Source organism: Haemorhous mexicanus, chromosome 1, assembly GCF_027477595.1.
Source record: "Haemorhous mexicanus isolate bHaeMex1 chromosome 1, bHaeMex1.pri, whole genome shotgun sequence".
In the NCBI taxonomy this organism is placed as follows: Eukaryota; Metazoa; Chordata; class Aves; order Passeriformes; family Fringillidae; genus Haemorhous; species Haemorhous mexicanus.
In genome coordinates, this window is record NC_082341.1 from 78,376,393 (window position 1) to 78,520,571 (window position 144,179).

The window sequence follows — 144,179 nt, forward strand, 5'->3', positions numbered from 1 at the left end:
GAGTCACCCTGTAGAGCTAGATCCCAGGTATCTCTCCTCCCACGCACGGATTGCCTGATATTAAATGGAGCAGAGTGAGCCCTCAGCTCCTCTCCTCCTGCCTTGAGGCTGCAAGAAACTCTATATCTTAATTCAGAAGAATGGGGTAGAGGATAGGAGTCATCATGTGCTGCTTTTCTTTTCCTATGTCTTTCTGTATGGTGTAGATGTAATCCTGAACTTAACCCTGACCAGCAGCCTATGGCCAGAGTGAGGGGCCCCAGCTGTATGAAGTCAAGCCTGCAGGAAGAATGTGCCACTCTGTGTCACAATGGTGGTTGGAGTTTAACTCAAATGACAGAGATGGAGAGGCAGCAAGAAGAGCAAAAAGAGTATGTTCAAGCAGGTTTAAACCTTTTTCCAGGCTGAGCATTTTGTTGCCAGAGTTAACTCCAACTCTCAAGTGACATCCTTGACTGACAGATGCAGAAAGAAATTCACAGACCTGAACTTGAAGGTCATGGAAAAATCCTCCAAAATTTATGTCAAAGCTGACCAAGTAGTTTCAGTTGAAATGATGAATATAAAATACTTTTTTATTTTACTTTTTCTAATTCTGACATATTTTGTGATGTAGCATGCACTATAAAACAGGCTAAATTAAAGCTGCAAAACATTTTCCAGTTTCTTACGGGTGAATGTTAGTAATAGTGTATGTGAAATATATCAGGATAACATACCACAAGGAAAGGGCTGAACCAGGAGCTTTCACAAGGTAAATGCAACAACTAAACCAGGAGGAGAAATAGAGTAAGTATTTTCAGGTTTGAATTTGTACCTCCAAATGAAACCAAGTTTTGATACACTATATGAATGAATCAGCATCATGCTATTGCATATTAAGTCCTTGTAGATTTAGATTGATCTCCTATGCTTTCATCACAATGGATGGACTACTTATATATTATATAAGCCGGAGAGAATGCCTCCACAGAATGCTTGTTTAGGTACATTGAGAAGAAAACTCAAGTACATTTTTTTATAGATATTAAGTTTCTCATCCATCATAAATTTTTCTACATCTGAAATTATAGATTAATTATCTTTCTCTAGTGAAACAAATATTTAAATAACCCGTGCAACATGGCTCATTCAAACTTCACAGTTTCTTCTCTGAGGCAATGTTTTTTACATTTCTCTTTCTCCAGGAATCTTAGGCTATACACATTTACACTGTAACAAACCTTTTTTTGTTTTTTCCAGCTCCTTCTCATTTGTTTATACCCTCCAGTAAATACATTTTTCATGTGAAGGTTTTTGTGTGTAGTCTGCAATGACAGATTTTTACTATAGGAGTGCCTGACTAACCTGGATGTAGCACATAGCTTGGATAGCAGTGAAAGCTGTGCATTCCACCACAGTGAAGATTCCTCAAAAGAGTAGATGCTAGATGCATTTTGTCTCTGAAGCTCCCAAACTATGTGCACGTATGATTTAAATGTACCTATATGCAAAAGAATTCTTACTTCTGACCATTAGAACTGTATTTTGGGGTCAAATTCTTATTTGTAATCAAATTTCCTACTAAGTTGGCAATGGCCACATGAGACTTCAGATTCTAAATGGCAGCCCATACCTATACTCAAGCAGATTTCTTCTGTGAAGAGGAAATCTAGTAACACCACTAGACAGTGGTATAAATAAACAGCAAACTCCTATAGAAGATAATGGCAAGATAATGGCTCTGAATTTCCTTTCTAAAGAAATTCATCTTCCTACTGAATCCTTATAAACTCAAGGGAAAATCAATATTCAAATGATGAAAAAAAGATGTGTACACCCTTCTGTTTTAGCTGTTTGGAACTGTCACTACTGTACTTAAAACTCTGTAAAGCCTGTGACTGGTATTTTTCTTCTGTGGGCAATCTGTGTGCAAATTACTAACAAACATATAAATTACTGCCTAGCTGTTTTATAAAATAGTAACTGATTCCACCTCTGAGAATTCACATTAACAGCTGGGAATTTGGAGAGGAATCAAATACAGAGAGATTTTTTCAAGTGCCTCAGAAAGGAGTGACATTGACAGAATCCTGTTTGCACTAGTATTCCTATCACCTGCAAGAATAATCTATCCTTGTATTACATATTGCCTTATTAAAAAAAAAGTTATTATCAGTTTGACATATGGTTAACAGAAATATTTGCAATATTAATGCAAACCTAATTTGAATAACCAAATTCTGTACAATTTCAGTGAGAATTGCTTATTTATACTGGAGAATATGATTCCTCAACTTTTCATGCCTCTTATGCCTTAGCATTTTTCTTTGTGAAAATAACAAATTAATAGAACAAGAGAAGTTAAACAAGAATGGCAGTCTGAGAATGAGGTCAGAGTCTATTTCACTGCGTTGCTCTGATATGTAACCAATGTTAATATAGATTTCTGTCTTATATACATAGTTTTCCCATGAAACTGTCCAGCTTGCTTTTTTTTTATTTTTTGTCAGTATAAAGCTTTCTAAATCTGCATTCAGATACTAAAAATAAATCAAAATCCACATACAAAACAAAACAAAACAAAACAAAACAAAACAAAACACCACAATAACAATAACAATAACAATAACAGAAAAAAGGAGGTTGAATTCCCATAATCATTGAATTCTGAAGTCTCCCTGATGTTTTATTTATGTCTTTATTTTGGATGCAGAGAAAGTTTTGGAATTTTACAATTAAATGTCTTCTGTTTAGACTCATGAGTGTTGGGAAGACATTTCTTCAATCTTCAAAACCCAATTAATGTTTTAATAACTAGATGTTTTTTCAACAAAAAGAGACCAATGAACATAAAACCTGCATTTTTATGTGTTTGAAAAATTTATTGAACAGTAAATAAGTAATCATAATAGTGAGGGATAGAGAAGTTCAGTCTGCTGGACACATTTTTTCAAGATTTGGAAAAGAGTTTGCCACAAAAGATAAAAATTCTGCCTCTACGACGCTTCCAGGGAGCAGGACAATGAATCACAAACTTTACTCCTCTTTTTAAGATGAGATGTGTAAATATTGCTTATATTCATAACAAGATGGAACCTTTTCTGAGACTCACCCTGCTCACTCACTTGGCTTTTCAAATTATATCTCATGAAGTTTTTCTCTAAACAGCTAATGGTTTTTGGCTTTTATTTTAGCCATATTTTATTTCCACTGAAAACTTTGTCAGAGGTGTTCACTTTCATGTACTTCTGACAGAGATATCTTGATCTCTGAGAAAAGTAAAGTTTCACTTTTGTGTCACCAGGAACTTGGAGACATTGTAAAAAGTGAGTTTAGTGCTTTTAATGATTAATACACTGGAAGTCAGAAAACATTAAAAACCCATAAAATAAAGAGAAGGTCCTTAGTTTATAAGGTTCTGCCTTAAAGAGTTTGAAGGAAAAACTAGAAAGATATACCAAAGAAATAAAGTGTTGTACACCTTTTGCAGTCACAAATTGGAGGCTGAGTTTGCAGACTAAACACCAAATTCTTGCTTCTGAATCAATCCTTTAGTCCAGAAAGCAGAACAGTGGAAAGCAAAAAGACATAATTCATGGACGCTGAGACTAAACAAATATCCGCTATATTTTGATTACCTGTAAGAGACAATTTCTGATTACTAGAAACATGTTGTGCTGTTTCAGGTTTTGTAGTTCAACAACTGAATAGAGCAGTGCTTTAAAATAAGGGAAGCTTGAGGCATTACAAAGGTAATTCCTTAAAAAAACCCACAATTTTAAAATGAAGTACCTGAGCTCTCTTCCAATCTTCTTTTTCTTCTGACTTTAAAAATGAAGTCATTTAATTTTTAAAGGCTTGGTTTTTGTGTAAACACAACACAACACAAACATTTTTTTCAGTAAAAAAAATACATAAATTACATTCATTTTGCAACACAAACATTCAATAAATGAGCTAGAAAGATCCTTGTTTACTTCTGTTATCTCCCATATTTAGAAGAAATATTTCTGTGTGTTTGTATCAAAAGACCTTTCACTGAAGCCAGTCAACAAGCCATTTTTATTCTTTTCCACCTTCATAGTTTAAAGGCCCATAGTAATAAATGAAAACACATAAAGGCATTTCTTAGAAAAAAAAAAAAAAACCTGAGGCAGCAAACAAAAGTAAAATACCAAATAAGATATACCTGAAAAGGTTTAATGAAAAATATGCCTGGAAGATAACTTTATTTACCAACTTTTTATTTACCAAACTTCTTTCTTGACATGCATGATAAGCATGCAGAACTCAAACCATTTTTTATGATGCATTAGATTTGTTTAAAAGTCTACATTATAAATCAGAATTCAAATAAGTTTTTAATTGTAGGCAACAAATCCCAGGTGTATGATGGTAATCTACAAATTTTTAATACAAAAAAAAAACTATGCCTTAAATACTTTTCTTATACAGTCAAATAAAGCAAGTCTTAAGGTAACTTTAGTAATAAATGAGGCTTGAAATATTACCTGCTACACCTATTTCATTCAGCTAATGATGAACATCAGTAGGAATATTTTTATAAACAGACACTGGGGCTTTTTTGACATCTTGTTAACTCAAGGTGCTGGCATGCTGCATAAAATACATACATTTCAACCATCTAAAGTCATATTTGCTCAAATTTCTCTCAAAAAATCCCTTTTCTTTCCAACACATCTACAGAGGAATCAGAAGTGCCTCCTTGTGGGGAGCAGGGCATGGGGACAGGTGATGGAGCCTCTGTCCTGAGGGCTTCCCAGCAGAGCCAGGCAATATCCTGCCTATGGTGCCTACCTGGACTTGGATGACAGCCCCAAGATAGCTGCAATAGATATGAACTTGAAATTTAGGATGAAGACTTCTTGTGAACTGTAAGGAGAAATAAAGTTTTAGAAAATCAATATTCTTTGGAAGAAAGCTCTCCCTCTCAGCCTAATTCTAATATAGACACAGAAGAAGAAAGTATTTATTAACTTGTTACCTTTTTATCCTCCTACTGAAAATCAAATTGTAAAGTGGCAAATACACATGCATCTTTTCAGAGCATATGAAAAATATTTAGAACAAGAGGTTTAAATATATCTTAACTAGAAAACTTCCAAAGATACCTAAAACTTTAGGGTAGCTGTAGCCCTAGATGGGCACATAGGATCCTGATTCCCAACATTAGAATCTAGTCTAAAATATGCATTAATACTTTTTGTAAAGTATCTGCTTCCTGATTCATTAGAACAAAACAGGTTTACATCAGCTCTAGATCTTATTCTTTATAATTCCATGTGACATATTTTCTGAACTAAAATGGACTCTGAGGAGGTGGCTTCTGCGATTGCTACGAAGTAAATTGACTCTGAGAGCCTTTAGCTGCTGGCTAGTTGCTTTAATCTGGAAATCAATCTTAGTTAATGAAGAATGTTAATGAAAAAAATCCCAAAGAGCTCTGTTCTCTCCTGTCAGGTCTATGAACTCTCCATCTGACTCAGTCTGAGCTATTGAAAGAGTTTAGTTCCCTACCTGAAGTGTGAGCTTCATGTAAGGAGAGACAATCAATTACTTCACATGCAGAGTCCAGAAACCTTCATCACTTTAGCTGGAATTCCTGTCTAACCAGAAGCAGGTATAAAAAGTTAACTAATTGATAGAACCCTGTTATTCAGGTTCAGAAGAGAATTGACCTTTATTCCAACAAGAACACAAATAATCTCTGTTTACGCACAGTGAAGCGTTGCATCGTTCTGTTCAGATTTTGGGCAACAAAATAGGCTATTGAACAATGGATCAGAGAATCTTCATGAAGACTAGAGGATTTTTAGGTGTGTAGGAAATAACAAAAAAATACAAAAGTCATAAAGAAAAGTCATTAGTAGATCTAAGACCCTTATAGAGGCATAAAATTTCATCGTGAGGAGAAAATATCACTGTTTGTCTCATAAGGTATATAAAAACTTAGAGAGACTAAATTGAATTGAACACAAAGATGGAGCAATGCCATAATAGAGAGTTGTTGCAGACTACAGGGTTGCAGTTTGAAACTGAGAAAGAAAATTCAGTGCAAGACAATTTTGCTGAATAAAACAAACAAAAATTATTTTTATGGCCATAATTCTTTTCTAGAATACTTTATTTAACCTGGATGTGTGTAGGAAGAGCTCATTTTTATAATCACTTTTTGATGTCATCCATTTGGAATCCTTCCAACTCGGTCATTTTGTTTGGTATAGCCTGCCTTAACCAGTTATGTCTCAAACAAAATCACTAGCCTGAGTTCGCAAGGCAGCAAAAGTGATGCTTTAAAAGCTCATTTGCTTTCTATATTTCCAAGTGTGGTATACTGAAAATGCAATTTATAGTTCTATTTTAAGGATAAGCAAAGGTTCATATATGCTGTTGTCCCTTCTGAAGATGCAGCTTCAGACACAAGTAACATCTCTAATAGACTTAATCATCTTCCCTGACGTAAAAGAAAACTTCAAGGCTTAATATTAACTAAAAGTTACTGAGAAGGTTTACCCTATAAAATTTATCACAGGGTAAAGGAAAAATATAAAGGGAGGTCAATAAAAAGGAAAGCTTTTTTACAGTTTTCAAGTTCTAATGCTTAAATTACCATCTCTTCAAAACATTTAAAACAATTGGTTGTTCTTTGCCACGGTATCAGGGCAAAGGATAAGTAGCAGATAACTCTGAAGCCTACAGCTCTAGGCCAATATCATCAATACTGTAAAAGAGTAATTCCAAGTAATAGAGACATTAGGTGAGTTTCTTCACAGGACAAAATTACCAGGAGAAGCTCCAAAGCTCTGAGATTACACTGCACTGGTCTCCGGCTTTGACATGGGAACACAGTTCAAGAAAGCAAAGAAACAAAAATCTCTCAGATGAGGAATTTATTTTAAAATTTTTAAACGTAAATTCCAGGTTGTTAATCAGAATAGTATTTCACAGGTAAATACAGGAAGCTCCATGCATGGTATGTGTGAGGCTGAAGATCCAAAGCCTACTTTTTCTACTACAGAGGAGTGTGGGCTGTCCACAGCACAACACAGGGTAGTCAGATGTGGGAAGGTGAATACAGAGTTTTTATACTGATTCCATCTCAGGCATTGGAAAAATGCCTTGCAGTCTTAGACTCACAGCCATTTAACCATATTTCAAAGTACCTCTTCAGCACACATGTGCATAAACTGTATTGCCACAGAACAAGGATTAATCTCCATATAGTGGTGGAACACAACTGCTAAGAGCAACGAAGATTAACATTTTGAAGTTATTAAAAATCAACATTTTTTTTGTTGTCATTTTGTATTGTTTGGGCTCTTCCTGATCAAATTTGACCAGTTATTTTGCTTTGTTAGTCATAATATATTATACATAATATTATATTAACTATAATATTATGAGATTATATTATGAGATTATATAGATTTCCCCTTTTTTCCCTTTGTCTTTTAGACCCAAAGAGTAATCAAACTTCAGCAAAAACTCCCCCAGCTTTTGTAAAATCATATACCAACAGAGTATTTGGTATTGGAAAACCCTTAAGATGTCTTTTTGAGTTGAAGGATGTTTAAGAAACAGACGAAATATTTCTTACTATGAAGTTAAAATTTAAATTTAAAAAAAAATTTGTTTTCCGTATACACACACACACAGAAACATACTCAGATACAGATGGTCCCCACTACTGCAGACTGCTGGAAAAGAAAGAGGTCACATGTTTGAATACACACACTTATTCAGTGTATTTATCTTCTCGTACAGCAAGGTCAGTAAACACAAAATCAAAGTGGAGCTACTAATGGCCATTATTACTTTAGTTCAGCTATCACTATACTTGACATTCAGTAACAAAATTCATTCAGGAAGTTGTATAAATGTTTTCAGCTTTAATTACTTCAAGCTGCCAAAGCATAAATTCTAAATATATTTACTTGAATCTTTACTACATCTTAGAAAAATCTTCAAGTTTTATAAAAAAAATTATGTTTCTCAGACCTTATTTATTTATAAAATTAATTAATCTGGGAAATATATGTTACTTCTGTTACAAATCAATATTTTTTCCACTTTATAGGTAATGTATAAAATACCATGAAGTAATTTTATAGTAAAATAAATTTTACTCTGCCAACAAGAACAAATTCTACCTGCAATTTGATACATGAATGAATATAGTATACTTGAAATCAAGACCAGATTTTGATTTAGCCACATATATTGAAGCTTAATATCCTGTTAAAATTATATTAATCTGTGGTTACTTCAAGGTCTCTAAACAAAACGAGCTCATAGGTAAAGCTGTCAAACCCCAACACCACCAAAAAAAAAATCAAGAGTTTTTTTTACTCTTAAAAGAGAGCAGCTAGCTCACCTGTTACTCAGAAAGTCTGAGAACCTCACTCTAATCTCTGAAATGAGCAGAACTGAAAAAAAAAAAAACTGAAATGAACTCTGATATTACCAGATACCTTTGTTAGTGTTTGCTTGCCAGATATAATTTGTAATGATGAAAGTGCTCTTGTAAGTGCTTGAAAAAATTAAATCTAAATCATCTCTTTTAAATCTACGTGTATCATCACTTCCCCATGTCCAATAAAGACGTCATAAATTTTCCCATGGGAAAAAAAAAATTAAATGTGGAAAGAAATGTTACTGAGTTTCTGACAAAAGCAAATGTCTTTGCCTTTAGCTCAGCTGTTGTCACTGTCTGTTTGAGCTGTATGATTTCCTCAGGTTTAATCCATCTGGAAGCATTGATATACATATATGTGGTATGAAGTCATTGACATTTATACTGAGATCTATTCTATTTGCTGCCTTCATTTACAATTATAATTAATTCTTCCTTAACTGGCACCTAAACTTTATATCTTGAGGAATCTTCAAAGGCAAATGCCTTCTCACTCCAGATTTAGAAGTGAGTTCTCCTTCTCAGTTTCTTTGCTTTGATGAGATGATACTTTACACAGATCTCAGCACAAAAACAGGGTTAGCAAAAGCAATTACTAATACCTCTTCACCAAAAAAAAAACCAAAACAAAAAAACCCCACAACCCTGTATTCTTATATTCATGTAGTTTTTTTCTTTCTGTCTGCAGTCATGTACAAAGAACACATTCACATTGATCTGAGGACTCAAAGAAAGAAGAGCAGTCTTTAATACTTGAGATCACTGGCCCATTACCTGGAAAACATATGCTTTGTTTGAACAGTCCTATGACTAACCAAAACCTTTCATTTCCATGAAAAAGAATTTTTTTTTTTTTTTTACATAATATAACATACTTTTATGCAACCATTTGCCCAATTCTTGTCTTCACAATTTTCTCAAAACCTTAGTAGCTTTTCTCAAAAGCTGAGGAGACTGATAGATTCAGTAAACACTAAAGTAATTAGCACAAAATACATGTCTGGTTAGTTGCTTTAAACTTACCTGTGTCTAGTCCTTTTACAGAGTTATGGTCAAAGAGTTCGATGATCAGGTCAACATCACTATGTCACTAGCTTAATTCCTACAAAATTGTTTAAGATAAACACATATAAGTCCTTGAAATATGAGCAGAAATCTGTGCTTTCTCCCTTGAGATAATAAAGTCAAATGTTTCGGAAGAATATGGATAAGACAGTAAGCTCCTTCAGACTTTTTTTCAATAACTTCTCTGAGTCACAGGACCTTCTCTGACCTATTTGTTTCTGCTTATCCTCATCACATAGCTGACATATTGATGTGTTAACACCTGTCTTCAGGCTGTATTATCCGGTGTTTGGATTTCAAAAGAGAATATACTCAGATTTTTTCTGTGCTATTCTTAAAACAGAAATGTGTTCTTCTCAACACTTTGAATGGGAGATTTTGCTATATAAGTTTTGTGAATGACTTAACTTGCATTCCATATCCTGTGGCACGTGAACTTACCATGTAACATGGATCATACAGCAGATTTGAGCAGACAGGATGCAAAAATCATAAACAAAGAGGAGATTGCTTCACATTTCTGAAGGTTGCCAGGTGAATTCGGATGTGGGTTACTACAGGTCTTGTTGCTATATTCACTTTCTTCCTTGATTTTTCCTGGATTTTAATATGCACTTTCCATCTCTTACTTATCATTTTTATTTAAGTAAATTTCATTTATCTTTTAGACACATTTATTCTTTATCCTGTGGTAACTGGAAGTGTTAACAAATAGACAGATCCTTCAATCTTGATTTCAGTACTGTTATCTTTCTGTGTGCATTAAGCCACAGCTGGATTTTGCAGTGCCAGCAAAACCAGGGATTCTCTGTTACTTAGCTGCAATTCATGCTTGAAATGCTGGACTACCAGACATCATCTCCTCTCTTTTGATAAATGCCATAGGAAGACTTTCTAAATCCTTGTTTTCCTCCTAGAATTCCTTTTGCTGCCTTACTCTCTGCCCTGCTCACCTAACTGCCTTGGGCAGCACATGTTCATAGGACTAGGGTGTGGACTTGTGGGCAGTGTTCACAGGGACCACATCAGGTTTCAAGAGTACCCTGCTTTTTTCTCAGCCTGCTGCTTCTCACAATGAGTAATCCTGACCCCTATTTGGCTGTGTTTGAAATCACACTGGATAAACCTCTTTAGATTTTTTTCTTTCTATATTTTTTCTCTACACATAAGCTGACAGCTAAAAAGACCCATTTGTAGGTATAATCCTAGCAGAAACTCCCTTTTATTATTCCTTTCAGCTACACTCAAGCATATAATAATTCCTCCTCTATAAAGTACCTGTACATGCTTTGGTCCGGTATTCACCCATTACTAATAGCTGTACAATCTTATTTTGTTTATGACAGAATATGGTCTTGGTTTTTATGCTTCTGTATTATGCAAATAAATACATGTAATCTCTCTACCTTGTAGACTGAATACAAATTATTTCCCTGTCCTTGAATTCAATAAATGTTTTAAAGAGCTTTTACGAAGACATATCGTATAGATATTCATAGCAAAGGAAAAAACATTTAAAATCTAATATCTTAATAATGTAGACATATGTCCTTTTTCTTACTTATATCTCTTGTCTCAAAGTTGCTTATTTCAAATGTCTGAGGGAATAGACTATCTGAGCTTGGAAGGAATGAAGCTATTTCTTCCTCTGTGTTTTATTTATAAACATACTTTCTTTTCTCTTGTCTACTTCTTTATAAGCAGCATTGTGGCTTCACTAGAAATACTCAAATGAATCAAGAGCACGAGAACATTTGCATTTTTAATTGCACATTTTCCTGCACAGTAATTCAGATAATAAAGCCTCCTCCTAGGAGAATCACTGCAACTGGACTAGCTGCTTAATTCTTAATGACCATTTTTAAATTAAGCATGAAGCATCCAAAATTAAAGTAACCTCCAAACCAGTTAAACTATGTCTTTGCCTCATTCCAATAAAGGTGCTGGGAAGTTGAGACTAATGGTCATACCCTTCATTCTGATTGTTCTTCAAGAGCCCACTGCAGCCTCGGTGCTCCATCCCCCTTATCGTTCTCCCTGGTGTTAACACTGATTTATACCTAAATCATTGCCACTGACAATTCATCCAGATAATTTCAATTTGCTGCTAATCAAATAACCATTAGTGTGAAGTGACATGCACTTTCATGATGGATGCAGTGATTTAAACGTGGGAAGCAGGGAACAGGGAGAACATAAATACCCATAAGTATTGGCTCATGCTGCTTCAAGGTCGCTTACAAGTGGACAGATTCAGTGATTGGGTGATGGTAACAAAGAGCAGAAAATTAGGCAAAATAATACACATAGTGGGGTTTAGAGAGTATTGTGACCCTTTTCCTGTAGTCCTGCCAGGAAGCAACAAGGGCAGGTTGCCCTGTAGAAGGCAAGTCAAGAGTTGAGCATCACAAGGCAGGTGCAGGCAGCAGTCTCCCTGAAGTGGAGCCAGGCAAACAAGCCAATAAGCCAGGGTCCAGATCAGGCCCAGTGATCCAGGGACGAGGATCAGCCAAAAGTCCAGCAAACACCCATCAAGTCCATAGCCAGGAGAAAGGCCCAAGGTCAAACCAGAAAGCCAAGTCATCCAGCTGGGATGAAGGCTGGGACAAGGGCGGAACGTGATGGGGCACAGATGGAACATCATTGTGTCCACAGACTAGCTCAGATGGGGATCAAGTACAGGACCCTCTGATCTTGGTCACTGCCCCAAGCAAAGGTGGAGGGAGCTGCTGCTAAGGCTTCTTCTGACTGCTCCTTCAAAAGAGCCCTTTTCAGTGAGACGGCCTCCAAAAATCAGCCAAACTCCTACACGGGAGAAGGGGACCATACTCTCAAATACACTTCAAAAATCACAGAACTGAATGAAGTATAGTATCATAGAGCAAGAATACTCATTTCCATATTTCTTTTCAGGTTTTGTAGGGAGCAGGATTGTTAATTAAAATATGAAGGCCAAACAAGCTTTTCTAAAAGTGGAACTTTGCTGTAGTAAAGTTGATAAGTTTTGTGCACTGCACTGCACTCCATGCAAATACAAGGTGCAACAGATGAGCATCTGCATATTTGCCTGTTTTGAATAAGGCAGCAGCATTTGTCTGTTGCTGTAAAACTGTTAGATTTAAATTTGTGTAAAACAAAATAAACAGCAAAAATACATCAATAAGCATTCCTCTCCATATAAACTAAGACTGGGCAGTTATTTATAATATCTCCAAAATATTTAATCTCAATATTTTAAGAAATGTCTGTATTTGAGGAAATAACAAAACTCATACTGAATATATTTTAAAAATGAAAAGTTAAACTCTTTTAAACCAGGTGCTTTAGTACGAGTGTTGTACAAAGAAGTACTGGAATAGCTCAAAGCAAGATCTGCTCCAAAGATATCCACAAAGTTATTTCGAATTTCAGTAGTAACCTTGTTTTCTATATAAAGCAAAGCCTTGTTGCAAATGTTGAAGGTGTGACCACAATGGACATTTGTGCGTACAGAGAAAACATGTTTTTGTGGAAGAAAACACTTGAAGTTACATCTCAACATTCAACACAAAGAAACCCACAATCCTACTACGTTTTACCTGGAATGAAAGCCATGTCAGAGATATACTGAAGTACTGTTTTTTAATTCTCCTGGGCAGTGAACTCTTCACAAAATATAGAGACTAAAACTACATGACGTTTCTTGTCTAATTCCCAGACTATTAATGTTTAAATGTGCAGATGAGTTGAATTCCATCTTTCACTAGATTTTAGGCAACAGCAAAGTTTAGATTTAATCAGTTTAGATTTATCAGCATGTTGTGGAAATTGAAAAAAAAATTGTCTTGATTTAGACACCTTTTATTCAGTAACTACATATTTAAAGTGATTTGTCCTTCCAAACATGGTGTTGTAAATTCTTTTTTCATTTTTTCGCGCATTATTGGGAAGAAAAAAATCTGTAGCAGAGAAGGAATGATAACAGTAACTTCTTCTGACCTTGCAGAAGATTCATAAGAGGGATTACTTATGAAATTGTAAAGCTTCAACAGCATTATTTTTGGGTGACACTGTAAACCATCTGTGTTTTTTGCAATTGTTCAATACAAAAGAGGGGAAAACATATCTCAACTAGGAGTGGCAATCAATTAAATGAAACCAAAACCAACCCCAGAACAATGCAGGATTTCCTGCTTTCCCATTGCAGCACATTGAAGTTTTATTGTTTTAGAAGAAAGTGGATACTTCTTTTTATAGCAATATTCTATTATGTGTCTTGGAGTTATGTTCATTTACATCACAATCTTTTTTTTTTTTTTTAATCTAAAACTCCTTCACTGAGAGCTCAAACCTTCTGAAAGTTCTTTATTCTGCCATATCTCAGTCCTGCTTTAGTAGCAGTGCTCAACCATTTTTGGCAGATATCCTGCAGAATTTTTATTAAGCCCATCTGTTCATATCTCCCCCTTTAGGAGAAGTCTGTATTTTAATAAAGTCATTGTTGGGATGAAGATAAACCAAAACTGAATGAAATAAAGTCATTTTTAAAATACATACTATTTTTTCCCTCATGATACTGAATTTTTCTGTTAACAATTATGAAGAATAAATATTTTAAAACCAACATGAGCTACATACAAATTATATATATATATATATATATATATATATATATATATATATATATAAGTATATAAGGTAGTTTTCTTCAGCAACAGGGTCGATAGAGAAGTATATTATAGGATTTGGGGTTTTGTTTGTTTCTGTTGTTGGCTTTTGGTTTTGTTTATTTGGTTTTTGCTTTGTTTTTTTTTGCGTTTTTTGTTAACTTCTAATATATTTCATGTAGTCTTGCAAATAATAAAGTTGGAAATACAGTCACCAAAATGAAGTAATATTACTCAACTAAGAATCACACATAATCCATAAATACAGCTGGAAATTTCTGACTTAAAATCAGGTAAATGAGAAAATGTTCCCTCTGTTACTGTTCATAAAAGTGTTGTGGCCGTAAGGCCAAACTTTGCTTTCTTATTCAGCACATTCAAGTTCACAAGCAAACAAACTACCATGGATTCTACACAAGTAAGTTGCAGCAAGGATTAGAAGGATTTTAATGATTCAAGCTATGCGCCTCATCTCTATTTTATGCACCAGCAATGACTCAATTCTGGAAAATAATGTGCATACTTACTCTTATTAATATATATAAAGTTCACAGTAGGATTAAATTATTCATTAAAGTTCTAAATTTGTACGGTCAGCTAAATCCTAGTAACCAAAAAAATCATAGAATTCAAAATATCTAATGAAAGGAGCATAAAGTGCAAATATCAAACACAGAAAGGTACTCAAAAAAAATAACAAAAGGATCAACCCATGAACAGCAAGCAGCATAAGGATAATTTTAGAAATGCAGCGTTTTTTGCCAAACTGTAAAAATGAATGTCAAGATAATTTGTCCTAAAAATGTCAAAACCCTGGATGTATAGTGCCCCCTCTCAGAAAATTGAAAGACAGAAACCTTCCAGAGTCTTCACTTGAGAAACCTGGGGAATAATGTGAAGCAGGTGCTCTTGAGCAAACATTAAAGCCTGATGCTAAGAAATTAGGAGGAGCCAGTGTTAATATGAAAATATTATCAACAAATACAGAGATTGTTTAAGTACAATCTTGTCAGCAAGAGCAAAAGCACAAAAATATAATATGTAAATCTGCACATTTAAGAAGTGGGTTTGGATATAAAATTTACTTTTTAACTGATGTTTTTGACAGCATGTGATGTCACTTTTTGTGTAGTACTGTGACAAATGCCACTGGTGAGTGGATCACGGTTTAACAAAATAAAGACAGTTTGTGAGATGATCAAAATTACCAAGAACATTTGAAGAAAAGTCATTTGTGAAGCCAGAAATATGACAAGTTATTGGCTGGTACAAGCAGAATTTCTCTGCAGTCTTCTGTCCCTTGAACAAATATGCAATAGCAATAAAAAAGGGGATGGAGAGAAGCTGTTGTCAGAACCACACAGGAAATATGAGGTTTGTCAACACAGTCCCAAAGCAAGACTCAAAGCAGCAGGCTGCTCTGAGGAGTGTCCCAAAAACTGAAATGGTCCTGCTATCCCAGAGAGGAAATAATTATCTACATGTCTGAGAGAAAGAAATATATTCAAGAAATCCCTTTGATGAAATCTAAAATTGTGAAAAACCAAAAATGTGAATGAGCAGTGTAAGACATGCAAGAATAAATATATAAATGCTTACAATTTCGGACTGCTGTAATGCCTGCTTTGGGCAAGGTGTCCATGTGCTTCAGTTTCCAGATGTGTTTTGCACTCTGCTCAAATAAATAGATGATTTGTTTATAAAAAGAGTGTAAATAATAGCACTAGTAGTATTTACCATTACAATCCATGACAGCTGGAAAGAAAGACTTTCTTTCCAGTGAAAATAAGAATTAGAATGTTACCTACCCTTAGGAACAATTTCTGATTTATCACTTTATGAGATTTAAACCTCTTCAATTTCTAATACTGAAATTTTTGATTTAAACTTCAGAAGGCAAAACAGACTTTTCTGCCTTGCTATCCTTCCTTAAGCTGGTGTTTACAGAAATGCTAGAGGCAAACATCTTCTTGGTATTCTTAGGTTTTAAAGTGGGCTGCAGCTCCAAGCAAATGCTGCGTGTGATCCACTTTCTGCTGAGATCAGTCCCCAGTCTGAAGTTTACTAACCGCATTGATAATTAAACATTAGCATTTCCATCACGGGCCATGAAATCAATTGATTTGTTATCTCTGCAGGTCTATCTGATAGTGAAACTAAGCCCCTTTTAAGTGTTTGAGTGATGTCAGCGTGGGATTAGTTAAACAGCAAGCAGATGCTGCAAAGGCGTGCCCAGAGAGACAGGAGCAGCAGCAGCGAGTTCATCTCCAGGCAGGAGCACACTTACTGGGGCTCTGGAGGAGTCAAGGTCAGGACAAAAAGAGAGAAATCCATGCAATAAGAGATTACTTCCCGGGGCTATTCCTTTCTTTGCAGATTGCAAAAATTCTTTATAGGTGTAGCTCTGGGGATTTATATACAGAAGACTTTTCATTTTCTTTCTCTTTTATTTTTGCTTCTGCCAGAGCTCCACATTGAAATGAAAAACTTTAGCAGTGCAGAATGGATTAATACAGGATTACAAGAAGAAGATTATATTTCTGGGTCCTCTCATCTCTTTTTTATAATGTATATACCAATATTACATTTCACATATTCAAAATGACTCCTTTATGCAGAGCCATATGTTAAAATAGCTGTCAAAAAAAAGCAATTTTTTAAAAGTAGCTGAGATTTGTGAAGAATTCTAAGAAGATTTACCTATCCTACAAAGAATGTTAACAGGGCTATTCATTAAAACTCTCGAATAATTTAGGATTTAAACGTGTCCTTACATCGTGCACACTTTCTATTTGGCTTTTGGATCCAGTATTACCTGACATAATATTTCTTTCTTTTCTTTCTTCAAATACTTCATGCCCTCTGACATTTTTGTGTAATAGAAATCCCAGCACAAAATATCACAGTCTCCCTGCTCCTTTTATCCTAAGAACATTATTTCTCTAAGCTTTTCCAGTCACAAACATTTGGTAATCTGAAAGGTCTGATTTTACTCCTACTGAGATTCATTGAAAAACTTCAAATAACAGTCAAACAAGCTTTCCAGCTTTTTGGAAAGCCTTTAATCCAGAATATTTTTAAAAGGAAAAACTCCTGTGTTCTTGAAAAAAGTAAAATAAAAGTAACTTTCATAGAGTTGAGACTCACAAAAATGGTTAAAAATGGTGAAATAATTCTTCTGCTTTTGCATGTTTTAATTCACTTAAACATAACAAACTGTGAATTCTGTTTTTTACCTAAGACATACATTAAGCCTCACAACATAAATGGCTATTGTTACAGTCTGGTTGGATTAGTTTCTCTCTGCAAAGAACTGTACTGAGACACTTGTCCTTACTCCCCTGTGCTCTACTCCCTTGTGCTACCAGTCTGAACACTGGTATCCAACAGTTATTCTTTCCTCTTTTTATCTTCTTATCTTGCCTGATGAATTGCTAAATTTAAAAATCAAACATACTGCTTTTTGCTTGATCCTCCAGAGAGAGTTAAATCTAAGAACTCAAAAGGAGTGATAAATATCAAATTCAATTAGAAGATTTTTTAGCATAAAATAATCTTTCTACTTCTCTAAGTACAAGCAACAGAAATGTGGTAAACCCTAGGTTAGACCTAATTTCTCTTTCTCACTTCTGGGCAGAAGAGCTATTAATGTAGATATTTTCTGTGGTAACATAATCAGTAATTTTTCGTGGTATCATAGGATCATAAAATGTTTTTTGTTGGATGGGACCTAAAAGATCCCCTATTTTGAGAGCCTGTGACATGATCAGGGACACCTTCTACTACACCAGGTTTCTCAGAGCCCCATCTGACCTGGCCTCGAACACTTCCAGAAATGGGGCATCCACAACTTCTCTGGGCCATCCGTTCCTGTGTCTCACCACCCTTCGAGCAAGGAATTTCTTCCTAATATCTAACCTAAACCTATAATTGTTCAGTCTAAACCCATCCCCCTTTGTCCTGTCACTATATGCTCTTGTAAAAAGTCTTTCTCTGTCTTTTTTGTAGGCTCTCTTCAGTACTGGAAGGCCACAATTAGGTCACCCCAAAGCCTTCTCTTCTTTTTAAAGGAAAGAGTGAATGAGCAGTCACAGAAATAAAGGTTTTATGGAAAGTTCCTGACATTCATTTTGATAATCCATACCATGAAAGAGATGTGCAAAACTGAAGGTCAGCAGTGAAAAAAATATAGAGAAATACATTCACTCATGTAACTACTGCATGCCATACATCTCTGCATCATGCAAGTATTGGGATAAAAATTGTTTCTTTTTGTGTTAGAGAAATTTAGGGAGAACACAAAAATACCCCCTATTTTTTCTTTCTCTGAAATCAGCTGTTGAAAATTTCCTTCTGGCTCTTACCACTATTCTGCCAGTTTTCACTCTGACCTTCTCAAACCTGAGCCCATCAGTCAGGGATCCTGCCAAAGATGCTGAGTGAGAGAGGACGAGTTCTCTTCATACACAAACTGCTCCATGCCCAAAACTAGAGAAAAAAAATTCTTCAATGACTCCCCAACATTAGAGAGTAATATTAGGGATTATGAGAACCCTTGCACATGCTGTACATAACCTATGTTCCTCTAACTCCAGTTTGTTGCACCACTGCAGAACAGGAGAAGAGGAGCTGTCACTCATCCATCTCACCTTTCCAGAAATCAAAAATAAATGTAGCATATATAAGCAAGGCCATTTAGGCTGCACTCATTTTTCTGAAATGAAAATTATTTTAAAAGCCTTTACCAGGAATAATATGAAAACAGTATCTAAACAAACAAGCGGCATTAGGTAGTCAATAATTCAATTAATCAGCCTCTGTAAAGTCAAATATACCAATAATTTATGCACCTACTGAAATGTGCAAGATCAGCATAGGAGTGATATGAGTCATATAGAAAATTTTGAACCCTATTCTGGGGTCGGCTGTCTGTCTCTGCTCCCAGACACGCTTAGGATGGTTCTTGCACGCTGGGCTTCAAAGGATGAGACTGGACGCTAGGTTTTTTCGGTCTTCAGTTTGTTTATTATCTCTTATCTAAAAAGTCCTTTCTCTGCCCGAAGGATCTGACCAGCACGGCAGCCAAAGGCACTCTGCCCACCCCTAAGGCGGCCGCATCTTTTATAACAAAAACTACGTATATCATATTTACATTTTTGTCCTCAATACTTATCATCTTTGTCACTAACTACACCCTCATCCCAGACCAATCTACAAGTGCTAACACCACCCCAGAAGATGGAAGACAGGAAGAAGAAGGAAAAGCCTGGTGGCACACCCTTATTCCTCCATCTTGTCTCTACCACCCCCCTGTACTGAAACTCTAAAATTTGTGATTCACCCTATAATAATATCTTCCCTTCACTATTTACACCTGAGTGGTTCTCGCATGTTCTATTTCCTCATACATCGGTGGCACATCTCTAGATGGATTAAAATCAAGCCACTAAGTGCTTTTGGCAACTCCCGAGCCCCCCAAGGGTTCTCTCGGTAGCTCTGGACATCAGGAGTGATGTGCTGAGCTCCCACACCCTATCTGTTACATTTTACATTAAGTCCTGGCACTTTGTACCCCATTAAGTATAAATAGTGTCATATACAAGAGTCCCAGGCACGATTCAAAATGTAAGACAGCAGAGCCTGCATGCAGATATCTCAATTAATTCCCAGATCCTCCTCTTTTCCACTAGCAAGAAAGTTGCTTCTCTGTTGCTGTGTCCTTAAGTGGTTAAATGATTAGTTGTTTATTTATTTTCACTGACCTAAACAATTCATTAAAAAGGTGTATATCTGCTTCCCCTGGGATCTCAAATCTAGGCAGTTGACTGGAAGAGTGTTGAATTTTTCTTATTGGATTAACTCCTTCTATCAGCAGACTTACATTTCTTTTTAATATTTTTTGATGTTTCTAAGCAGATAGAACCCATCTTTTATAACTGGCATGAGCATAAGCCTTTACTGACTTCCCTGTCACCTCTGCTTGCACAGAGATTAGACCTGTGCTTGCTTTATTTCAGGCTCTGCAAATTCAAGCAGAAGCAGATGCTTCATTTCACCTATCTAATCTTGGCTCACAATTTTCTCCTCACAAAACATTCTCTTGGGATAGAGAATGTTTCACTTCAGAAACTTGGGATACTTCTGTCTATCCAAAATTTTTGCAGTTAATAAAAAACAGTGTGTGGATTGAAAAATACTTACATACAATGAAGTTTCTGCAGAGCTCATTTTAGTGTGGGTTATTCTAACTGGATAGACAGAAAAAGCCTCATGAGTAATAGATGAGAGGAAAGAGACTGTTGGGGTTTGAAGTTAAAATTTCCAGTTCTTACACCAAAATTGCTGAACAAACTTGACCTGTGGCTCAAACACATAAGGAGCATAAAAGTTTGGGGTTTAGCTGTAGCAGTTCTATTTGTCCTGCAAATATCAGGCTGGGAAATAGGTCAAATCATTTTACTCTGCTCTCTTTCACTACTGTTCCTCAGTTCTGAGGTAAGGGAAATTCTTCAAGGAATAAGAGCAATCCTATCTTTTACATTTTAACCCATGATATCCAGGCAGAGATTTAATAATGGATAACACTATCTGGTCATGTTAATGATGGCAGCTCAGTCTGCTAGGCACTAAACTAAAAGCAACAACTAATTTAAAAGACACTGCATAGAGGAACTTAACATTTGCACTAAAAATTGTATCTCTTATGTTAGATTAAAAAAAACCCCAACAACCCAATAAAATAAATTAAAACCATATTGGTAAAAATATACATTGTATTTATGATGACATCAGAAAGAATTGTATGTGAATCATACTTAATTCACCTCAGCCTATTGCATGGTCCACACCTGGATATTTAAACCAGGGAAATAGAAAGGCTTATCTCCTTTTACTAAAATTCTGACCGAAGACTTCTAGACAGGTATTTCAGGCTTTAGAAACAAAAAGAAAACAAACAAACAAACAAAAAAAGAACAACCAAACAAACCAAAACCCCCCACCAAAAACCCAAACCAAACAAACAAAAAATCTGCCTGCCTCCAAAGAGTTGAGAAATTTTACTGCCTCAACAGCATTCTGCTTCAGGGAGGACTGGACACAATAAACCAAACATATAGCTTATTGCATTTATTTTGAGGGTAGTGATCAGTCCCATTCCTTGTCCTCTATTTATTGTCATTGTATGGCATTAGAAATGTATGTTCTTGGGCAAGAATAAGACTGCAGTTTGTCCAATATACTTAAAATATAGTCCAGATAGTGTATTTTTCATTAAAAGTTATTTTAGGCATTATTACTCTGAAAATGTACTTTTCATATGCTAGGGTCAGTCCATCATACATATACAATATTTTACTCCACATGTACTGAAACCAATGGGACCAGTAATAAACCAGAAACTGAGTAAGGCTGGCCTAATTTGGACCTTATACAATCATACTAAATATTTGTTTTGCTGAAAACAGGAAGGCAACAGACTCTGCATTCAATTTGGTCAGCCCTAAAACAGTGTAGTCTACCTGGATTCTTCTAGACTGTATACATTTTCTTTCCTTTTTCCAGTGTCTTCTCACTCCATTTTCATTCCTTTCTTCTGCTTATGAATGGTTTAAAGACAGCACTGTAATTAAAACCACATTTTAAAAACTTGACTATGCTTAAGATTTCAAAATATCTTTCTTTCATCCCATAAGGATAATTTTACCTTCCATCTCCCCCAGAAACTTCAGGTTTATTTTTCTTTATTTTTTAGTGTTTTCCTCTTCTAGTAATAACTTTTCCACATTCTCATTTCCCCCCCTCACAATATATCCTCAAATTATACAGACACTGATCCTTTCCCTACTTTTTCCTATGCTAACAAAACATGTCACCGCAACTGCGGTGTACATAGTCCTTGCAAAATAATTATCATTCCCAGAGGAATTTGTGAATCCCAACAGACAAAATTGAGTATTGCATCAGTCATGATAAGAAAAAAGATTTACCAAGACTGGTCTAAAAAAAAGGGGCATTATTTGTGCCCTGCATCTGAAGAACTGAAACCAGAATCAAAAAGTGTATGCAGAAAAAGGAAAGAGTTTTGTATGGTAAATTTAACCGTTTCAGATCAAGATAATTATGTTGTAGTTTTACTGATTTCACTGATGGATTTCAGTGAAATCAGTAAAACTACACTGTAAAACTACACAAAAGATGTCACTGATGGATTTCAGTGAAATCTTTTCAGGTAATCTGCTCACAGTATTTTCAAAAAGAACACATAATCCTGCGGCTCAGCTGGTTTCACTTCTCTGTGGGAACTAGATGCTTATCTGCTCGAGCAGCCATGACTGTGATACCTCATTATTATCATACCTCATTTAATATTGGCTAGGTCAGTGGTTTTGTTCAGTGATTCGGGGGAGTAGTCAGCTTGTCATGGAACTACTGATTTCTCTTAAAACTCACCACTGCTCGAGAGTTTGCCTCTGCTTTTTGTAAATATGAGAAAGACTTTCATGTTCACAGTTATGCACAGAGGATCAAGATTCATTCTTTCAGCTGTTGCTCTAAGCAGTACATAGAAATTTATAAGATCACATGATGGAATATTCCCATGTTTTCACTCTACTTAGAAGCTCAATCCTTCCAAGAGAAGTGTGGACTTCCTAAGGTTGCCAAACAAACAGTTAGAAATCCCTCTAATCTTCAGTAACATGTTACAAAAGACTTGTACTATGATCCTTGCTTGAACAAGAGTTCCTCCCAGCACATCACAGTCTTTTATCTGCCTATGTTTCATGGCAGACTTTGGAAAATTGCACAGAATGTCTGATACATATACTGAAGCCCTTATTAAGGTATAGGTTCAGAGCATAGCCATGCAAAAGAAATTAAGATATTTCCAACTTATTGCTATTTTTCTAGGTCCTATGGCAGTGGAGCTATGCAGGTCTAAAAGCTGGTTAGGAACTTGTGGTGCCAGAGAAAGTTCTAGGGGCTCCTCTAGCACATTCCATACTCTTCAGGTTGATGCTATGCTCTTCAGCTAACTATTCTGCTGAAACCCCACATTCTTGCTCAAACAAATTCCAGTAATCCAAAAGAAGGGTTTTATTTTGTCTTCATGTCTATGGTGTCTGGCTGGGAATCAAAGTACAATTAGCTCTATTATTCATTCACAATAGCAGTTATTAGATCTTTCATGCTGCTGAAGTACTTTAAAAGCAAGTTTAGGAGGGAATAGTGATATAAAACATAATTCAATATTCTCCATTTCTCGTGGAGATTTTCCCAAAACACTCACAAGGATTTTGGATTTTTTTAATGATGTGTCCTGCTCAACAGAGGAGTAAGCTAATGCATATTTCCTAAAGATGACTTCTTGTTTCTCTTCTCTCATTATAGTGATACAGATAACTGGACAAGTGGAAAGGACACAATTCCAACCAACATATATTTTTTTGTCTCTGGTTTTGGATATTGCTGTTTTACCCAGAGAGCTTTTTATGTATTGGAATTTAGACCTAGCATCAAAAATTGAATGGATATATAAGTCCTCAGGATGAACAATTTCATGCTTATTTTCCAAGATTTTCATATGCTCTACTCTGGGTGAAAAAATAGCTTGAGGAAAATATTCTTCTGTGATTTAGGTTGATTTATTTCTCTATCCAATTCAAATAGTGGAAGCATCTTGAAGGTTCCCATAAGAAAGGACAATGAAAATGAACTTTCTGAAATCATCTTTTCATTGCCATATAGATGCAAAACCATCTGTGAAAATTCAGTGTACTAACTTATTAATGTAATGTGTTGGTTTAAGAAAATACAAACCAACTATTTATTAAATTCAACAGAATTACTTGTTATAAAGAACAAGATTAATCACATCAACAATCTTAGTATGATAGGTTAATATTTTTTCCTCATTTAGTCTCTGACAACTCAGGACCCCATCTTGACACCTTTCTTGACCCTGCAATGTACCTGTGTTTTAAAAATGGCTAGTAGATGGGAAAGGGAAATTGGGAAAGCAGAGGCATAAGTGACCTCTGCACTGCAGACAAATTATATGCCCTAAGGTGTGATTGTCCATGGCACAAGTTCTAGCTTAGAGTGAATAGAAATAAAAAAAAAAGAAAAATCTTGCAAAGTTTCCTTCTCTCATTCAAAACTATTGTATAAGATAAAAAACCCCAAACCTCTGACGCTCTGAGCACATATTCACTGTTTCAATATTGTCAATGATGCAGTTTTGATTTGGACTGTAGAAAAGATCCAGTCTCTCAATAGGATGCTGAGACACAATTGTTCCTCATTTCACTAGAAACATCTCTTTTCATTTCTATCCACACTAAGCCGGACCACCTGCTGTGGAACATGACTTACTGTGAATGGAAAACAACTTCTTTTGTAGACCTCTGGTTTGCTTTATGTATTGGTGTAAATAGTGATGGAGCTATTTTCTTCATGTGTGTTCCCTGCCACTTCATGAAATATGTCCCATGACATCAAAAGTGATGAAGTAAGTGTTCCCTCATGTGCAAGTGTTAGGACTCTTCTGGCATGCAAAGGGAGCAGGTTGAAGGAAGAAAGAAAACTGAAGTCTTCTTCCTTCCTGTTTTTTTTTTTGTGTGTTACATTGGCATTTATAGGCATGCTTCAGCTCAGAGATTTACAGTTAAAATTCATTTATTTGCATCCTAAAGACAGAATTCCTATCCAAAGTACCATAGTTTTTATCTAACATTCTTCTTGACCGAACCCAAATATTACCTCTGGCAATTCTGACTCCAAGTCTCAGTTCTTTTTGTGTTGGCTCTGGTGACATCAGAAATTCAAGGAAAGGATAGAAACAAGATGAAACCACATATAACTCTAAATTACAAGGTAACTCAACAGCGAAATTGACAGAATCTTTAGAGCAACCTTGTCTACTAAAGAAAAAGGAAATTTCTGAAACTAGGCAGCCTTAGACACAGGTGGTCTAAAATCACCTCCTCTGAAACTTATAAAAGTTAGCACTTAATAGTTTTTTCAGGTTACACTACAGTCTGCATAAAAGAAAACAGAAACCAACTGAACTTTTTGGATTCCTGCAAGTCTCCTGTAGGACAGCACAGCTAGATAGCAAAAGAATTCAAAATATTAGCCCAAATTTAAATTACTGACAGAATCAGAAAATCTTGGGTTAGGTAATGTTGGAAGGGACTCTTGGAAGTTATCTAGTCCAACCTTCCTGCTCAAGCCATCTACCTTGCAGCACATCATATCACAGCACTCAGGGTTATGTATGTCCAGACTGCTTTTGAATATCTCTGAACTAGACTCCGCAACCTCTGGGGAGGTTGTTCCAGTGTTCTGTCACCCTCTCATTAAACAGGTTCTTCCTTAATTCAGGTAGAACTCCCTGTTCACCAGCTTCTGCCCATTGCCACTCGTCTTATTGCCTAGCAGCACTGAGAGAATTCCATCATCTTGACATCTGCCTTTTCAGTACTCACATGCATTGATAAGATCCCCTCTCAATCTTCTCCAGGCTATACAATCCGGCTCCCACATCTTTTCCTCATAAGAGAGGGGCTCTAGTCCTTTAATTATCTTTGTAGACCTCTGCTGGACTTGTTCCAGGAGCTCCATGTCTCTCTTGCACTGAGGAGACCAGAACTGGAGACAGCACCCCAGACATAGCCTCACCCAAACTGAGAAAAAGTGTAGGATCACCTCCCTCAATCAGCTGGGAATGCTGTTCCAAATGCACCCCAGGATACCCCTTGACCTTCTTGGCCACCAGGACACGTTGCTGGTTCATGGAAAACTTTTTTGTCCACCAGGGCTCCCAGGGCTCCCAGCAGTTTTGCACAGAACTGCTTTCCAGCAGGTCAGCCCCTAGCCTGTCCAGGTCCACAGGGTTATTCTTCCTGAGGGGCAGGAGGCTGGGTTTGCCCTCTTTGAATTTCAGAATGTTCTTCTCTGCCCACCTCTCCACCCTGTCAGGGTCCTTCTGAAGGGCTGCACAGCCCTCTGGGGTATTGGCCACTCCTCCCAGCTTTGTGCCTCCAGTGAACTTGCTGAGCAGGCTGATGTCACTTCATCCAAGTCATTGGTGAAGAAGATAAACAATGTTGGACCCAGTATTGACCCTTGGGGGACACCACTAGTGACAGGTCTCCAACCAGACTCCATGGCACTGATCACAACTCTCTGAGGCATGACCATTCTGACAATTCTCAATCACTGTCCAATTCGCTCTCCAATTATCCAGCCCACACTTCCTGAATTTACATATGAGGATATTGTGAAAGATCTGAAGTTGAGGTAGACAACATCCACTGCTCTCCCCTCATCTATCCAGCTAGCTGTCCCATCATAGGAGGCAATAAGATTGGCTTAGCATGATTTCATTTTGAGGCCTAATGTTGACTACTCCTGATGATATTGTCTTCCATGCACTTCAAGATGACCTCTAGGATTAGCTGCTACATCACTATTCCCAGGATTTAGAAGAGGTTGAAAGGCTGATAGTTCCCCAAGTCCTCATTCTTGCCTTTTTTGTACATTGGGGTGACATTTCCTCTCTTTTAGTCCTCAGGCACCTCTCCTCATCACCATGACCTTGTAAAGATGATTGAGAGTGACCAAGTGACCAATGTTATCCACACTACTGGGTACAGCCCTTATCATTGTGAGGAGCAATTAATATAAATTGGTATAAACATTCCTGACAGAATACTGTGTGAAAATATGAAATGTATTTATTGAATTAAGAGAGTAATAGAGAAGTGTAGCCTGAACTATGTCTTTCTCAGTGCAAGCAAATCTTCAACACATCAGACCAAAGCACAGTTTCCATCACTCTCTAGTGGCACAACCTTTTGACAGTCCTAATTTTAGACACACAGGCTGCCACAACCATAAAAGAGTAGAACTATGCAAAATTCACTTATTCTAAATATGCTTTTCTAAATGTTCTGAATTGTATATTTTTTATTTTCTGAGTTTCAGAATGAATATCCAAGTTTGAATCAGGAGAGTACCCTATTTTAAAAAAAGAAATATATAAATACAATTTTAAAATAAAATTTCCATTTGGAATTAGTTTTTCTATCTAATATTTAGATATTTAGACCCAAATATTTAGGAAAATATGGTTCTTTTCAATGAATTGCAAGGAACATACACACTCTGCAAAACACAATTAAAGTAATGTTATTGTACACTCTGGTATAAACTCAGGTTAGCCTCAGCACAAGGCTGTTTTCTGTGCTTAGGAATTTGAAGATGATTAAGTATCTCAGATACCTCTTGGGCACATTATTATTCTGAAGTGTAATTTATCTTCCATTCTGTGGCACCCCACATTTCCTTCCCCAAAGACTGTTCTAATGTTCACTGCTCCATTTCCCTACATCCATGCGTCTAAAAGTAAGTGGTAAGGAAAGTCATCATCAACACAGATTTTTCTTTCTTATATCTGAGATATATTCTGGATAGATTGTATAAATCCAGGATGCACAGAAGAAAAATATACTCACTTTTGAAATACTGGAAAAATCTGGCTCTTTAATGTTCTGACAGGGTAATTCAAGACAGAGAGTGCTGGCCAAAAATGTTCCAATTCAAAGGTTCTACTGGTAAAGATAAGTGAGCCAGCAAAACCAAAACCCAGGAGGTGACCAGGTATATCAAGAAGTACTTGCTTTATTTATTTAGAAGTCTTTATATTTAAATCAGTGAACTATCATGAACTTTTGAATGAATACCTTTTATTAGTTTGCTAAATTCAGTAACCACTCTTTGTTACTTAGTTGTTTTGACCTGAAATGACATGAGAAAATGTCTGGTAATTTTTCAGTGGTACTTAATGACTCCATATTAAGGGATTTTTAATAGACCGGGGAAAAGTAGAAGTTAATATTTCTACAAACATCTACTAAGTGAATAACACCTACTAAGTTCTCGTAAAAATAATAAATTAGATAGCAGTTTCATTTTTTTTAAACATAGGATTACTTATTGAGTCAGGTGCCAGAATGTATAATTTTTTTTTTTTTTAAATAGAAAAAACACAATGTTATAACTTCTCCATAGCTAATGTAGTGTACTTAATGCCTAACTTCAATGACTCCTTGGACACAGCCTTTCCTGTTCAATCAGTTCTTTTTGTTTATCATGTAGGACTCTCAAAGACACGGTAGCCTATCATTGCACAGTATGTCAATCCTTCACTGCACACTTGTGCACAAGTGGATGTTGACAGACTGATATGATATGAACTGCATGCTACATCAAAATACAAGATCAAGTTCTGATGAATGAATCAGTGCAGAGCTGGTACTTTGACCCCAGTGAGGGTTCTCTTCAGGCAGCAATTTCACATGAAGACTGAGCTGATGAATCTTGCTTGAATTTAAATCCAGAGCTCACAGACTTAGATCGTTCCATTTTCTAGCAGGCCCTTCAATGAAATAACTAAGTAAAAGCTATGACTGTTGGTCATAGAAAGAAGGAGAAATTTGTTTGATCTCAACCTGTAGCTCCATCCTTCTTTCTTTCAAATGAAATAGATATTAGCAACAAACCATCTCGACACCACACTCTAAAGCATCTAACTTGCAGAACAGAACATTTGCACTGAAAACTATTATGCTGTAGTAGAACATATCCACACAACATTTTATTTTCTGGGAAATAACCTAAGAATCCACTTTGTACCAATTTTTGAGTTAGAATGTAATGCTAGGGTTATTCAGTCAACAGATTAAGGATGAAAGATATAGACTAAAAGTAGAGTCGACATTCAAACAGCAGCAACTGAAGAGAATTGAAGTATAATGCTGATTTTTTTCATCAGAATTTGTGGTCCACTGCACTCAGCTGCTGACAAAGATGGAACAAGTATTAAAATTCATGTATACAAACATTCAGAGTAAACATGGCTCTTCATGCACATGGAAGTCACCTGATATACTTAGTGTGTGCAGGAGCAGAGTCTTAATCACTTAAACATTGAGACATAAACTAAATTTGCAACTTGATAATTTACAGATTTAGCTTGTTTTTTTGGCAGGCAGGCAAAGATGGTTTCTGTCAGTTCACAGAGATGTCAGCAGTATTGATTTTGGCAGAGGTTACAAAGTAGATTATACAAATATTTTATTGCCTATTGTCCAGTAAAAAATCATGGAATAAAATTTGAGTACGCAGCTTGCTTACAAATATAATAATTATTTTTTTACATAGTTACCTTGTGTGACAAAACTTTCAATACAATTCAGATAATGTTGGTATAGTAAACCATGATCAAATAAAATAGAGATCTAAGTAAATCTTCAGTCTATATAGCAGTCGGTGTGTTTGGCTAGATGACAGAGATGGTAGGAGGATATAACTTTATTAGTAAATTATTATACATTAGTATATACGGTCTGCACACACAAAACCATTAATAGTTCAATACATAATAAAGTTTTTTTTTGTTGTGATGCAATTTTTGAGGCACAAAATAGCTCATTTGAAATTACCCAGTATATACTATTATAAACAAAAGGTAGCAATAAAAGCTATGCAAACCTGCATGATTTATATAAAAATTCTAAGGTGAAATTTTTTTCTTTTATATTTGATTTAAAGTAGGTAAGACATGAGCTGTTTAAGCTTATGAATTTACTAAATCACATCATACAGTTCCTTTGGAAATTTTCCTCTTATTTAGGAAATGTTTATGGTAAGGATTAGTTTCACAATGTAGACAAATTACCTGGTGTCCCTTAGATAACAAGATTAAGATCAAATCTCCTTTTCTAGTAACAATATATTGATTTTAACTACTGAAGAGCAAAAGAAAAAGCTTTCCACCAACTCACATTCTACTGATAACAGAAGACTATGTGAAGAGCATGTGAAACAGTGCAATGAGAAAACTCACTTGAAGCTGCAAATCTACCAGAGATAAAATTTCTAGCTAAATGACAGGCAGCATTTAGTTCTCAAAAAAGTGCTAGTTGTTATGCAAGATAACTAAGACACTGCAAAAAGCAAATTTTTATGATTTGTTTTTTTTTTTTATTTTGGTTTTTTTTTTGAAGATGGAGATATTTCCATAGAGACACTATTGATGTGATTCTGCACCACAAGTACCAAGGAAGGTAAAGTCCTTAACCTACCAGGAAGTTAATACAAAATCCATTGATTCAAATTACCAAGTAGGAGAAAAAGGCTGCCTTATTTTTCTTCCCAGTAGAAAAATCCTTTCTATATAGCCCCCAGTGAAAGACAGAATGCAGAGAGTGGGTGTATTAGTTACACATCATAAGGACAGATTTGATGCTGTACCTACTGGCACAATGATAAAGCCACAGCTGTTACAACTTATTCAAAAATCAATTCCTTGTTACAGGCTTTTTACAAGTCTCCTAGAAGTGTCTTGAAGAGATTCGCTAATCTCACTGCAGGTGTAAAAAGTACTGGAAACTATTCACGTAGTCTAGAAATGATAACCAATAAATCACTTATTACAGTAGCAATAATATCCTTTACTCTACTGAGATATAATAGTTGCACTTATTAATAAGATAGAGGAACCATAATCCCTACAAACAGGAAAAAAGTTTATGGTATTCATTTTTAACAGATTTGTAAATTTTAACAAAATCAGCTCTTATTTTAAAGCCTATTGAGAAACTCAAAGAAGGAATATGTCAGGTGTTACAAAATAAAAAGGAGGAAGGAATATGTCAGGTTTTCAAAATTTAAAAAAAGCTTATAGGAATATGTAGATTATTTTGGGAAACTCTTAGGTTTGACATATTTGTGTCTTAAGAGAGAACTTCAGCAATGATAAGGTGATAAGAAAGACCTAACTGATAAGCCAATGCCAAGTTAAAATCGTAGAATTAGAAGTGGAAATTTAAATCCTGCACCTTTTCCTGTTTTGCATAGTTACACAACTGTTTTTCTACTTCCTAGGAATTCCAATATTTAGACATATTTAGAAAATATGTGGTTGGGTGGCCTCTTCTCTTTGTTTTTTCTTCCCCTCCCCTCGTTCTTTTTAATAGAATAATAAAATCATAGAACAGTTTGGGCTGAAAGGGACATTTAAAAGTCATCTAGTCCAACTTGCCTGCAGTCAACAGGGACATCTTCAACTTTATGGGCTTGCTCAGAGTCCCATCCAACTGGACCTTGAATGTGTCCAGGAACAGGGCATCTCTGGGCCACCTGTTACCATTTTTCATAACCCTCATTGCAAAAAAATGCGCTCATATTTAATCAGCTCAAGTACATCTACTCTCCTTCAGTTGGAAACCATTACCCCTTTTCCTGGGTAGAGGAATACTGGGGCACTGGTAATTAGAAAGAAGACTGGAAGTAAATCAAACATCATAAAACTATAAATATATTGACTTGAAGTGATTAGTGTAAGCTGCAGAAGCTATTACTTGAAAACCTCACAAAAGAGATCAATGGAGAACCAAAGTTGCAGCTGAAGACTATGCTGCAACTCCACCTGCTTCTCAGGTAGAGCTTTGGGAATGCACCGTGGGAGAGATACCAAATACAGTCTGAATGCCAAATAAATTTAAAATAAACCACTGCTGTGTGGGGTTGCAGGTGGGGGCAGGCGAAGAATTTGAAAGAATGCTATAATTTCAAAGCTGAACAGCAGAAGAAAAATCCCTTGAAAAAGAATGTGGCAATTGAAAAAGAAACATTAAGAAAAAGGATAAACCTTCTGTTATTATGAGCATAACAGTAATAAATTTCAGTCAGCAAATTAACTCTACCTCCAGATGAAAACAATGATGAGGCCAAAGGGAAACAGCTCAAACAGCTGTTTGCCAACACATTGAGTTTGGCATTGTAAAACAACCTCTTTCAAAGATATCTGTTAAAGAAATGAAACCATTCATTAAAGTCATAATAGGAATGCAAATCAAGATCATTTGTAACTGGGATAGAGCTGCATGAAAGAATGAACTGTTTAGAAAGGATGGAATTAAAATTAAAAGTGGTGGTTTAGTACTGTGTACTCACCAAAATGACTGATTAAATAAAGATAATATTCCCCATACATTTTAAAAAGCCCACACTTTTTTGGGGAAGACTTCTCAGGTATATTCTAATACTTCTCCTGCATCAGGCCTGGAAAACATTTAATTTGGTTTTGTACGTTTATGTGAGATGTATAAAGTAGTGTTATTTTTGTGCTTCCCACTGATTTCTTAGCATTTCCCTTCCAAACTGTATCAATTCACAATGGTATTTCTCAGGCATGCTTTGATATAAATAAATATTAAATTCCTAAGTAAATTCACCTGTGCTGCCCTGGTAAACCCTCAAGATGCTGTGAAGAGAAATACTCACCTTCTGCTTGAGAAATCTCAAGATAATTCATTTTGTTTCAAATTGGCACCAAAGAAATAAAAACCTAAGGAACTGGGTTTATGAGTATGGCAGACAGAAAAATTAGGAGGATGATAAATAAAGTCAATAGAAGAACAGAAATATTTGAATGTGGAGGTAGAGGTACTGAATTTAAATAGAAATATAGTATCTGGAGTCTTCATAAAGAAAAGTGAGAATTGAAAGGAGGATAATCTGCTTGGATAAGTAAACAGAAAAGCCAGAACTTTAAAAATGAAAACATTGATAAAGGATCAATGAGTTACACAAATCAAAGTCAGGAATACAAATATCCATGAGCTCATTGGAACTTCAGTTTTGTAAGGAATTTAAAATATAAAGTTAGTTATCCAGAGGTAGGGTAATGGAAGTGACTGCATTAGTTGTAGAAGCAAGATTTCTTTGTAAAAACTGAAGGGAATTAAAATCCATAAACCAGGATATTTATAGATTTCTGGTATCGAATATTCAATTAATAATTCATAAAGAGGTTGTAGCCAGAGACTAACAAATAGAAAGCCTACTACTCTTCTTATTGTCAGAAGTATGTATGGGGTCAAAAAAGGAAAGAAAAATGCCTCAACTACTGCAATCCTCCTTGACTACTGTTCAGAAACAACTCAGAAAGGAAATTACAAAGAAAAGGTAATTGTATATGGAGGAAAGTGAACTAAAATCAACATTTTTTTCAAATGTACCTTTGTTGTTTTATCACTCTTGTCAGACAATTAAAATTTATCCATGCTATTTTATTTAAATTTAAGCACAATCTTTGATGGAAATGCCTCATGGGAAATTATTTTATAGAACTGACTTAGAGCAAGAAATTTTACACAAACAGAAAAATTACAGCAGGAAAAACCTCCAAACCCACCAAAAAAAAAAAAAAAAAACACCAAGAGAAAAAAAGGCTTACGTTGAAAGATAGGTTATTGCACGAGAGATGCCAAAGATATTCTTTAATAACAGACCTTGATACTGATCCCATTTATTATTTTCTCTGGTGACAGGAATATGAGGAATTCTAGCAAGTTTCAGAGGCAGTTTCTGAAGCAGTATCACTACTGAAGGCTGCATTACAGTCCTTCAGGAGTAATTAGATTTCTCTGCAGATAAAACTGAACAAACATACAAACAAAAAAAAAAAAACAACCAAACTCACACACAAAAAATCCCAAGCCTCCAACAGAAAATTTCATGCACTTGGAATGCATGTCCTAAGATGAGAAAGGCAGTATTGCTTGATTCTACTGTTGCAGGTGATCATCATGACTTGACTGAAAGATACCCAAATTAATTTCTAACATGCAAGAACTGAGAGGCATTCAGCAATGGGGAACTAGGTGTACTTATCTACAAAGCACTGGAAAAGCCTCCTGGATAATCCTTTACAGACATCTGATAGATATTTAAAAATACAAGGTTTATTTAAAGTAGGTTGGTGTGGAGAAGAGCTTCTGGGATTATTCCAGTAAAAACATGCTGTTAAAACAGTCTCATTTTTCATGTTAGGAATACAAAAGCTGTAATAACAGACTGTTACTGGCCAGGATATGAGATCCATTTATGTTACTTAGGAGGACTAAGCTTTTTTTGTATTCAGTAAGACCCAGCTTCCCCTGCTCACTGTAGTTGTAATTATCCTGTTCAAAGAGTTGCACTGAGAATTTCTTGGGTGGTAATGTAACCTACCATGGTTAGTGTGGTTAGATGGGGTATTAATAGTTTTACAACCATCAGAGGTTAATCATTTTGAGATTGGATTTTACAATTTCATGACCAGTAAAGAAGAGTAAAAGGAGAATATGAGATGAAGTAAGAAATCTTCCAGCATGAAATTTTAAGAAAATGAATCATTGGTATATTTAAGATGGCAGTGCATTGTGGGTTTGTGTCTAGTAGGCTTTAAGCCTCTATGGTTCCCAAGTAATACTGAGAAGTTCTTGACATGACAGACAAACTTGTAGAAAACAAGAAACTGTGCAGATACAAAAGCTGGGAAAGATTGCAAGCCCTTACCTTCCCTTTCAGATCAGCAGCAGCATTGCAGTGCAAAGTGCCCTTGTATGTGATTGTCCAGTTCACATGAGAGCTGACACACCTGAATGGTTCTTAGTGTGGATGGAGCAGTCTGCGTCTGCACATGGCTGCTGAAGTGCACATGGAAAAGAAAAATGTCTCAGTAGCCCTAAAGATGGATGCATGCTTGGAAGACATGGGAGAAATTTCAAATCCTATATCAATACAATAGTATCAGTCATTTAATACAAGGCAGAAAATCCATATCAAACTCAGGATAGTGATTGATTCTTTCCAAAAAGATTATTTGCAGTTAAAAAAGCAGAATCTCTATTTACCAATACCTTCAGTATTTCCTCTCGTGCATTCTCTTCTATCATTTATTTAATATAAACTTACATATATAATACAATTCATAACAGTATCAGGGAAAAAAACATACTGAATTCTTCATTTACTGTCATTACATGGCTCAGAATCTGTTTCACATTAACACAATACTTACTGTTCATGCCATAATTTAAGGGTGACTTTTCATGGTTTTTCTAGAAATTCAGGCTTTGAAGTCATGAGGCAATGATCATAAAATACAAGGATGACAGATAAAACCTCCTTAACTTTTAATGGTGAACCTAAACATCTACAAGGTATTATTTGTGCTGGTTGCTCATCTGATCTTGAACAGTAAAGGCATACAAAATATAACAACCTGGTCTATATAACAACCTGGTCTGTACAACATGAAAAAAAAGTAGCTAAATTTGAAACCCTATTCAGTTAATCCTTAATGTAGTTCTAAACTGACACAATAGTTCTAGTTGAAAAAAATAAAGTTTAAAACTATTTGTACTAATCACCTTAAAAATAAAAATTAAACACAACAGAGTCAACCCTAATTCTGGCCCACATGTTTGACTACAGTCTCCACTGAATGGCAATGAAAGCAATGGTTTTTATATCAAAAAAGTGAAACACACCCTAAAATTTCAAAAATGCACAGACTACAGGATACATACAGATCATGTGTTCAAAGGTCAAATTTTAAGTCTCAAATGACAGAAACTTACAGGTTTCTCCATAGTTACATATGACCTATAGGCCCATCAGTGGCTGAATGTACACTGAACCTCCAATTTCACCAGCATTTTAGGAGGCATTTTTACAAAGGATTCAGAGACAAATTTTTATGGAAGAGAATAGTTCCATTTCTCTTAGTCTTCAATTTTACACTTAGCAAAAGCAGAAGGTACAAAGTCTCAAAATAATTTTAATGGTGTAATTATTTTAAAATATTTAGTTCATCAAGACATCTTCTGCTGCTCTAAAAAACTGTAGCAGTGAATTTCCTAATGCCAAAGTGTTTTGTCAGTGAGTAGTTTAGATAGTTTTGCACCATCTCTGCACTTTTTACTCTAGCTATAAAAAACCCCTGAACATTGAATGTCTCCAAAAATAAGATATTGATACTGCTAACATAACAGCAGAATATAAGCTCTGAGGTATGTTTGTATGAAAAAGGTTAATGCCTATTGGTATCACACAATCACAAAATTTGTGAGGGTGGAAGGGAACTCTTGAGGTCACCTGGTGCAACCCCTTGTGTTCAAGAGGGGACAGCTAGACCTGCCTGACCAGGATCATATCCAGGTGGATATTCAATGCCTCTAGGGAGAGAGACCCCACTATCTCTCTGGGCAACCTGTGCAGTGCTCGCTGGCCATCAGTATGAAAGTGTTTCCTGATGCTCAGAGGAAACCTCCAGTGTTTCAGTTTGTGCCTACTTCCTCTGGTCCTGCCACTGGCCACCTCAGGAAAGAGCCCTGCTCAGTCTTCTCTGTGACCTCCCTTCAAGTGTTTGTGTACATTAATGAGATCTCCCTGAGCCTTCTCTTCTCCAGGCTGTACAGTCCCAGCTCTGAGTCTTTACTCATGGGAGAGATACTGCAGTTCTTTAATAATTTTGCTGCCTTTTGCTGGACTTTCTCCAGTAAGCCCATGCTCTTCCTGTTCTGAAAAGCCTGGAACTGGACACAGCCTTCCAGATGTGGTCTTTCCAGTGCTGCGTAGAAGGGAAGAATCTCCTGCCTCAGCCTGCTGGCAATACTTTGTCTAATGTGCTGTGCAGGGTATCATTGATCCTTTGTGGCAATGGCATATTACCAGCTCATGTTCATCTTGGGTGATTACCAGGACCCCCAGGTCTTTCTCTCTGACAAGATACTTTACAGATGGGCTGTCCTCAATATCTACTGATGTGCAGGGTTGTTCTTCCCCCAAGCTGAACTTCATGTGGTTCCTTCCACCCAATTTCTCCAGTTTGTCCAGGTCTGCCTGGATACGATCACAACCTACAACCTGTCAGCCACTCCTCCCAGTTTCGTGTCATCTACAACTGGCAGAGGATACACTCTGCACCATCATCCAGATCAGTAACAAAGACATTGAGCAGGACTGGACACAGCCTTGACTTCTGGACTCCTTCTGGCCTGTCCTTCCTAAAGGTCCTGTATCCCTGCATTCAACACTCCAGTCATGGGGCTCATCCCACCACATCACCATGATCCCATCAAGACTGTTGCCTTGCTGCTGGTGTTACCAGGATTCCTTGAGTGTGGACCATGTTTGTTACTGTCAGGCATTGAACACAGTCTACTGGATAAGGTGTTCACTTGAGGGAAAAAATAAAAGCCAGGTAAATTGAAAAAAAAAAAACCAAAAACACAGCAAAACCTATTACTGCATCTCATGACTGTTTCTTTCAGAGAGGATAGCTACAAGTAGCATCCCAAAGTGGGAAAACTTGCACCATTATGAAGAAAATCTGAGCACATTAATTTTTCCTTCTCAAAGCAGAGGCTTTGTACGAAATCACTGTCTATAAAACAGCCAGCATTTAGCAAATGGCTATCATGAAACTTTAAAATCATCTTCATTGTGATATTAAACTCTGAATGCATATGTGTGTCACAAACCCATAATTTCACTTTACAGTAACTCAGAGTTCAGTTCAGCCTCTTCTTACACCTACTAATAGTTTATGATTTATGCTTTTTTGGTCTACTCCTTTACATCATAATCAAAGATGATAAAATGATTGTAATAAACATTTGCAGATGTTTCTCTGTCTAGAAATGATTCTTTTTGAACAGATTTTTATAACATCTCTCTTCCTTTTGCAAGCATTTAGAAATCAGAGGTGGGTCAAAATCCGATTTTCATTTTTATCCTTTGGGAACTTTATAGAATATTAAATCTCTAATTTCCATGTGAGTCAAAACTGAGAAACAAAAGAAAGCTCAGAAGGAGACTGTAGCCTCTTATTTTCCCTTTCCTTTCCCTTCCCTGCAATTTTTTTGATTAACAACTTAATTCAGACTATGAAAAAAGAGAAAATACCATGGTTAATGCTTGTCAACAAAAGGACTGAATTTTGTGTAAATCACTAGTGTATTACATCATTCTACATGAGAGAATGTGATGTCAATAAATATCAAGCAGACTTCATGGTGTAAACTGACGGTGTAAGATTTACTTTTCTAATTGCCATTAAAAATAACCACAATGAAGTTTCACAAGACATCTTTATTTGAAACCAGTAATGTCTGTGTTCCAGCTAATCTATCCCAAGTAATTTAAAAGTCATTGTGACTGGAATCAGATTGCAAGCCTATCTGGTTTTTTTTGGATTTTTTTTCCTTTTCTGATTATGATATTGAATATACAAGCACTAGTATTTGAGAAGTTTATTGAGAGGTCCTTTGTGGAAAAATAACTGGGGTAAAAAGAGAGTTGTACAACAATTATAGTTGCTACTCCCTAGATGGAACATGAGCAACATATCTGACCTCCCCCACACAATACAATCTAAGGACAACTAAAGAGAGGGTAGAAGGGAGTGGAAACACCATGTCCAGACTCTGTTGAAACCCTTGCAGAGGAGCGAACTCAGTGGTACCTTTCAGCTGATAAGCTGTATAGCAGCTAAAAACCAAGGGAGATAAAAGGAAATGTCCTGCTGCTGAATCAGAACCGTGGTGAAATCATTATCCTTGGAGTGACTCATGTGCCCATCCCAGGGTTATCTCAGATACCATTCTGAGGTACCCATCCCCAAGGTACAGCCATCCCTCACTGAGTAAGATGTACAACTAAAGTAACTGAAGCTCCCCCTAAACACAAACAAAGAGTATAAAAGTAAGTTAAGAATGGGCTGAACCTGTCTTTTTCCCCATGGGAACAACAACTGTACTATTTCTGTGCTGAATGATTATCTTGTGCTAGCTTTTCTTAAGGATTAGGTCTTGTTGTTACTTCACTTTTAATATGTTTTTGCAGTCAGGTATAATCATCAGCATTCTTTGAACCTTAACCTGTCACAATTTTATTAATTGTGTTTTTCTGTAAACTGTTAATGTCAGTCCTTCAAGAATGCTGGCTGTCTCTGGCAGTGGGTAAAGGTGTGGAGACCCAGTAGGGGGTCTCTCTGTTTGGAGTGTGACCCTGAAGAAGTAGCTGGAGCTGCCCTCCAATCCAGTGAACTGCTCAGTGAAGGCTCCCTGTAACAGGGCATTGACAGACTGGAAGGGCAGAAGGGTCTCAGATTTCCTGGGGCTCTGACAGACTAATCAAAAAGGAAGGGTTTAAGTAAATCTCCCATTTTCACATGATACTATTAAAAAAACCCACCAAAAGTTAATGTTTGTGTTTTACTCCTCAACTTCTGTAGAACCCTGGCTATTTGCTTTGGTGCTCGTTGGTTTATTAGATACTTCTAAGCTTATAAGGATTTATTAATCCATTATAATTCTTTCACTGAGCATCATTTTTCACATCTTTTGTGCCAATAGCTCAAAATCAAAAGAAACTATACAACTCTGTGATTTAATTGCTTACCAATATAATCTAAGGACTTTTACAAGTGTTTAGTTTTTGCTTATTTTGAATAACAAGGTTATAGTTAGGTATTAGTTCCTGAGAACCCATGAAGTCATCTTTTATTTTTGTCAGGAAATGAAAAACTCCCACCCAAATTTTCTACACCTTAATTATGTGTTTAATATCTTTCAGGATTTGATGCTTCTTTTTCTTTTCTTCCCAAGAAATTCCTTTATTTATTTTCACCTCTACTGTATTAGTGTTTTAAGAGTCACACTTTTAATTTGCCATACAAGTAAGTAGAAAAAATTTTTCTTAAATTAAACTTGTGTTGAAGCAGTAAAAGAGCAATATATGCCTTGCTAAAGCTCGCTGTTTATCTTTGTGAAAGTGGATAAAAAATTAACTTTGTGCTTCCTTACATACAGCTGCTGTTAGGGCCATCTTTCATTAGGCAATAGCACTGAATACTGGAATCTATCCCCTCACACTGAATTTCTGTACACATGCAAATAAAAATGCTCTCCTCCACAAGGTCATATTCTCTATATAATTGCAGAGGCCAGCCTTTCATAGCAATATATAATAGGGAGGTGCTGTCTCAAATATTATCATTTGATGGTTCAGTGCAGCACTTTCATAACACACATCTTAATGCAGCATGTAAAAGTGTAACAGACCATTACTGCATTCAGACATATCTCCAGATCAGTGATCAGCTAGAACCTTAAAGGGAAAGAGAGGCTGTTCAAATAGCCAAACCTATTTGTCTCTCTGCAGCTACAAAAATATTAGTAAGCCTTCAACATACAGTTTCTCCGTTCTTTCCTTTCAGAAAAGAATTGTCATCTGGAAAAAGCAAATGAATAAACATTTTTCCAATACTCATTTTTACCCTGTCAGATATGACAGCAGGAGAGGATTTTGAGGCGTTGAATTTTTGTTTATTTGTTTGTTCATTTGTTTGGTTTAAATTAAAGTGCATGCATCTACGCTCTTTACAAAGATTTGTGCATCTCCAGATTTCCTTCACCTCATCAAATGGGAGTGTGAATGGTTATCAGGAAGTTGCTTTTAAATAACTTTTGTGAGACAGCATTTTTTTTTTTTTAATCAGGGAGCTTATGCATAAAGATACCTGCAAGATAAAGATTTTTTATGAGGACAGTGGACTTGCATAATGTTGATAATCAAATCTAGTCACGCTTTTTTCTCAGTTCACAAATCACAGTGATGGAAAATAAGATCAAATGTATAAATGAAAATAATAATGAGGAGCAAAACAATATATGAATAATTCATAGTCTAAATATAACACAAAACCAAAGGGAAAGAAAACTTGGAGGAATGGCCAATACCCCAGAGGGCTGTGCAGCCTTTCAGAAGGACCTCCACAGGCTGGAGAGATGAGCAGAGAAGAACGCTTTGAAATTTATCAAAAGCAAGTGCAGGATTCTGCCCCTGGGGAATAACAACTCCATTCACCAGGACAGGCTGAGGGTTGGAAAGCAGCTCTGCAGGGAGGGACCTGGGGGTCCTTGAGGACAACAAGATGTCCATGAGCCAGCAGTGTGTTCTTGTCTCCAAAAAGGCCAGTGGTATCCTAGGATGCATCAGGAATAATAATATTGCCAGCAGGTCAAGGGAAGTGATCCTGCCCCTTTAATGTGCCCTGGTGAGGCACATCTGGAGTGCTGTGTCCAGTTCTGGGCTCCTCAGTACAAGAAAGACATGGAGAACTCATGCCATGCAAAAATGAGCCTTTTCAGTTTTGAGAAGAGATGACTGAGAGAAGGTCTTATCCGTGTAAATTAGTGTCTGAAAGGAGGCTGTCAAGAAGATGGAGCCAGATTCTTCTCAGTGATGCTGAGCAATGGGAAGGAAACAGGCAGAAACAGGCATGGGAACTTCCACCTATGAGGAAGAACTTCTTTACTGTGCAGCTGTCTGTGCCCAGAGAGGTTGTGGAGAATCCCCCACCAGAGGTATTCAAGAACACTCTGGACTCAGTTCTGTTCAATGTGCTCTAGAATGGTCCCACTTGGCCAGAGAGGCTGGACCAGATGACCCACTGTGATCCCTTACAACTTTACCCATTCCATGTGAAATTAAGTTATTTTCTACCAGTTCTTTTAAGCTGGTAGGAAATTAGAATTCTCATGCTGGAGGATACACTTCAAAAATCTTAAAAGCATAATATGTCAGCATATCATTATATAGGCATTATGTAGCTTTTAAATAATAAATAAAAAATAAACATATAACATCACTCATAAAATTAAAATATTCATTTGAAATATTTCTGGGCTTTTGGTAGTAAGCAGGAAAACCTGAAAAAATTATAGAAAAATAGAATTAAGGTTTGAAAGGGATCTTAAAGACCATCTTGTCCCCTCTAACTGTGACATATCCTAAGGCATTCAGGTGACACAATCGGATTCTTACTAAATGTGAAAAGGTTGTGGAAAGAAAGAAGGCAAAAGGTAGGAAAGGATAGAATAGAGACCAACAAAATTAATTCTAAAATTGGTCACTTCATCATTCAAAGTCCTTAGTCTTCAATGTTGTCTATGAATATGACTTACATTAATTTAAATAATGCATATATTTAAGGAAAAATCATAGGGGGAAAAATGGTTCAAATTATTTTTTCTTTTAAATAAGAAAAACCAATACAGCAAGGAAAAAATGGTTTTGGCAAGACAAAAATGGTTTCACATGAGGGAAGTTGTAAGAAAACTGCACAGACTGTAGAAAAAAAAAAAGTAATTCAAGACATGTAACTACTTAGTTATGTGTGCAGTTTCCTAGATGTGATTTCCACAGTATGCAGTAACACAACTCTTTGAGTTCTTTTAAATCCTGTTAGGACTACTGGGCCTACCACAACTCTCTGTAAACGAAACTATACTCTAAACCTCTTTGGAATTATTTGCAACTATTCACTTGAGCCAGAGCATGCTACAGTGAAAACTAGCTGTAGTTAGTATCATTCATTTGAAAAGCACCAGAAGTTGACACTCTATAATATATTGGTAGGAAATGAAATACACAGAATGTGTAGCTGTAGGAACACTCATGCCATGCATAATGTTTCAGTAAGCACAACACAAACTAAAAGATAAAGAAGTGGAGAATTCTGTATTCTGCATCTCCCTGGTCTGAATGATCAACTGCAAGCTCAAGCAGATAATCTCTGAGAGCATTTGACAGCCTCTATAAAATAGCTAGATAACTAATTCAGTAAAATTTTTTAATTATTTTGTCAACTTGAAGTCACTCAATATATCTAATAGTCATTGAATTACCTTCTGGGATAGTCAGAAGATCTTCCAGATTTTCAATAATGTCAGTGAAGACACAGGAGATGTTTTTAGCAGTGGTATAGTGTCTTTGCAAATTTGAAAGAGAGACAACTGCTGGAGTTTTATACTGGGATTGGTCAATTTCTGATTATTTCAAAATATCCCCTAGTTACTATCTAAAAATGTATGAAGTGAAGGCTATTTGCTCAGAGAAGATTTTAGGCTTTTAGGTTTTACATTCCCTCTGAAATAAGGCATCAAGAATTACATACACAGAAACTAAGCAATCACCTCAGGGGCCTGAGGTCTAATCTTCCTTCCACTATTTTGTTCCACCTTTCCTTTCCCCCTTCTTCATTTGCAGGGAAGCTCTTAATGGATATGGGATAGGGTACAAAACTCATCTCACAACAAAAAAACCATCTATTTTACAATTGTTGTTATCTATACACCTTGAAAAAATATTGGAAAGAATGTAAAGAAAGTTACAACAGGTATCAAATTCATTTGAATACACACATATTTAAAAGTCAGGAAGATTTGGCAGAGATATCTGCAAGACTGGAGTGCTCTCTTAAGCACTTCCAACTATATACCTATCAAAGTGGTTCTGGTACCTCAACACATAAGAAACATTTTTTATTCTGTTTCAAATATGTTTTTTCTAATCAGGTTTTTAAACTGCATACGTCACTCAAAAAATCACCCACTGAGACACTCCTGAAGGTGATGTGAGGAAAAAGTGTGTATTAAAGTGAAAATCTCAAGAGAAAACTGCATTGAATCTTCTAGAATCAAATGTTACTTGAAATATTCAATTTTTTTAAATTATAATGAATTATCAGGAACTGCAATGACTGGTATATTTGCAATCATCTTCCTCTGAATGCAAACTATATTGTGAAAACTATAGGGAGTTTTTAGGGGTTAATCTAATTTCTGCCAACTGTATATTTTTCTCTTGTTTTCCCCTCAAATTTAGGATAAAAGCCCTCAGTAGCCTAGTATTAACCAATATTTCTTCCCTCTAACAATTTCAACATTAGGTGAAAATTATTTCATTATCAGAAAGGAGACCAGATATTTGGTGAAATTTCTCCAATTCCTTCTATACCATCATGAATATATAGTACCAAAATATATAATGAATATATACAATAAATATATATCAGTAGTTAAAATTTGTCATGTTTTATATGTACATCAGCTAAAGTCAGATCATCATTCTAATTTCACTGAGCTGAGTATCCACTACAGTCAACAATAAGTCACCCTCTTACTCATTTTTGTATTGCACAGCAGAACACAGATTAAATCCAGTGCTAACATAAATTCAGACTGGTGGAGTCTACATAGTCCAGTGAACTGGGAAAACACTACCTCTGATTCCTATGGCAATGCAGCTCCATTGGCATGGTATCAGTCCTAGACTAGTTATACCTTCCACTCCCAGTTAATCAAATAAGGCCCAGCATAATGGAGATTGGAACTTCAAATTACAAACACAGTTCATGCCAAGAGTTCAGAGGCTGGGTCCATTGCATGGTATGATAAAGTGAAGATATGCTTCATTATAGGAATACAAACCTGCAGTGATACAAGATTGAGGAAAAAGCTGTTCCAAAAATGATATATTTAGGCTATAAACTATATAGGAAGAATACCTTTCACAACCCCATTAAAGACTTGTGTGAAAGAAAAGTAGTTCTTTATTAAAATCTTTATAATCATAAATCTTTTCCTTACAAACTGAATGAAATGTAGTAAAACATTTTCTAATCCTTTAACTTAAAAACATTAGGACTATGGAAAAAACATGTAAAATCAAAAATTATTTGCAGGTTTTACTAATTTTTACTGGTTGGTCTCTATTCAACTCTTAGAAGCAACTATTTTCTTTTTTCATTGAAATAACTCTCTTCACTAAGAGATTTCAATAGAAAATAACATTGTTAAAACTGTTTTGTTTTTAGCTTGCTCCCTTTAATTAAACTGCACATTCCAGAAGAAAATGCAGCTACTTTCTGAATATTAATTATATTTCCCCTAAAGTCTCCTAGGTCATTAAAATATGATTAGCTAAAGGCTTTTCCTAGGTGGAATGAATAATAAACTTCAAATATACAGATCCATTTCAAGTCTACAATGATTATCTTGTTGGGATTCAGTTAATGAGAAAAATCCATCTCTGTTGGTTCAGTGACACGGATGAATATTTCAATTCCCAAAGATGCACAGCATGACTAACATAAATCACAACACCTGGAGTATCAAGTTAGCTGCTTTACACTGTAGGGTCTGCAAACTACTAAGAAGGAGACAAGTATTCCTGCTGAGTGTAGTACCTAAAGTCTCCCTTAATTATTTTTATCAGATTACTGTAAATCAGCCCTTTGCTGAGGCTTATTAAAAAATGAATCCTGTTTCCAGAATAAACTTGTTTTACCAACTTGTAGTAAATGGGTACATGAAAGCTTCTGCATTTTTTTTTTTCATTTCATCTTAGATGTAAGCAGGAATCAGATAAATCTGTCCAGGAAGTGTGATATGTGACATTTAATCACTTCTTTCGTATTTCCAAATGCTCCTTCTGGGGGTTAGCCATAGTTGCAATTAGAAAGAAATGTTGCAATCATCTTTATCAATCTGTATGAGGTTTGAAAGGACATATTTACATAGTTATATTCAATTAAGACCATCAGGAAATGGGGGAATATTATATTACCCACTATGCAGGGAAACCTTCTGTCCAGGACCAGTCTGAAACTGTCTCACCATCATGAAAATTCGACCACAGCAACACTTGTAACAAGCTGCATTAGGTGGTGACCCCTGGGAAAATCTAGAGCAAGGAAGATTAAAGCTCAGGGATGCAGTATCCAATTAAGGTAAGTTTAAACAAATTGAGGGTAGACAGGGCTGTGGGTCCTGAAGGAATGCACCCCCTAGTGCTGAGAGTTCGCTGATGTCGCCGTGAGGCCACTCACAGATGTGTTGTAAATGTTATGACAGCTGGGGGAAATAGCCAGGGACAGGGAGAAAACAAATGTCACAGCCATCAGCAGGAATGTTAAAAAAAATAAATAAATCCAGGAATCACTGGCCGGAAGGCCTCTCCTCCATCCCTGTATAGGTGGTGGAGTAAGCAACATGTGTGGAAATGGAATAGCTTTCAGTACTAAATACAGGAGAATGGATTTACAAAGGGAAAATCATGCTTAATCATCTGATAATCTTCTTTGATGACAGAATTGGACCAGTGGAATAAAGGAGAGAAGTCGATATCATTTATCCTGATTTTAGCAAAACTTTCAGTAAAATCTCCCATAACATCCTCACACACAATGGGATTAAGTTCATACCAGATAAATGGACAGCAAGGAGGAAGGGATGACAGCTCTCTAAACTTCTGGGCTCAAAGGATTTTGTCAAATGGTGTATGATTTGTCCGGAAGCCAGTCCCTAGTGGTGCCGCTAGGCATTGATATGGCATCTACTACTGTCTAACCTCTTCATTATGACCCCAATGATTGGCTAGAAGGCACCCCCAGCAAGTTTGATGATGATAAAAAAAACCAGAAAGAATAGCATTGGGCGGGTGTGCTGCCATTTGGAAGAACCTCAACAGGTTGGAGAAGTGGGCTGACTGGAACCTCACATGGTTAACAAAGAGATGTGCAAAGTCCTGGTGACAGAATAGCCAGCACCTGGAGACAAATAACTCCACAAAACACTTCAGAGTGGGGCTGACTGGTTGGAAAGGATTGTTTTAGCTAAATAAAATGGGAAGAGAACTTGCTGAAACTTTATATGAAGTTCAGAGTTATATACTAATGCAGTACAGAATCTGGAGAATATGAAAGCTAAAACTTAAGGCATCATGGGTTCCTCTGCACAAAAGGTTTGTAGTACAGTTACTGGTGTAAGCACAGTAAATGACCGACCCAAATGATTAGGAAACTCATGTTTTTTTCATGTGACCAAAGATTGAGAGTGCTGGGACTCTTCAGCCTGAAGGAGCAAAGTATCAAGGGAATCTGATCAATGTGTTTAAGTATCTGATGAAAGGAATAAAGATGGCAGAGTCAGACTCCTCTCAGTGATGCCTAGGAGAACACCAGTGTGTAATCAACATTATTCAAATTCTAAACCCTAAAGCCACAGCACTTTACTAGCTACTCTGAAAAAAAAAAATGAACTCTGTCGCACTGAAAACAGCGCAGTGAACAAGCAGTAATGGGTACAAAATGAAATACACAAAATTCCACTTAACTGTCGGAAAAAAAAATCAACTAATTTTTTTTAACTCTGAAGTGGTCAAACACAAGACGGAAGATACGCAGTCTTTTTTTTTTTTTTTTTTCTCTTAAGAAAAAGAAAAAGTCTAACAAGAAAAAGTCTCAAGTAATTGCAAAAACTAGGTGACCTCTAGATGTTCCTTCAAATTTCAATGACTGCTTGATGTAATTCTTTTAATCACTTCATAAACATGGAAACAACTTTCTCACTGCAAAACTGTCAAATGATTAGTTATTCCCCCACCCTTGCAAAAAAAACTGTCATGATTCTGACACAATGTTTGTTTTATTTAATAAATAGGGTATTACAATGGCTACATAATTTGATTATATATTTTAAAGAAATTCTATTATGACCCTCTTCTGCAGAAAACTTTAGACAATAATTCAATTAGACTTTACAAAGCCCAACATTTTTCATGGTTGCAGATAACAGATATAAAGTATATAAAGTAGACATTACCAAAGTAAATAGCAATTAATCTTACATTTCTGCCATAATTATTTTGAATAGCTACTGAGGTAGGTAAAGATCAGACCTATCTGATAATCATTATATTGCTCTAGGTTAAGTCCCTCCATTGAGCAAGTGCACACACACCACAGGCAATGTTATTTAAGTTTCAGGTAATTATAGCCTGAAACAGTCTGAGAAACAGCAACTACATACAGGTAATTAAATCTTCAACAGAGTACCATTACAACTGTAGGTGATTAGTGAAGGTACCCTGGGCGTCAGAAAGCAGAAAGAAAAGAGTCAGATCAACAGATAGGCAGATGCAGACATAAAACACACTGATGTATTTATGTATAGAATAAATACATATATTGTCCATCTCCTCAGATTGAAACACGAGGAATGAGAATCCATCAATATACAAAATAACTCTCAGAACTGGTAGTTGGAATTTATGAAAGTCAGCTGCTTTTTACCTCCTTTTTGTACTTTCTTATACCTTTTAATGATTCTATTAAAGGTGTAAGAAAGTATTTAATCATTCTTTTAACAGCAAAGAGCATCTAATTTTATCTACTCATAAAACTTACTTGTTTCAATGCTAAAAAGAAGGACTGAAATAGTAAAGAAAAAATAGAATTCTGATATCCTTATTGTGCATAGAAGGGCTGATAGTTGTTTAGGGTTTTTTTTATTGTAATAATAAATGAGGAAGTTAGAAGAAAACAGTATTTGGCCAGAATCATGTAAGAAACATAGGGAAATAACTACACACTGATACATTATGATGCCTATCAGAAAATAGAGCAACAAAATACTACAAAATATTGAAAAAATGTATGTTTTTCAGAACTGCAAATTAAAGACTTGCTTTTCTTCACTGTAAACAGTAATTATGGGCCAGACTCTAAAACTGTTTTCTCTATTACTGGTTATGCAGAGTAACATTTTATTTTAAAAGCTTTCTCATTGACATAAGTAGCTTTGTTATATTAAAAAGGTGTCACCAAACTGAGAATGTTAATTAGTAGTCAAGACTATTTGATCCTTTTCGAAAGATACTCAATGTCCTATTTTTATCTTACTGTGAAAATATCTACTCAAAAACCTATGACCCTTAGCAATATGGCACACCTCTCTGTAGCTTGCACAACACATAAAATGTGCCACAGTGCTTTTTTATTGATAAAATGTGATACTTTCAAGCTCTGTTCATATCCTAGTTTTATCTTTCTTAGTAGCTGTCTGAAATACCAAGTATGGAAAAGATGTATAATTACAATTCAGTCTGACATCACAGCAACACAAAAACAATTAACAAGGTAATTTTGGTAGCTGAGGTCTGCAGGGTTTGTGTGCATGTTGCCCAACACCATTCAAGTCCTGGTTGACACTAAAAGGAATCATCTGTGCTGGCTTCTCTTCCTGGAAAAGACAGTAATTTTACTTGTCTTCCATTGTACAATAAAATTCGATCCAAATTCTATGAAAGTTTTTGTAGAATCAGAAAGCAAATGGCAGATTCCTTGCTTTTAATAATGAATGTTCTGGTCTAAAATCCTGACATAGGACATTGTGTGTCAAATCAAGGGATGGCAGGATACAGAACTGATAGGATGTAACCTTGTGCTTAGCAAAGCTGATGTACTTGCCACTGATTTCTCTGGGGGTCAGGATGTCATTCTCAGACAGGGAACAGTGGAATGAAATGGCACGGTAATTTAGACAGACTGCTAGAGGAGTGGTAAATGAAGAGTAGGAAAAGAGTAGTCAGGATTAACAAAGATATCTAAATTACAAGCATTAATGGCTAACTGGAACAAATGTGAAAAGAAAGGCATCTAATGCTTATGATGTTAGATATGTAATTAAAGGTCTATCTTCAAATGCTTAAGAGAGCGGGAGGAAGCAAATAAAGATCAATTACCAGTGTTGAAGCATAACACTCAACTTCAGTTTCTTTTCTGTAAATGTTGTTGTTCAGTTTAGGCAATTTAAGCAAGAATGAGAAAAATGCTATCTTCATCTTACTGACAATTTCATAAACCAGATTTCTTCAAAGAAGTGCCTCAAACTAACAGAAAACTAACAGTGTCCATGGGAACTGCAGCTGGACAATAGTCCATGAAAAATGTATATGTGTGTGTTTATCAAACATGTACAAACCCATGTGTTATGTAAATAACCTATTGTTTAAACACCTACAAAATATACATTAAAAGGAGATATAAATAAAACCTTCTAGAAATCTACTGAAAGAAACACAAGACTGTTGGACACTATGCTGCTTAACAAGGAAGGGTTCTTGCAATAAAAATAAGAGTAAGGCAATTAGTCATCTGATCTCCTCAAATGAAAATTAGTGAAATCTGTGTAAAGAAAAACACATTTGAGTGATTATACAGGTAACACCCACCCTCCCAAAAAACCCAAAACAATGACAGTGCTTACAGATTATTGAAAAGAATATAAATTTTTATACTTATTACCAAAGAAATATTACGATTTTTTACTTGTTGCTAAAGAAGTAACAAAACTGAAAAGGATTAGATACCTACTAGAAACTGATAACACCAGTGTTGTTCACAGCTGACAAACATAAAATCTGACTGCCAGTGCACGTGGAAGTGTGGAGTATGACTTTCTGAGAGACTGCTAAAATGCCTTCCTAAATAATCTTTACAAGTCTGCACAGTGTGATCTCCTCAGTTTACAGTCTCTGTTGCATACTAACTTTCTGTTACTGTTTCCTATATGTGTTTCTATCTACTTCAACCTTGTTTCTTATGAAAATAGATGTTAAAAAAAAATATTTCTTTCTAACATCTAATCTAAGCAGAACTGTAATTTTTTCAGCTTGTTCACATGGTAACAAATCCAACTACCCATGAGCCAGTTGGAAGCCAACAATACCGGAACCAGGGTTTTCCCACAGCTGGCCATTTAGAAGATAGTAAAATCAAATCTTTAAAAGCAAGGAGTCAGTTACAGTCTGCCTCCCTCAGCCTTATTACCTGGACTGAAAGGAAACTGGGGAGCTAGAAATCCTTGTGTTGTGGATGCCTAAATGAAGGGAAGCTGAAGGGACAGGGGTTGCTTCCCAAATCCTCCAAACTAAGTAATTGTTAGTTGCAAAATTCTTTGTCAGTTAATGAAATAAACTTGCCAGCAAATGTTAAATTGCTTAAGATTAAAGTCATCAACAAGGCTGTCATTGCTTGTACATAACACACAGTCTGATAGGAACAAAAATTTTGCCTGCTTCAGAGAGCAGCTGTATGTCTTCCTTGTTTACAACTCTACTGCAGCATGCCAGATTAATCCAAACTTCCATTTCTGTATCTCTAATTTTGCAAGAAAACTCCTGGGTAGACAGGTATTTATGTGCCTGATTTGCAGACTCCTGTAACACACATATAAGCCCTTCTGCTGACAGCAGTATCAGCAAGATTTATGTAGGTAGCTACCATACAGATTTAGGAGTCTGCCTGCACACATTGCACAGTATAGTCAATGCCAGGCATATATTTAGACAACATATTGGTCATAAAGATAAGTGGGAAAAAGTATATTTTCAGAAAGTTTGATCCTGAATGTCAATCTTTAAAGTGGCAATATCATGGACTATTAACGCAGCTACAGAATTCTCATTATTATAAAAAAAACACATCTCCATGAATACTATTATTATTATTATTATTATTATTAAACATTCATACAGCCTATTAACTTTGCATGATCTTTGAATGAGACTGTAGAAGGACAAAGACCTTTACTGAAATGTTTTAAAATTCAAATAAGGCAAAGATGAATAAGAATATGCATAGACCAGGGGAAAAAAATAAAAATGAAAAAGAAGGAAAAAAAGAAAGGGATTTAGTAAAGAAGATTAACATGAACTGTGAATATTTTAGGGACAAAACCTGGTAATATATTTCATTGCACGGAGTGACTTACAGTAAGACAGGAGATATGGCACAGGAGGAGAAAATCATGACTGTAACTAAGCAGAAAATAATGGATTGGTGACAAAAAAAGACTTTTAGAAAGTGTTTCAGAAGGGAGTAGCAAAAATACTGAAAGATATACTCTGAAGACACAAATCAACCAGAACAACCAAAAAATCGATCAACAGCCTTAAAAGTTTACCCCAAAAAATCAAAAGCTATTAGAGTACTGAGAATTTCCAATGCTCCTTCAACTGCTACAAGAACCTGTAGTAGGAAGGCTGATTATTTTTCCCCCATAGATATTATCCTAAATTTATTATTCCCAAAAGGAGGAAATTGCACCATGTATATCATGTGATATTTCAGAGACACTTCCTTCATTAAGAAAACACCTTCACATACAGTCCTGGTACCTCTTAAACTGCTTTTTACTGACTCCATTTTCACTGGAAATGTCATTCTGTGCTTCCCCCAGCCATCCAAATTGAGCAAGATGTTTGGGAAAAAAAAAAAAAAAAGAAGGACTCCTAAAAACTTTACCTGGACTGTACAGAACTTGTGTCAAGAAAAGTTGAAGTAAAAATGAGAGAAGCCATCCAGTACAATCACATAATGGAGACATTCTGAGCAAGAATGCTTGTTGTGCTACCTTAATTCTTCAGAAGAATATAGAAGACAATAGATTTACTTCTCTAGCCTGCTGCAATGGGGCAAATTACTCAAAAATCATATATCACAAAATGATAAAGGGTGTCAGGATTTGAGTGACCATTTATTGGAGAAAGCAAAGGCCTTAGAAATTCTTTGATTTTGGCTAATGCAAATTTTTGCTGCTCTGTCTGGTTTACCATGGTACACGATTAAAAACTAACTACAAAGGTTGTCCACAATGAGAATGTGCCTTAGTAGAGAAGACATTGGAATAGTCGTGGAGGAGCAGAGATGGCACACATGCACACAAGTTCAGGTTTGTTGCAATGAACCACATTTCTACTAAAGACGGGACGTAGCTGAATGACTCTCAGGTTAGCACCAGTATTTTTTGAAGCAGTCAGAAAATTTTGAAATATACTCTTTTCAATGTAATAGATATTTCCCCTACCACCAAAAAAGAATGTAGAAAACAGTTTTAGAATAACCACTGAAAAGCCTTTTTGTGAGTTTTTTAAAGCCACGTCCAGTGCTTAGCAGAGCTGTTACTAATAGAAATATCACAGTGGTTTAAGATTTTCTAAAATTTTCTTAAGGTGCAGCACAATTTCAAATATCCTCTAGAACTCAGCACATTTCTTAAACCTCACCAGAGCATGTGCTCGCTTCCATTTTCCACTGTCCCTCACCTGTGTTTTTTGCTTCAGCCTGCTCCCACCCAGCAATCCTTTTCATTTGAAGGATAAATGTTATGTCTTGTACCAGATACCATCAGATGGAGATGCTGAATGAAGAGCTTAATTTAAACAAATTCAGGGGATTTTGAGGATTCCAGTGAACTTGCTGACTAACCCTGTGATTGATAAGCCCTTCTGAAGTGTGAACAGCTAAGGACAAACCCACTGCCCTGTGCAGCATGTTCAGTTGAGGTGTCCAGCTGGAATCATATAGTTGTGTAAAGAGAAATTCCCCCAGTATATCAGTCTGGTCTCAGACACCTCAATTTCTAGACCTGACATTTCCTACATACTGTCAGGGAGGGTCCACTCCCACAGTAGTGCTTTCATGGGCACAGAGGGCTGAGAAGACTGAAAAAGAGCAGAGTGTTATGGGCCTCATGTGCTAAAATACCATTCTGAATCCCACTCTGAACACTAGTTATAGGGGAAAAAGAGAAAGGCTGCTACAAGGACCACATCCAATACACTAATCAAGAAAGTATAAAAGCAATACATGTGTGCTTCTTTCTGGTACGTGGCAAAGTACTTGATGAAAGTTGATTCCTTTTCTGTCAGAATGGAAGACTTATAGTTGGTGGTTTATGGTATCAGAAAAAGATTCTCCTTTCAAAAGATGGGCTATATTTTCAACAGAGATAATAAATATTTTTGGTAGTAATGGACCTTGATTTTTTCTGGTTTCCCAAAATACATAATTCCCCAAATTTGGATCTCAAGTAAATAGCCTGTTTATGTAGCCTCTTCAGTGTTCTATATTCACAAAAGCTCATACATACTGTTATGCACCAAACTGAAAACTTCTAAAATTTGCTTTTAAAACATTCTACTTGCCATTGACTTTGCATAGAGTCCACATGTGATGTTCAAACACCAGAAACCAGTTATTTCTACAAGGATTTCTCTGATTATGGCCTTTTCCTCACTCCCACTACAGGCAGAAACTGTCATACAAGGCCTTCTGAAACATAATTTCCATTTCACCAGACTGAGCATGAAGAGGCTAATAAATCTGGTCATGGAACAACTGCACAAGCATCTAATTGTCCTGCAGAATACTACAGAATTAGGATAACATTCTTTAGTCATCATCTTCACTACTTTTGAGGGAGTGGCTTACCTAATATATTCTAAGATATGCCTATTACATCTTGACACGTAGCAAAATTGTTGTGTGAAATGAAAATAATTAATATAGAAAGAATTTATTTCCAGCTAAACAAGATGAAAATTACTGAAAAGCAGCTGGATTTTTCTCTTACCTAGAACCCAAAAATCACAGTTCATTTGTTCTTCCCTGAATATATATTTATTAGTGTCACGTGTAGGTGGACTATTATGCCAAGAACTCTATACAATAACTTCTTAAAAGTGAATATGCTTCCAGGATATTTTTAGCATATTACATACCCTTAATTTCACTGAAGAAATTTTATACAGGTAGTCTAGAACTCTGAGCTGCTAAAATACAAAACTAATAGGGTAGTGGGCTGTAGTAGAATATTATTTAGGATTTCCAGCAAACAGTTTAGACAGTCCATTTATTCACTTAGTTACATTAAAAGGTATAAAAATATTTTTGTAAGGAAAGTTTTAAATTTTTTAATAAGTTCTTTTTAATTTTAAAAATTTAAAAATGGCAGATATGAATAAAACAGAGAGAAATTTTATTAGCAGATAATGGACAACCCCCATGGTCCAGAATAGTCTAGGCAGGTAACACAAAGTTCAGTCTTATTAATGACAGGAATTATAGATCCTAACACCAACAAGGACTTTGAGTTTTTCCTGACTGACCTTCTGTAAAGAAGAATCTAATCCCCAAATTTCTGCATTTACTGTCTAATGTCCATCTGCTACTTCCCCAAGACCATTCAAAAAAAGTGAATTTTTTTTATATGCCTCTAAGTTTTCTTTTTGTTAAGATGATATGATTTGCTCATAGGACAAATCATGTGATATTCATTCAAGGCTCTAAATTAAGCCTTTCAGTTATATAACCTTCATAACATTTCATTTGGAAAAGTGAATAAATAAAACAATCTTTTCCATTGTAAGTTGTGATGAATTACCAGCAAGTCAATAATCTATATCAGTCATTAGCATAAGAATCTCTTAGTTGGTGAATTTACTTAGAAGTATGTATAATGTATAAATAAGTTATATTTTATACCTCCCTGGTGGATCCTTCTCAGAACACATATTCCATAGTACTTAACTGTGCTGCCTGCTATAAAATATGTGTGCCTTGCTGTTCCTGATAGATGTATCTTAAACCCCCTGGACATGGAGAGAAAAAGCTATTTCTTACATCCAATGATACCCTGTGACTCTTTCAGGCTTTCTACAGTCCACAGGATTTTAACATATTTCCCCATGCCTTGCCAAGCTCCACAAAGCCCTGAGCTGTCATCAGCAGCTGATGGACCACATTCCTGCTGCCCCTGTACCTTGAACCTCCATCTGGTTCATATGGCAGAAGCCGTGGTGGGCACCTGGAGCTCATGGGTAGTTCCTTTTAGCAGCACCTACAGAAATTCAGCACGTCTTTCTATGGGCAATACCTTGCTTTTAAACAAATACTTAAATCATCAACTTAAAAATAACTAATATAAAATGTAACAAGCATTTTTCTAAGAAATCCACATCAAATAAAAGATATAAATGTGCCTAAAGGATACAAGTGAAGGAATGAAAGCAGAACTATACCTAAAATATTAACTGCTGAGTTACCTCAAAACAACCTTCCTCTTTGTCATTCCGCTATCTTGCTGCGTTCCCTGTTTCTCCTCCTTTCTTCTGAAAATGTAATAAACTGTTCCAAGCTTTGTATCAGCTATAGCTTCTACAAAGCCTGTCAGAAAGCTCAGCTGTAGGATAAAAAAAGCATCTCCTGGAGCACCATCATTAGAGGACACCTCCAGTAACACTGGTGTCCTTCGATTGTCTCATGGTGAAGAATGTTAGTTCCTGTGGTAAATATTCCCTTCAAGATTATTTTGAGACCATCCTTGTAGGCTTCATCTTTCATCTGCAGTTCCTTTTCAGCCTCATGCTTATTCAAGGAGGGTTCAGCCAATCCCTCAGTTAAACAAAGACTGCTTCCTATCCTTAGGAAAGAGTCTTGAGGGCTGAAGTAGAAGAAACTTTCGCCACGCTTTCCCTCAGCTTCAAGAGGCCTGAAGGAGAGTATGCTGAGGAGTGAAGAGGCCTGTTCTTGAAAATCAGGCAAGGAAAAGAAAGCTAAGCTGGGGGGATCAATGAGCAAGCCTAAAGCATAACTGATTTGCATGTCATGTAATATTTGAGAGGCATTTTGTTTAGAAGGAGGGTACACAAGTTCTGAGTTTACAGTAATATATGGTTCTAAAATACAAGAATATCTGGAATAATTGTAAAAGCAATGCTTTTTAATAGCTTACAGTGCTGCAACAAAAAGGCTAAAAACAATGCAAGATGCTAGAATAAGAAAATTCTGCCTTTAAGAATTGCTTGTCAAGCAAGCGTTCTAGTTCTAGGCCATATATTGCTGTTCCATAGGGTAGTGAATGGGAGGGAGGTGATAATAGTCTTTTTGGTGTTACCAAACAGCATCCAGGCCTACTGTTCATCATTCTGTGGCACCCCCGACCCCACATTCACAAATAGCTGTGAGGGTGGGCAGGAGTCTGGGAGGGAGCACTGCTGGGACAAGTGACTGGACTGACTGCAGAGACCTGCACCACACCATGTATCATCATGTCCAACAATAACTGTGAGGGAGTTATTCCAAAGGAGCAACTGCTCAGAGCACAGCTGGGCATCCTTCTGCTGGTGATGAGGGATGGCATTAGCATAACTTGGAGCTTGATTTGGGGTTTTCTTCCACCTTTTTTATTTTTTTTCTTTTCTCTACACCTTCTCTGCCTTCTTCACTCATTAAACTCCAGTGACTCACAAGATTTTCTTGATGATCTTCAAATTCTCTCCCTTTCATTGTGGTGGGGTGGCTACCGGTGCTTAATTGCTGCCTCAGGTCAAACCACCACACCAGCAAAGCTCTGAAGTTGACTAGAATGGCTGGCATGGTGTATAAAATTAAGTGAGAAAATAGAACTCTGAAGCACATCTAGCAAGAGAAATGATAGAAGGCAGAGGGAGAGAGCAGGAGGGCAGGGGAGAAGTTGTGTGAAGCATGTCTAAAGGGATGAGAAGCAGGGCAATGGATAGTGCAGAATAACAAGAACAGGGGTTGGCAGTGAGACACAACAAAATCAGAACCAGGTGAGATCAATGCACCTACTCAGCTTAAACGCAGCCTTACCCCCCATCAAGGCTTCAAAAACCTTGAACAGTGAGTGCCAGTTATTACAGGAGAGAAAAAACAACAAGCTGACTTAGCAGCTGCTTCTCTGAAGAAAAGACAGGAAAATATTATTGGTCTAGTTTTATATTAAGAATTATGTACTGTGCTTACTTACCATTTCTGAGCTTTTTTATTTCCATTTTATAAAAATGTGCTTGTTAGCAATTTTATTTACTTTTCATAGCTGCATAATACCCTTCACTGCATAAAGCATTTTTGACTGCAAATTGCATCCTTTATCAATCTTTGTATCAAAAACTATGCAGGACTCAAACACCTAAATGAAATAATTCTTTATAGTTCTTTAAAAATGAACAGAACATACTACAGTAATTACTATTTTTTTTTTTTTTTCTGTTTGTGACTGATCTCTGACCTCTTTCTTTTTGGTGTACCATGAAAGTGACCTTTATAGTAAAGTTACCATTCTAGTATCAACTTCACCCTTCCTTGTCAATATGCCAAGTTGCAAGAGCTAATCAACTTAATGCATTTCACATCATGGCTTTTTACAACAATGGCATGTCCATACAAAGAAACTGTATTTTTTTTATACAATGATAAAATTAAGAAATCACTTAGCACAGTAAAAGATTCGCTGCCATTCTTAGTTTAAAAAAGAAAAAAAAAAACAGTAAAGCAGCAAAAATTGGAAAACCTTATGAAAAAACTTCAGAAAATTTACTCCTAGGATTGTTGCAAGACACCTAGACTCAAAATGTTTGATATGGGAACGTTCAAGAATCTCGTTAAAAGGGTCTATTTATGTGGATGACTATAGGTCATGCTATCTGAAATGACCAAAAGGCACACCAAAAAGGCAGAAAAGTATTCAAGTCTGATCCAAATGTGAGTGGCACCTTAATATAGAAGACCAAGTAGCATTTTTTGCCAGGATGAAAAGACATCACTCAGAATTAAATAACATCTTTAGGAAGTAACAAGGATTTTTTAACTGAGCTCCTCAAAAAGACAAAGCTCTATGTATGTTATTTGACCACCAAGTCATTCAGTTCAAGATTTGTTCAGAATTTAGGCAAAAAAATTGGCAAAATTACAGAAAGCCATGCCTCTTTATTTGCTGTAATGGTCTAGTGCCCAAGAAGATTGCTTGTTTTGTTTATTTCAGTCCTGGAATCTGTAATGTAGTTATGTAAAAAGAAAAAAAAAAAAATTTGGGGGTCTTCTAGAAAAGCAAAGCTCTTCTAGAAGACCCACACCTGCCAAGACCATATGACTGCTAGAAGAAAGATCCTGTTTAGAATGCTGAGTATAATTCTGTCACACATGTTAATCTTTCTCAAATTTATATTGACATAAATGAATTAAAGAAACTTGGCTTGATTAACCATACCTAAGGCTAAGATGGAGTGGAAGCATTCCCTGCAAATAAATCAGGATGCAAATACTGGGGAGAAAGAGATAATTCAGCTAAACAAAGAGGCTGGCAGAAGAACAAGGGCCGAATAAATCAAGCTGGTGACTAGAAGAAAGCTCCCAATCATTTATGGCGTGAGGGTCTGAAACAGCTTCTCAAGAGGCACGATGGAAGACAAGCCAGCCAGTGCTGACAAGCTTGGTCATTTATTGAATCACAGTATATGAGCCCTATGCAATGTGTCTGTGCACTTCACAGGACAGGTCCATCCTGCTCCCCGCTCATACAGGTAGGATTAAATCTTTGTCTGAGAATGTCCAGGTTTTCTCTTTTCTGGTGTACTGATTTTGGCTGAGAGAGAAGTAATTTTCTTTATAGCACTTGCTATTGTGCTACTCTTTGGACTTTTTTTGATAACACAGAGACGTTTTAGCCTTTGCTGAGCAGTATTTACACAGTGCCAAGGTCTTTTCTGCTTCAGATACTCTGCCAGTGAGCACACTGGAGTGAGGAGAAAGAAATGAGGACAGAGCACAGCCAGGACAGCTGACTCCAACTGACCAAAGTGGGAGGCTCCCTACATATGGCATCATGCTCAGCACACGAAGCTGGAGGAGGGAAGAAGGGTGGGATGGATGTCTGGAGTAAGGGCAGCCGTTTTCCCAAGTCATTGTCATACATGGTGGATCACTGCTTGCCTGGAGGTGGCAAAACTCCTGCTTGCTCTTGGGAAGTAGCAGATGAATTCCTTATTTTGCTCTTCCTGCAAACACATCTTATCTTTCTTTTTTTTTTTTTTTTTTCTTTTTCCCTCTATATAAGGATGTTTATCAACCCACTCAACTCCTCCAATTCTTTCCCCCATTCTACTGGTCAGGGAAAGAAAAGTGGCTAGGTAGTGCTTAGTTGCTTGCAGGAGTTAACTCAGAGCCTCTGCTCACTGGCTGAGACTTTGTTATGTATTCCCAAATACTGTACTGTAAGGCTGGTTTGGAAAGGAAAGGATACAAAACCAAAAATTAAATACAACAATTAAGCAGCTAAGCATGCCTTCTGCAAACCAATCAACAATGCTTTAGTGTGCACTACCATTATGATAAAAATGTTGAGATTTAATATTACAAAAACTTCTCACTGGCCTGCCACTTCACAGCTTCTCATTCTACTCAATCAAAACTCTTATATTTACTGTGTAGAATGATGCCCCAAGCTACTTTCATCATCAAGGAAGCTGCCAAAAACCATAGGGAATCCAGAAACAGACCCTCATTTTTTAAGAGAAACCTCCAAAGAGACTAAATAAACTTAATAAGTAGATGCACCCACCATCTCCTCATATAGAAATCTTGGCAGGGAAAATGCCCAGAAAAGGCCAAGGTGTTCTTTCCTATTGTAGCTATTTTAGTTGTGTGGACTTATAATTTGTCATTATTTACAGAGTAAAGGCCATACCCCATTGCATCATGCAAAAACCATGTGGACATTCTCCTTCCAGCCTGCAGAACTTGCTCTAGCTGGCCTATCACATGTAGACTACTTAATAAGATAGAACTGGTTTTAGCTCATAATAACAAAAAGAAAAGGGAAGCAAAGTTTTTCATTGATATTACAAACCTTGTACAGAAAGCAATAGCCTAAGCTACCTATTTCCAGTGTTTTAGTCTGTACTACTTCTGAGCACAACTTGAAAAATGGCTCTGTTTATTTTATCTTATCACATTAGCCTGGTATTACTTTTTGCTCATAACCATTCAGACATGTTTGGCATTTAACATATGCTATTTTGGAAAAGATTCTAATCTGTTAAATAAGTTTTAGGCTTATCTGAAAAGGCATTTTTCTTGCATACGGCTATCTGCAGATAGTGTGATGGAAGATTAAAATAAAGTCAGTATCTCTCCCTTCCCTACAAGCAGCTCCCCCTCTACTAATCTTGGTTGTTACAAGCCAAGGATGTCAGAGACCTGGCATACAGGTTTTTAGACCAAATTGACAAATTTCTTTTAGTGCTTTTTGGTAATTATATTTTAAATTTATGTGAGAGTACTGATATATGAGCAACTGAACTGTAAATTGCAGTTCCAACAGGATTTTTTTTTTAGAAGAGGAAAGCTCTTCCTTTGAAGGGGAAAGGAAAAAAGAAGTGAAAGAAAAAAGCCTGGGGATATTGTGACCATCTTCAGCAGCAGGCAGTCCCAATACTTTTAGCAATTAAGCTTGTCAGAATTCCTTCTCACAAACTCCTGCTGCTCTAGCAACAGCAAGTGCCAGCAGGCAGCTGTGTTCCCAGAGACTGCGAACATAAACCCAGCAGAAGACAACTCCGTAGTTCCTTGTGGAAGATGAAGAAAGCCAGACAGATGAACTCCCTAATAAACTTCTGTGAATTAAGAGCTGCAGGGAGTTTAGGCTTTTATGCTTTTATTTGCATAATGACCAGCATAAGTTCTCATGTCACAAAAGGAAATGGACTTTCCTGCCTGAGGCCACCACACTACATCAATCACTGCATCACTTAAGCAGCACAGCCTGATAAAATCATCAGGCCTTTATAAAACAGATGCCTTGTAAGGAGTGTGGGAGAATTCAGCATTTGGAACAGGAGGACTCTCTAAGCAAGATATTATCTAAGGTGTGAATCAAAGTAGTGAGGTTCTTTAGTAATTAGATATCAAAACCAGTAAAAGTCTACCTGATCTCTATTTATCCAGAAACATATTTACCTCTCCCAAAGCACAACCAGCTTAAGAGAAACATTTCCAACTAAACTGAGAACATGGGCACAGAAATGGTTTTCACCAGCATATTAGAATCATAGAATGATTTGGGCTGGAGAGGACCTTAAGGGCCATCTAATTCCAACCCCCTGCCAGGGCCAGGGACTACTTTTAGGTTACTCAGGGTTCCATCCAACCTAGTCTTGAACTCTTCCAGGGAAGACCTGTCCACCATTTCCCTGAGCAACCTGTTCAAGTGCCTCTCCACCCTCGCTGCAAAGATTTTCCTGATATCAAATATATCTATATATCTATAACCTACTCTCAGTTTAAAGCTTTTCCATCTTGTCCTATCACCACATGTCCTCATAAAAAGTCCATCTTCAGCTTTCTTGCAGGCCCCTTTAGGTATGGGAAAGCTGCTGTAAAGTTTCCCCAGAGCCTTCTCTTCTCCAGGCTGAACAATCCCAGCTCTCAGCCTGTTTTCATAGGAGAAGTGCTCCAGCCCTCTGATCATATTAATGACCCTTCTCTGGACTCAGTCCAACAGTTTCATGTCCTTCCTGTGCTGGGGGCTCCAGACATGGGCACAATACTCCAGGCAGGATCTCACTAGAGCAGAGGAACAGAATCATCTAATTTGGTCATACTTCTCTTGATGCAGCTCAGGATAAGATTGTCCTTCTAGGTTGGAAAGTATTAACCTAGAAAGAAAACTGCTTCCAAAAAACTGACAGCAGCCATACTTTGGATTTTTTAGGTTTTGGTTTGTTTGATTGGTTTGTGGTTGTTTTTTCTTTTTTAAAAATTTGAATTGTGATTCTTTGTGTTCACCAAGAAGACAGAATACACCTATGTATTTCAGTCCTATATGTACAAGCACTAAGATACAGCCTAATTATTCTTATTCCCAATTCAAAATTCAGTGCTTCATTTGCTGCAAAGGATGAAGCAAGATCTGTGCATGGACCTCAGCCGATGAAAAATGAGTCTTCTCACATACTTATTTTTGCAGAATTAAGCCTTCAGGGTCCTGATATACTTCATTCCTATTCTTTAAATATAGTGAAATTTGTTTTCTGATTTTTACTTTACAATCAGTCATATATCATGGCAAATTCACTGCTTCAGTATAGTCCATTCTCAACACAGCTCTATAGTCAAGTATAATACACTACTCAGATTACAATTTTTAATGCTGATACCAGTGGCATTCATTACTTCATGGTAATGATAAGATGAATCACCTGTTTCCAAAGGATGGTGGAAAACAAGAAGATAGTATAGTAAATACATGACACTATCTGGGCACAGGGTGAAAAATGTATCTGATGTATTCAAAAGGAAAATTACTTTCAAATACTAATTTACAGATTTTAAAAAACCTACCATTACATTCATGAATTGTTTTAGGTGGCTTTTTGGGTTACTGTTAATAAAGTAATTTTCTGGGAAAATATGATGATTCAGTTCGATCTGGAAACATGGGGAGAAGCATTACTGAAAGAATACATTGCAGGAACACTCTGCCAAAATGATAAGTTAAGTTGCATTCAAGGCTTATTGTTCTTTTAATAATAAAAGCCTATCCATAAGTCATCCTAAGGCAGGAATGTAGCTGCTTTAATTTGCTGTACCAATGCCTAGTATAAGTGAACAAAACCTGACTGTCATTTTCTCCTCCCAAGGTATCTAACTTCTCCTAAACAGGCAGGACGCATAGAAGAGAAAAAAAATTCCCCACTACTGAAAGCATTACATGTTCTGAGAAAGTATCCCTTTCGGGGATAGGAGGAGTTTCTGGCCAGAGGAGCTTCCCCTTGGTATTTCACCTTCAGTGGGTGATGAAACTGCCAACCAGACCTTAGGAGCTGCCACAGAGCCTTCAGGCCCATTCTGAGAGGTAGAGAAAAGAGGACAAAAACAAGACTGAAGGCCTACTAGGTCCAGGCTCACAGGATGAAGCTGTCACCAAAATTTCAGAGTTTCAGAAAAGATAACAGAATGCCTGGATTTTGATCTGAGTCTAAAGTGCATTACAACTATGAACTGTAAATGAGAGATAAGAGGTAAACTCAGACAGCTTTGCACTTATCTTCATTTTTCCCCCAAAAGGGTCCATGTTACTATAATTTGCAATTTAGGGTGGTGACCAAACTAAAGTTCTGAATTCTTCTTGTTGAGACAACAGTCATAACACATAAGCTTGTCATGTTCCAGATGTCTGACGGTAGACAGGGGAAAAAAGCCTGAGGTTGTCTTTATGCTCTGTGTATACCAGTACCAGAGGGGATTTTCCTCCCTTAACCCTCCATTGCTCTGGCTCCTTTAATTCTTTTTTCTGTAATTAGAATTTGACAGATAGAATTAAAGAGATGCAGTACAGTCGATTCTCAAAACAAACATCATGGCTACCTGTCCTGTAATCATCATCCTTCTTCATGCTACACTGTCCTGCATAACATCTGATAAATATATAAGTTTAATCTGTGTCAGTTTAAGTATAAACTGAACATATTACTTAACTGTGTGACTGAAATAATATTATTATTTTTTTCTCTCAGAGGGGTGAAGGATGCATTGCTTTCTTTTAAATTTTTTATTTTAAATCAAGTGATATGGCTCAGTTAGCCTTTGGTGCATGGGGGTGTAAATCACTCTCTCTGCCATTGAGATCAACTGTTCTAAGCTTCCTATTTTCATCAAGAAGTCACAGAAAATTTTGTTTTATTTCTCATGAATCATGTTAGCAAAAGCCAGTGAGTAGCTATCTTAAACATCCTTGAGGTGGAGGGGATGAACAGTCCTTGAGGACATGGAGTGTACTCCAGGTGTGGAGCGTACAGATGTGTAGGAGCATAAACATGGGAGGTAACAATGAAACGCAGCACTCCAAGGGGTTTTTCAGACAGTCCTGAGGGGGTAAAGGCAGTGGCCAAACAAAACCACTCACTTACCTGTAATAAGAGTAGGCATTCTTTTAAGGATAGGAAAAGAGGTTGCAGTCCCTTCAAGATGGTGGGCTCATAGCCAAGTCTGCTCACTGTTCAATCAGCAAACACAAATCAGAAATTCTGTATTATCAGAACAGCCAAGTATTTAAAATGTATAAGTCTTGGCAAAACACCCTGTGCTCAAGCTGAAATAAAATGAATGTTTGTTCTTCTGGAAACTGCAGTTAATTAACCAGAGAACCATTCCACCTCGCTTCCACTATTCATGGCACTTACACAGAAGATCAGTCTATAGAAACTAAATCTCAGCTAAAGTGGATTTAAGCTTACAAAGTATTTTTCTTAATGTTCAAGCATAAGTCCTATGCCTCTCCTTTGATTTCAGCATGGATTTTGTTGGATGCTACAAAATTTTGTCTGATGCCACAGTTTTGGATGCACATCTCCCAGAAGTCAGCAAGGAAGAACATTATTTTCTGTTTATAAGGCAGAAGCAATTTCCTGAATGAGGGGGAAGTTGAGAGTGGCGGGGGGTGGGGGGAGGGGGAGTTACTTGAAAGGAGCCTGAAAATCAAATGGCGAGTAAGTGTGTTAGTTCTTGAGACAAAAATAACTATCATTGAAGTTCATGCCTAAGTGAAGTTTCTAAACATCAGAAAGGATAATAATATATGCTGTAGAAACCCTATGATCAGAGTTTTCAGGTACAACAGATTTGCCCACTAGGAAGCATCCATCAAAGAAACTTTAATGATCTAAATGTCACTGTATAGCAAAGAAACTCCAGGAATGTTTTTTTATTATGCCTGGAACAGCAACACTTACACCTGCAATATTTAGAAAAGAATATGAACAAAGAGAAAGCAGCCATGCTCTGTTACAAAATCAAGTATTATTCTTATTCACTCAACAGGATTCTTTTTACTGTTTCAGGTGGGATTTGGCTTTTTGCCTTTCTTTCTTTTTTTTTTTTTTTTTTTTTTTTTGCAAGAACACGTACTTGTTGCTGTCAAAAAATGAATGTGCTGAATGTTTTTCATCTTTGCAAGGAACTCTAAGTGAGGCATGTCGCTGTGCACTAACAATGCATAGTTCAGGTAACATGATTTTACCTTATTTTAGGCCCTAACACCTATTGATAGGAATGGAGATATCAAGTCAATTATTCAACACTGAATTAATTTTGGAAGTAGTAGAAGTATGCACAATATAACAAAGTTAGGTATTATTATCAATAAAGGCCATTTCTTTTATATTGTTGAGATCAACCAGATCATTGCCTCATTGTCCCTTAAGTGATGTCTAGGTTTTGCCAAATGAGGAATTGGAAGGGTCAAATGAGTCCCTCCTAACTCATGTGCTTAAAAATTCAAATTACTTCATTCACTTTATAAGCAGGTATTTGTATGGACAAAAAATGAAAAGTCTCTTCATCTTGTAAAATACTATAATTTGCAGAAATTTAGATACAATAGATGAATATCCAACATTTTCCCCTGTGTTCTGCAATAATTTGCTGAAGCTTGAAGAAACCATGAATTAGAGTCCAAAGCCAACCATCAAAAGAACAATAAAGAAACTGAAGAGTTAAGTGGCAAATCCATTAAAAAATTTCCTCTTTTTCTTTAATTAACATGAAGTAGAGACAAAATCCCCCCTGAGTTTTCTTAAATTTTATATGAAATTAATATAATTTTCTTTATTTAAATATTCTTTAAATTTAGTAGAAAAACATAGATTTTATCACCCTGCTATAAAAATAATTAAAAGTCCTAAATCTGAAATACAAGTTTTGAGCAAGTATTCTTTGCAGCTCTTTAGAACAAGTCTTGTGATTGACAAAATTCAAAGATAAAAATGATGCCATCAAGGTTGCTTTAAATATTTTATTTTTACTGGTCAAGAATACTTTTAATCAAAACTAAAAAAAAAGGGGAAAAATTATCACTATTTTAAAGGAATATAATAGTAATTTGTCTTGATGATTACAATTCTGTTATCCTTCAAGGCAAATTACAATCAAGAGCCTAAATTCAGAAAGCATACCAAATCCTTAATAGAACTACAATAGAGGTAGTGAAGAAATAAGATGATAACGTTTTGTGTTTCACTAAACATACCAAGTTTACTAAGTTTAAATTTTCACACACCATTTAAATCATGAAAGTATTATGAAAGATGGAATACCTTCATATTATTTCATCTTATGCCCAAATGCTAGATTATTTCAGTAAATTCCTCTGCCATCTGTAACCCACACTGAAATTTTTCAACAGACAAGTGAAACTGTATTATCTAAGATAAACCTACATTAAGATTACTAATGCTCTGCAGGTGGTTGGGTTCCTTGGGGTAGTGAGACAGCTTATCTGAGAAATTCTGAATAAATCCTGATTGCCATGGGCTGAGACTAGACACCAGCCCTAAGAATGGGGCTTGAACTTCCTAGATTCCTATAGTATGTTTTCTTTTTTTCTCTCTTTCTTACTTTATTCTAAGATAGTTCCCCATTGTAGCTGGTTTTCTTCCAAAAAAGGTGTGAAAGAACTAATTATAAGCTCATAAACACATAAAAATGACAAGAACTTCTTTACATTTCTTCTCAATAGTTGAAAAAAGCCACACACTAAGGAATTGCATCAATTTAACTCTCTTAAATCAGTATAAGTGAATTATATTGATTTAGTTTAATTCTCTAACAAGCTAAATGAATGCACTCTAATTCAGAATAACTAGAGTTGTACCTATTCAACAAAGTCAATTTAGAAGGAAATTTACTAAAATTCAATTCAGTTTGTTTATGTGTGTAGAAAAAGTCTATGGGTAAGCGTATGCTGGATAGCCTTAGGAAATAGCATCATATACTTCTGTTCCAACCTGGTATGCAGCACCCATTCCAGAAGTTCAAAAGTTCAAACAGGACATTCTAGCAGTAAGTAATAATTTTTAATTTTTTTCTTACCATATTATCGCAACACAAAAAATGCATGTGCGTGAGGAGGGATCTTTTGGTGTATTAAAAAAGAAACAATTAGTTTTTGCCATGAAATATAGACTTTCAATATCAGAAAGGGCTGATTACAAAATACAAAAAAAATGCATGAAAGCATAAAAAAATGTGTAGGAATAATTAAGTCGAATCTATAGAATCACAGAACTGTAGAATGTGCTTATTTGGAAGGGATCCCCAAGAACCACTCAGTCCAACTCCAAAAGCATCAGATACTACAGAAATTAGGCTTCAGATTTTTTTTGCCCCCATTTAATCTTACTGCCAAGAAACAGGCTTTGTTAAACTTATTCTAGCAAAAGTCAAAAACTGAATGCAGTACTGTTCAAGAAATGAATTCATCCCTGGCATCTGAATTATTGCTTGACATTGCTTCAAGGTTGCTTTAAAATTTTTTTCGCTGTTTCTCATGGAACACTTGCAGGTGAGGTGGAACACTTGCAGGGTGAGGTGCATTACTTCAAAATAATGGCGTCAGGATTCATTCTGGTTTGGCTAAATAGGAAATTCAGATGTGTATTTCTATTTTTTTAATAAAGTGACTGAGCAGGATTTAATTTTTTCCAACAATTATGAAAAGAATTTATAAAATGATACAACACTGGTCTGTCCTCCCCACGAAAATCCAAATGTTTTTCCATCCACAGAGTGAAGAAATTTCACTAATTTTTGCTATTTCCCAGCTCAGCTAAAAAGAATATAAAATAAATATGTGTCTATTTCAAAGTGATTTAATTTTTAAATGCCCAAGATATTCTTTCATTCACCTTTTTTTTTTTTTTTTTCACTTCAGCCACTTAAGAACTGTCCAGTTTCCAACTGTAGAATTGGAGAAACATGTTGAGCACTTACTACCTTAAGAACTTTCCATCCTTTAAAATACTCTTTAGAAGTTTGGAAAAAGGATGCAATGTTTTGTGATTTTCCTAATCGTCTTTTTACTGTTGTTTTCTAAGAAATATTCTCACTCAATCACTTTTTTCCACTGGAGGAAAGACTAAGAGATTCTGTCTTTCCAGAAAAGCTGTATACAGAATTTATCTTCAGATCTTCAGTGCTTAAATACAGAATAAATTTATTCCTATAATTATAGAGAAAATAGAATATTACCACAATAACAAAAATGCACCTGCTTTCAGAACTATTTTGATGTTTTCAAAAGAAGAGATTATGCATCTGCAGACTTCTAACTTATATCTGTGTTTCATGTACATATGTAAACTGACTTTTGAGTCACAAAATTTTTTGCAGTTTCAATTTCTTTCAAAACTTTATTGAAGTCTAGGAATATGCATTCAGCTGCATATTTCCAGCATCTTCTAAGAGATCTGTGTGATTCATACCCAAGATATACATTCTAAGAGCAGTGAAGACGTTATTTAAGAGCCATAAAAATTTATTAGCATTTTCAGGGATGCTTGGCAAGCTTTAAAGTAAAATTTGGCTATAAAAATAATTTAAGCAACCTACATGCAAAAATATGCTGATCATGAAGCTCACCAGTGAGTCACTAAATTCAGTGATTCTGTTTAAATTCTAAATTTTAAAAGCTCCAAATCCCCATATTCACATCTATCCCTGTGGTACCAAACTTTCTTCCAAGAGAAAGGACAACATTTTTTGTCATAGAAAACAGTGCATGACAGATCTTATGCCACAAATAGAATTGGGACTTCTTTGAAATTACAGCCTTGCTGAATTCTTAGAATAAGCTTAAGCATATGCAGACAATTGTGTTAAGCGTATTAAACTTAAATAAAGCTTCCAAAAATAGAGGATTTATTTTGACACTTCTGTGATTAACAGTCTTAAATAGAAAGAAATAATACTCAGACGTGCCCCACACATCTTCACATATCAGAGAAGGTATTCCTCAATATTAACAATTTATAAAATGGTCTCTCAATATGCCATTGTTTTTGTTTTATGAGAGGTTTGGATGATTTACCCTGGTTTTCTTGGGGGAGGGATGTGATGGCTTTATTGAAATCAGTGCTCTTCTGTCAGGAATATATTGGTATTTCTTTATTACTGCATGCAGAAATAAAAAGTCTCTTACAGTCCTGCAGAATCAATAAACAGAACATAGATCATTACAAATCCAGAATGGGTTGTACATGACCTGATGTCTCATCCTCCAAATTCTTACTTGTGAGATTAAAACAACAATTTTTAAAATATTTCAGATACGACACAAAGTGATGTGTTCAGTCACAAAGGCAAAGGAAACCATTGTGCTAATTTAAGGCAAAACAATGCCCAATGATTAATTAGAAAGTTTTATTTAGGCAGACATTTACAGCAAACATTAAGGTAGTTTGAATGGCCCATGGTGGCAATGATTTAAACTTTCCTGAGCAGAAGAGCAATTCCAATTTTTCTGACTTGAACTTTTTATGCAGCACATGACAACAATTTCTGAACAGCCCATAGTAGCAGTGTTTTATACTTTTAACCTTATGCCAGGCTGGACAACCCACTACAGAAGCAACATAGACTTACAAGGAGAGGAAAAGAAGAAGAATGAAAGGTAATAAAATAGAGGAAAAGATCAGGATCACTAGGCAGGGTTCCAGAGACATTTTAGTTCATTTCCTTTGGATGGTGGGTGAACATCCAGCCCCTCTCACTTGTGCTATTTATAGGCTAGCCCTTTCATATGCACAATTTGTTATTTTCAAACTTTTCAGAAATAGACAGTCTTTTGTTTTAAATCCCACTCTCTCCGTCAGACATGCAAGTGTGGTACTGTCTCAAACTTGGGTTTAGAGATAGTTGTTATCCAGGATAAGGAAGCTGGTCCCAGAAAAATGCTATCCTGCCTCTGCAAGACCCTCTTTGGGTCTTATCTCGTTGGCATGGTAACATCGCTTTTCTTTTCTGCCAAGTGATTGAAATATTTACTCTTTCAGGTTTTTAGTCTCTCAAGCAAACATTCCCAAATTGTTTGCAGGGGAAGAAATCTCCAAAGCACTTCAGAGCACAATTCCGTGAAGTAAGAGTTGCTACCACATTTCATGTAATTTACCTATCTCCATTTTTAAACCACTTCTAGCTATCAATAACTGGCAAAAACCCCCAATTGCCAGTAGCCATTTGGCTGGATAATGCACTTTCATCACTCTTTTATCCAATTTGAGAATTATCTGATTTGTTTGGCATTAAGTTACTGAAACTTTCACAGGAAAAGCCGTGATTATGTGCTGCTGTCATAAATTTTCATTAAAGCAGTGCATGCTATATTTGGGGACAAGAAAAAAAGGAAATCTTAAGTTATAGCAAAAAGGACACCAGAAATAAGGACGGTCACCTCAACAACAGGGACAGAGAAAAAGCAAAGCAGTTTAATGCTTTTTTCACCTCAGTCTTCAGCATTAATGACAGGCTATCAATATCCCCTGTAAAAAACAATAAAACAAATCTCAACATCCAACCCAAAAAACCAACCAAACCAAAATAATCTATTAAAACTCAAGGGTATTATACAAATTACCCACATTTGAACTTTTTCTGAAATTTATTTTCTGTATTAAAATCAGTGAATGGAAGGGAATAAAATGCAGCACAGATTTTTTTTTTTTTATAACAGTTTCTGCTACTTAAGCGATGCTCAGCATGATTTGTTTAAAAGTTTCTGACAAGACTATCCTTTCCTCCACCTGCTGGATTTGTGGTGTTCGGGGTGATTTGGTTTGATTTTAGTTTTGGTTTTGTTTGTTTTGGTTTTGTTTTTGTTTGTTTTCTTGGATTTCCTTTGATGCTTTTTTTACATTTCTGAAAAGGATGTTTCTTCTTTAAAAGTGATCATGCTTTTCAAGAAGTACATTGTATATAATGTGCTTTGCCCAGCTTCAGCTGTGTGGAGAACATTGTAGAGTATGGCAACGTGTTTCAGATCACTCTGACTCCTTGAGATAAAGTGTAAATCCAGATACTGTATGAGTGCCCAATTTGGACATCAGAATCTAGAAATGTCCACAGAAACCTGGCCACCATAAATGTAAAGCTGTGATTATGCCCACAACTATTTGACATCCTTGCATAAATGCAAGGATGTCAAATAGTTTGACATCCTTTGCATGTGCAAGCACTTTTTGTCATTACACTGATTTTGCCGCTATCTGAAACAGTGTTACTTTCTTTTTGTCTTCTCTCCATTCAGCAAGTATCAGAGAATCCAACTCAAGGCACAGATGAGCAATATAATAAGATATTTATCATGAAATAGTAAACACACTTTTGCATTCAGAATTTGCTCAATTTAGTTTGAAAGTAGATTCAAGATATCCTTTTAGGATTTTGTAGGGTTTTTATGCAATTATTTCCTCTCCGGTCTACAAGAAATTTGCAGCTGAATAATAATATTGTGATGGTACGATTCTGACTAGCAGTGTTACACTGTGGCAATGCTTCCTTTATGACCTCCCCAGTTCTTGCTGAAGGCAAGTCTCTGCAGAGGGATCTGGACAGGCTGGATGGATGGGCCAAGCCCAGTGGGATGCAGTTCAACAAGGCTAAGTGCCAAGTGCAAGTTGTAGCCTGTGCTTTGACAACAACAACCCCATGAAGTGCTACAGACTAGGGACAGAGTGGCTGGAAAGTGGCCCAGTGGAAAAGGACCTGGAGATGCTGGTCAGCAGCAGCTGAACATGAGCCAGCCAGCCCAGGTGGCCAAGAAGGCCAATGGCATCCTGGCCTGTATCAGCAGTAGTGTGTCCAGCAGGACCAGGGCAAGGATTTTCCCTCTTTACTCAGCACTCTTGAGGCCACACCTTAAATCCTGTATTTAGTTCTGGGTCCCTCAATTCAAGATGCACTTGGGAGCAGAAAGAGCACATATGACAAAGGGATGTTTTTTGGTGTCTATAATAGAGGGCACCCACAGGCAAATCTGGCAATGTGAAGAGCTTTTGGGAGGGGTTTTTCAGGTATTGGGGATATTTTGAGGGATGTTTGTACTGGGGTTTTTTATGCCTACTGCATCATCTCACAGCTTCAGATTAAAAAAAAAACAAAATTCCTATATTAAACAAGAAAAACTCTGTAACACTGCAAATAATAATAATTATAAAAAAATCTGTTTATAAAGTATTTCAAGTCTAACTCTCTGCCCTAAGGTTAAAAATCAAGAAGCATCAAACTCAAACAAGAAGTTATTACAAAGGAATCTTGGAGTATGACAGAGAATACTTTTTCAAAAAGTCTGCTGGCAAACCAGAACAAAATCATTATGAAAAGAATAACTAAAGGGCTGAAGAACATGCTTTATAGTCTTTCAGGAGCTCAATCTATTTAATATGTCAGAAAGACTAAAAGATAATTCGTTTACAAGTGGGAAAAGCCTCCAAGGGAAAAGAAGTTTGATTGCAGAGAGTTGGTACAAAAGAGTTTATTAAACCCAACAGCTGAAAAGTGAAGCTAAACAAGCCCATCTATTCAACAATGCAAATCAGATATTTTGCTATTTAGAAGCATCCGGGATACCTGAACATTGGCCAATGATTTTTCTAGTACAGAGAATCAGCAGATAATTTTTAGTAATACTAAGATTTCTGAGGTTTCTGTCTAGTAAATACACAAATGCAAAAAGAGCAGACCAAGTTATTTGTACATCTGTCACTGTGATCTGTAGTTCTACTGTGTGATTTTGTGCTTCACAGCAATGAGATCTGGAGAACCATCACATGGAACATTTGGAAGTAGAATAGCTGCTGTGCATGATAATGCATTTGGTTGATGATAGGTTACATAGCACTATATAAACAACACAGCTCAGTCAGTACTGCCCTCCTCCCACCATTTAGGGATACACCTTCTTCTGATGGGAATTTCCTTTGGACCATGAGCATGCAGAAGCAACACTCTTATTCTTTGGACAGTGGCTTTTAACAGAGTGCCAGGGGAAAGATGTTGCTCCCCTATTCTTTGTCTCATAGAGGATTCAGACTTATAATAAAAGTACTCATTTGTACTGGGTTTACCTGACAAGGTACCATCAGCAGCACAAGAAGGTCTGCAGGGGCTGTCTCTCCGTGGGTCACCCAAGCACAGCTGATCCCAGCAGCTCCAGTGTCCCCAGTGCAGGGCATGGTTGTGCCCTTCAGCCACAGGCAGGTGCCTCACCTCAGACTGGAATTATGGAAAGAGCTAAAGCAATACAAAGCAATGAACATAAAATTCAGCATACATAGTACTGGTATGCTATGCAGTATGAAAAAGTGAGATACCTAAAGTTATCCCTAACTTTAGAATACTTCATCATTCCTTACTGGGCTGCCCTCTGTTAGCAATGCTACCCATCAAAATGGTTGTAAGGACATTCATCAAGTAAGAGAGGAAGCCTGACCTGTAGAGTCTTGATCATATTCTTTCCGTAGCTTTCTGCAGTGCCCCTACAGTAGGCTAGTTATCAAACTAAAGGAAGGGACAATTTTGACGTTTATCTTCATTTTCCTGTTCTGTGCAGCTAATAGCTCTTACTGTACATCAAACCTAGACAGATATAGGAGATACATTACAGCAAAAAACCCATAAAGTTTTTGTGACATCCGGGGAACAAGTGCACTGCTCTCCTTACAAGATTTAACTGGCATGGTCTGAGATGTGCTTAGATATTGTAATGAAAGTTTGATATTCACACAGTCTTACTGAAAAGGAATTGTAAAAGAGAATCTAGAAGAACAAAGCATTACAATATGCTGTTACATATCAGTGGGCTGAAATTAAAGTAATCAATGTGTTTGGGAGCTCGTCATTTACCAGCAATAAAAACATAACGTTAGCAAATTATCTTCACAGAATGTTAAGTGAAAGGGAGAATACGAGCTGCAGGGAGAAGTACTTGACCTAAAAGTAAGAAGAGCCAGTTCCAGTAGAGGGTGACTCACCTCAGCTTCAACTGGCCTGGCTAAAACATCCAGCACAGACTGGATGGAGTCCAGCACAGACTCCACAGACCATGGCTGACAAACACATGGCTTTGAACGTGTCCATTCCGTGGACATATTTAAAAGTAGAAAGATGCAAGTACTGGATGGGATTCAGAGAAAGTCAGCTGGCTGATCTGCATGGGTGAAAATTCACACTTACATATATATACTCCCATCATAAGGTCTTTCACCACTTGCTAGGCTATTTAAATGAAAACAGCAGACTAAATTAAAACATTCTCTTCCTTGTACTTTTCAAATAACACTCTATATAATCAAGAATAGCCCGTGGAAAGACTCATCATCTATCACTTGAAATGTCTATGTTAGGAAAGAGGAATTAAATCTCTTTTTAACTAACTTTTCATCAGTGTCAGCGAATTTAGGCAGCTTGTTTTTCCTTTTCTCCTGTACCATGCCACGGTATTTCTTCACAGTAACACTTTATAAAGAAATACAGTAGTTATGTACAGTCACCTTCAGATAACCTGGTTCAAACAAAGCAACATGTCTGTTACTAATTTTTGCAATGGCTGTATTTAGTCCCTGCAGTTGGTGGAGGCAGTGAAATTAATATTGATTTCATACCTCTTACACAGATAGTTCCAGGAAAACATCACAAGCATACAAATTAATGCAAATTAATTTTCTGCTTCTAATTTTCTTTTTTTTTAATTCAAGTCCTACTGACATCACTGGGACCTGAGACTGCACAGGGAGAATTAACCTGCAACGGAAGGAGCAACACCTAAGGAAAAATGTGTGCAACTACACAAGAGAGCTCTGCATATAGCAGAAGTTAATATTGAGGGAAAAAAGATGAAAGAATAACATATTGGACCTAAATATTACACACTCATTATTAAAAAAAACCTGGAAATCCCAGCAGTGAAATAATCAACAAGGAGCAGAGCCCTTGAAGTGAAATATTCTTTCACAAATCATGACAGTTCCCTTTTACTAAGTTGATTTACAGCACAGACCTAACAAAGAGCCATAATAATCTGGAAAGCAAGCCAGTCATTCCAGTTAAAAATAAGCCACAGGTTTACTAGAAACACAAAAGATTTCTGACAGTCTTTTAAACAGCTACAAGGAGAGCTTTTCTCATCAGAAAATGAAAATCAGAAAGTGAAAATGAAAAAAAATAGCCTTGAAACTTTAGCAATTTATTTTGAAAAAAAAGAGTTTCTGGATTTAGTGCAAGTTGTTCCCTGCTTCAGTTTATGACAGGAAAATAACTTTTAAAATAAAAATAAGCTAGCACTTAGAGTTCTTTGGAGACCATTTAAGTCAGTAACTGAGATGAAAGTTCACATATGTTAAATTTTTAAATATGACAAAAGTAAATTCCACCCTAAATATTTTGGCTATATAGATTTCTACTTTCAGTCATTTTCCAAAGATATGTCACACTTGCTATTTCACTAAAAACCAGGACTATAATACCAGATCTTAACTTTTCTACGGAAAATATTTAAGCATCTGATTCATCACTGAAGGAAAAAAAAAAGAACCTCAGACAAGTTTGCTGAAAAGATTTTAAAACTTTCCTGATTAGGAAGGTTGTGTGTCTGTGGAATAAATTTAAGTTAGTGACTTTTCACAATGCTGACATCTTTAGTGCAACTTCAAGATGTGTCCAAAGTGTATTTCTACAAAAATATATTTTTTTCTTTATATCTAATAGCATCTGCTACAATTACTGTTTGAGTACTTGACAGGCACAAAATCTTCATCTATGTAGAAAATAATTATATCTAGTTCTATTATTTATTAATGTATTTCAAACAATCAGATTCTGTCTTCTTTCCCCTTAAAGAAGACTGCCTAAAAGAACAGGGAACAATTATTTATGTTTCTGAAAGCTATTTTCTGTTTACATGTACAATGTACACAGAATAACATCGCCTTTTTTCTGTTCTCTCCTAAATATCAATTCCATATAAAATATAATGCACATTAGTTAGCTCAGTCATTGCTTCTGTCCAAGTGAAGTAAATTTCTGCCTCTCTGTTACATTAAAAGGGGAGAGCTGCTCAAACCCTTTATGTTTGATTAGTCTGTCAGAGCTCCTGGAAGGTTGAGACCCTTCTGCCCAGTCATTCTGTCAGCATCCTGTAATGGGGAGCCTTCACTGAGCAGTTCACTGGTTTGGAGGGTAGCTTGACCAACTTGTTCAGGGTCACACTCCAAACAGTGAGACCCCCCCTACTGGGTCTCCACACCTTTACCTACTGCCAGTGACTGTCAGTGCTATTGAAGCATTTACTTTAACAGTTTACAGAATTAAACTCAATAAAATTTTGATAAGTTAAGGTGAAGGATTGTTATGATCGTGTTGGACTTCTAAAACATGTTCAAAGCAATATATTAATTCAAAGCACTATGCAGAGAAGCTCTAAACCCCCAAAAGTCTGGTGTGAGATCATCATTCAGCACTTACAGAGTGTATATCTTACCCCATAGGCTCTCAACAAGGGAAAAGATGGATTTAGCCTGTCGACTGATCCCAAAGGTTACAAGGGAGCCTTCTTCAACTCTTCCCCATTCCTAGTTCACTTTTATACTCTTTATTTGTGTTTAGGAGGAGCTTGAGTTACTTTAGTCATACATCTTACTCAGTGCAGGGTCATTGTTCCTTGGGGTGGGTATCTCAAGATAATACCTGAGGTAACCTTGGGATGGGAGCATACATCAGTCCAAGGAGAGTGATTTCACTTCAGTTGCTGATTCAGCAGCAGGGCATTTTCCTTCATCTCCATTGGCTGTCATCTGCTGTGAAGTTCAGCAACTATGAAGAACCACCAAGTTCCCTCCTCTGCAAGGGTTTCGACAGAGCCTGCTTGTGGTGTTTTCACCCCGTTCCACTCTCCATTTAGTCTCCTTTAGTATTATTTGTGGGAGGCTGGATATGTTGACTGTGTTCCATCCAGGGAGCAGCAATCATATTTTCCCCAGTAATTTCTGTGCCATTATCTTTTTTTACCCTCAGTCATTTTCCCATGCCCTCCAAGACTAAGTCTACCGAAGGCATAGAGGATAGTTCCATTGCTAGACTGAGCCACCAGCAGGATACCACTAAGATCTGGTTCCTCCAGCATCTATATATAGCTCTACTATGATGTTCCAGCAGGTTTTACACACCCAAACTCTCTATTTGGGGCATATGTGGGACCTAGATCTGTACTGTACCGCTAATTATGCATCATTTTTCTCTCTCTCTCTCAGAAACAATGTTTTTGAAATGTAAGGTGGAAATTTGATTTCTTTTCTGTCCAAAAAAGACTATTTTGGATTTTTGCATGTTGGAATTTTATATGCTATTCTTAAAAAGTGCACTAACAGTAAAAGGGTGAGAATGAATAATACCTTTGTTGCTATTACTCATTTCATACATTATTGAATACTGACATATATTCCCAAAGTCAAATTGCATTGCATTTGAAATATAAATTGTTAGTTTAGGAGGAATAAGCCTAATTATTTACCAAAGATGGAATTATGAGAACAAAATTTCTATTATAGATTCATAATAAAGTGTCAAAAGGGCGAACTTACCCTCCCCCCCAACCCCCAAAATGACAAATAGTAAAAGAGTCTTTTCATCTTTTTTGTTTACAGCCTCAGAAACACAATTGTTCCAAGTGCAACTTTAAAGACTTAAGGCATTAGCATAAACGTACAGGTAAGCCTCCATTTTCTATCATTACTACAATTTCTAAACCAAATTAATTAAAAAAAAATATCAAAACCAAACATTTTGTGGAAGAAAAATCTGGCATAGTATGAACTTATATTTCCCTTGAGTTCCCAACATCAAAAATACAATATTTTTCTGTGTGGTTTCTGTTCAGCCCTAGGGTAACTTCTGCTTTACACTGAAGGAGAAAAAGATTTATCCCATTTCTTCTCCATCGTGCTCTCCACTAGCAAAGGCAGAGAGAGTTGATTATCCCTTAGTTGATTATCATTTTCTTTTTTGAAACTGAGAAAGAACACAATAAAAAGGAGAAAACTGTGATATAATAATCGAAGGAAGGTGGAAAATTGGTATTTAGGGAGAAGAAAGAAACTATGAACAAAACCAAAAAAGCCATAATGAGCTAGACATCAAAAAACACAAAAAACAAAACAACAAAAAACAATTGAAAAACCAACTGACAGATATTGCCATAATATAAGCATACATTTAGATAGCAGACTTTCACTCTTACTGTCTGACAATCAATCTGTACTCATAGCTGGAATATCTTTTTTTCCCTGAGTCAGTATAGTCCAGATTGGCAATGTTAAGTAACATCAGAAAGAAATAGCTGCAGAAAAAAATGGCATCCTCACACTTGGGAATGCATCAAGCATATTCTAGGGAAGCATATTTAAATGCATAAAACAAATAGAGGGCAATTCCACCTGGACATCAATTGGTAAATTTCTTTATCCCACTCCCTCAGAAATTAGACTTTTTTGATTAGATCAAATTTATAATTTTATTCATCCTTTATTTGGGATAAATATTTTTTTCCCAAAAACCCCACTTGTGTAAAGTCAACAAATCAATTTTCATACCTTAAGAGCATGCACTTTTCTTCTATAAGAAAATGACAGCATGGTACTCCATGAAAGTTCCAGTTTGAATGCTCTGTGTTATTTAATGAAATCTTTACAGCTACTTTCAGAAATCCTGATGCATAAAAAGTTGAGGTATGGTACAGAATTTGTACAAGTATTAGAAAATGTCTAGATGGACACGATGGACCAAGAAGCTGTTTTCTTCCTTTGCAGAAGAATTTTATACTGGATATAAAATTAAATCTGATATCTCTTCATGAAAATACTGCTTGTAAATTAATAGGGAGAAATAAAAAAATCAAACAAAAAAAACAGAAAAAACAAACAAACAAAAAAATACCCACTCTGAAACAAAACAAAAATAACTCAAAATACCACAACAAGACTAAAACGCTCAGATTTCCTCCTACTAATATTGATGGCCACTATGAACTCCAGCTGGGAAAGTATTGTGTTCATTACTAAGTTGAAAAAATTTTCAATACCTGAATTTTATAAAACACCTTTTCCTCCAGACCAGTAATTTAAAGTCAATAGGCATATCTAGGGTTTCTGAGAACTATACCACCAGATGTGCGAAGCCTTCCCACCTTACCAACCATTCCCTCTCTACTGCTAAAAAAAAAAAATAAAAAATTTCCCAGCTTTATATCTGCAGATTATAAGTTGTTGGTTTTTTTGTGGTTTTTTTTTTTTTTCCTGCATGAGAGCATTAAAGAAACCTATTTATCTATGCACCCTAGGGAAAACCAGCTTGCCACAAATGGTGGTTTATAAGATTACATAACAGTACTTGCTATAGGCTATTTAATAGCTTTAAAACCCACTATGAAGCCTTTTGAATTTCACAGAGTGCCTTTAAAGAGAGAACATTTTTCCCCTTTGGAAAACACTGCATTATTTAGCAACATAAAACACAACTCTTGAAAGGACTGAGTATCTTTGTTTACTGTCTCTAAGACCCACTGACTTGTGGAATTATTGGTGAAAAATTATGGAAGGGGAAGGGGAAGGGGAAGGGAAATGGGAAGGGGAAGGGGAAGGGAAGGGATTAAAGTAATTACATGTGAGGTTGTACCTGAGATTCATGCAGAGATATCTCATCAAGAAATCTCTGAAAAAAAATCAATTAGGCCTCCTCTTTGTGTATTTTATAAAAATGATCCACTGCAATGTTTGTCTACTATGTCCTGAAAACGAACATGTAAGCATCACTATATATTTTAGAAATATTTCTCTACACAGTAGAGAAAGACTCAGAAGTAAGTTAGAAAAGTATAAATATGGTTTTCTACTTAAGCAAAGAAAATAATCTATATCAGTATCTAAAACCTTAAAATTTAGATCTGAAACCAGAGACTAACCCATAAGGGCTTCAGGTTCTTGTTTTAATATCCCAAGATACGGGTCTGTTTAGAGGCCAAATGTGTGCACACCCTTCCCTCTCTATAACTTTATTACCTTTTGCTGTTGTCAATCACTTCTACACAAAATGTGTTCTTGAATGCAGTAGTGATGAGATTGAAAACCATTCTTGAGACACATTCAGCCACTAACACTATGGGATAGAAATGCTACAGACTGCAACTTACTTAGAAAAATTTCAAGGGTCAGATAAAAAAGAAGTTGGTGAGATAAAATAAAGAATTCATATGTAAAAAAACCCATAAACTGTTACAGGATGTGAAGAACGACCATAGAAATTCAACATGTATTCGTTTGAAGAATATAGTTTAGTGGGTTCGCTTACATGGCTCCAATATAAAATCTAATCTTCTCACATCTGTCTAAAGAGAGCTTTTGATTTCAATATTTTGTTCATATAGTAAACATGGCATTATGATGTATGTTATAATGTATGCAATGTATGTGTAAGATATCTGTTAAGTGTAGCATTGAATTTAAACCATTATACTCTGAATTTTGCAGGCTATGGTAAAATTTAAAATTAGTATTTGACAAGTATTTTTATTTTTTCCATGAAATAATGAAATATACTCTTTTTCTCCTACTTTCTACACTTTTTTTATCTTTTCACTCATCTCAGTCTGAGGATGTCAAGTTCTCCGGTAGACTGAGACAAGCACTAAGACCCATTGCTTCCTTTTTCCTAAAACCAGAGCATACGTGAATACACCCTTTTTTTCCAGTCTTTTTTTTTTTTTTTTGTCCTAAAATAATAGTGAACTATTTTACGAACATTTTATTGACTAGTGACTCCAAAGAAGTAAACTCTATATCATTTTCAAAAGCGATAAAGTTGGAGTCCCTGTCTTGCACCATGTTTTTCTTAAATGCAATTTTAATTAGACAAAAGTTATATTTTATAGGTCATTCCATTAAACTTGAAGTTGCTGTAAGTTTTGGTTACTGTATAAATCCTCAAGCTCAATACATTTTAAAAAGTAAATCCTTAAACTCATTTCTTATCCTGAACATGAAAATGGGTTGGTAGAAAATTTCAAATCTGTTCTAGGCTTTATTTGTATTTCCTTCTAATGTCAAGTTGAGCCCCAAGTCAGCTGATCATTTGATTGTAGTATTGTGAGAAACTTTCCCATTTTTAAAATAATTTACAAGTAACCCATAGATACAATTCTTATAATAAATCTTCTAGAACATCATTGCTACTTGAGGAGAAGGCTTGCCTGTCCAAATCTAAGGAGGTTTGGGAATATGAGCCCCTGCCTAGAGCCATCCACCTACATGTCCGGAGCCAGCTCCTGTTCAAAGTAAAGAAGCCTGAGAGCAATCTTTCTGCTATAAACATGCCATTTTCAAACTGGATCACAAGCCATCTGCAGCTTTCTGAGATTTTTAATATCTGTATTGTCAACTGAAATGATATCTGTATTGCATTAAACACCATTTTGCAAAGAAGCTACAGGCAGGGCAGTTAGCTTTTCCTTCAGATTTTTCTTTTAATGATAAGCAGTTAGAATCAAAAGCTGCTGCCTTTGTCAGTGTACGAATGGACATTTCCACAATTTTGCCAGCTTTTAGTTTCAATGGTATTTTCTAATAGGGTAATAACTAGCAACTCCTATCTAATATTTCCTTTCATGATGGCAAAGCTCATTTTTCATTTATTATCAGGAGGCCTTTTGAGCAACTTTTACCAATGTAATCTTTCTATTACACATGTATTATTTCTTCTTTCTTTTCTGATCATGTTTCATCATACCAAAAACTCCGAATGCTGAGAAAAATAATGGCTCATATAGTCTCAGATTAAACTGGAATTTTTCTATTGGGTCTAATATCCTATTCTATTGTAAGAGAAGGAAAAAATTGCACGATTACTGACCACATTCATCATTATGAGAAGATAGCCCTTATATCTTGTCATTCTCATTAGGGATATGCTTGGTAAGACTTACATAGTTCTTTTTGGTTAATTTGTGCAATTTCATTAACTGTATTTGTGCTGATCACATAAAACTGACGGAAAGGCTCATACACCAGAAGATTGTGCTGCCATCCAGAAGGACATGGTCAGGCTGAAGAAGTGGGCTGACAAGAAGCAAAGCGCCTGAAATTCAACAAAGGGTAGTATGGAATCTGTACCTGGGAAGGAACAAACCCATCCACCAGTAGATGCTAAGGGATATCCAGCTAGAAAGCAGCTTAGCAGAAAAGTCCTGGTGGACACTCAAGTTGATTACAAGTCAGTAATATGCTGTTGTGTCAAAGAAGGCTGATGGTGTCATCAGCTGCACGAATAGAAGTGCTGCCAGAAGGTTGAGGGATGGGATAATTCCCTTCTACTCAGCACTAGTAGGGAAGTGTCCAGTTCTGGGCTCCTCAATACCAGAAGGACATGGACACACTGATACAGCAAAGAGCCAGGAAGGTGATGGTCTGAAACACTTCCCATATGAGGAGAGGCTGAAAGAGTTGGGACTGTCCAGCCTGGAGAAGAGAGGTCTCTGGAGGGATCTTTTCCCTGTACGTCAGTGAAGCAAGGGCAGAAATGGAACAGAATCAGGCTATTTTCAGTGGTGCCCAGGATCTGAATCAGCAGTAATAAACTGAAGCACAGGAGGTTCCTTATGAACATCAGGAGACACCTTGTTACCGGGCAGATGAGTGAACCCTGGCACAGTTTTCCCAGGCAGGCTGTGGAGTCTCCATCCTTGGAGAGTGACTGGATTGTCAGTCAAAAGATGTCTGGATATGATCCTAGGTATCCAGGTATATGTAAATCTGCTTGAACAGGAAGGGATTGGACCAGATAACCCCCAGAGTTCCCTTCCAAACACAACTACTAAACAATTTCATTGGGAGATAGGCGTTCAGTGAATTATTTTTGTCTAGATTTTGAGAGCAAACATATTGCTCTTATGGGATTTAGCATTATAAGTGATGATTAATTGCCAGTGACTAGAAACTATCAGCTTATTAAAAAGTTTCACCAGTCAATAAATTAGTATATCAGCATAATCATATTTAATTTTGTTCCAAATACCTATCAGCTTTCACTAAATATTACCCTGAACTTTCTTCTCTATTGTAAATGAAAAAAATTATAAATAAAACCAATATAATTTTCTAGGCTTTCCATAAGATTTGGTGCATATAACAATAGAATAGATTCTTATGTAGATGTTTACTTGGTTTTCTTTAGTGTAAAGGTGGACAGTTCAACTACTAAGGCATCTTTATTTGCTCATATGTATGCCCAGATACCAGATTATAAATTAGGTTAGCCAGAACATATCCACTACAGAACTTTTTTTAATCTTTAAAACCTCATTCTTTTTATCTATTAACAACCTTACTATATGCTTATTTGACCCTCGGCACAATGGATTTCAGCTATTTGTATGAATTAACAGCTATTGTGTCCTTTAGTTTAGCCCAGAACCTGTCTTGAGAAATAAGAGAGTGGCGTGTCCTTTCCACGAGCAGCACTGTCCTTTCCAAAGGAAGACCTTTTCTCACGTTTGACTCAGCTGCACAGGAACAAATCCCAGAGCCCAACAGCACAAAGCAGCAGGGCTTTGCTCTCCTGGGCACACACGTACATTGGTTCAGGGACAGCAACACACAGAAGGCCTTGCTGTGGGAATTCTTATACTCAGGTTAGGCTAACTGGAGCACTCTGATCCCAGTGCTAATTAGCTCAGATAAGCCTTCAGTGGAGATATTCCCTTTGTAGATACTAAGACCATCAATGCCTTCCAAGCACTTTTTATATTTTCTCTCTGGGTCTAAAGGGTATTGGATGGCCTATGGTCACAAAACTAATTCTGACTGCTGAGAAGAAAACATTACAGAACATAAAAATGTGAATGGAATTGCATGGGGGAACAGAGTCTGAATGGACAAAAATAATGACAAAAATATTAGCTGTTCACCTCTAGCTACCAAGAAGGACAGAACACATGAACAGAGGAAGCAGAAAATTCACTTCAAAGAATGGAGGGGCCAGGAAATACCTGCCCAGAGCATTCCAAAAGATTATATAGGTGGTAGAAAAAAAATTGCTTTCTGTCCTAAGATATGGCAAGAATATTCTAAGGAAGATACCAGAAGATGTCTGTTACCTAAGTCTTTTAGGGTTGAAAACCTCCTGCTGTTCTCAGATTATCTGTGAGTAAAAACACTCTTCTCCTGCTCTGCCATGGGGTGTCTCCTATGGGGTGTCTCCATGAACTTCTGGAATGTGAGAGCTTCCAGTGGCCTGCAGTTCTCCACAAAGTGCTCCAGCTTTCTTTTTCACAGGAGTATGCTACTTTCAAGAGTATGCTACTCCAGAGTGGGTTGCTCTCTCCACAGAGCCTCAGGTCCTGCCAGGATTGCTTCAGCATGGGCTTCCCATGGGATCTCAGCCTACCCTGGTCATATCAGCCTGCTACAGTGTGGGGACCACCATGGGCTGCAGGTGGATCTCTGCTCAACCGTGGACCTCCATGAGTCGCAGGGGGACAGTTTTCTTCCCCGTGAGCTGCAGGGGTATCTATGCTTTAGCACTCAGAGCACCTCCTCCTTCTCCTTCTTCATAACCTTGGTGCCTGTAAGGCTGTTCCTCTCTCTCTCTCTCAGCTGCTGATGTGAAGTATATTGTTTTCCCCCCTTTCTTAAAAAACTTTTATCCCAAAGGTGTTACCAGAGTCTCTGATGGGCTTGGCTTTGGCCAGCAGAGGATCTGTCTTTGGGTTTTTTGAGACATAGAGGAAGTTTCCAGCAGTTTCTCGCAGAAGTCACACCTGTAGTCCCCACCACTACCAAAATCTGGCCATGAAAACCCAATACACAGCGCCATGTGGCAGTCAGGGGCAAGCACAATCTCCCTTCAAGTCCATGCAGGTCAAAATCCGTACAGACTCTCTGCTCAACAAGAAATGTATTCAGTCGTGTGGGCTTGGACCCTTCTGCCAGGAGTCTCAGATGTGCTAAAAAAATGAGATCTCTACTAAATCTCACTCTACATAAAAGCTTTTGTTGTGGAAAATGAACTTGCTTGTGCTGGCCAAGTATATATTGTTTCCATTATATAAATTAAAATCTGTTGCTGTCTGACACCAACTATTTTGTTGGTAGATTGTGCTTACCTTCACCTTATCTGATGACTTATTCTTATAAAAACAGGTAATTCTCCACCTTTCATTTCAAGCTCTAGAATGATGCTGTGTTTTCTGTTCACATCTTGCTTGTAGATACCTTCTCAAAAAAAAAAAAATTCACTTGGGTCATACTCAATTTTCAGTACTATTTGTTTTCTGCTTGCTTAGTCATCTACCATGTACTGCCCTTGATGACTTTGTAGATTTAGAGGTAATATGGCAGGATTATTTGCAATTACAGAATAAGGTTTGTGACGCCTTTTGTCAACATATTATGGAGGGAGGTGCTGTAGTGATATAATACACCTAAATGTTAGTGGTAGAAATCTAAGGAAACAACCATGAAAATGTTAATCCAAAACACAGACCCAGTCTCAATTTCCTTCTATTTTAATTTACTACTTGAAGCTAGTTATTTTATCTTTCAGTACATTCTCCACCCCCTATTAGAACACTATATCAGAAAGAAAAAACCAGCAAATAACAACACAGTGGTTATTTTGAAGACATGAACACCTGCTTTAAAATTAGTCTCATACATCTCAATTGCCTGGAATGTCATTACTTTTGATTAGTGCATATAGTCAAGGGTGAGTTGGTTTAAGCTTTATTATGAACACTCCGGTGGCTAGTAGAGAAATGAGGCTAATTCCCAATTTTGAAGGACAGATTTTACTTCCACAGCACTCAGATGCAGAAACAGATTGCTATTTGATGAACACAGCTAGATTTGTTAGGAGTGAGAACATAACCTGAATGCAAGAAAAGCACTGCCATGGTTTCACACTGCAATACTGAGTCTTCGAAGTGATCGTGCAGTCATTCTGAGCCTCCTGAAAGATGAAGCTACATGTTGTCACTGAAGAATGGGATTACCATACTGAACAAGCATGTATTACTGTTCTAATTTAATGGAGATGTGAAGAGAACAAAAGCCTTAGCACATTACACTGTTTTGTAGATTGTGGTCTGCTTCCTGAATATTATTATTTTGGCACAACACAGATTGTGATCTCGATAGACCTTGATTGCATTATTGGAGGCTTATACCTCTATTAGTAATGGCAACAGAAACTCCTCAGGCAAAGTTCTGCATTACTGAGGTTAATGGAAATTTTGTCACTGTGTCCAACTGGACCAGGATTGCACTGCCAGAATTAAAGCCAAAAAAAAGAGGTCTAGCTCCAATCACAATTGTTACAGTGAATATCCTTGTTATGTATTTGGTATCAGAGTATTGATTTAGCCATTCTTCAAATTTGAAATTGTCAATGACTGCGAAAATTTTGCTAAAAAATAAAATTTAAAGATTATGGGATTTTTCTATTCAGGAAGGTATGCAAGTCAGTTAGAAAAACGAGGATGCCGGGTAGTCTGTTTTACTGCAGAATTCCAATTACTTTTTCAGGAAAGAACTCCAAGGACAGAAACAGTCTGTACTGCCCTTTTTATCGATGATCAGGAATTGTTTACCTCCTGCACAAATAAATGCAAAAGGAAAATGCAGCAAACATGGCAGAGAACCTGACTTGGTTTTCACTCCTCCATAAAGCAGGACTAGATTCCTAAGGGAAAAACTCCAGAGTACAAAAACAAATTTAGAAATTTCAGATCAGACCTGGAAATACTGCCTGATGGTTCTTAAAGGGCAGCACAATTTCTTTCACCTGACCACAGTTCAGCTGGGTCTGGGATTTGCAGGGAGTAAGCCTTTTAAATCTGCAAATACATCTCCAATTTGTTCTTCTGCTGATTATTTCTCTCAGGGAAAAGTGTGACCACTGCTGTAGTAAGCATTAAAGCCAATGTTAACAGTATAATTTCAGTACTGTTCAGGATCCAGAGGCAGTTACTGATTGGAGTGTTATCACCAACTGAGCAATTCTATTAACCTTTACACCCAGATTTCTGCATAAAGTAATACCAACGCAGCAGAGGGTACAACAAGAGAAGTTAAATTTGTAGAACACTGTTCTAGGCATAGTCAGAAAAAATTCTCTGGGCTTAAAAAATTTCAGCAAGAAAAGTGTATTTTAGCATCAGACACACTTTGTTCTGCTCTCCTGTGTTTGTGGATTTTGCTTTGGTGTCAGCCCCGCTTTCCCCAACAGCTATCATTAAAAGGAATGCCTCTACTTAACTAAAGATTTAAGCATATAGAGAGATATTAATGTTTTGCTTGGCTTTTTTTCTGCAAAGATTTGTTTAACAAGATGCTCAGTTTCATCAGTAGTGAACAAATCTCTCATCTAAATCTTTCTAATACTCCAGTCTCACACTCAAGTCTGAAGGAAAGGGAGTGACAAGAGCCCAAAAGTTAATCTGCAAGCCTTTAACCAAAAAGAAACTCCTATCCATTTTGAAGTATGTAGTGAGCAAATTGCAGGATACTTTCCACACTTAAGCAAATTAAAAACCTAAAAGTGCTGTAAAGAGGTTGAGAAAGTGGCAGTTCCTTAGTAATTACTGTGTGAAAAATCTGACCATTTTATACCCTGCTGTCATGTTAATCCTGGAGAGAAAGATTTATGTACATTACAAATTGTTGCTTTAGTCTAACATATATTTATATAGATATATTTTTGTACTCAGCGCTGTAGCACTGTTGTGAGCTAACCCCAAGAGGCCACTGAGCTCCATTCTGCTGCTCACTCACTCCCCCTCAAGCTGGATCAGAAAGAGAATAGGAAGGATAACAGTAAGAAACTTGAAAATTGAGATTAAAGCAGTTTTATAGCAAAAGCTGCACACAGAAGCAAAGCAACATTAGGAATTCATCCTCTAATTCCTGATGGCTGACAGGAGTTTGGTGATCCCCAGAAAAACAGGGCTCCTTCACTAGTAATGTTACTTGGGAAGACACATGCTTTAATTCTATGAGTGTGCCATGCTCCTCCTTTCCATCAGGTTTTATTTCTGAGCATAACATCATATGATGTGAAATATCCCTTTGTTCAGTTGAGGTCAGCTGTCCTGTTTGTGTCCTTTCACAGCTTCTTGTGCACCCCCTGCTTGCTGGTAGGGCACTGAGAGCTGCCAGGTGAGAAACAGAAAAGGCCTTGACACCATTTAAGCACTTTTCACAGTATTTTCATTGTGATGTTAAGGGTACTGTTTTAGCCACAAATCCAAAACACGGCACAATTGCAGCTACTATGAAGTAAATTGAAGCAAATTAACTCTATTCCAGCTAAGCCTAGCACAAGCCCCTGGGCTATTACAGAAAATTTTTAAATTTCCACCAAATTGTTCTAGAGTAGTTAAACAGACACCCAGTATTGACATAGGAACCATGTAAAAAGGTAAAAGATAGATCCTGGCAGTTTAATTGGTGAGTAATTCAATTTACTTTCACTGTAGCCATTAGCAACCAGGATACTTCAGGGTACTGTCAGTCTATCCTACTCCTACTGCTATGGAATAGCCTCTGGACTGCTCAGGGATGGAGGAGATCAACAGCAAACCAGCTCAGTCCTTTAGTATAACTGCTTACAAAGTCACACTTCTGCCTCCCTGGCTGTATGCAATTATTTGGTTCTTAATTCTCTGCTGGAATTCGTAGTCACCATAATAAAGTGAGGACGAAAGGAGGGGGGGATGATTTGTTTTTTAGAGCTGTAGGAAGAACAGATAATGCTAACAGTCCCCTTCTGGTGTCTGCAAATGCTGCCTGCAGGAGAGGAAGGAAACATGGAAAGGGATTGTTTTTGCTATTGTACTGTCTGGCAACCTTCAACTCATTCTTTCTTTACACAATGTTTTTGCCCCTCAAAACAAAAGAATGAAAGAAACCTGGCTGCACACTGAAGTGCACACTTAGGGGAAGAAGAAAACACTCCTAGGATTATTTCACTTAGAAAAATATAACTATTGCTTTCTTACATTTGATGCAATGCAGTTGGAGGGCAGCAATTCATTTACAGGGTGAAATGCATATAATGTATATTCTGATCAGCAGTAGTAACAAGTTCTTTGTAGAATAAACTAATCTGTGAGAAATAAAAATGCAACGTGAGGGATGGGATGAAAGCAGCGACTTCAAAACAGGCACAAAAATCCAGGGCTGTAAACAACCCCCCAGGGACAAATTACCAGGGGCTAAAAGCATGAATCCTTGAGAGCTGGAGCTTTTTTGGGATGTAAAAATGGAACAAAGTGATAACCAAGGTAGGAAAACAGTATTCATTCATGCATTCATTCAAACATGAGAATTAAATCAGCTCGACTAAAGAGGGAGGTCTTGTTACCTGACCCAAGATTTAAACTGCTATGACACAAGATTTAAACCACTGGAGTGGGCCAGTGGGTCTCCCCACTCTGCACGCCTGGGCAGGGATTGCTGCTCCTTCATGCTGAGCTACTGCAGCCATACCACACCTTCCCCAAAGTAGGAAAAGCAATGACAGCCATTAGGAAAAGCATAGGACTGAGTGGAATTCTCCATCTCCATTCTCCAATGGGTTGAACATGGCATTTTAACCTAGTCTGGGGTGCAGCAAAGTAACAATACTTTTCTTTTGTACTTCACAAGAACACAGGTGACCCTAAAGGTCACTGCTCCTGTACTTATTAGCTAGCAACCCCTGTAAAAAAGATAGATGGGGGACAGAACTTCTCTCTCCAGGCCATTGAGAAAAACGTCAGCAACCAGATACATAATTTCACAAGTACTTGATAAGACTTCAAAATATAAATAATACTATGCAAAGAACTGTTTTTGGCCTGATTTACTCCAGGAGGTAGTCTGGTACTATACAGATATTACTTCCTCCTGCGATACTTTGCTCCAGGTCATCATTAGGTGAAGGGAGAAAAGTGGATTTCTTCTATGGCAAGGATTACTTAAAAAAAAAAAAAAAAAAAAAAAAAAAAAAAAAGAAGAAGTAGAAACACAGAAACACTACCAGTGAAAACACATGCATTCACACTGAGTTCTATGAATTTATTTCAGCTGTGACTTTGTACAATACCTGGCAGCTCTCACGCCGTTGCATAAACATGGTGAACAGAAGTGTGTGTGGGGAAAAAAATAGAAATTATTATCTTTAATTGTTGTGCAAAGTTGTAAAACTCTTGATAGCTGATTTCCCACACTCCTTCACCATTATTTTTGCTTCTCCTTCCACATGAATGGCCAGTGCTTTCAGCCAGAGCTTTGACTGAGCACACAGGACAGAAGTACACCTCTCAAGCTCACATCCCAGGAGCATCAATTTTTTTCTCTTCATAGCTGTAATGAAAATGCCTCTCAATTTTTACTTCCATATGGCAATTAAAATATTATATCTGTTTAAAAACTAGGTGTAGTGATGGGCTACTGGTTTTAGATTATTTAGTATTGCACAATTTTCCAGATGGTTTCTTGTATGAGAAAAGGGTTTCAATAAAGTCTCTTTCACGAAGAGCACCTGAAGTGGTTAAATAGACTTGATAACCATATTTTAATAAAACACATGAAAGACAATTGCAATTGTTAAATATAAAGTGTTAAAAATGCTATTTCATGAGGAAATATAAGAAAGAGTGGAATGAAAACACTAAACTAACAGATCTGATTGCTGAGAACTTTATATTTATGATTAAATTCCAGTACTTGAACAGAGTACTGTGAAATGTTCATAGAATCATTCTCAGTGCATGCTTCTAATAGTCAGAAAAACATGCAAAAGCCCATAAATATGGGGTTTTTTTTCCTTTATTGTACTTATTCTCATGCTTGTGACATGATTTCAAAAGATAACTGGAAATTTCAAGTTAGGAAAATAAATAACAAAAAGTCTGAAAGCATAGGAAAATAACAGACTTTTTGATGGAATTTCCTCCAACTTTTACTTCATTCCTTCTCTTTCTGGCTTTAAGATCATCAATCTCATCTCCTACATCTATTCTAAAGCATCTCTTCACCTAGGTATAACTAGGTGAAGAGATGCCTTAAAAGGATAAGTTAATAAAATAAATTTGAAAGGATAAGTTAATAAAATAAATTTAAAGAACAGCAAAGTAGCTAAATTTTTTTTTTTATTTGTTATATCCCTAGTTGGCATTTTGTCTGTTCAAATCTTTATTATTTTTGCTGGTTTATTCTGTAGTAAAAATATGCAATCCTTGGTACCACAATAAATTGTAATGTTGTGGCAAGTTGTGTAGCCAGGATATTCCTCATGACTTGCTCCAAATCTTACCCTATTCCTAACTTGATCCTAATCTTATCTACACAAAGAAAAATGGAGCTAAAAATAAGAAAAAAGTCTTCTTTTTAAACTATCCAGAATGATACAACAGAAATATCTATTTAACATATTCAAATTCAATTGTACTCTGCAACTTGTAGATCTCATTATAGTTGGAGTTGTTTAAAAGTACCTAATTGACGCTCAGAATTTGGAGATTTGGGGTTCATGTGTTTAAAAATGGTGGGTTTTTTGCAAGAGAAATAAGTTTATCCCTGCCATGCTTTGCAAGTCTTTACCACTCTAACTCTGTCTTAAAGTCACACAATTTCAACAAGTGAATTATCACAGCAGCATACCTCCTGCAAATAACCATTAGAGGAAAGGATCGCCTCTTGCTGCTTTGTTTTCTTACTTCAAAGTCACTGCCTGTGGTTATTTTAGTTGCTGCAAGAGCAGAGGAGGGAAGATACACAATTCCAAAGAGAAAAGTCATAGAAAAATCAGCTTAGATGACAAGTATCCAACTCTAAATTTGGGGCTGAAGAGTCTTTTATTCAAATGCAAGTAAACAAATAAACCTGCACTGATGGGACTCCAATTCTTTTGATAATATGTTTCTGCTCTTGCTTATTTGAGAAGCTATTTCCAGAATTCAGTTCTAGGTGATCAGTTTACCATCACAGTTATTTTCTATACAACATATAGAAGTTAAGAATTCCTCCACAAATAAATACTCATCAGCAGGAATAAAAGATGTGAACTACATCCCTACAGGCAATCTCATTACTTAGCACAGTACTGCTGAATAGTAACTTTCAAAGCCAAGAGAATTTGCTTACAACCATTCAACATGGTTGGGTACTGCCATATGAATGCATCCCCATTCCAACAGATGGAATGATACTACATTTCTAAGAGAATAAACTCCTTGATGAGAAGAATCACGTCAGCTATTGTACATGTCTGCACAAGAATGCAATCTCCAAGGCATTTTTTTTGTTTCAGTTTTTGGGTAAGCATTATAAGAATAATTATGCAATGCTTTGGAATTTTCCTGTAAAATTCTCATTTAGGCAAAATACAAACCTCATATTTAAAATTGTCTCAGCAGTGTTTCCCAAACTTTAAGTTAGTGTTTACAAGCAATGGCTAATAAGGATACTTCCATCAACATCAAAAATTCAAATTGCAGACTTAAAAAGATTAATTAAAATAATGGGGGTATATCAGATCAGTGGTCACATAATATTAATATCTCACCAGTGATCCGATGGTTCCAACTCCACATATTTTAGGTATTAATTCAGAATAACCTTATAAATGTTCAGAAATAACACAATATTAGCTTTAAATAGAACATCAAGTTTAAAAGCAAAATGTAACATGCCTATAAATGTCAGAATCTCAAGTAAAAGTTGATGACCAACTTTATCGGTTACCACATACAGAACTTCTGGAATCTTTATGTGAAAGATTTTAAGAAAACCCTGGATTAGTTTCAGAAGCAAGCTGGAAGAATTTTTAATTATTTGAAACAGCTAATCTCTGGTAAGACAACAATAAAAATCTGTTCATTTTTGTAAAGATGTTTTCCCAGCACAAATTTTCATGTGCTTACTTCAATAGAGGACCACATATTTGGATAGATTAAGACATGATGAGACACAGCAATAGAAAGCTATTACATAAAAGTACATAAATTTCACTCAGAATCACACAGAATCACTAGGATGGAAGAGACCTACAAGATTGAGTCCAACCTAGCCCTAACACCTCAACTAAACCATGGCACCGAGTACCACATCCAATCTTTTTGTAAACACATCCAGAGATGGTGACTTCACCCCCTTCCCAGGCAGACCATTCCAGTACTTTATCACTCTTTCTGTAAAGAGTTTTTCTTAACATCCAGCCTAAGTTTCCCTTGGTGCAGCTTGAGATTATGTCCTCAGGTTCTGTCAATTGCTGCCTGGTGAAAGAGACCAACCCCACCTGGCAACAGCCACACTTCAGGAAGTTGTAGAGAGTGATAAGGTCACATCTGAGTCTCCTTTTCTCCAGGCTAAACACCCCCAGATCCCTCAGACATTCCTCACAGGGTTTGTGTTCCAAGCCCCTCACCAGCCTCATTGCCCTCCTCCTGATGCCCTTGAGTTTCTCAAGGTCCTTCCCAAACTGAGGGACTAGAACTGGACACAGCACTCAACGTGTGGCCTCAGCAGTGCCAGGTACAGGGGAAGGGTGACCTCCCTGCTCTGGCTGGCCACACTGTTTCTGAAAAAAGCCAGGATGCCTTTGGCCTTCTTGGCCACCTGGGCACACTGCTGGCTCATATTCAGCCAGCTGTGGATCAGCACCCCGAGGTCCCTTTCTGCCTGGGCACTGTCCAGCCACACCATCCCCAGCCTATACCATTGCAGGGGGTTGTTGTGCCCAAAATGCAGGACTTGGCACTTGGACTTATTAGACTTCATCTTATTGGACTCTGCCCATCCCTTCAACTGTTCCAGGTCGCTCTGCTGAGCCCTCCTTCCTTCCAGCAGATTGACACATGCTCCCAGTTTAGTGATGACTGCAAATTTGCTAATGACAATATCCTCATCCGCGTCATCAGTGATGTCATCTTTTTTTCTTTACAGGTTCCAGTAAATCCTTGGAGCTATTTACCTGGAGTTTTGTGGATTCTCTGGTACTGCAACCCAAAGACAGAAAATGGTTCAGAAACACAGGCCCTACCTTCATGTGGCCACAAACCACATATAATCCAGAGGCTAATCCCCTATACTCTACCATTTTGTAGACTATCCAGTCTTTTTTTCTGAAAAATTAAGAACTAAGTCATTTCAACTGGACAAGCAATTTTTTGAGGACATGTTTTATTTATTAGTTTCCTAACGCTTTTTGTCTGCAATAAATGGAATAGGGTCATACTATTTCTAAACACCTTTAGGTGTTTGCTGAATTTTATGTGTATTTTCTTTTAAAATGCAGTGCTACCCTCTGCAGTTGCAAACCAGCTAGGTAATACTCACATTAAACCTTAGACTTTCTTCATCAGAAGTGCTATCAAAACTTTTTATATTGTTCAGATCTGGACAAGAAAGAGTGAAAGTTTCTTTTTCTGTTTAAGAGGAAGATTCAAATATTGCAGTTAAGACATTGGTATTTACAATGCTTTTAGAAATATGATGATCCCTTCCTCCTCCCACACCCCTCCACCCCCCCCCAAAAAAAAGGAAGCAGCAGTGAATTCTAAGCAGTGAATTTGGTGCTCTCATATCCAAATCCTTCAGACTGCTCAAAACTCAAAGTGATGAAACAAAAAATCAAAATCTCTGAAATTAGCTCATTTATAAAAGGTCTTGCATACTCTTCTGCTAAAATGTCTAAATTATATATAAACTTTAAAATGTTAGCCTTAAAACATTTTATCTTTACTAAATTTGGAAGTTTACAGAGAAGTTCAATAACTGAAAGTGAGTTGAGAGAAAACCAGATCGAATTTCACATTTCTGATTATTTTTGCCTGTGTATTAGAAATCTGGATCTCCTTAAAAACAGTCACAACTCTTTTCAGTTGGTCAGCTGAAAAAAAATGTGTTTAAATGGGATTACAGGTGTCAAAAGGGTAAGAATATCCTAGAAGAGTTGGATAACTAAAAACTTGTGTAATACGAATCATGCCTGAATGTAATATTTTTTCAGACTAACTGCAGACACCTTGTATAATGTAGTATATACTGGGTAAATATATTTTAAGCAGAGAAGAGGTATCTCAAAAAGGATATGGAAAATAATTCTGAAAGGAATTATTGAAAGGGAAAAGGAAATAATTTTAAAATATGGCTTGCTATACACCCCTTCAAATGCTGATCAACTGATGTTTAGGATATCAACTGAAATAACTTCAAAAAATGCACCTACTAACGCTACATTGAAGTTGTGTCCCAAGCCTTGTTCACCTTTTGGGAAAATGGATTGTTTGCAGCTCTCACTTTTTCAAGCTGCAATGGCAAAAACTAATCCTAATAAGGAAATTCTCGCAAGCCCACAGCTTTCTCTGGTGTTTTATTTTCCATAAACATGAGGAGCTGTAAGTGGCATCTGTAACCATCTGACATCTATAAACAGATAAGTCTGTTAGAACTTATGTGACATGTTAATTTATTAGAAAATTAATGGAAGCAGCTGTAGAGAGCTGTGGCCAGATATATCACTGATTTCACTAAAAATTACACTAATTTCTTTTTTCACTGGAACTAAAGACATATATTGCAGTTAAAAAAAAAAAAGATAACATAAATAAAAGAATGAGATTATGGTGGAAGGTAGCTGTTATCTACTTGAAAAGCCAGGGCTAAAGAGAAAAATATAATCATAAAAAAGGCATGCAAGAAAAAGTAAAACACATTTCTCTCCTCTCACTTTTACAGATTTTGATCTGTTCTTTCAATATTTTTACAATAAACCCACATGCAATTTTGGCAAAGATCTTGGACATGAAAGTTCTCAACAGCCGAAACTTTTCAACAAACTAGTTGTCTTCTTTGAAATAAAACACTGAGAAATATTACAGCCAAACCAGTTCTTATTATACCACTCGATATAAAACCTAAAATTCTGATTTTGATCAGCAAAAGAATGTACAAACTCTAAATAGTAGAGGTAAAATTTGCATGTCAATTAATATCCCCTAAAATGAAGTCCTGTGATATGTAAAGTGTTATTTCAATAGTTCTATTTATTTTTGCATCCTTTGAGAAATTTTAAGAGAAGTGTCAGTATTTTGATGTGAAGTTTATATTGCAACATGGAATTTATAGTTGCTAGGCGGTAGGAACATATGAACTAATGCAATAACAGTAATGAATGTTAAAATTGCTAAATATTTCTGAATTAAAGATAATTGTGTGATATTCAGATTTATTACTGCACTAGCACTTAGTCTCATAAGTATTTACAAGCATTTTTTAGAAAAGAAAGTCATTACAGTCCCTTAACCAATGTTTTATACTCACAACAAAGGTCTGCATAAAGAGCCATGCATGTCACTGGCTATTGGACTGTTTTAATTCTGCTGATTAAAGCACTTAGAAGCAAATTTTGCTGGTTCACCAGTGAAAACGCAAAACTATTTGCTGATGCATCCCCTAAAGCCCAAAGGTAACACTGGTAGCACTTCAGGCATAATGCTTTAACCTCTACCCATGAACAAGATAGGAATTCCTTGCACCACAAACTATGATTATTTATACACAAGAACCAAATCTACACCACTTATGCATTCCATAATAGAGACTCCAGATCCAGATTTCTTGCTTTAAACAGCACTAGAAGTAACAAAGCTCTGTAGATAGTGCAGGAACATAAGTAAACAAAATGCATATATGAGATATATTGTCCTCTAGGAAGTATGATTTGTTTTTGCATCTGTGCCCTAGAAAGGCAAAAATGCCATAGAAAAGAAAGCTCTTTTTCCCAACTTAGAAATGAAAAATCAAGACAATTTTAGTAAGGAGAAAATATAAAAGAGGATCTTTAATGAAAGCCTTCAGGGACAGTTATGGAAAGATGTCCACAAAACCCAACCTCCTCCAGGGCTGAGTACATCTTTATGTGTTTTAGGAAAATAGCATAATTGATAAAAAGCACCAATTAGGAGGACAAGTGGTGAGGCAATTTCCCTCCAGGTTAAGCCCCTTCTCTGCACTAGCTGTAATTTGTCCATGAAATGTATATTGAAGTGTTGTTCTCGACCTTTTTATCCCAGGAAGAACCAAGATAGCACTGGGGCCTTGTAGCCCCTGGGGCTTGGAGCTCTGGAATTTGTTTTGTCTTTCTGCCTAGGGAAAGGCCATGGAAAACTGCAGGAAAAACTAGCTACTAGTACAATAGGCTATAGAGCTATAAATATATGTGCAAAGAACACAGCAATCATATAAATATATAATAATATATAATTATGTATTAAAATATATTTCTACATACTAAAATATATAACTATATACTATAGTATATTTTTATTTATGCTTTTATTTATATATATATATATATATATATATATATATATATATGGCAAAACCAAAAATGGCATCAGCATGGCTTGAGGCCATGAAGTCAATTAAAGTCTTGAAGCCTCTATCATACAGAGAGAGGCTGAGAGTACAAAGCATCTGGGACTGCTTAGCATCAGAAAGAGAAGGCTCTCTGTGCATTTATACACTCCAGACTGTAGAGAGACTGATTTGTCTCATTGGTTGTTGTCTTAGCTAGCATGAGTTCTAACATCATTATAGGGCAAGGATTTCATACTGACAGAGCTTCACACCTCCTCCGTGTTTCTCACAGGCAGCTCCTCTAAGCATTGACTGTTCCTTGTCCTTGCAGCAGTCAGCTGACACCAGATCCCACCAATCCACTTGTTTTATACCACTTGTTCTTATTGGCTACAGGTGTGGCCTGTTAAGATCAGGCCTGCTTCTAATCTTTAGTAATTGGTCCAGCTGCAACTCACTGGGGGATAAGATTACCTTCTATACCACCTTCATTTATCCATACTGTATCCCTCTACATTTGATACCCAGTAGAAAGGACATGATGTAACAGACACAAAATGAAATAATAGAGAAATGCATCTAAAAACAAAAGAATAAAAAGAAAGAAACACCTTTTGTCATGATGATCAAATACTAGAACATGTTGCCCAGAGAATTTGTGGCATCACCATCCTTAGAGATATTAAAAACCTGAGTAGACAAAGTTCTGAACAACTGACTCTTGCTGACCCTTCCTTGGAGCAGGGGCAAGAATTAGATAAGATGTCTTCCAGAGATCCCTGCATACCTCAGCTGTTTTGTGACTTTGCAAAATGTGTTTGAAGGTGTTCCCAGAGCTGTAACAGAAAAAAGAAAAAACAAATTAAATAAATTTAGTTGCATAAGGCTGGTATAATATCATACTTTTCTGTATTTTTCTGTCAAAAATATGTTCAATATGCTTCAAAATATGCTCTATAAATATTTCATAATACAAAAAGGCATTACTTTGGTCATTGTCACAATTGTGTTGGGAAAAAGAGCTGGCTGGTTATAGTCACCTTTTTATGTACCTTCTTAAATTATAGAACCACCAAGATCTATGTAAGAGTAAAGAAATACAGCACAGCAATGAAGAAAACAATGTTTGTTTTCTTTTTATAATCCAAAAAGGTATTTGAAAAGGTCTAGCCAGTTCAGTGGGAAAAGTAAGGCACAATGAAATTACATTTCTACTTTTGTTTGTACATGGAAAAAGTAAAAATGTCACTTTGGCTAAGTTAAAAATGATTTCCCATACTGTAAAAATGTTATCAAACCAGAAGAATAAAAAAAGGTCAAGTTCATGGCTGGATGCATCACTGCATCTGTTTCCACATGGACTTGCCATTTTATTGAAAATATCAAGTACATAGATCAAGGTTCCATAGAAGTGAATTACTAGACCTGATAAGAAAAAAAAAACATCTTTAAAAGTTTGAAGGTTGTTTCAGCACAGGTTAATTGTATCATTACCCATGAAAAAAGGGCAAAAATAGCCTAAGAATTCTCCCCTCAAAAAGCATTATTGAGAGCATGGAACTAAAAGGTGACTTGAAAGCCACACGGGAGTACAGAAAAAGACTTAGAAAAACAATAATAAAATAGAATAGCATCAAATATAACAGTTGTTTATAAATATCAACCCTTTGGCTTGGGATGTTTAATTAGTGTATTCAGATCTCATTAGATTTTGCTTCTTTGGCTCTTTTTCCAGGCAATATGGCCTGAAGTCAGCGTAAATTAAGTACAACTGAGTGCCCCATGAGATTGAGCTCATAATTATTTCTCACCTTAGCATCATCTAGTTCAGTTCAAAACAACTAAAACATGGGAAAGAGAAGAACATGTTCTAAACAGTCCCATTTGAATGCATTAGAAGTTTTTTATGGGTATGCCTAAAGTGTCAGGCGCCTGGCTCACCAGTTGTCAATAACAAATGCTCACTGTGCATTGTATCGGAAGCTCAATTTGAGATAAGGCAGAAAAAAGAAAATGTAGTTTGCCAAGGGCTTTTGTGTATACTAAGACTCAAACTATGCAAACATTTAACAATTATGGAATTTAAGGAAAATAGAACTGTGTTTCAACTCCTTTTTTGCTTTGTGGCTTTTTTGGGGGGGGGTATTTTTATCATTATAGTACTACTAGTAGTATTAATATTGGTATTGGTATATTTTAGTATTAGTATGTATTATTATTGTTATTTATTAGCATTAACTGCAGAAAGTTATCATACAGCACAGAATTTAGTAAAATCTAAATGCGTATGAGGGAAGTGTAAATTATGCATTTCTGCTTCCTAGATCACTAGATCTTGTAAGTAGTGCTTTGTGCATGTCTTATACTTTTGGTGTACAAATGATGTCACAGTATTTGTTATAGTGTTAGTTGTGCATGTTCTGCTACAGCCGCTATTAATTTAAACACATTTTATATTCCTTTTTTCCTTCCAAAAATACACATCTAATTGGGATACTACTGAGATTGAACATGAATAGGAGATATTAACCTTGTGTGTCGTAGAATGGAAGACCATAAACTTTGAGTTTGCTTCATAAAAAACACCTCAAAAGACTATTCCACTCCAAGTTATTCTAAATAGGAATGGTTTAGGATTTGTCTCTTGGGAATAAAAAGGCCAAAAGAGCAAAAGGATGCCCACTTAAACAAGATGCATGGACAATACCAGGATATGAGGCTGAACTTTAATTCATCTCTTAAGTTGTCTCTAAAACAGATATATCTGCATCAGATAAAGTGCTTGGAAAATAAGTAGAAGAAATGTATTGTATTAGATGTTGATATTTATTCTCTGCAAAGACATCCTAGTCAAGTTGCTAAAATCATATGCTGGTGGCTGTTGCTTTTTTTTTCAAGATAGCACAGATAGCCCCCCTAAATCATCACACACAAGCACAGGCTGTACTTGAGGTCCACAAAACACCATCTAAAGTCTAGCAGTAAGATTTTCCCACCCCAACAGTTTATCCTAGTTAATGGAGAACACCTGATTTGCTAAATCTTACCTTGAAAACATTACTAAAAATGTGCCAAATATAACTATTTTACAGGAAGAGAATAGAGGGTTGTTTTTTTCTTTTTTTTTCCTGGGTTTCTCTTACTGGGGAAAAAAGATGGGAAAAACTCAGTTCTTTCTCCAAGAACAGAATATAATTTTAGTTTCAGGTAACTTGCCAACAGAATTACAGATGCAACTCGTGCCTGTATCAATCACAGAATCATGGGCCTGGATGATGGAAGCTTTTATTGCTGAAATATTTTAGGTGGGATAAGAAAGACCTAATAGTGAGAGTTTTAGATGCACCAAATTCATCAGGAATTTAAAACAGAACAGTTTACAGGATCAACTCATCACACTTCACATGAATTGCAAGTGTCAATGACAGTATTATTGGTCACCTTTGCATCTTCTTCAGTTGAGAAAGGTCACCACAGGGGAAGGATGCACTAATGCACAACTTTAGGTGATTAATGGACACTTATTATTTCTGGCTCATAAGATTTCAGCAGCAAAGTACAAAGACTTAATGGTCACACAGTTTTGCTAAAGTTGCTGATCTGGAAAGCTGCCAGCCTGGAGAGCTGATGATAAACAATTAACAGAACCTTTTTTTAATGAGCAGTATAAAATTAGAAAGGAAAAAAAAAAAAAAGGCAGCAAAACACAAACACACACCTTCACAGAACAAAGCTGTAAGCAAGCTGAGGCCATGCAAAGGTCTGTTGAAGGATTAGCAAAACCAAGGTAAGACCACTAACTAGCTTCTCCTGTGCATGCATGTGGGCACACACGCACACACATAATTAGAAGAACAATGCTGCTTCCTGAAAATGAGGGCAGTGCTTCCAAGAGACCCTCTTAAATTAGTGAAGATGAGAAAACCAGGGGAGAGCATACTGAAACCATTTTGAAAATACAAATAATGGCTTTGTTTGACACTATATATAATTCCTTATGTATACCAGACTGCAGAAAAAATAGTTGCTTTTTATTGCAGAAAACATAACTTGGTGAGGAAGGGAGAAGTGAAATTCTTCACAATTCTTTTTCTTTTCCTAAAGAAACAATGAACAAAATCTTAAAAATCTTGCCTATCATTTAAGCTAGAAGTTTTCTAGCACATTTTCTGAGGGAAACCTTAATACTCACTCAAAACTAGCAGAAAACCCTTAATAAACAGCGCAGAGCTTATCCCAACATTACTAGTTTCTGTCAAAATGTATAATATATTTCCTATATTACAGAGTCTAGTGCATGTATGGAAAATGACTTAGATTTCATTTTTATCTCTGTCAAAATTAATCACTAATGTCTCTGTATAAATCAATAATGGACTGTTTTTAGCATCAAAATTTCTCAAGGTGTAAGATGCAAAGTTTTGTTACAAATAAAAAGACTTTTTTTAGGATAGAAATAAAAAGATGCAAAAAATAAGTTACATGACCATAGTAAAAAGCAATGTGTATGAACAGATTAAGACTCTAAAATATTTTAACTCAAACATTGTTCATGAAGTGTTTCTTGAACTGACAGCATTAACAATTTAGCCTTTACTTCAGAGTATCACTCCAGAATAAATGCTCTAATATTTTTATATATACAAAAAACAAATGAAGTAACACGAGTTTTCTTGAATTAAACTGTAAAAAAATCAGACAGATAGACCTTTTCGTGACATAAAACCCAAAATTAATTGAGACAACTAACAATGTACTTTGGAATCAAGTGAAAAGAAAATTAGGAATTTTATTGTTTCACATATAAAACTCTAAACTTCCTTTGAATTTCAATTTTTCTGTGAGCTGCATCCTATGCAGTGTTAATATTAAATCTTAAAATTTACTTCTAAATACACTTTTCACAATGAAAAGATATAACATAAATACAAATTACGTGGTTAAATTAAGTGAAACGGAAAAGAAAGAAGCAAAGAAAACAAAAACCAAACAAATAAAATCAGGATAAATTGAAGAAGTTTAGTGGAATCATATGCACTGCTTTGAGGGAATAGTTCTTGGTCCAGGCTGGAGGCCAGACTTACCATCCATCATATCAACACCTGGGCAGGAGAAAAGGCAGAGCTGAATTTAATATGGTTATCATGAAATGCAGACATGAGCATGATCCCTATGGATGTACACTCTGCACTGGAGAACTTGACAACCTGGGCCGGGTCCAGCACAGCCACCTGTATGGTAGCACTACTTGTACATCATAGGAGAAAGACAGGATTGGGTAAGACTTACAAGTACTAGGTCCTTTATGGCTTGCTGTGAAGAGAGATGGGATTTCTAGGTGAGTCAGACTCAGCCTGGGTCAGGTCCTCAGCAGAATTAAGTAAATAAAAAATAATAATAAAACAAAGCTACTATTCGTTTATTCATCTCTGAATAACAACTATCTTTAACAAGTATCTTTAGTGGTAATAACAAGTTTTCTGTATTTATAGGCAAACAGCACTTCATAAATATTCAGTTTTACTGTTTAGCATATGTATCCCTAGTTCATATACAATATATGTAGAAGTCTGGTAATCACTAGACTATTTGACAGTCAAAAATTTTCAGAGAAACAGTTATTTACCATTAAAATGCAAGTAGCTAAATCCCTTCATACTTCATTCTTTACATCTTTCCCAACATGTAAATAAAAGAACAAAAATAATTGGTTAATTCCAGTGCTAACTGGAGAATCAGATCATATTTACTGGCAATAAAAATATTTTTTATCAATATTTCTCTATCACAAATTAACAGTAAGAGATTTCCAGTCTCTTACAAAAGGAGAGTAATTCAGTAAGAGACTGCCGGTTTCAATATTTCATAATTAGGATAAATTAAAATAACTTTTACTGTACGGCTTCCAGAAAACTGCCTCCTTCACCAGCAACACTACCAGGAGTTGTGCTGCCTCCTTTAGGTTCCCAGGAAGCTGAAAAGAGGTACTTGAAAGTACCTTGAAAGAGTTTGGCACTTTTAAGGTAACTGAGAAGTCAGATAGCTTGAAAGTACTAAATCTACCAAAGCTCAGAATGTCCATCTAGATAAACTAAGGGATGTCCATTCCTAGGCACCATTCAGCTGTCTCCTGAATTTGAATTCAAACTGAAAACTTCCCTTCAAGAGTTTTGGGAAAAAAATTGGTTTGTTATGAAGCAATACAGACTCTTTCACTAGAGTTTATAGAAGGTATTGCCTATGCAATGACCAATTTGTTGGATTAGTGCCAAGGAGAATGACATTTCTCTGATGAAACAGGGAATACAGCCTGCAAAGCACTACAAAAATACAAAATACAGCCAGCGTCAGCACTACGCTTCTTAGTGTGTTAGAGATGAGATTATTGTATTTGAAGATGATATATGATACTACAACTACTATGTCCTTTGATACACATTGTAGTATATGATGTAGAAAATTCATGCTTTGGAAATTGTATAAAAATTATAAAGATCCAACCGTGCATCTGACCCCCATGGCCAGAAGCAGGGCTTTTCATTTCCAAAAGATTTCCCGGACTCGCCCAGATAAAATCATGGCCATTAACGAGTGAATGAGTCTTTCCTGGGTGATCAGCGACCATCTCCCAAGAATGTCCAGAACATTCACAGAACAGCACCTGGGAGAGATTACATCGAAAAACAGGCGATGTCCTGGCTACAGCTGAAAGGAAGACCATTTCGAGGAGCCCAGACAGCCATCCAAGCCTATGGACTGACTTTTGTCCAGGACTGCATCTGTATAGTTCCCGTTATACATATGTAGGGACTTACAGAAATCTTAGGTCATTTCTGCTCCAGGCAGAATAAACTGTATATAAGCTGGCTGTCTGGAGCTGTTGGGGTGACACTCTGAGCAGACGCTGACACTACGTTGGTCTGACCCAGGGTTCACCCAGCATCAAAGACCGGGGTTGACGCTGTCTTGTCTGTGGTGGTTTCATAATGTTCTATTTTTTTTGGTTGTCGATCTAATAAATTTATAAAATATTTTTTATAAATTTGGCTGCATAATCGATCTATTATAACAACATCATAAGAGACTACTTTGAAATAGTGTTGGTCTCTTAAAGTATTAATTTTATATCAGTCTAAATGAAAGAATATTTGACTTGAGACACATATCTGGAAGACTTTTTTCTCCTTTTGTTTTTTCCCCCAACTTTTGAATTTAGTGAAACAAACTTAATTTACAACAGCCAAAGTGTGTAATATTAGAAAGGAGAATGACCTGCATTTTAAAATAATAATATTTTTGTATTTGGTAATAGCATAAAAAATATCTTATATTTGCAGTAGCACGGGATAAAGTTCTGAGTTGTTCTTTTAAAGAAATTTGCAATTTAATAGCCTCTATAACAATATTTCTATATAAGAAATATTGATACAGCAAAAAAAAACTACTAATAGTTTTATTCTTCTTCTTAATCTCTTGCCTTAAATCAAATTCCTTTCTTCCAAGATACAACTGCTTTACTGTAAATACAAAATATAAGCAATAAAAGGTCTGGTTTATGGACTGCGTTACAGGCTCCTAGGTTTTCTGGTGAGCCAAAAAATAATACAAATGTTGTTCCTTTTCACAATCTGAAAATCCAGTTTAAGCAATAATTAAAATCAAACAAATAACACTAATTTTCCAAGATTAATATCTTTCATTCATCTAACATGAATAGTTGTTTTCTAATTACATAAAAACTGGCACAATTAAAATAATACTATTTGAAATAGTATTTTATTGACTTAGTTTCTTCCTATCTTAGTTTAAAGTAGACCCCACTCTTCTGCTTCTTCAGTCTGCAACTGAAAGAGGAAAACAGAGGAAAGAAATGATGAAGCTCACAGTGCTCATGAAAACAAAGATTTTTCTTGCTCACACGTTTTGATTCATGTTGCTCACAGGTTTTGATTTTATGGAAATTTACATGTTTAGACAGAAGAATACCCAATATGTTTCCAAATAATTTACCTTTTACCCACTTAAATGGATTTAGTTTCAAGTTTGAGCTACACTTTATACAAATGAACCAAACCATGGCATGGTATGGAATTGAACCAAACATTCTTCATTTTCCTAGAAAAGTAATTTCCCTCCTTCCTTATGATATCAGGTACATTTAATCTTTTCGATATGTCAGGTAAAATTTGAAATGCAGTTCTGTGAAGAAATACTTAAACATATTTTCTTACAAGTATGTAAAAGGCCAAATGCAATTCTGTGAAGAAAACAAAAAGCACCTACATTTCTGCATAAGAGTAAAATGATCACATAGTGTATGCCATTTTCCCCACAGAGAACATGCTGCTGTGATGGATACGATCATAGAAGCAGTGAAGGTGGAGTGTGGCCTCCACAGAATCCTTTGTTTTCCCTACCCCTCTCAGGGCAGACTTGCTTTACAGAATTGACTGCTTTAGAAAGAAGAGACCAGTCAATGAGCTGATTTCAGTCATTCCCATACTTGAGAAATCTTTCATGTCTGCCACTTGTAACTTTAACAACTTTTTTATGCTCTCATTCAATTTGGCAACTGCACTAGATCCTATAGTATCTAAACCATCATTTTCTAATGCACTGTCATTAGGAAATGATGGTTTAGATACTATAGGATACAAGACTTCATTCACATTAAAGAAATCTCTCTTGGAGAGCTGTACCTGTCATAAGAGTCCAGTCATAACCACAAACTTTAAAGAAAAATTTCATGACTCTTGTAATATATGGAAGGACTTAAAATACATGTGGCTACTGCATCTATTTGTACTTAAAATTTCTGCTGAATTTTTGGACACTGATTTTTTCTTTGTTTTTTTTTTGAAAAGAATTTTGAGTATTTTAAATGTTTTGTTAATCTGAGGAAATACATATTAATATTTATCAAAAGCTGAAAAACAAGAAAATAGCAGCTGAATTTTCTGGAGTACGACTTTATTCAGTAGTCTCTGTGCACTGATTCACTGAAAATTAAAACATTCTAATGTAGTTTGTCAGATGATCAATGGGAAATTTGCCTCAAATAAAAAATTTCAAAACATAGCACTATGTTTTGAAAAACAATGCAAACCATATTTCTTTTAGCACGTTCTGAGGTGACACTTAAGCAACCATCAAAAACAATACAACATTTAGAGGTTTCCAAATGTGATTGGATGTGATGAAACTTTGCAATCAGTTTATAATGTAGACCTCAAAAGATTTGGTACATATTAAAAAAAAAATCTTCAAAGCCTAATAACATTGATCAAACAAGAAAGGAAAGCTATCATTGGATTGGACATTATTTCCACTAAATCTAAGTATATATGACAAAGATCCATTTGTCATGCATACCTAGATTTAGTGGAAAAAATCTTCACAAAATTTCAAAAAAAGTCTTAATAGTATTGAAGAGCAGTGTTAGTTTGTTGGAAACATCCCCTCATTTTTCAATTCTCCAGTGTGTAGTCATTAGCAGCAGACTTTCACATTCTTAATCTCTTCGTTCCTCAATTAGTCATCAAAATTTCCTGCCCAATTTCCTTCCCATGCTGACTCTTCCTATTTATTAAGCTAATTTTCTTTCCTGATATAAATACTGTGAAAAAAATACTTCTACAGCATTTGCCTTCAAAAAATTGAGTAAAATTTTCAGTATGGACTGCATATCAGATGGCATGCACGAGTTTCTGAAAATAAACAATATATGAAATTGCTGTAGCTAAAAACTTCGAAAATGAAAATCTTGTCTTCCTGATATTAAGAGTTTGAGTGTTTGTAGTTGATATTTTTTTGTTTATTTGTTTGTGCATAGGTGTTTTTTTTATTACACAGGAATATACAAAATCATTCATACCTCAAAAAATCATCGTGCTTCTACAACACGTGAAGAAAAATTTTAAAAATTGCACTTTGAAGAGTTTGATTCAGGTATTGTATTTAATCTTCTAAAATGAACCTTGTCATAATATTGCTAAAATCACTAAGATAGTTTTCAAAAATAGGATAAAAATTACAAAGATCATATAGTGAAAAAGTTAAGTTAAAACTTCTTTTGAATTTCAGTAAAGTTTTCTGTACTGTCTCTTACAGTATTCTTCTGGACATAATATTGTAGTAAATGGGGTTAAAACAGGTTGGCGACTAGTGGGGCTCTACAGAGCTCCACTTTAGGGCCAGGTCTCTTCAATGTCTTAATCTGCAGTGGTCACAGCACCAGCCTGACCGAGTTCAAGCAGAATTTGGACAACACTGAGAGGCACATGATATGATCTTTGGGGTTGTCCTGTGCAGAGCCAGGAGCTGTACTCTGATCTCTATGGATTTCTTTCAACTCAGAATATTCCACTATTCTGTACTGGGTTATGATTTACATATGAACTCTGTAACAAAAAGCCCATGGATGAATTGATTTGAGCCAAATTCAAAACTTGTGGCTCTGTTGAGAAAGGCTGTGAAAGTTTGTTTCCTCTTTTCAATTGTTCTAATGTAGGTTTGCAATAGCCTTGTGGTCTTGATTATAACAAGCATCCATTTCATATTCACCATGCCGCTTTGAAGATCAACAAAACAACTAAACAGATTTTTAGCTCCTCAGCATTCTGAACAACTATCTCTAATTTTTCATCCTTTTTTTTTATATTAACGCATAGTAAAGTAATATTTGTAGTGATAAACTATCCTTGCATAGTACTGCTTTTGTGATTCTAAAAAACTTCTGCATTTTATCACTAATAACAGTGATTTATTGTTTCCAGTACTCTGTGGGTGAAGCAATTCATGTAACAACCCTAATGTCACTCCCCATTGTTTTAATTTAATCAGCTGTAAAATAGAATTAATAAATTATGTTGTCTTGTAGGTTGTAAGATTATGTATGTCCAACGGTCCATGAAAAATTCTAAGTAATGTGTTTGGCTCTTACTTTTCATTAACCATATACCACACTTATATCGTTAAATATTAATCCAGGAGACCAAAGCTCTATTTGCTTTACTCTGCAAGAAATTAGGTATAGCTATATAAAACTTAAACAGCTATAGTTAATGCAAGCAGAGCTTGAATGTTAAGCAATTTCCTTCTCCTTATTCTGAGAAGAGTTTGTAGTCCTGAATTTCATTGGTATTGCTAACTTGCTAGTTAGAGATAACATGTTGCTTTGCTCTGCTTTCATCGTAGTTTTCCCAGCATTCCAAGAACAATGAGAGAAGGATGAGAAAGACAGAATGTTTGAATACTTGTAAATCAATGAACATCTAACATGTCAATTCTATTTATATTAACAACCTGTTTTGTCTTAATACAACTGGCCATCCACCTCACAGTAGTCACTAAGGAATATTTACTAAATCAGGAACCTTGCTAAAACTATAGCTTATAGCTACAAGAAGACAAATAATCAAAAAAAACAGAACATTTTTACTGGAGAAATGCCGATTAGGCAAACTCTATGAAACATTAGCAAAATCAGTAAAAATTCATATCACTTTTAAATGGTAGATATTCAGAGGCAGACAAGTCATATTCCAACAGCATCATCCCCTTAAGAGAGGCCTTTAACTCTTCTTTTTTTGGGATAGTATCTATATTTCCATTCCAAGTTTAGCTACAGCACTTCGCTCACCTTTTGAACACCTTAAATGTTCATCACATTTTACAGACTCTTTCACGTTGCCAGTATTTCCCAACAAGTCCTTCCACCAGTTTTCCTAACTTACATGTTTGACCTGCTCATTCAAAAACCCTTCTCCTCCCATATCTAGCACAACAGTCTTACCTGTGTTTCCATGGTAGAGACAATAACAGCACTAGCATCAGGATGACACAGCAATGCAATAAGGCAAGAGAGGGACAGATTTTGTTAAGCATATACTTGAATACCAGGAGTATGTTTAAAGCACGACAAGTTAGGACGAGCCCTTGCTGAACTACCTAAGATGACCTTCTTTTGTTCATATGGATGACTATTTTTTATAAATCTAACTTAAAATAATAGAAGCTATTTCCTTTCCTTTGAAAAATCCAATGTGCACTGAGGTCTTGCTACCGGTTCAAATATTTGGTAGATGAGGCTACAAAGGCTAAATCTATTTTCAGGTCATCCAAATACAGAGTGGAGACTTATGGCTGTAGAAATGACAATGAGTGTTGAAAACCATTCCTGCACTGCCAGACTATTTAAGGAATTTTGGATTAAAGTTTCTTGCATCATGCACTCACAGTACTGCATCTGCTTAAACTAAACTGTTGACCAGAACATAGAAAAATACTCCTGAATTAAATGTAGTAACCATTTTTTTTTAGTTATAGAAAGATTTTATCCACACTGTAGAACTCAAAAATTTTCTCTATTAAATGTATTTTGTAAATTTGCATACAGTCAGCTATACATTTCAAAGCTGCTTGATAACCTTGTTCAAATGCACTGTGAACAACAGAAATAACCCCAACAGAAGACTATGAAGTTATTTCAAGTGTATCACAAGAAAAAGTCTGCATTCACCTTTATTCACTTTTATGTTAAGGTAGCTTAGGTGTCACAATTATTTTTAATTAATTAAAGCACAGAAAAATATGGCCTAAAACTATACACATGTTTTTATGCAATAGACTGGAAAGGCTTCCTCATGGTATCATATTTTCCCTATATGGAGTAAATATTTAAAGTTATCAAAAAACTTCCCAAACCACAGCAGTAGAGTTTGGGTTTTTTATTTAAGAGAAACTCCATGATTCTATGTGATGAATTTATTAGTCTGAGTCAATAATGAGGGAGGTCTGGTAAAGTTTGGTTTCTATCATACACAAGAACTCTAAATTATTTCCTTGGATTTACATAAAATGAAAACAGCAAGAACTGAGATATTATATACAGAATCCTTTTGCTAATAGACAAAACCAAATGATTTTAAAAAATCTAGTTTTACATCTATGATGACATCTCCTATAATTTTGTGAATGTCATTAAATCTTTTAATGTTAAATAAATAGCTGTCATACTGTGCTCTGACTACTCAGAGTTTCAGTTGAAACTAAAATCCAGTTATATACTGAAAAAATAAATCTAACAAAATTAAAAATCTTTTGATAATTATTGTGAAGTCATATATAGTTTTATGAAGCTCAGGATAAGAGGGACAATATTTAGTGTACTCTTGAAAGTGAAATTAATATTTCAGGTTTACTGAAGGTCAGAGGGACTATATTAACACCTTTCATGACACAGACTACTGTGATAGGAACTTGTGACTCTTCATCAAAGAGAGCACTTTCTTTTGCTTGTTTGGCTTCAGCAGCCACTTTAACATTTCTTATCATACCCATAAATCTGAAGTAAATTGTTTATCTCTACAAGTTAATTGTCTTATCATAGATTTTGATACTGAACTGTGCATATCAAGAAAAAGGATGTTTTATGTCTCTGAAGACATGAAAAAAAAAAAATCAAATCTTTGAGTCTTTTTGCAATTACAACTTCACTTAATAAAATTTTTGGGTCCTGCAGGTTCTCCATGTTGCAACAATTATCTAAGAAATGAATACTGCTTCTTCAAGTAGGATGGTAAGCTGTCCAGATCATGTAATAGTAGCTGAGGCACTTCAATTTTTCTGGTAAGATGTTTGAAAAATAAAGTCACAGTGTTTATTCTATGCTATAATTTAGAAAAAAATTATTTTGAATATACATTTTCAAAGCAATACAGTTCCACAAAGAAATACAGAATAACTGCCTATATTTCATATATTGCTATGATTCTTTATTGCAGCTTCCTTCCTTGAATGTTACAATTTATTTTGTTTTTAATACCCACTCTATGGGGTACTTGAAAGAAAATTTGTACCATTCAGCAATGCATGTCAAGCAAACAAACAAATAAACAAACACTACAAACAATGTAGTTTGTCATGCCCTAATATCTTTTAGTCCCAAGCATCAATGATATGAACACCCTTCTATAAGAAGCCGTCAGGATTCATTTAAATACCATCAATAATAGGAAGACTTAACTAGAAAATACATGACCTTTCTTCATTTTCAAATTTTTCTATGCAGATCTTCTTAACAGCCTCTAAGTATCATATAAAAAGATGGGTTATTTCCTTTACTCTAGAGACTACATTCTTCTTTTCATTCTCCGACTCTACCAAGCTCCAGATGCCATTTATAAGACACAGATAGATTTCTATCCTTTGAGTACAACTAAAAAAGAGACTTTGTCAATAGGCCCAGGCTTCCTGGGACAGATCCTTTTAACTTTTTTCTAAAACACTACTGGCTTTCAAGGTATTGAGGAGCTTTCCAAACTCTTCAAGGGAGTCAAGGGAACCTATTAACCCTGAAATTAGTAGAATAACTGCTGCTCACCTCAAGTAAATCTAAATGCAAACCAAAAGATACATAGTTTTGTAATGATTTTTAATGACCAGCTAGAGCCCTTTGAAAATTTCACATACACAGACAAAACTTTATATATCCACATACAGTCATCCTTGGCTACTGTTTGGGAATCCCTTGAAAACGTGTTGGGGAATACAGGGTGAAAAACACTCATGTAGACTTCCAAGTAGTTGGACGTGACTTGTTGTGATTGGTGTGTCCTGTATCTGGGATTTTGCTCCTGTACTTGGAACTTATATTTTGCAGGTTTTGAGAATTTGGGAGGAAATTGCACACCTTGGATTTCGTTAATACAACTGTGTTTGCTAAGCGGCTTAATAAGCATATGCTGGGTATAGTTGCATTCCCATCAGGAAATGTAAAACACTATTTAAAACAGTGAAATTACCATAATTGAAAGAACACAGATGCTCTTTAATAATGTAGTAGATTGCACCCTCAATGGAAATGCTCATTAATTCTATTTTAAGACAGTGTGATTCACCTGTATGTCAGACAATTATCATTGAAAGCTAGGTTAGCAGAAAGGTTACATATTTAGATTTGATGACTCCATCACAGAACATGAAATATTTTCCATTTGAGAGCAATATGACTGCTCATTTGCTTCTCCCATATCATGTAATTTATAAGCAGGGAGAAAAAATGTCATAAATATTAAATTTTTCTTTCATTAAAAAAAAAAGCAATACCACTTTTTAGGTCAGATTAACTTCAGAAACTTATAATACCTAATACAGTATCATCTGCAATCTGAAGGAGAAGGTTATGATCCCTACACAGAGATTTTCAAGATCCAAAACTGAGTTACATCAGCAGCAATAGGTAAGTGTTGCTAAATTGCTGGAAACTTGAGGAACACGAGTAGAGTGCAGTGAGAAACACAGAAGGACAGAACTACAACGCAGATTGTCACCAAGGTCATCCATGCTCTTTTGCACAGGTTTACTATATCTCTCTACAGTATTCAAGATTCTTTAACAGAGCCTTACACAACATGGTGTAAGTTCCCGTTTATCATTGTCTATGCAAATAATAAATTTCTGACAGAGGTATCATTTGACTTGTGTACCTTTTATCATATATATGATTTTCATATCCATATTAAAAAAAAAATTTAGGTAACTCCTGAGTTGTTGGCTTACAGAAATTTGTGAAAACTCCACAGACAAACTTCTGAAGTCATTGGAAGGGATAGTTCAAGCTCATTCATTGCTCACTGACATGACCAAGCATTTTTCAAGTGCTAAATCATTTTTTCTAACTTGATTTTGCTTTTTTATATTTCTACTTCCTGAAAGGAGTATCTTAAGTCTACTTACTATATGCAGATATGTGCAAAACACTTAACAAGCAGTAATTATTCAACTTACATATTCATTTGCTTTTTTGCTGTAATCTAATAAAGTAAGTTAACAGCAAACCCAGAAGAAATAGAATTTTTCTAAGTTTGTTTTGGCAATTTTTTAATATTTAAAAATACACTTTAAAATGTCTTTTCTGTACATGTAGATATACAGAATCCTGGACTTAAACATGTTCACAACTTAGTTTATGTGTCTAGTTAACACACACTTAGACAAATTGCTAAAGATGAATGGGATGTCTCCACACAGCAAGAAGAGTATAACTCCTTCATCTGCTATTTCAACGTTATAGGTGTATGCAATACCGTACTTATCAAACCTTGCCTTAAATACTCCTAGAGAAGGGGCTCAGGCTGTCTCAAAGCAGCCTCTCACATTCCCACATTTATAAGGACATGTAGCGACAAGATCAAGAGGAACGGCTTAAACTGGAAAGAGATTTACATTAACCCTTAGGAAGAAATTCTTTATTTTGAGGGTGGTTAAGCACTGATAAATATTTCTCAGAGTAGTTGTGGATGTTCTCTCCCTAGAAGTGTTCAAGGACAGATAGGACAGGAACTGGTCTAGCAGAACATGTCCCAGCCCATGGCAGAAGCTTTGGAACTATTTAAGGTCTCTTCCAGTCTTAAATTACTCTATGATTCTGTCCTGGTTTAGGGCAAATTTGGGAGAGAATCCCCAAAAAGGGGCCCTTCCAGAAAGCAAACCCACACGGCCCCTCCCCCCAACCAGTTCGGGAAAAATTCCTCGGAGAGAGGTGGAAAGAACCTGTTTATTTAACAGGCACAGCACGCCCCAGCACACAAAATGAACAATACCGGATGACACCACTCTTTCACCGCTCTGAAAAAGATGACAAATTCAGAAAGTCTCTCCTGAGGTGGTTGCTGTTATCAGTCCCTCCGGCGCTGGGGCAGCTGCTGCAGCCACAAGATACAAACTCACTCTAGGTGTTTCCCAGGTCCCAGTCCGGAGCAGCTTCGGGTAGGTCCAAACAGAAAAGGGGAAACAGTCCAGGAAGGAATTTGGACTGTTTAGCTAAATTAACTAATGAGAAGAGGAATAAAGCAAGAGCAAGCAGAAGCAAAGCAGAAGCAGAGCAGAAGCAAGAGCAAAGCAAAAAGCAGGGCAAAAAGCAAAAAGCAGCACTATGTACTGTACTATCTGTATGTCCCGCCAAGTGGCTGATAAGAGGCCCAAAACAAAACTTTCACTCTGCAGAGCCAGTCTTAAAGGCACAGAACCTAATATCCAGCATAAATAACAGACACAAATGGGGATACCAGCATTCTAACTTTACCCTAGGACAGACTCCTGTATGTCAGTTCAACAAAGGTAGATATATACGAGTTTGTGCTTTTCTTTCCTAGACTACTGTTCCTTGCTGGTGTCCAAATAAAAGAGACTATCTCCTGAAGGTCAGACATTCACTCCACCCCCACAGATTACCTTCCCAGCATCCTAATGAGTCCAGGATAATCCAGAGATTATTCAAGAAAGAAAAACTTGTTTCGTTGAGTTGTCACTATTCTTTATCTTCCCCTTTAACTGATATTGGCCTATGTGAACCTAAGAAAAGAACAGAGCACTTTGTGAATGGAGTGAGAATATGCTTTCTGCGTAGCTCAGTCTAATACAGAGCTGGGGATCCAACCATGAAAAGCTTTGCTATAGAAACTCAATAATGTGTTACAGTTGGTTTATGGCAGTAAATGCTCCCTTTAATTTTTCTTTTATAAAAGAGTATTTATATTCAGAGGTTTCATTGCATCACAAGGTTAATGCTATACTTAAAAGGCATAAACTACCCAGATTTAATATTTTTGAGAAGACCAAACCACAGCAATGATCCACCACATTAACCTTTCAGACAAAATTAAAAGTAAAATTCAAGATGAAGTTTGACATATTCAGAAGCTGTAACTTGATTTCATGAATAACTGGAACTAGGACTTCAGAGAGTCGTTAGTAAGAGGTTTAAGTTATTTTATTTTAATCTTTGCAGTAGTACACCGAAACCAAAAGAATAATAAAGCATAAATATCTTCTCTTTACATAGCAGAAACAAACAAGCAAGAAATTGAATAGACCTGTTTTATGCTTTCATGATCACATTCAAGATATTTTTAATAACCTTTAGTGACTGAATATATCTGTCTCATTTCTATGTTTGAAAATTCTACCTGAACAAAGTGAAGAGAAAAATAGGAAATACAGAAAAAGAGGAAAAAATATTTTTCTAGCAAAATAAAGATATTTGCTAAGATCTACTGAAGAAATGAGCTGCAGGAAAATGTAAAAAAAAAAACAGTGAAAAACAACTCAGACTCATAACCCCAAAACACAACCACAAAATCCTGAAGAACAGTAATATCAAAGAACAAAATCTTACACAAAATCCCAAGACTATTTCATTGGCTTCTAAAGGTGCATATAATGTCCCTGTAAAGGCTGGAGAAACAACAGTTCTGTGCATGAAAATATAATATTTATACATAATATATCAATAAATAAAACACTTCAAAAGTATAGGACAATGTTGAATAAAAAAATATGAGAATTGAATAAAATAATTTAAATAATAAACCAAATTCTGTCTGGGACTGTCATTCCCATTCTCAGTATAGAAATACAGTACAGAATGATGTGCCTGAAATGGCTTTTTGATGCCTCCTAGTTTATTAAATAAAGGATGCAAGTCGAAAGAGTGTGTGGGCCAATTATTATAGTATTCAGAACAAAAAAATAGCTGTTTTCTGTTTCTTTTAGTGGTCGTGCATAGTCTAAGCATATTTTGCTAGAGGAAAGTGCAACTAGAGAATATGATATAACTCTAGGGAAAGGAAGTTATCTCTAGAGCTGCTCAAATATAGTGGAGCATCAACAACCAGTGCATAGGCCATTTTTAAATATTATAGCTTTTTACAACAGCATATTTAAACCAAAAAAGAGTACAAAAGCCCAATAAACCCAGACCACAGGAAATCCTCCTCTGAAATAAACAAACCTACATTCTTGCAGCTCTTACTGCACTTAGTGTTTCAAGATAAAAAACTAAAACTATTCAGAATCTGGGTAAATCTTTGTAGCTTGAAATCTCTTTTTGAGCTTCTTCCACTCCAGAAACAACATATTCAGAATCCACATGTAGTTATGATGGACAGAAATAATTCTCTTTCTTCAGCAGTGGAAAGAAAGGGTGTCTGGGGGAACAACAACAACAGCAACAACAACAAAATATGCTCAACTTACAAACACTTTTTTTTCTTGAGCCTCACAGGTGAAAATCTGCCTTCCCATCATCTAGATGTGCAAATGGTGAGGGTTAAGGACAGATTAGCTATTTAGTACTACTTTGGGGTATGGGACATAGAACAGATCAGACAATTTTAATTAAAAAGCTAACTTTTTTTCTGTACACAATACTACTGATGACCACAAAACACTATATTAAATGCTCCCAAATGAGCACATAAATAAAAAATTGGTACTGATCAAATAGAATAAATAATCAAAAATATGATACTCTTGCATTAAAAAAACAACCAAACAAAAAAATATTTGATTTTTTTCTTAAATGAAGTATAGATCACATCAGGTAGTCTTCTGTTCAATTCCAATGCAGTCATTAGTTCTAGAAAAATTACCAGTAATAGGAACAAATATTTTACCCCAATCATACTTTAGATAAGCACATATAAACTGTATCAGTGGATATTAGAAAGAAGCTGAAACGTCTTTTGTTCTGCTTATTCCTTGCATTTGGGTATATTGGATTAATTTTAAATTTCCTGGTTTGTTAAAAATGCTATCACTTCATTAGTGTCTCTAATTTGAAAAGCGGCCACAAATGTGAAGGACCAGCTGGGTTCTCAAAAAAAAAATTCCCAAAACCCTGTGAAGTTGGTCTTTCAGAAAAAGCAGCTCTCCTTATGAAAATGAATTTTACAATATCACAACCTTGTATATTCATTAAAATAACATTTCTCTGTTTCTTGACAAAAAGTTTTTCTGTACAAGAAACACCAGAAGATTCAGCAGAGATAAAGCCACCGGCCTAATATCTCACAGAGATATTAAACTGTGTCATAATTAAGATTCCTTAATAATGTTGGTAACTCAAAATGAAACATGATAATGCTAGTTACAGGTTTGTTTCCATAAAGAATAATTTCCCAGCAGAATTCTGCAATATCCAACAGAACTTTACCCCGGCACACTTCTTACCTCTCCCGGCAAAATTATACTTTGTTGTTTACTCAATGTATTTTGACATTAAAGGTCTATTAAAAAAAAAATCAAAGAAATATCTAATTACACGTATCTGTGTATTTGTCAGCATTACATTTCAGTTAAGACTGCTAATAACAGCTCAGTTTCAGACCTCTATTGCCTACTGTTTGACTACTGTTCCTGAAAGTTACAGTTTCAGGATGTTTGTTTCAAGAGGAAAGTTAGCAACTCTCATCTCCTCAGCTATGGAATGGCTAAATGTCAATGTGGTTGGGCAATCAAGTTCTTCACATCAAACAGAAATCTTACATACTTATGCAACACCAAGGGCTGCTGAAATTAATAGTGAAACTAAATAAATGGCTTGTGCAAGAACTCTATGGCAACAGATTTCTAGCACCCCAGGGTATACACCAGAATATAGTGTAGCCCTCCTTGATGCATGGTAGATAATAGAAAAAAATACATTTAAAATTAGATTGCTTATTTAACAATTCTCCACCATGTGTTCATTTTTCACATAGCAATTATCTGCAAATATAAAATGGAGAATTACAGAAAAGTGAGTTTAAATTGAACTGCATGGAAAAAAAAAGTTAATTCACTGCTATAAAAGGATCCTAGATCTCTAAATATATTAGATTCTTCTGTCATATAGGGGAAAACTACCACAACTATTAATTCTTCTCTCCCCCCATGTATGGAAGAGGACACAAAGATGTCATTTGAAAACTGTCTGTGTAAATAAATGTCCTCTTCAATTTTAGAAAGACTGTCAAGAAAAGATGAGCTGAAAGGTGAATTATAACAAAGTGATGACAAATTCAAATAGAAATAGCAAGGCATGATGAGCTCTGTATTGTGTGAATTAGGTGACTTGACAGTATTTAGAACCAAAAGAAGTACAATTCTGCATAAGCAGAAATGTGAAAACTCTACATAGTGCTTCTTCAAGCTATCTTCAAATAACTTCAGACTATCAAAAACATTTCACATTTGTTATTTATAGAAAAATTCAGTAATGCCACTATGTATTAGTCAATGTTACTTGACAAAAAAACCCAATAGTTCTTTAACTATTTTAAAATATATAGGAAAAGTACATAGAAGGAGTCATCCTACTACAATGACAATTCCAAATAACGCTCAGTGTCTCTTTCTGTGAATTTTTAAGAGGAATCATGGAAGAGAAATGCAAAGAAAGCTGTTGGAAAAAAAAGATTATTTTGAAAGAGAGGCAAGAAAGCCTACAATGAATTAAATACTTAAGGCAGTACATATTTAAATTAGACCAGGTTTTTCAGAATTTACTCCAAAACCATGTTAGGCACAGGCTATGAGGTTATATGAGTTTTATTTAGAAGACAGACATGTAATTAAAATTTAAAGGTCTACTGGTAATATATACTGTGAAGTGTGCAAAAACTTTACAAACTGTTAGCGTACATGGTTAGTCTTTAAAGATTGATTGTCAAATTATACAAATGATAATTAGTCAGTCTACTAATTCTGTTTCTTTCCAAAGACTTCTTCTGCCTTTCTTTATAATGATCAGCTTCAAAGGAGAATTAGGTCAGGATCAAAGGAGGTGCCAGTATGGCTGCTCTTGTGGTAGGAGATACATACAGACTTTCAGCATAACATGTATTTTTTTAGACAATTTAAGAAGATCTCTAAATCAAAGAGCCAGATTCTTAGGATGGATTTTCATCTACCTGCAATGTATTGGGAGGACAACCCAGCTAGAACCAAGCAGTTGAGCTGTTGGGGAGGTGTCAGGGATAATTCCTTGATACAAACAATGGACAGGACAAATGCACAGTGGGTCTGATATTCACTAACTGAGACAGACTAATCGAGAACACAATAATCAGTGGCAGCTTTGTCTCTGGTGACCATGAAATGGAAAAGCTCATGATGCCCAGGGGAGGGAAGAGAAGGTAGAAAGAACCACACTATAGATTCAGGGCTCTAAAAGTGAAAAATTTGGCTTAATAAAGAAATTGGTATGAGTGACCCCAAGAGAGGCAGCTCTGGAGGGAAAAAGAGCTTGTAAAAAGCTGAAAATTCTTTGAGAGCAATTTCATAGTTCAGGAAAGGTCCCTCACAATAACCAGGAAAAGAAAAAGATTAGCAGATCAGTTAAACAAGGAACTCAAGACTGTGTTTCAAAGCAAAAGCACAGTCCACACAATGGGGAAGCAGGAAAAGTTTACTAAGGACACTATATTGCTCAGACAAGCAAGGACAGTGTGAGGAAAGACAAATCTCTCCTAGAGTTGATACTTGCAAGTGATGTCAAACACAACTAGAGCTACAAATGCTGTAAGAGGAAAAACCTGTCAAGAGAAAACATGGCTGTATTACTCTACAGGGCAGTTGGCTGAAGTGAGAGCAGACAAAAATAAGGATGAACTACTTGCCTTGCTTGCAATAGTAGCCTGCCTTTACCTGTGTGCTGGTTACTGAGAAGATGGAAGTTCCCTCTTCATACCTGCACCTGGCAGAAGCACATGAATCATGGCAGGTAAAGTGTGGACATAAGGAAAAGAAATTCACCTGAAGAAAATTGGAGTAGTTGACCAGAGAGGCTGTGCAGTCTCTGTTCTTGGAGGTTTTCAAGATTCCACTGCATAAAGTCCTGAGCATCATCGTCTGACCTTGTAGCAGGCCCAGTTTTACATGGGAAGTTGGCTCAGAGAGCTCTTGAATCCTTTCCAGCCTAAATTGTTCTGCAACTATCTTATAGGAAGAAATAAGTTTGATGAAGACTTTACAATACAATAGACAGAACCCTATGCAAATAAAACTGCATTCTTTATTTTAAAACCTTGTGTGTGCACTCTAGATGAAAGGAGTTCTGATCAACTCTGCAGCTGGGAAAAAAATGAAAGCTGAAGATTCCGAACTCTAAAGATATACCTTTCAAAATAATTTCTAAGCTTAAATGGGAGAAAGTGAGTAATTGCAAATAATATTTAGTGTTGCAGTAAACATTTTTTTAAAGTTCAATAGATATAATAAATAGCTTGTGATCAACTTATATGAGATGAGCACATTTTTTATAATAGATGTGTTTTTCAATCAGAGACTTTTGAATCACCAAAGCACCTGCTTCCTCAAACAGATGCAATTTTTCTAATACTCAAGCTAAAAATCAATCAATGACTATAAGACCTGACCTAGAAAAATCATTCTTTTCTTTTCCCTGAAGACATTGTATAACACAGGTAGTATTGCGGCAATTGAGAAAGTTAATAATATGGTGAACACCACTAAAACCTTTCTGTGCCATCAGGCAATGTTGTAAACATCAGCTTAAAAAGCAGTGATGGGGAGCTGTTAGGAACATCTAAATAATTTTTACTAAAATCACCAATTTTTAAAAGAAGTGTTAGAACAAAAGTGATGAAACTCTCAGTGAAACTGGCAAAAATTCCTTGCACAGAATTAGTGGCTAAGTATTCCAAAAGAAAAGAAAATAAATGAAAAATAGACAAAAAAAGGTAAAATAAAGCGTCACAGAGGAAATAATTGATTAATTCTTACTGAAGACAATTCTATATATAAACATCATAGCAACATGGAAAAACATCTGTAGTTGAAAGACAATTCATCAAATGCAGAGTGAGCCAAGTGTATATTGCTTGAAACTTACTTTGGAGCATACATTCAAGAGCCATGTATATAGTGCATGATGTTGCTCTGTGGATTTGCCAAAGACAGGAAAGGATTGATGGAAGGAATACTAGGCAAGGTGTCCGACACCTGTGTTTTCAGAAATAACAACCTTCAAGTTTCCGCATCAGTTATTTATACAAACGGGCTCATTGTCTGTTTACAGGCAATATTTTAACATCTAAATCAACATTTTCAAATCCTAGGAAATCTAACTGCCTGGCAGGACAGAGAAAAAGAACAAGCAAGCTATCCAGGTTTGTGATTTCTCTGCTCTATTGTAACATGACAAGTAAGCTCCCCTGGAACAGAGGGAGCAGCAGCAGAAATACAAGTGAATAGGTAAATGTAAAGTGAAGCACAAGGGAAGTGTGCATTTGCAAGTGATGTATGCATGAAATAATGAGCCCTGAGCTGACTAGGTGGGCACTGTGGGATTATCACAGCTCTGTTAAACCAGCAGCTCATTGCTCAGTACTAAGTAGTAGTTAAAAACCCAAAGAGAAGTTATTAGGAAAGGCACAACGAATGAAACAGAAACGTTACTATGCTGCTTTTTAAGTCCTTCAAAGTAAGATCTGGTAAGACAGGAAAAGGTCCAGAGCATGCTGGTAAGAATGTTCAGTGGCACTGGACTATTCCCACATGAAAAAGCAACAGATTGGCTTGGCATCTTCAAAAGACTCTTGTCTCTTGAAAGGAGAGATAGAGATAACAGAGGACTATAAAATCAAACAGACATAGACACAGTAGACATGGAGAAATTGCACACTGTCTCTTCCAATATAAGAACTGGGGGCATAAAATAAAACTGGCATAAGCCAGTTTCAAAACAAAGGAGGCAGTTGCTCAGGCAAAGCAAGAGTTCCACAAGATGTTGCAAATGCTGAGTTTACAGAGCCTCTAGGGTAAACTGGAGGCTGGTAACATTACATGGAAGCAAAACACTCTGAAACCACATTTGGTTCAGAATGTCCTGGGAGAAAAAACTACTTCAAAACTGAAAACAGTTCAAATGAAAATCCTTATTTGCCCTGCCCTTATTATGAGACATTTGATCTCTAAGCTCTGGTGGGCACAGGTTAGTAGGACAGATAAATCTTTGGTCTGACCACATCTAATAATAATGCCCTTTTCTGAAGTTTGGGTAATGCATCTCCTTTAAGCTCTAAAATTGTAGTCAAACAAAATCAACATTGACAAATCAAAGTTCATATTACATCTGCCATGTGAAAATTTCTTCTCCATACCTTGCATTAATGAAATGCAACAAGAAATCCCCTCATATCCACAGGACAAAAGTTACTGTTTTACTAGGTACACTACCTAATGAGTATGGGATTGACACAGTATATTTTTTGAACCTATAATTTTTTCTTACTCAAACACAATAGAATCCCATTTTACTATATAATTTGCAGACATATACTAAAGGATAGTTCCTTATGTGAAAAGCTTTGCCAGCTGAAAGAAGCCATGCAGCAGGTGTGGGTAAGTATATATGAGAAATGTCTACCTGCATAGATATAGAAAAGTTAGAGAACACAGGATCTAATGTATTACAAAGCAGATGAGCTAATCAAGCTGAGCCTAGCTCTAGATGCAACTTGAAGCCATTGTGGCATATAAAGGGACCTTTTTTTTTTCTTTCTTCTCCCCAAGAGGTCCATGAGGTTCATCTATGAGGAATTTTATAAAAATTCATCTATCTATAGCTTCTAAAGGTTACTTCTTCATGAAGATCACAGCAGGAGCTAATTTTCTTATCTGTAGCAAAAAATAAATTTCTTTATGATAACAGTATGTTTCCTGAACCTATTCAATCCATGCTAAAGACAGTAAAATCCCAAACTATCATTTTTCCCATGTGGGCTACACAGACCATGTAAAGCGAAATCTGAATCTAAGTGGATTAATGCTCATCAGATTTTTCACTACCTGACCCCAAAAAGGATGGAGAGAAGAGTTTGATAATGCAGAGAGAGTCAAGATTTTTCCCAGTATAATGGGTGATCTGAAAAGAAATAATTTATAGAGACCACACATTCATTGTTTTTACAGCTTTGTTTGCAATTTTCTTAAGTGCAGAGAGTGCACAAACAGGCATTGTGTGTTTGGGATGAATGAGAATGACAGAATGGTTAGGGGTGGAAGGGACTTCTGGAGATCATCCTGTAAACCACTCATGCAAGGCAGTTTTACCCAGAGCAAGTTGCACAGGATTGCATTCAGATGGGTTTAAAATACCTACAAAGAAGGACATTCCTCAACCTCTCTGGGCAGCCTGTGCCCCTATTCTGTCATCCTCACAGAAGTTATTCCTCATATTCAGATGGATCTTTTTGCATTTCAGTTGTGCCCATTGACTGTCTCTGGATGCCTTATAAGTGAGATACAACATACATAGTGTTTCAGAAATGCCTTTGTGACTTTGATTAAAAAAGATACTCTAGTCCTTGGAAATCGAATTTCAAGGTACATGGTTAATTTGATCTGAGTTATTGATCTGTCAGATACATGGAATCTTACCTTAAATAAAGACCATTACTGATACACACAGTGGAAGGGGAAGTTTACTACCAGGAAGATAAACTAAATTGCACTATGGTTGACTGAGATCAGATTGAATATCCATTTAAGGATTCAGGTTAAAGGGATACCTACTTTTGCATGGGCATGGATAACTAGAGTCTCAACAGAAGCAGAAAAAAAGGAGTTTGGGAAAATAGGGCATAAATATGTCACAAGGTATTTTTTAATAACTTCTAAATAAAGTTTGACCTGCAAACACTTTAAGCTGGTTTTCCTATGGAAAAATTGTACCATTTACCAAAAGCACTGTGATCTCACAGACTTTATGTTCCAGCAGCTGCATGCAACCAGGAAGTCTGACAGAGAAGAGAGAATATACAGCTGCTTGTACTCAGAAGATGGCTGGACTCATATGCCAGTTTCCTTCAGACACCAAATACCCAGTCAGGAAAGGGCAGAATTGCCCCAGAACCTTTTTAATACAGCATTTCACCTTATCATGCATCAGGATAACTAATGCTTTATTTTTATAGGATAATAGTGGGTCTAACAAGCTGCATCAATAAAGATTTTTACTTATAGATGTTCATTTTCACTTTTTGAAGTTCTTGCTATAAAATTATAAAACCCTGATAAAAAACAGTTCTGTCATTAAAATCTTAGGGGTTGTGAGAAAATATCTTTAACTGTGAAGAAAAAGGAGACACAGGAATATTTTTCCTTCCCAAAGATGTTTTAACTCCCTCAGTGCTGAATATAAAAAAAAAAGTGGATAAATATACTTGAGGATTTGCTGGGACTTTTCAGGAAGAATATCATCACAATCCTTTTTTTTTTTTTTTTCTATTACACTGTATGATGTGGTGCTATGAAGAGTTAGCTGAGATATGTTAAGACATCCTTCTCAGGTATCAAAAGTTATACAATAACATAGATATGCTTGTGTGGAGATGTGCACAGTAATTCACCATGTTTCTGGCTTGGCTGCTTACAGCTGGTGACTGGAAGCAGTATCTGCCTTAGGTTATTGACCCCACTATCCCCTGGGCAGTACTTCCCAACTGTTTGGAAAGGAAGAAGATACCCACTGATGTCCAATGACTTTCACAATTTTGTGAGATGTAGGAATCACCTCATTCATTTGTACATTATGTTGGCACACCTTTCCAAAGGTGTTCATAGTTCTCAGGGAACTGTTGCACAGAAACCTGAAGATAAAGGCCTTACCATGTTAAAAAGAAATTCCTTTTAAGCCACAAATAAAAAAAGTGCTTGTTTGATGTCATTCCACCTGTAAAGGTCTCTTCCAAGCCAAACTATTGTGTGATTCCATGATGAGCACACAGGACTTACCATATCCTTTTCCTGTTTTTTGTACTGTTTTGTTTTTTTAATCTCCTCTGTATTAAGTATTCCTTGTCAAATAGAAAGAAAAGCTTTAATTTTTCTACTTAAATTAAAAGAACAATAGAAACTAGACAATTTAACACTGAAAAAGGTTTTTATTCTGCTTACATAGAAAGATGAAAAATATCTAGGATATTAAATACAATGAAAGCAAAACAGGGGAGAAAAAATACACAAGTAATCTTAATGAATTACAGAGTAGAGCAATATACCTTGAGAGATCTTCCAACTCATACAGTTCCACAAGCCATGATCAGTGAGACAAAGAAGAGAAAAATCACATCAAAATTTCTGAAAAAAATCTTGAATTAACAAATATGTTTTCTAAAAGACAAAACTATCAAGATTAATAGTTCTGAGAGAACAAACAGTAAAGCTGAAGAAGAAAAGTGTGACAAAGACTTTTGTAAATGGGATTTTCCCCAGCATCTGGAACTAATATATTTTTTTTGGTATTGTCTGACTGGATATCAAATATCACTGAAACAGCATGTCAGAGCACTGATTGGAAACCTATTTCATTTTTCTTTTTTCCCTGTGCACTGTGCAGGTAGGAATATTTGATTTCATACATCATTTGTAAATTGCTGTGGGGATTCCAGAAAGCCAATTTGACTTTACAAAATTGATGAATGAAAAAAAGTAATACTGCTGGTTTTGTATCTTTTGCTTTTGGAAGCTACATGTCTGAGCCTTTGGCAAACTGGGCATTACTAATGATTCATTGTCACAGTGCTTCAGTGAATAGAAGCTGAATCTTCTTTTAACCCTTAAGGAACTTGTTCATCAGAATGAATAACTTATTTCTTTTTTACTGTTCTTCTACTGGCCTCCCTTAATAACACCAGGAAAAGAAACACAACAAACTTTGCAATCTAATAAAGCTTTCAAATGAAAATGCTCAAGCAGCAAAACCTTAGGAAGAGCACAATACAGGAATTAGGAAAAAAATGACTACAAGGGGGGTCATGATATGCAGCTACTGCTGCATCAGGCATGGGGCGCTGGCTTGCACAGCCCTGTACCAGTGCTGATGTGAAAGGGGACAGTGAAAGACACTAATCACACTTTGATTTTTAATAATTTTAACAGAGGTCCATCAGATCTAAATTCAGAAGGAACTTGTAAGATCATCTGAGCTGCTACATGCACAAGACCTGGAATCTAATCCAGTTATATTTTGTTTGAACTGTAGAGATCATCATTTAGCACATTAAATGAAACAGACTTCCATTAAATAGTCAGTGAACTACAAAGCAATCATTCCCAATTCAAAAGAGCAAAAATGACAGGCATCCTAAATAAAAAAAATATTACATAAGCATTTGAAAAATGTTACATAAAATTTCTATGTTCTAAAAATACGGAGTGAATTTTTTAAAACAGAGAGAGAAATATTATTTTGTATAGAAGCATGTGTGGTTTTATCCACTTCATTATATATTACTAATCTGTGTTCCATAGACAATGATCAGCAGAAATTAATAAAATAATCAAATACAAATTGAATATTTAATAGATGTCAGCTCCTTCATCCCTAAGTCGAATGAATAAACTTTAAAGCTAATGAAGCCATAGAGAGGGGTACCAGTGGTGATCATCATGAAGTTGTTATTCTGCTTCCAGCTCAGAGGAAGCTGGTATTTTCCTGCTGGGTGACAGGAGGCAGATACACCTAATGAGGAAGATGGTCCTAAGGCTGCTATTTTTCCCTCACACCAAGATGAGGAAGGAATTTCCATTTTACACACCCACGGGGAAGCCATTTGTAGGGACTTGAACAATCACAGTTATCATGTGGATTAGCTAGAATAAAGAAAGGATTCCTTTCCATAAAACATACAGACTACTCCACAGCCTCCATGGAACAGAGTCAGATAACCTGAGGGTTAATATTGTAACCACCTCAGACACAGCGTGCCTCAGTCTCAGCAGGCAGCATTCAAGACTAACTTCAGTGAAAAAAAGAAGCAAGGCAACAAGGAGCTCCTGTGTGAACAACTGGGGCTGAGCCTTCACTGAAGATCCAGTTTCTGCCTAGCAGAGGGACAGCACAGATGCTCCCTGCTTCCTCTGACCACACTTCGTTCCCTATCCCTATTAAATCTGCAGTTTGACTGGAGAATTATCTTGGAGTGAAAAAAAAAATCAAAACCAAAACACATTCTTCATCACTTACTGATTAAAATGTATGCTGGATTTTCAACACATACAACTGTAATTGACTGTAAATAAAGAGATGGGTCCTACTACATTGCCTGTGTCCTGTACCTGTAAATCAATAACTCCATTGATCTTTAGAACGAAAATTGGGAGTGTAGCATTGCCTAATCCTGTGCACTTCATTCCAAAAACCAATCCTGACATAAAATTAGCAACATTTCAATACCACTATTAAAACCTATCAAAATACCTACGAGAAATTAAAAATTCTGTAAAAGTTAAGAAAAACATTCAGATAACTGTTATGGAAGTTCATGTAAAACTGAGGATATATCAAATATCATGTCAGAAGAAAATATTGCATTAGTCCTTAAAAGTGATATAATTTATATTTTAAATTTGGACACTACCTTGGAAATGCTTACAGAATTACTGCATGTAAAGATATCCATCATGATATATATGTATTAGCAATAATATTTACAATTACTTTGTGATCCTTGAAATCAACAAAAAATATGAGTGAAAGAACATCGCCCATTCTTGCTACATAAGCACTTAATTAACAAATTAATTAATTAAAAAAAAATAGACAAACATCCTCCAGGCTTCAGATATCAAAAAAGAGCCTCATTGTTCAGTGTTGATTTATCCAAGACAACACTCTCCAGAGTGCTAGAAGGTGAAACTGCTGGGATAATACATGTCCTCACTCATCATTTTACAAACTTTCTGTTAAGTCACAAGATAACAGAAAACTAAACAGAACCCTGCAAGAAACAAAAAGACAGCGTCCACATTCATTTTGCTTCCCCCACCATCAATCCTTTATCTAAAAACTACCAAAAATTTCTCACATAAGGAGGAATAATTATGTGCAGGGAATATGTATTGTGTCTGAGTGGCCAGGTTTTGATAACGGGGGCAGCAGGGGTGGTTTCTCTGAGAAGCTGCCAGAAGCTTCCTACATTTCCAACAGGCCCAATGCCAGCCAGCTCCAGGATGGACCTGCTGCTGGCCAATACCATGCCCATCTATGATGGTGGTAGCAAGCCTGGGATAAAGTATTTCAGAAGGCACAAAAAACTGCACAACAGCATTTGCAGCTGTAGAGGGGGAACTGTGATCCTGAGGGAAGCCAGTGCTTGAGCAGGCTTCTGGAAAGACTTGTGGAGCTGAGGGGAGAGGAGTCGATGATGGAGGAGGTTTTCTGGAAGGACTTGTGACCCTGCAGGAGACTCACACTGGAGCAGGTGAGGAATGTGTGGAGGAAACACGGCAGAGACAACATGTGGACTGGTTACAACCTCCATTTCCCTTCCACCTTCACCACCACCTGGCAATGACATAGAGAAAATCTGGAGTAAAGTTAAGTTTGGGAAGAAGGGAGAGAGGGTGGGTGGAAGGTGTTCCAAAATTCAGGTTTATTTTTCATTATCCTACTGTCATTTCATTTGCAATAATCTAAATTATTTTGTCTGAGTCAGGTCTGTTTTGCCCAAGATGGTGATGAGATCTCTCCCTTTTTTTATCTCATTCCACAAGACTTTCATTATATCTTCTTTTCTCTGACAAGTGAGAAGGGGAGAGGTAGAGCAGATTGTTGGACCTCTGATTCCAGCCAAGGTCAACCCACCACAGAGTGAAACCTAAGTTCCAGTTTTAATTACAGGCTAATGTGACTGGAATAAATCCTTCATATCAATCCTAAATTTGTATTTTCAGGAATAAATGCTTGATATGCATAAGAACTCAAGCAATATCTGTTACAGGCTAGTGCCACACCAATTCCCAAAGCTCAGCAACTGAGAAAAAGGGATATTCAGCTTCACAAGCTACCTCAACCAGATATCAAGCATGCTTTCCACTTCAAAGGATGACAGAACCAAGAACTAAATAAAAATGAAAGCACAATCCACCCATGCGTGTCCATTCACACATGCAATACTTTCCTCCAGACTGAGCAGAAGCAGCAGCTCCCACCCCTGACTAGCAGAGCAAATAACAAAACACCTTAATGCTCAGTAGACCTGACTGGCACCTGAAATGTCAACACAAAAGTTTCTGGGAAGAAAATAATCTAAGAAAGCAATTAAAATGCTTCAGGACCCCACCACAATATTAGCACGGAAACAGGCTATTTTAGCACAACCAAATGCCCAAAATTAAGTCAAACCATATGTCAACTGACCTATCTCAAAATAGGTGAGGATATAAACTGCCAGAAAATACTGGATAAATAAGTTGCGCTCCTCTCTTAGTATAAATAAAAGCTGTTGAAGCTTGATAATACATGATAGCCTTAATTGCACCTATACTCAAAGACTAAATGGGAGAGACAAGTGATAGTCAGCTTCAACTCCTTGGGGAAATTGGATGGACTTGTAGCATTTTCATCTTTAGTATTTTTATGATCAATCAGGCTAGACACAAGAAATTTCACTTACCAAGAAATTCTGTTGTTTCACCTCAGATCTTGCACTGAGCCATAGAAGCAGATGTCATATGAAATTTACCAATAATCTAAGTTTCAAAAACAGTATTTTATATGAATATGTCTATTCCTGCTAATTAAATATTTTTCTTTGATTTATACACAGTAATAAACCAAGTAGCAATAATTATGAAAATAAATGCCTGCAAAAATAATTTCAAAATAGAACATTAAAATGCCTGGAGTACTTAACTTCTTTTTTTTCTTTTTAATTTCTGCAGTCTCAATTCTGTTCTCTGCTGCCCAAAAAACATCAACAAACCAACCAAACAACCAACCAACCAACCAACCAACCAACCAACCAACCAACCAAAAATCTCCAAGCCTAAACAAACAAAAAAATAGCCCTCCTGAAAGCCCAACAGATTTAAATATTTTTTTTATTTGCATACTGCTGGACAACTTACCAATCTTACTAATGACAGGCAAAAAAGGGTAATGTATTAAATATCTTTATTAAAAAGAAGCTCTTGAATTTAGACAGTTACAGCTCAGTGTTTGACACTGATATTATTAATGAAAAAGTATAAAATAACTCTTGTCTGAATGCAATTTCATTATAGTTACATACAACTCTGTATGCTTTAATTAAATAATTTTTGGCAATTTTAAATCATTGCCTCTACATTAGAGAGCATGATTCATCAGTCAGAACAACAATTATTATTTCTTCCAAACTGTCACCTTAATGGCTGTGAAAAACAGTAGGAAAATTTAGGATTTCACTTTACCTCATATATTTTTTATTATATTCTGATTAGGTGAAATTCTTACTGAACTCTAAGGATAAAATACAGACGCATTAATGATGGAGAAAGCAAAAAATGAATTTGTAGACCTTTACCAGCAGAACTTACCAAACAGAACAATACATTTGAAGGAATAATTTTATTTAAATTAAAAAAAAAATTAAAATTTTTATATTGCTCTGAATTACCAGTGCTTTGTAATGACTTTCTAAACAATTTTGTTATTTAAAAGACTTTTTTTAAAATTAAAAATTCTGTCATGCCTTTGAATGAACAAAGGAAAAGAAAGATTTGTATTAAATAAACTAGCAAAACTTCTCTCCCTAGTAAATCCATACTTCCCTGACTGTTTCTTTTATTTGGTTCTATTTGTGCTGTATTTCCTGCCCCCTTCTATATGATGTACTTCAAAAGTTTGCAAGCAAGGTTTATTTTACTCACTGTTCATCAGAGTTCTCACTCAGATTTTTTGCAATCTTATTGTGTTTGAGCAGGATTATGAAGAAAGACTTCAATACACACAAAATGGAAAATGCAGACCTCAAAACATTATGTTTTTTCAAGGGAAGCCCAAATTGAATGATTTCACTCTGTTTACTCGGCAATTTAAATAGGTAATTACAATGGTTTTTGTACTATATTTAAATTTAGTTATCTGGTAATTCAGATTACCAGAACTGTTAAAAGAAGCAAAATGCAGCCAGATAATTGTATAGGCTTTTCTGCATGTGGTCTTTGAAAGAGAAGCTAGCAGGGAAAAAAAAATGTTTTGTTACCTTAGAGTGCCTAATAATTTACAGAAGTTTATCATAAACAATTTTCAAAGCAAACAATTTGCAAAGGTTTATTCTCAATGCCTCTTAAAATCCTATATAGAAAATTAACTGTACATTTAAAAACAGAGTTTAATACTCAAAGCACTCTGAATAGCCAATGAGTTATATATGTTTATCTTGTTTTAAAATCACTCAATTTAGTTGGAATGTCAGAAAGCAAAAACCACATCAGGAAAAGTTTTGCAGTTGTTTCAGTCTTGCCCCAAATCTTTGTATATTTTTAGGAGCTCTAATGTACTGTGGCTGCCAGTTCAAATGTCAGACTAACCAGTAGTAGAAGAGCTGTTTTGTTTACTGCAAATGTAACTCATATTAGTTTAAAATAGTAGCCAAATTCTCATATCAGAAGAGAGAGGGCATAATCATTCCTTTCTACTCTTCTCATGTAACCCATATGAAAACTCAATAAACCTCTTGGTCATATCCTTTCTGAGACATAATTTTTCAAGATTGAAGAGTCTTGAAAAGAATAGCCTAGTCTAGTGTAGCCTACTTATCTCTCAGGTGTAAACTTTTTCCATATCTTTTATTACCAGTGTTGTACTTCCCTAAATTTTCTTACTTTCTCTCAAGCCAAAGGAAAACTGTATGAAGTATACATCCTCCAGAAAAGCATGCAATTATACAATGGTTTGCTGATTTTCTTTGCTCTGATCTCTACTGCCTTCCTAATAAACCCCAACAATTTTTTTGTGACTGCCAGTGATGAGGAAGTTTACATTTTTGAGGCTGCCTCCTTTGTAATTGAAATCTACTATCTGGCTACAATGATTGCAAATCTATTTTAAACGGCAGTTTAGGGTTTGTCCACTCCCTTTGCCATCAGTATCACTTCACATTCATCTACATTGAATTCCATGCTATTAGATGGTCACTTATTCTTGTAAGACTTTGTACAACTCATCCCAGTTGGTCCTTTTGGCACAACCAAGATTTCAATTTAGACAGATTCACAAAAGTCTTCGGCACACACCACAAGTTGCAATGTAATTCAGATAACCTCTGGGATATGGTGTTATTCACAGAGTCCTTCAGCACCAAAAACACCGCAGGTATCTAGTCTCATGTCATTTAAAAAATACACATTAGCTTACAAAAAGTCTTCATGGAGTTAGCAGAGTGGAGAAGAGTATTCAAATGTTTTGATCTATTTGTATTTGGGAAAAATGTCTAGAACTCAAGAAATGACAAAGTTTTCAGTCCCCCCTGCACGGTGTAAAAATTAGATCAGACCTTATCTAACCATACTGTTATTTGTAACAGATTTTATTTTTACATGTGTAATATATTCAGTAGCTGCTGGTAATAAATTGCACATTAGGTGACTACTGACATGACGAGTCATTGTATTTGTACTTGAGATTGTCATGGAATATCAGATTGGAATAGCTATTCACTGTCATTGTAGGGGTTTTTTGCCTATCTTATTTTCATGTAGTTTCCCTTTTTGAAACTGAGCAGAGATGCAGTAATTTCTGATAGAATCTGCAGGGACATTGAATATAAACTCCTCATGCTTTTTTATTGTGGAGAGGCCATATAACTGAAAATGTCAGACCTGTTGAAATCTTTGCTTAAGGATACAGAATTTCTGTGATTACAGCATTAACAGATACCTCCACACTGAGAAATCGTCTCTTTCAGTGTGGCTGACTTTACAGTGTTCATAAGTTATTATATATGGCTACTCAAGCTTCAAAATCAGAAGCCCCAGCTATTAAATCAAATTAAGTGCACCTCTATTGTATAGGCCTTCTATAGAATAGAGGAATCTTCAGTCTCAGAAGAATGTGAATTTCTGCTTACTCCGCTTCAAAACCAGACACTAAAAAAATCTGCTGTCCTTAGGATTTCCAAAAAAACACTGAGTACTATGAGAACTTAAGAGAATGATACTACAGATGTCCTGGTCTTCAAGTGCCTTCCTTAAAAGGTCATATTATACTTCCATAATAAAATGACTTGTCAAATGAATTGTAGAGAAAGGGGAAAAGCTATGGATGGCAACTATCTTGACAGTAACAAGCCTTTCAACACTCCCACATTTAGGTCTGGATGGTTGAACGGTTAGATGAACAAATAAAAAGTAAATTATTAGAATCAGAGGATCATAAAATCAGAGATCAATGGTTTGTACACGAACTGGAAGTTTCTAACAAGTGAAATTCCACTCTGTACTATGCTGGGTTCTACACCGAATCCAAAGGATTTGACCAAAACTAAGCATAATTCACTGCAACTGGTCAAGTCTGGCAAACTTGCTCTCTTAATGAATGCCTAAAAGGAGAAAAGAAAATACAAAATGAAGAAACTTGTTTGGCAATTTAGGTAAGTGTGTTATACCTGCTTTTCTTAGTTCTTTTTCTTTTACCCTTTTATTATTTGAATTGTTTTTACTTTTCTATGATGGTCATTTTCACTCCTGATGCTACCTATTATTTCCTGTTTCTCATTTGAGTCTTTCCTCCCTCTATTGCTTCCTAGGAAAAAAAGGTATAATTTGAACCTTTTTTTAAAATTTCAATAAAATTTCAATAAAGTACTTACAAAATAACCCTCTAGAAAGATGGTCAATATATGACATCTCATACTAATATCATGCAGTTCGATCACTTTGAAAAAAACCTACTTTGTTTTTTATTGTTGGAATATTTGATTTGATTATCATTTTTTACGGCATGAATGTGTTCAGATATATTGATCATTTAATAATCTTGTTGCTGGTAAATAATTATATTGATAAAACTTAAATTGTGGCAATCTTCTACAATAGAAAGACTCAATTACCTCAGTAGCACTGGACTGAATGAGAGGAAGCTTTTTCTGTACTAGAATAAAACTCTAGCTTTAAAATTTGCTGATTTGAAAATATGTTCTTACTTCTGTAAATTTCTACTAGCTACAGTCACATTTTAAAAAGTAAATAGACATGAAAAAGAGATATTGTTAGATTTTCAAGGATTTTAAAACACGGTAGAATGCTTTACTGAAACCTTCTGCTGTCTGAGTATTTTTCCACGGCACACTCCAAAAATCCCTTTTGAGTTTTCCACTGTTTTAGGGACCAAGCACACAGCTGTACTTGCTTGTCAGTTTGATGCTGCCCATTTGAGAGGTTATCTGTCTTCTTTTCTGATAAAAATGTTCACAACAAAGTGCCTCCAAGGCTTTCACCAAACTCTTTTTGGTAAGTAAAAACTCCAAGACTAGTAAAGCAGACCTTTAGGAATTATTTTACATACTGTAGCATTTGTTTGCTGAATCTCCCCCACTTTCCCCAGCTGTTAATCATACCACATTTTGCAGTGTGCAATATTACTAATAAATCATATTTAGTTTTAGCTGCTACAAGGTAGGTTGTAACATGTAGCTACTGCACAAGGTCCCTCTGTAATTTCAAGCTGTGGTAAAGTACTCAATTCAGCAGCACTTGCAGTTTCACAAGAAACCTGCACAATATAGCAGAGATTATTTATCATATCTTTGTGTCATAACAGAGAAGCATTTTCAAAAGTATTAGAAACAAACTTGTTATGTTTCTATCTTTTAGATGACCTGGATGGCATATTATATTGAAAAAAATTACAGAAAATGGAGATAATTAAAAGACTAAATTAAAATAATTTTACTGATGGACTCCAGATATGGCAGCATTACAGAATAAAGAGCTCTTAGTCATAGGAACACAAACAGAAACCGGTTCTCTCCCACTGAAATGCAGTGTCACAACAGAGAAGTAAAATCAAGTATTTCTTCTATTGCATGTTTGAATCACATACTCTGCAGTGTGAATGGGCTGACTATCACCAGCAGTTCTCTCACCAGTGCATCTTGAGTCCTCTGGGCTTGCCTTATAAAACAGGGATTTGTCAATAGCCAGCTGCAAACAGTTTTGGTGCAACCATTCCCAGAAGCATTCTTAGTGCAAAGAGCCTAAAGACCCATCTAACCTACTAGCAGGAATTTTCCTTCAGCTACAGCGCCCGTGGGAGGCTGAGCAACTGCAGCAAATTCAGAGCACAACTGGCAGCAAATTGCAGACTCTTGGGAATCACCCTTCCCACACCTCTAAGTTTTTGGAAGGTCCTCCTCTTACCTTACAGCCACTTTTTGGTTTTGAATCAGATTTTCATGTGACATTTTGTGTAAGAAAAGACAGAGTTTCTAGAACTGTGGACACACCCAATTTTTTTGTTTGTTTGTTTTGGTTTGATTTTTTTTTCTCACTAGCATACACTTGCTGAGAAAAACTCCTTTTCCAGTAAGGTTTGGCAAACACATTACTAGCTAAATGTGAAGTTTCATACCTATATGAAAAGTAATAAATAGTTTTTGATTAATTCTATTTAAATGAAAAACTGGAACCACCTATATTAGGATATTTTGTAAATATATTTTAAAAAAACCTGATCCTGAAATTAAGGGCAGCCATGCAACGGATATTTGAAAGAAGTTCAATATTTTATTCCAAGTAGAAAAATTAACATTTTCCCCTCCAATTTGTTCATGCACCATAAAAAAACTTTGGTTTTCATTTAGAAAACCCAATACTTTTTCTCTTCCACTATATTCTACTTCACCCTTTGAATGAAAAAAAACCCATTTTTGCTGCATATCTTTACCTACATACAAAGTGTCACAGGCTAGCACTTCATATTTCAAGGAATGAGTAAGTGAAAATCTCCTCTCCCTGTTCTGTCATGTCCTCCACAGCAGAGTTGTTACTCAGCCAGCATTTCACAGCTGAAAAAGTGTCTCCTTTCTCTGCAGAGGCACACTCTACTTACAATACATAACTTAAAAGTAATGCTGCTGGCTGCAGTGTTCATGAATAAAACAGTCCAAAATACATATGCTGTTAGCATCAGAGTGTGATCATCTATTGTGTAGGAGCACAACAGAGTTATCAAACAAATTATTATATAGGCCCTTACACAGTTTCTTAAAAATAAAGTCTGCAAAAGTTTTGATGATGTTTCTTAATAATATCCACTTCACTGTTAAAATATAGACACTTATTATGATGTAAAGAACAGACTCTATAAAAAGAATTTCTGTTGCTGAAGAGAGCATGAATTCTTCTTAAGGCCTTTCTAAGAGTATTGAATATATTTTTAAATATTATTTTTTTAAAAGCAATTATAACAGACTGTTATATCATCAGCTTGCCTGCCCATGTTGGGGAGTTTTTTTGACATACCCCTAGATTGCCTTGGAAATTTAAGTGTTGCCCTTATAAATAAAAAAATGCTAAATAAAAGTTGCTGTTATGAAAGAGTATGCTAATTATTTTTTTGTTTGTAGTGTCTTAGCAGTTTAGAAATCTAACTGAAACTTCAGCTGAAAGTTCTTTATTTTGCTCAGTAATCACCACTCTCAAATATAAAATATTATATTTTTAAAATTCTATAGACTTTTACTTTATATCAGTGGAAAAAAATTTGCACAAATTTTTCATGAAAAAATGCAATTTAGAGTGTTCACACTTTGAATGCATAGTTGATCCAATAGCACAGAAAATGCAATATCCCTACTCTGTATTTAACAAGCTCAATCAATATTTTTTTAGTTGTGTATAATGTCACTCGATTTCATAATCCATTAGTGGAATAAAGGAGAAATCTAATATATGTCTAGATTAGTGATGAAAATTCTTCTGAAATAACTATGATAAAAAAACTTGCAATGTTTGTATTTTTTCTGCAATTTCTTCTATCTCCCAAAGCAATTTTCTTCAAGAGACATTATGGAACTCTACATTAATCTTGTTGGTTTTAGTCTTCATTTATTAAAGTAGCACATACTGTTACTCAGTCTCTCAACTTGCATGAATATGTTCATATCTCTGCACCTAGGTAAGGATTTCTAATTTATAATATAGTTTTGCACATTGTTACCAAGTCAGCGACAGATTTAGCTTTATGAGAGTGATTACCACTTTCAAACTGTTGTATATAAGCTATGGTTATCTTAAAATAACTCCAGGTCCACCTCTCTATTTTAAAGATAAGGAAGGAAGAAATAAGGAATTACAGAGGTTTTCTCCAGATCCCACAGAAAACTATGTCAGACTGCATAACACATTACGTTCTCTTCCATCCCAAGCTTACAACCAGGCTTCCTGTCACTACTGCAGATAAAACTAAGGTTTTGAGAAAAAAAGTTCTTTAAGGTCTGGAATATAGCCCTGCTAACAGTTAGAAACAAATACTCACATACAAAATAAGCAAAGCCAGAGGGGAAATAGAGTGAAAAAGGAAAAAAAGGCAAGCCTAAGAATTTAATTTAAAAAGGAACATTTTCAGAGATAAATATTCAGTCTGTAAAATCAAGCCAAACAAGATTGAAAAACCTTAGCTTAATCAAGCGCTTTTCCACAAATGAAATTCAAACCAGAAGAAACTGCTTCATCCTCAGAAGACACAGATGGCAGATGATCCTCGGGCTGGAGCATCTCTTACAAAACACACGGAGAAAGTCCTGCTAACTCACAGCTTCGTACAGAGAATGCTTCTGTTGAGCCTTGCTGTACAGATGAGGTGGCAAGCTTTGCTGTTCCCAGGTCAGATGCAGGAGGAAAGCACACTGGTGCACTTAGGAAACATTCCTGTCCTGCCCTGGAATCTTGGGTCATGCTTACAATCTTCAGCTTCTCTGCAAGTGATGTTGTGCTATGCTTCACCTAAGGGCAATGCTGGATAATAAGCTTCCCCCAAACAAATATTAAGGACTGAATACTTTTAGATGAGAAAGTAAAAATAAGTATGTAGAACAAATATGATGATATACACTCATGCCTGCAGCAATTACACATATTAAACTTTACAAGCTGGTAACACTGTTTTTTATAACACACTATTAGGAATGATGAGATTTACTAACATAAATATCTGAAACCAACAAAATACCATTAATAAAATCAAGATACATTTCTGAACTCTTTTCCTTGCTTTCTTCCATCTTATTAGTGAAAGACATGTAGGTCCCAGCTGTGTTTATATTTGCAAGGTTTAAAAATATTTTTTTTAATCAAGCTTTCTTCAGCCCACTGCTTAATCCCCAGCACTGCTGAACATGAACAAATAAATTAATGAATTAAGAGGCACTCAATCACTATTCGAATATAGTGACTATGCAAAACTGAAATGACAAGTATCAAGTTTTTTCTCTTAGGTTAAAACTTAAAATCTGAGAGGACTCTTATTTCTCCAAGGATCAAATTGTATTGAATGGGGACAAAAAGGTATCAGCAATGAGGTGATAGAGGTTCTAAATGCAGTTTTTCCAGGATACATCATTCACAATAACAAACATAACTGATAACAATTACATAAGTTATCGTAACTGGGTAAATGCTAATGGCTAACTAACGACCAAATAGCTGAAAATACAGTTTATTACAATTATTAGGTATAAATTATTTTTTTTAAAAATTCAAACATAAACCATCAACATGACCTACAGATTAAAAGAATAAAATAATTCACGGAGAATATTCAAGAGATTTCAAATTCTAATTGAAATTTTGCATTCTTTTCTGTCCACTTATTTTCCCCCAAGGGCTCTGAAATAAAACTGAACAGTTATAATTATATTGCAAACCCAATTCATATAATTTCTCTTCAATATAATAAGAATTTCTCTTCATATAATTACTCTTCAATAGAGCAATATTGCTAGTAAATTGCTAGTACCCCATACCATAACTTAAAAAATAACAAATTTAGGGGTGGGGAAGAAGTAAAGTCAATTTCATGGTGTAATTGATCTCAAAAAAGGATGATGGTATGTAAAGCATTTTGGAGGTACTCACCAGAAAGTTTGAATCTCAAAAAAGATGTCTTGGAGGACATAAATACAGGAATACTGTATACAGAGAAAAGTATGACAGGAAAAAAGTATCCATAAGTGTAAAGGCTATGCTTATCAGGAAAAATATGCAAGTAGTGTTGAGGAAGAGGGTCCCAAAGTGTGAATTCTAGTTAGGCTTAAGACACTTTTGATGAAGAAAACAGAATAGTGTTCTGTTACATTGCATTGGAAAAACAGGATTGAAATTCTGCTTGCAGAACAAACAGAAAAAACGTATTTCTTTAATCTAGAAGGGAAGAACTTGATCCTGAAGAACTTTAACCAAGAGAAATTCGCAGCAGAAATGCCTTTCATTGACTTTTCCAGATCAACGTGACAAACAGTTTTTTTCTGTTAAAAAGGGTTCCTTTCTAATCAGGAAGAGTGACTGTCCAATCCCAAGAGACATCAACATCCTGGATGATGATGACTGAAATTCTAGTGATGTGTTCTGCTGCTGTCACAAATGAATGCCCTTAAAAAGATATTTATCCACTACAGACTTAGACATTGATGTCAGTATTTAAGAAACTGAAATTTCAGATCATTTCCTTGCTTCAAAATACCTACTAGACTGATTTTCAACAGCAATACATGTTGATGGTGCATAGTTCCTATTCATTATCAACCATTATCAATATGTATTCAAAGGAACAATCCATTCCAAATGCATTTTAGAGTCAGAAAATATATAATGCTCCTTTATAGACTCTGATATGAAGAGTGTGATTTCAGTAATATTCTTATCTATTGGTGACAGGATATTTGTCCACGTATCATTTTACTGGAGTCTGCAATAGCTGATTTGTGCTGTTCAAGAGGTAAATTTGGATGATGGATTATCTGGCCCACACACCAGTTATAAAGAGTGGCTCTTCAGCTGAAAAAAAAGGGGATAGCTCATGCACTGCTCCAGTAACAGACAACAGTAGTAGTAATTCTCATGAGTACTTGAAATTGCCATGTCTGGAGGAAAGGTGGGATACATCTTCCTGACCAGCCTGAGTTTCTGAATACTGCCAGCATGTGATTGCCAAGTCTTCACAATAAAGACACTTTGGGCAACACATTTGAACGGTGCTCCCTGCCCAAGTATGGATGAATGGGAGATGAGCCTGTGATTGGAGGAGATTTCCATGAAAGGAAATACTTTCTATACACTGTTCCAGTCTTTTCTTCCAGTGTATAACTTATGCATGGATTCATATCTCTAGGGAGCAAATATCTAACTAGATAACGTCTACGTAGCACCAGATTTGAACATCAGCTTTCTGCACCAAGTGATGAGAATGCATACTCTCATGCCAACAAGGACCAAAAGGGTGTTTTGTCAGTGTATGGTGGCCATTGTATAGAGAGGAGATGAGTCTGATTAAAATCCTGGCTGCTGTAGACTTTGATAGCTCTCTCAGGAGTTCTATCTGCTGACCATGCTAGATGCTGGAGAACAGAGAATTCCTGTGGTTTTGTTCATGCAATTAACTGTTTGGAGAAAAAAAACAAAAACAAGGAGTCATCCTTTACCAGTCAGTCACCAAGACATGGATCTGACAGTTAGGAATCAGAATATTTACCAGTGTATCAATTTATTCAGTGTATCAAGTTTTTTTTCACATCATGCAGCAAAACTCTGCTATCAGGTTATATACAGTGTCTCTGGTAGCCAGCCAGTCTGAAAAAATCAGGAAAAGGCTGTCTCCACCTCTCCTCATAATGGGTAAATCCCATGCTAACCAAATTGCTATCTGCAGGCTGACTGCCTTTTCCTTGGTATCTCATAGATTCTTATTTTCTCTTGAATCCTTGAGCTGCTGTCACCATCTCTACAATTTCATTTCTGTGTTCTCCCTTTTATTGTCATACATGGCTTGAGCTCATGTCCTTTCTCATTCCTTAGCAACAGACTTCATAATAAAATTGAATCAAGATCACACCACTGTGTTGTGCCAAATGATGTCTGAAGTGGCAGGCTGAAGGTTACAGCTTGCTGTCCCTGCAACTGGGAATGTCATTGAACACCTGCTCATTAAGTACATTCAGTGTCATGTGAAAACCAAAGGCCAGAAGCAAGAATGGATAATGATCCTGGTCTATTGTGAATCTAAGCCATTTAGAGTACAAAGAACGGGTAAAGACTGGGAAAAAAAGCTTCAGATTGAGAAATGAGAATCAGCCTTTTTTTCTTGAACAAGAGTATAATCCCCACCAAGTCAGTATGCTGCAACTGCATTTTTCAGAACATGTGGTTCAGGTTGGTCAAGTCTGAAAGTGTTCTGTAATGACAGAAAGTAACTAACATAAGACTTAAAACACTGCTATGGATTGCTCTTTGAAAAAAAGCCCATCCCCACTTATCTTAAGTCAAGATTTAATTACTGAAATCCTAATTTATCAGTGAATTACAGAATTCCAGATCTAATTATAGAGGAAGAAAACCTCAAAGAAAATAATATTATTCTATTAAAAAACATTGATAAAATTAATGGTAATATAGTTTAAACTATTCACATTTCCCAATAACTGCAACTTTTTAATGTTATAGACACTTCTCTGCTCTCCAGACCCTAAAGTTGACCCTAAGTCTGGACTATTGGGAAGGTAAAGCAAAACCACAGTATTTCTTTCATTCTTTTCTGAGAGGTTAAAGTTTGTTTATCATATTGATGGTTCCCTCTCCTCACTCTGAATCTCTTTGGAGTAATTTTATGTATTTCCTGATACATTTGACACCTTGTTTTCTTCACTGTTGGCAAGTCCATGTTGCACTGAAATTTTTCATTTCCTCCTTTTTGTGTTCCCTACCCTCACAGCAATTGAAACTGGGGAAACTTGATGACGTGTAGAGAGAAAGTACTTGGGAAACTGATTTTCTTGTCTGTCTCAGTTTGCATTTTGTTACATTCTTAGTAGGTTGGAGTGGGTAGCCTGTGTATGAACTCAAAAATGCATGGTGCCTTTATGAGATGAGCTGTTTCTAGAAGCCACTCCTAACAGGAAGCTGTTTGTAAGAGATATAGTTTAGCCCAATGTACAGTTCTGACAAAAGAAACAATAAAAAGAAAAGAAATCTTATGTATCTGTTCTACAAAATGACCAGAAAGGGAGAGTCTGCCCAAACTGTGAGGATAGATCAAACTGACAAGGAAAAAAATATGATAGCAATAATTGCTATAAGTCTCCAGGGCTCAATAAGGAAACTGGTCAGAGATTTGGAACTGACTTATGAAGATAGAAGTTAAAACATTTATCATAGCAAATTTCATTTAGTTTGACAGTCAGAAGCAAATATGAAATGTGGAAATGTTAAGAGATAGAACATAATATGCTGTCTTCACTTTCCAGGAGAGTATGCACAGGAATTCAGTCTTTCATGGGTTTAGTGATAGGGACACACAGCTACATTTTTTATAACACTTCAAAGTTAAAGAATCTTTGCATTTAATAATAATTGCATCTTTAGTTGTATGAAAACCTGGCCAAAGCATATGTATTGCTTTCAGGCTGTTCAAATGAGAAACTGATTTAGAGGATGAGATGTACTCTTCATATGTAACAAAGTTTCCATATTAAGATGATGCGTTACGTCAAAATCAGGAAAAAATACATAAACATATAATTTTAGTAAAGGACTTAAACAGAATTTATAAAACGTATTACTGAAATGAAAAGTTCAATTTCATTCATGACATGATTAATGAAGCAAATTTGTTTGTGAATTAAATACCTGTAAATTCTATGCTGACTAAAATTTCTTTTAAAAACTTGGTTAAAGATCCATTTGTATTAAACCAACCAACTAACCAAATAAAAAAACCCAGCCACATAAAAAGTGATACTTACATGATATGATAATTTAAAAGGTAATCTAAAACCAAGTCAAACACAAAAGCAGCACAATAATAAAGGGGTATGAGAATGTAATAAATTAAAGAGAAGAGGAAAAAACCGATCACTAGAAAAATTAAAAAACAATGAAAAAAAAAGTTGTGCTCTCATCTACATATAATAAAAGGAATTGCTGGGGAAACAGAGAAGGAAATCCAGCTATAAAAGGAGATGCAGTAGATGTAGACTTTGAAACCATCTTTTTTACTGGGAAGCTAAAATGCTAAGGGGTTACAAAACAGATTCCAATAAATTACTTTAACATTAGAAAAAAAGGAAAAGAAGAAAGGTTAGAGTGGGGCAAATACTGAAATTAATCTGAGAATAATGCGAGAGCTGGTTCTTCAGTGGAGAGAAAGAATATTAAAGTTTGATATATATAATCAGTGGGAGAATTCTGGGAAGGATACATCCTTACACACTTATGTAAAATATGTACATTTTGAGAACATAGCAGTGACATCATCATAAGTAGTAGATACTTCAACTGAACTATTAATAACCTTAGAACAAGGGAATATGTGTGAATAAATTTGCCTATAGCTCTATTAGCTCCCCTGTCAGGAGACAACACCTGAAATACTGTGTTCAATTTTGGTACCTAACATTCAAAAGAGATATGGGCTGTCTGGAGAGGTCCAGAGAAGGGCACTAGAGATAATCAAAGGTCTGGGAAACATGCCATATGAGGAAAAACTGCGAGAAAGTGATTTGTACAACCTGGAAAAAGCAGGTTTAGGAGATCCTTTGTAGCGTGGTCCAGCGTTTAAAGGGTGGCTACAGAAGTGATGGAGACTCCCTTTTGACAAGAAGTCACAGGTACAAGTTACTCCTGGAGTGATTCTATTAGACAAAAAAGGAAATTTTTTCATAATGAGACAATGATCCATCGGAACAATCTTCCCAGGGAAGTGGTGGATTCCCCAGTGAAGAACATTGGGGGATTAAGTTGGGTCATCTTGTCTGGATCATGCTCTTGCCAAGAAAGGTTGGACCACATGATCCCTGAAGTCCCTTTCCAGCCTGATATTCTATGATTCTAAGATAATG